Source organism: Phaenicophaeus curvirostris, chromosome Z (genome assembly GCF_032191515.1).
Source record: "Phaenicophaeus curvirostris isolate KB17595 chromosome Z, BPBGC_Pcur_1.0, whole genome shotgun sequence".
In the NCBI taxonomy this organism is placed as follows: Eukaryota; Metazoa; Chordata; class Aves; order Cuculiformes; family Cuculidae; genus Phaenicophaeus; species Phaenicophaeus curvirostris.
In genome coordinates this window covers 22,923,469-23,067,647 of record NC_091431.1, presented here as the reverse complement: position 1 = coordinate 23,067,647, position 144,179 = coordinate 22,923,469, and the positions used below count along the sequence as shown (strand labels likewise).

The 144,179-nt window shown below is 41.8% G+C and overlaps 1 protein-coding gene across 4 annotated transcripts; it reads right to left on the bottom strand.

Moving 5' to 3' along the window:
• Window positions 1-34,405: 34,405 nt before the first annotated feature.
• Window positions 34,406-122,355, bottom strand: PIGG (phosphatidylinositol glycan anchor biosynthesis class G (EMM blood group)). Of its 4 annotated transcripts, none has more exons than XM_069880665.1 (13): window positions 122,192-122,355; window positions 118,133-118,338; window positions 116,796-117,005; window positions 115,219-115,407; window positions 113,188-113,329; window positions 110,533-110,745; window positions 103,570-103,787; window positions 100,635-100,916; window positions 89,808-90,259; window positions 82,455-82,646; window positions 79,816-80,125; window positions 67,401-67,564; window positions 34,406-34,828 (listed from the first exon to the last, which is right to left on the bottom strand). In XM_069880665.1, the coding sequence occupies exons 1-13, from the start codon at window positions 122,349-122,351 to the stop codon at window positions 34,603-34,605; spliced, it is 2,964 nt and encodes a 987-aa protein (XP_069736766.1). In that variant the 5' UTR covers window positions 122,352-122,355; the 3' UTR covers window positions 34,406-34,602. The 4 variants fall into 4 exon arrangements, with proteins under 4 accessions (XP_069736766.1, XP_069736767.1, XP_069736768.1 ...); XM_069880666.1 differs by having other exon boundaries at window positions 34,406-34,742; XM_069880667.1 differs by lacking the exons at window positions 34,406-34,828; window positions 67,401-67,564 and having other exon boundaries at window positions 79,998-80,125; window positions 82,439-82,646.
• Window positions 122,356-144,179: the final 21,824 nt, after the last annotated feature.

Here is a 144,179-nt window from a genome sequence, read left to right as displayed (position 1 = left end):
GATTTCCCTGTGTGGAATGCCAGCCTAAAACATATGCCCTAGGCAAGTCCCATTCTAATACTGAAGATTGGGCTTATGCTGGCTCTCTGCAGGTGCACTTCCTTAGTCTCTTATGAAGAAGTGACTGGAAAGTACTGTATTCTTTACCTATAATACTAATATAGGCACAAAATCAAACCTGAAAGATACCATATTGCTTGCACAGCCAAGGTTTTGCCAAATGAGTAACCAAAGCAAGGAGGCAAATCCTTTTGTAGGTCTCCAGTTAGATGAGTTCATGAGACAGCATAGTACCCTGTACTATGGGAAAGGCTTAGGCTGCAGGGTGATTTTGAAAATCAGACCAGCTAGGTGCCTAAATACAGAAGTGAAGTATAATAATGGTTGATGGCTTTTAAAAAAAAAAAATTGGCTATATACATTGTAGTTCATGGAAGTTATATCTTAGTTTTACTTAAGGAATTGATTTTTGACGTAAAAAGACAGTATTTTACTTAGGATAACTATTTTAGGAATTATGAACTAGTCAGTTCTGAAACTCCAGACGTTCCAAAGATCAGTGCTCAGGGAAATAAATGGAAAGTCAAGAAAGCTACCTATTATATTCAATTGTTAAATGTAAACGGTTTTAAACAATGAAAATTTAGATTGTTCAATTCATGACTTCTCTGTGTGTGTGTATGTGTGTGTGTGTATAAGTGTGTTTGTGTTTTGTTTAAGTCCATTCAGAATGCCATTGAATTAGGGTATTTACTTGTGGCTCAGTTTGAGTTCCTGAATTTCTACTTTTCTTTGTTTGGGCTTTTAACCCCTGTAATAGTTTAGTTTAGTGGTGCACAGATTGCCAGAATAACATCCAAGCTGGACTCCCACAGAAGCCAGTAGGCGTTGTTTCATTGATTTCAGTGGGTCTGGGCACAAATGATATGTAACACCTACTCTAAATCTTTAAAGTAATATTGATCTTCTGGCATCACAGGATACAGCAGTGGCACATTGTTTTTCATTTATTATTTGTATGGATAGCAGTATTAAGGGAGGTCACCTACACATTTTCTTAGAAAAAAAAAACAAAAAAAAAACAAACAAAAAAAATTGGCAGGCAAATTGACCAAACAAGCCATGTTTTCTTAAAGACAGTATACAAGTGTTTCAGGTATCTGGTGACTAACTTTTCTGATAAAACACCACACCTATTTATTTCTCAGTGAGAAGAAACTTATAAATGCAGAATACAAGATGAAGCTTCACAACCATGATTGCAGTATTGTGAAGCCATTTTTAGTAAACCTGAATCATCACTCTATTTTCTGAGCAATAATGTTAGAGTGTATAAACTATACTGTGCTGAAATTGAAAATAGGCTGGTGTGGGAAGCATTGGAGCGTAGGTTAATTACCTGAGAGGACTCATACTGTCCTTCTATTTTCCATTCCCCGTCACATTCCAATCAGGCAAATGCGAGCCTGATTGATTCATGTCACTGGAGGATGTTAACTGGAAGGCTCTTGCCTTAAGCAGCAAAACCAGGGATAACAGAAGAGAAACATTGTGTACGTGGTATCACATCTCTGCTTTGCTTAGCTGAAGTAATGACAAGACTGCATTTTGCCACACAGTCTGTTGTCTTAATTTGCTTAGAGCTTTACTTGCATGTGTTCAAAGGGAGGGAAGAATAGACACAATACTGCTGTTCTGGTCTCAGTGGCATACTGGTCTGGTTGCAGATTGCTCCCAGCTTTCCTGTCCCTTTTGCAGGTAATAGCATCTAGTCAAGGGATGAAACGGTCGAAAAATCAAGTCTTCTCTCTTTGATGCGACAGGATTCGCCTTTATGTGGAAAAATTTATTCCCACCAGCCTATTAGCAATTCACATGAATTATTTTCACACTCCAACATCTTTGCTTAAATCTGTTACTTATAGTTTGCATTGTAATTGACAGATAGGATATACGTGAATCTAAAAACAGGGAAAAAAATACGTGAGAGGGAAATTGTATTAACGTACAGATTTTACTCAAAAGTTTGATTTCACTGTAGGACTTCTTTGGTTCACCAAAAAGCGCTATGGTGGCTGATATAACTTAGATATATTTCAGACATACTGTTTAATCATCAGAAAAGGTTTTTGAATGTTCACATGAGAAAGACAATCTGTTTCTGCTTTTGGACATAGTTCATGTGAAAACCTTTTCTTCATTTTGCCATTTAATCCAAGATTGATCCTCAAGAAAATGTCAGTAATTGATCTTGTAATTTTAGGATCAATAAAATATGTTTTAAAGCACAGCATATCCTGTAAGAAAAGCCTAATGCTCTTCATTTCATATTCTTAAATTTTTTAGATGGATGTGTAATAGTACAAGCGAAACTAGGGATCTAATTACTACTTTCATTACAAAAATGATTTTTCAGGGTCTTACAACTTGTACAAGTGGAACCCTGACATAAAATTCCAGCTTCTACTATTCTACGGCTTCCAAGCTGTTTCTGTTAGTTAGATACTTCTTAATTACAGGATGTTCCAATATTTTAGATAAGTTACACTGGTAAAAATCTAGATCTGTTACTTTCATACAATGGCACTCTTTAAGTGTGCTAAAGTTATGTTTTGGATTCATACTTCCAATTAAAATGATAAGGGTGAGTGAGTTTGAATTCCTCATGGTCACTGTCTGGTTTTTAATTTTTTTTATTTTCTCTCAGTACTTATTGGCTTGTACATTTACGTGTGTTCCAGAGTAAAAGCTGATCTAATAACAGTTTAGCAGATACAATGATGGTCCCTGGAAAAGCCACAGGATAATGCAGTGCTGGGGGGAAAGAAATCTTCAATTACACGTTGCAACAATTCTGTGTACAGCATGTCCTGCCTTAAAGGAGGCACTGCCCAAACAAAGCAGCTAGAAAGCTGAGAGTTAAGCTGGGTGCAGGAAGTTTGTATGCTCTTTCCACTGCAATACACATCCTGAAATTCTTTCCCTGAATAGCTAAAAGTGAAATCTACAAATTTGTTTTCTCAAAATTTGATTTGGAAAACTGCCTTGCTTTCCACTGGCTAGCTGTGCTATGTCCTTTCCACTGAGTGTTTCACCCACTTGATGAAGTTCTGCTGAAGTTTATGGGTATATCAACCTGATGCCATCTTAGATAAAATGAGACTAAAGATCAAATCATTTAAGAAGCTACAAGATTCCTAAGGAGTGCGTATTTAAGCATATTTTCCTTTGCAGAGGGAAGAAAGGCCCTGAAGTCCTCTCATTCCTTCTTCAGACCCAGCTGCCTAGAACTTCAATGATTTTACCCTGAGGGAGGAGTTGAGATCACATTGCAGACTGTTATTCCCTCACTCAATGAGTTTTAGGTATCTGGAAGTCCTCCATAAGCTTTATGGAAGGAAACATTTATAGTGAAAAACGCGTACAAAATGGCTCTGACTCATCACCAGATCATGGAAAATTCCATGTCCTGAGTGAAACTATCCAGTAAATGTATCCCAGTAGCAATACAGCCTAGCAGAGATTCCTTGTGTTTCACTTTTTTCTCCTGCTTGTATGTTTCTGTCTAATGGGGATGTTAGAAAGTTCAATTTGTGGTCTTTGGCAGTGAATCATTTGTTTCATTACAGCACTGAGGGATTAAACACCTACTAAATACCACAAGCATATTCACCATTTGGTCTTCTCTGTGACCATTGTTAGCAGAGGATGAAGTGAAGTGTGGGTGGAGAGAAGGCTCGTCGTGATCCCCTTAATGGGTTCAGAGGACTAAACATTCCAAAGCATTCTTTGGTTTTATATTAAGACACTGGAATTGGGGATGGAAGAATACCTATAATATATAAAAGGATTCTTTTCCAGGGATGTATTTTTGGAAATCTAAGACTTGGATTTGGAGAAAGTTCTTTCAAAATTTGCTTTTTCTCCCAGTTCTGCATTTTAAATAAAAGCTCAGTGAAATCTCCAGGCATTTAAATTATGAAATTTAGGGAGATCAAGTAGAGCTGTCCTACAAAGAACTGAGTGCCACCACTTGCTGTAGCGGTCATATAAGGAACTTGGCATGTGGTACAGGTCGGGCTTTATATGACAATACACAAATTCTGGCATTTCCTCACAAATGAAAGAGGTAACAGCATGAAGTTTTACTACGGAAAGGAAAGCTCCTGTAAAATCCAATCACAGGCAACCAGGCAGTCACGAATTTTGAATGAGCCACATACAGTCTCAAGGCATATGTAATTAAAAAAACTAATATCCTCACAAAGATATTCACAAGGGATGGTCAGTGGTGGGTGTGAGTAGAAGCTCATCTCACTAGCTCATGGTCAAATGGCTCCTAGAAACATGGAACAGTCCTACCAAAAGAATCTCATGCTTGCACTGAATGACCAGAAACTACCAGCATGTGCAGATCACCTAAATTAGACTCTCATGAAAACAGAGGAAATGGAAATGTAAGCATTGAAAACCACTCAATGTGTCCAAAATTTCATGATGCATAGTCAAGAGCCGGGTTAATTTCAGGAGCTGCACCTCCTGACCTGATCAGCCAAAATTATAAGTAACTGAAAAAAATACTTCCACCAAAATGAGAGTGGGAGACTGAGAGTAATTATATACTGCTTTCTGACTCGTCCATTGCTGTAAATCAAAAGGAAAGAAATTCTGATAGAGCTTTTTGTGAAACCCTTGCTAAGAAATATGGAACAGAAGGGTGCCTCTCTCAACAAAGTGGGAGCAGATAGCTGCAGATGGCTGGCAGAGATACTTCCTCTTCAGTAAAGCCCTTGGAGAGCTACCAGAAAATATTGAAAAGCACCATAATCATCCAGGCTTACCTGACCCACTGTTTAGTCCATTGTGCTGCATGCTCCCATATGCAGTGGACCACACACTGTCTTGTTTTAAGAGTGGAAACAAGCAGCTGTCTCTTGTGATACCACTAAACCAGCATCTGCTGGCTATGTGTGGGGAGCTTCTGAACTGCTGAAAATGCATGCATTATAGCACTGTTCTGTGACTGTGTGGAGAAAAAGTAAGGCATTTTGCAGCCCAGGTGAAATTCTGTCCTGTGATACGTGTTGCTGTTACGATGCCAAGTCTCCCGGACTTGTTACGCAGTGGTCTTGTGTGTGGAGAGGCTTAGACTGCTTGTGGGGAACTGCTCCTGTGTCACTTTCACAAAAGCAAAATGCCAAAGTCAAGTGCGATGGGGAGAGGACTGTCTTTATGCACCCCTGAAGAAAATGTAAGTGATGAAATTGCGGACCTTCATGACAGAGCTGTTAAGGTCCATTTTGGGTACAGTTTGCATCCTCTGCTCCTCCTAGCAACTTCTCCAAAGGAAAAGCATGCACACAGACTCAGGATGCCAAAGTGCATGCTTTCTACTGCCTCTGTGCTCAAGGGAAGAATCTGCCAATGATGTACTGAATTATTCAATCAGCTTGTGTAGCAATAAACAGAAATGAGCAACCAGACATGAAAAATGTTTGCCTGTGTCCTATGTCTGGCAAATTACAAGCACTTTATGACGCTTTGGGCTGTCCTTTGATGAAGACTGTGGCAGTTCCTGTCTTCTTAAGGTCGGCAAGATCCAGAACTCCAAAAAGGAGGATCCCTGTTGGGAGTTTTTCTGAACCAATTTATCAGAAGTCAAAAAGCAACGCTGGCCCTGTTCTAGTAAATGCATCTCGGCATCCAAGCATGAAAAGAAAAAAAGGTAGAAACAGGGAAGAACTGTTCATTCATTCATAGTTCATTATTTTTTCATCAAGAGCAGCAGAAAAGACAAACATTAGCATTAACATCTCGGATCCAGAGAACTATTTTTAAGAGGGTTTTGTAGCTGACTGATAAGGAAGCAGCAGAAGGTGTTTACACCAAAGGGAAGTGGATATTTCACAATTCTGCTGTCAATTCTGCTGTCATAGTGTTCTTAATGTGCAGCAAAGCCTAACAGTAATAGGAATTTTGTCTTGCCTTACACATGCAGCTGGAAATGCTTCAAATTTCCGGGTGACTTGCAGTTCAGTACCCTCTGTGTTCATAGCTAGACCTTGGGAGTTTTTAGCCTTGTGGCTGAACTGTATATGCTGGTTGCGCACAGATGGCCATCTTCATTAACCAGGTCACTGCCACTGGTGAGGCAAGCTCACCTGTTCTGTTTAGTGCTGCAGCAGAGCAGAAGAGCACCCTGACTCACTCACCAAATCTCAGTAGATGTGCAGGCACTTCCAGCATGATGGAACCACACCTAACTCTCCCCTAGTTTCACTCTATGGCCAGCTGCAGTGAAACCCAGAGGTCTATGGACAGGAAGGTACCACCACACTTTTGCACAGGTCTCACAAGGAAAAGAGGCAAGAAGCGGGTAGTAGTGATCTTCAGTTTCTTGCCTAACTGTTAAGGCTAGTAAGACATTCAATAGCACGTGGTCTCGGCACATCATGGAGCACAGAACGCTAGGAGGTCAGATGCCACAAGAAATGCCTTTCTTCCCTGGAGAAATTATCAGCATTGCAAGGCCACACAGAAGAGAGACTAAAGCACTGATGTCCCTAATTTAAAGAGCTGCGTAATTGGAGACAAAGACAGCCATGACACTGTGTTGTGATTGCCAGCCCCTACAGCTCCATGGCTGATGTATAGTCATACGCAGGTAAGTAGGATGAGTGGAGTGAGAATTGTGTATTTAACCAGTTAAATTAAGCACTGATGGATCATCCAAGGGTCAGAGATGGAGTTAAAACACACAGAGGCAACCTTATCATCACCCTGCTCTGGGAACATACTGGAAGAACTTTGATAGGTAGGTTGGAAGAGAAGTTTTAATTGCATTGAGTGGAAAGAAAACCCCTCTCTACAGTGCGTATGTCCAGCTATTTCCAGAAAAAGATGATCATCTTCACACAGCAAAATGGAAACAGACAAGAAATTCCCAAGAAAGAGCGTTCAAGTGGAGAAATTCAACTAAAACCCACACAAACAGGGTAGAAGCCGATCTCATAAAATCTCACACCTCTTCTTTCTTTTGGAACAGTCACGTCAGTTTGTTCTTTGCATTTTCAGCTCCAGCTCTCAGGCAAGATAGAAGCTGGTAGGAGGCAGACACTGATAAAAGCTCTACTGGCAAAGTGTCAGGTAAAGGGAAACCATTTTTACATATCTGCTCTGACAAGAGAGGACAATATATTCTAGCCTGGAAGCTTAGATGGCAGCAGCAGCAGTGATTAATTGCTCTAATTAGGGCTCCAAATAGGAAAGAGCAAGTTTCCTGAGCTATTGCCTGCTAAATTTCCTCATTTCTATGAATAACTGCATTGCTCAGAGGAGATGGACATCGAAGTGCATCTCCAGAACAAACATTTACCCACTTCAGCTTAGAAATACCACTAGAACCTCAACACAAATAACAAATGCGAAGAGGCAACAGGCTATTTCAGCATAATAGCCTGGTTCTGCTGCTTCCCTAAGGAGCTCAATAAATCCCTGCCTGAGCAACTACACCAAAAATGTGTGTGTTGCTGGTCTACCACATCACTACTTGCTGGTTCCAGGGTACCACTGAATTCTGCTGGCCGCTTCAGCACTAAGAGCAGACTTCTTAACAACAAGGCTGGTATCTTGATCTTTTTGTGTTCTTCACTGAAATTGTCCCCTTCCACCTACACTTGCCTTTCAGCTGGCATTGACCTTTCTACCAGCAGTAGATAAATGTCAAGTCCTAATTCTGACCTCTCTGATGAGGAAAAAGGGAAATAAACCCACTGCAGTCAAGGGAATTATAACAACTGTCTCTTTTTACCAGAGGGAGAGCAGAGTATGTAAAGTGCTGACTGTCAGCTTTCCCAAATGCCTTATGGGAAATTTTGAGTGCATTTCTTAAAAAAAAAAAAATAAAAATAAAAATAAAAATAAAAATAAAAAAAAGCTGGAAGATGTTTAGCAAAAGAAAAAAATAAAATAGCTGGAATATATCCTACACAGTCCAGGAGTCAGCCAACTTCAGCAACTCTTTTTTGTTATATGCAGAAAAACCTTTCACTGCAGCTCAGTCAAGCTGCCACTTATCGACAATCAGATGTACTGGAAAAGAACATCTAATTTGGATTGTGGCCATCAACAAGTAGGTAGAAGCACACAAATAATAGGGGTTCTTCACTGCACACTGATTTATATGAGAAAAGCAATGAGATGTATATGTCCTTTTTTTTTTCTGGTGTTTGTTTGAAATGCTCACTTTTCTAACTCATAGAAGAGACCATCAGGAGAAGAGGTGCTTAGCACAGGTGTGTAGGTGCATAGGTGCCAGCAGCACTTCACAGTCAGTAAATACAAGACTCCTTTCACTTTCACTGCCTGTGCATGTCAAAGGAGTCTCTACAGAGCTACGTTGCTGGGAAGCAGGCCGTCAGGACTGCAGAGGCTTGCAGGCTGGTCTTATAAACGTTCCTGCTGCTGAAGCAAAGTAGAACAGGAATACACAAAATAAGCTCCACTGCTGATTGTACCCTGTCATTTGTATGCTCAACACTCTTCCAGTAATGAATCACCAGCCCAAGTTCTGCTCAGCTCATCGTGGCTGCAAATGCTGCAATAGCACAAAAATGTAGGGGGACACAGATTCATCCCCAAACGACCAGGCACAGGGCTAGATGTCCACGAAGCTGGCGAAATTTTATCTTGCTAAATATGGAAAGTGGTATAGCACAAATATTCCCACAGCAGAGTTGAATAAAGGAGGGATAGACCATGACAATGTGTCCGCAGTGCAATGCAAATTTTATTTCCCTTTATCCAGAGCACTCTAGAGAGCAGTGAAACTACCCAGCTATGCCCATGCCTCCTCTAGTCAAAGAAACTCTTCATGACAAGACAGGGTAAGTCAATGCATGAGAGTGCTCCATCCCTTTCCAATTGTCAGAAGGGTCTAGGAAAAAAACATGGTGATTTGGATAAAGTGCCTCATATATTCCCCAAGGAGAAAGGCAAATGCTGCTCCATGTGTCTTCAGCTCTTACCCAAACAAGATGTCTAGAAGTTAGACCCTGGAGAGCAACAAAAAGAAGTTACCCATTCCATGAACCTGGGACCAGCTATGAATCTCCTTCCCAGCAATCCCATTTCTGGAAGAAGAGACACCTCTGCCCTCCAAGAACAGAGCTTACACATGAAGATAACAGTGCAACGTGGTGGTTTTTTTCAAGATTTTATGACGAAAGAATAAGGTTTTTTGTTAGCAGCTCAGTTTTGGTGAAAGATATTTATGAGCCAGTCCAGCCAAGTGAAACAAAGTACAGAGCTGGAAGAACAGGAAGGCCACAACCAACTCTTGGATACTGCTGTCATCTGAAGTTGAACATGTGCAAAGTACACCTTGCCATGGTACTTTTCAGGCTAACTGCATCAGGTGAACAAATCCCTGTTGCAGAGGAAATTAAAAATGCAACGACAGCCTATGTAATAAAGGAAGGACATTCCTAAGCACAATTTCAAAATTAAAAATCTGAAATCAAATTTATAAGGTGATATTTACACATGGAGCCACTTGTCTCCATTGTCGGTGGCCTTTCACTTCCTAAAGGAACTTAGTACCTGCTTGTTGCAGAGGGCTGCATTGTTTCTTGAAAGCTTTGCCATCAAGGAAATCAGGAATCCTTTATGAAGCTAATTCTGATGTAACAGAGAGGGTATAGTTTCCCATTTTCCCATAATGATCCATGATGACCCAATTAGAACAGTAAGAGAAGCAATGGCAAGATTCATCTTCAGAAACAAGGAAACATCAGATTTGGATGACGGGATGATTAAATGGAGACAGAAAAGGAGGGAAGAAACTTGAAATTTTTACAAAAGTAATGGGGATAGGGAGGTCAAAACAGCTGTGCTCTTTAAGATATACAGACTGGCCATTTATTTCAGCCAATGACTGGAAAATAATTTCCTCATGGAGCAACCTCATGGTTCTTTAGACCATGGCTGCTCTTTTTCCTCTTCCTCTGTTCTAGAAATTGCAGCCTTTCCCATTTTTGCTGCCTGGCACTACTGTGGAAGGAGGTAGCATCTTTCCATTCCCTTACATCCAGGACAGATAGCACCCATGGGCCAACAGCCCTACACAAACACACATGCTCCAGAAATTAAGACACTTCCTTTTCCTGCTGCATTGTTGCTAGGGAGCTCCTGAGGTTCCCCTGGATACTGTGCAAGGGATAGTAACGCACTCTCAGCTGCCTGAACTGAATAGTAACTGCTACCAGAATTTCCTCTTGCCTTCTCTCCTTTTGGCTTTGTTTGCTTTATTCCTGAATTATTCAAAAAACAAGGGTATTGCCTAGGGTTGGCATAGGCAAGAGAGCATTAAACTCATGGGCATTAAGCCTTGTTGAACTGAAGCTGTTGAGCATGTCAGCAGTTTAGTCTGACCCTGCTAGGAGAAGCAGGGATGTGTTTAAGGCTGTGATCAAGTACTTATACCAAGCGCGGGTCTTCTATACTTACATAACACAGCAGCATTTCCAGGTTACATCCACAGGACATTCTTGCCTCTTAGTCACACTCCTCTGCTGCCATGCACCTCAAAATATGTGTAGTGAATTAGTGCTTGAGATGAAACCAAAGAGCTGAATGTCTTCTCATGAAACACTGAGACCCATGTGCTGCCTATGAGTACGGGCAGAAATTGGCTCTGGGGAACAGCCAGCCTGAAGCAGGAAGGGAAAGGCTAAATTGGCTGGAATTATGAAGTAATGCCAGAAAAGGGAAAGTGCTCCAGAAACAACTGTGATTCCTCTGCCAGCAAAATTTGAAGAAGATTATTTCATCTTTCCGATTTCCAAATGGAGCCAAGACTCAAACATGCATCATCACTGAAGTCTTGTTCATGTACCTTTTAGCTTCCTGGAAATTGCAGTATCACCAATACCTCAAATACCTCATGTTCAAATCACACTATAGATCTTATCTGCAGAAACTGCACAATGGAGAAAGCTGCAAACCAGAACAGCAGCTACAGACCCCTATCAGATCTAGCTGAGGTCAGATACTAAGGATACTTTGTCATGTCAGCTTAAATAATGATAAAAAGATGTCTGCCATCAGTGTCCTATCACATCACATCACATCACATCACAGGTATACTAAAATCTCAGCAATATTAAAATCATTGTACCAGCTATGTCAAAAAAACTCCTTCATATTCCTCCATTGCATTAAAGGCTACCATAGCCCTTTCTTGAATGCCTATGAGCAGATCTCCAGGCATTCAGTCAGGGGCATTCTCCTTACTCTCAGATCTGGCAACCCTGGTGAAAATTAATTTCCAGGCTCCCTTCTAGAAGAATTTAACTTCCTTGGACTTCCCAAGACCAGCCTGAGGTAAATAGGGACCATGGTGGTGTGGCTCAATATATTTTTCTATGGCAGGACAGAGAAGCCGACTGACTGATACTTGAGCATCTTTTTTCTTTTGGTGAAAACCTGTGACAGGAAAGCCCATGTTTCTCCTTTTCCAGCAACATACTCTGCAGAAGAATTGCACCATGGGATAGCACTGGAGCACAGGGGCCAGACTGTAGAGCAGAAGTGGGTTGCAGCAATATGCTGTATGCTCAGCTTCTGCCTATTTATTAACTGTTGGTCATAGCACTGACTGAACTCTCTCTGGTGTTCCAGATGGAGCTGGGTGGTTTACCTCTGTGCAGAAAGGAAGGGAGCACTAGTGCACACATTCAACAGGTTTTGAGCAGTGTGATACCACCTGAAGCCTAGCAGTGTCTCTCCGTGATAAAAGCCAGCTGGTACAGGAAGATCATAGAATCATAGAATAACCAGGTTGGAAGAGACCCACCAGATCATTGAGTCCAACCATTCCTATCAAACACTAAACCATGCCCCCCAACACCTCGTCCACCTGTGCCTTAAACACCTCCAGGGAAGGTGAATCAACCACCTCCCTGGGCAGCCTGTTCCAGTGCCCAATGACCCTTTCTCTGAAAATTTTTTTCCTAATGTCCATCCTAAATCTCCCCTGGTGGAGCTTGAGGCCATTCCCTCTTGTCCTGTCCCCTGTCACTTGGGAGAAGAGGCCAGCACCCTCCTCTCTACAACCTCCTTTCAGGTACTTGTAGAGATCAATGAGGTCTCCCCTCAGCCTCCTCTTCTCCAGGCTAAACAACCCCAGCTCTCTCAGACGTTCCTCATAAGGCCTGTTCTCCAGCCCCTTCACCAGCTTTGTTGCTCTTCTCTGGACTCTCTCCAGAGCCTCAACATCCTTCTTGTGGGGAGGGGCCCAGAACTGAACACAGGATTCGAGGAGCGGTCTCACCAGTGCCGAGTACAGAGGGAGAATAACCTCCCTGGACCTGCTGGTCACACCGTTTCTGATCCAAGCCAAGATGCCATTGGCCTTCTTGGCCACCTGGGCACACTGCTGGCTCATGTTCAGTCACTGTCAACCAACACCCCCAGATCCCTCTCCTCCAGGCAGCTTTCTAGACAGACTTCTCCTAGTCTGTAGCACTGCACAGGGTTGTTGTGCCCCAAGTGCAGGACCCGGCATTTGGCCTTGTTAAACCTCATGCCATTGGACTCTGCCCAGTGGTCCAGCCTGTTCAGATCCCTTTGCAGAGCCTCCCTACCCTCCAGCAGATCCACACTTCCACCCAGCTTAGTGTCGTCCGCAAACTTGCTCAGGGTGCCCTCAATGCCTTCATCCAGGTCATTGATAAAGACATTGAACAGGGCTGGACCCAGCACTGAGCCCTGGGGAACCCCACTTGTCACTGGCCTCCAGCTGGATTTCACACCATTTCCCACCACTCTCTGGGCCTGGCCATCCAACCAGTTTTCCACCCAGGAGAGTGTGCACCCGTCCAGGCCAGAGGCTGACAGGTTCTGAAGCAGAATGCTGTGAGAAACTGTGTCAAAGGCTTTACTGAAGTCCAGGAGGATACATCCACAGCCTTTCCCTCGTCCAGAAGCTGAGTCACTTTGTCATAGAAGGCAATCAGGTTAGTTTGGCAAGAGCATGTTCCAGTCAAGCTCAGCAGGGAACATGGGGTGCCAGTCTTCCTCCTCTGGAGCCGGCAAGGAACCCACTGCAGTCATGTCCACTTCGGACTCTAGCACCGCATTCATCAGCTGAAAGGCCCAGAGCAGTAACCGGGCTAAATTGCCCAACTTTAACCTGACAGAGTTATTGAAAACACAAGTCTGCCTGAGCTGAGTTTTCATACAGCTCCTGTAAAGACTGGGCTTATGCACAGAAAGGCAATTTCTTTGCACCCAAGCTTTCCTCCTTCCCTAACAACCTTGGGTTTTTTTGTCCAGATCAGCAAGCCAGGGCAGTGACAGAAGCATGAGGGGAGGTATGACTCCAAGGCCCACGTGCAAATTATTTGGGAGAAACATACAAAGAAGTGCCCAGGAAGTATCCCAGAAATTGCCCAAGTGCGTCCCTACTCATTACATCCTGCCTGCCTGACTTCTGACCTGACTCTCTGCTCAAACAACTCACAGCTCTGCCCTGAGCAAACTTAGAGAGAGCTGTGCAGCTGTTATGCTTTGGAGGAAAAGGTACCACCAGCAGCATCACATGTCACAGGTATCTGCTGCAGAAGCTGAGGAAAAGCATATGGTTCTCACACACTGTCTGTGCTGAGACAAAGACATGAGGAGCTGAGGGAAACCAAAGGATGAGACCACAGATGAGAGAGCACTGTATCATCACTACCTTGCTTTTGCAAGGCATCTGGGACAGGAAAGTATTCACCAGACCCATGCCACAGTTAGCCAGACACATCATACAAATTCCTGTCTCCTGCACATCGGAGAGAAACTAGCACAATCTAGTGACCCAAAGACCCTAGCACACACTATCTTTAGAGTGTCTAAACCAATTTCAGAACAGACACAGACTAATCTTTGCCAGAGTTTTTCATTTCCATGCAGAAGTGGAAGAGAAGCAAGGTGCCCACAGGATCACTGCTGCCTGTAATACAGTGCCAGCCCATCCTTCTTCCCTCCAGCCAGCTCCTTCTCAGAGACTTTGTTCTCCTTACCATAAGCCATACATACCCATAGGTGTAAACTAAGCAAGAACAGCAGATACGATAGGTCAAGATGGCTTGTTTTGTGGCCACAGGTGACCTGTGATATTGATAGGACCTTTTTTATTAGGCTCTGTCCCTCTAGGTTGTGGCCACCTTATTCACACCACTCTTAGCCTGCAGGGGATGAATCAGCTCTGCCTCTTCCCAGGGCACCACCAGCAAGTGTGGCAAACCGTGCTGTTGCCTGCCATTTGGCAAACCACACAGCCTCAGAAAAGCCCAGCTTTTCACTAGCCTCAAGCTGAGCTGTGAGGGATTATCTCAATAGGCAGTCTGAAGAACGTGATCCTTTGTTGCCCTCTTGCACTAACCCTTTTTGGATACTAGCTCGAAATTGAAAAGAAAAACCCCACAAACTCTTAACCTGATGGGCATGTTCTGCATACAAGATATGATCCTGGTGAAGTAACTGCTACATTTAATCTTCACTTCATAGATCTCTGGAGGACAAAAAGGTAATGTCAGTTCATCCATTTATTCTTCAAACACCATCTTCAAGGTTGTGATGACAGGAAAAACGGCAACAGTAAAAATAAAAATGTTAGTTAAAAAAAAGGACTGTGAAATGAACTGGCTTTTTTATACTTCCCCATAGACCACCACTGATGAAACTGGATCCTGAGAATACACCACTCAGATTTCCTTCTGGAGGAGGAAACCCTGGCAGGTCTCTTTAAGTATGAGTAACACTGATGTCAGCATTGCTCTGATCGTCTCTTTTCCTTTATTACCCTTTATTACCATAATTCTCCATCCTATATGCTCAGCTAGACACACCCTTGATCTGTGTTTCTGAGATGGTGCCTACCCACAAGCCCAGAAATATATGGTGTTAGCTCCTGGACATGGACCAGGGAAAATCAGTACTATGTGTACAGCATAACCTAACTTAAGCATGTGAGCTGGAAGCATGTACTCTGCAATCATTAGATGGAGATAAAGGTTCTTCCAAAGCACAAAGCAAGGCAGGAATCTAATTTAGCCACACTGAATTTCCCTCTGGAAAAACATGAGGTGCTGAAAAGTTAGGAAGATAATCTCCCTAGATAGCTAAGGATTTACCAAAGATACCCGAAATTATGTGTTGTGCAAGCTCATAGACACAGGGAATACACCAAGTCCTGAAATGGAGACCAGCTGCTTCACACAATGTTAATAGGGAGCTTGCCTGCAGGATGGGACACACTTCTGCCCAGGCATAGCAGGGGTCTCCCAGCAGCTGAACGAGGAGGGCCACTCACAGCCCTCAATGTCCCCTAGTCCACTGGGAGAGTCAGCAGCATGCATGTTCCCATGCATGGCCAGATCCCTTAGCATTTTCATTTTCCTGAACATCAGCTGAGGGGTGGTCTGCACCACAGCACGTGCCATCATGAAGTGGTTGGAAATCAGTTGTACTTGCAGGCAAAGCACAGCCCTACTCGTGCTCAGCAGATGCTCAGAGGGAGGCTTCCATTACCACCCAACCCCCGCAGGCAGGGAAGTGGAGTAATTCAGCTGCTTGTCTAAAAATAGCAGGAGAGACTTCCCTCTCTCTCTTTGGCCTGTTCATTGGAAGCTCTCCACACTAATTCAAGCCACTTTAACAGCTGTCTGCCTCTTTCCTTCCCCAGCTCCTCTGACCTGCTGTTCTCTGCCCCTACATTTCATACCCAGCCTCCCTACCCCTTCTCTGCCATGTCATTTCAGCCTTTGCAGTCTTCTCTTGCTTCTGCAGGTGCATCCCATCCCTGAAAGTTCCCTTTCTCCATCAGGATACTTGCTGGCATGTTTAGGACATGACAGATGCAGACAGAGGATACATGAATCCATCATTTTGAGTGCATCTTCATTGCTACCAAGCCTTCTGATAGTGACAGCTGTCAGGAACCTAGGTTGGGTGTAGGCATCTGAGCCAGTGGTTTCCAAGCTCTGCAAAGCCACAGAGGAAACAGGCACCATGGAGCATTGGCCCACACGCAGCAACAGTCTCCCTGCAGCCAGGAAAACATCAGGCTAGCATGCTGCCTGAGCATTGGAGAGGGAGGCTGATGAGAGTGGACAGAGGTGTGTGGCAGGTTGGGGCAAACTCAGGTACTATTTATAGTTGCTGTACATGAACTAATTTTGCTTAAACTCTCAGATTTGCTCCACATTGAAGTTAATGCAAATGAGATCAGAATGTGGCTTATTTTCATTTTTAGCCCCATGTGCTACTACATTGTCCCTTCCAAAACTCTTTAATTGGATTTGTAAACACAGCATCCATGATACTAGAAAACTCCAGTGATGTGTCCAGATAAAATACTTTGGCTAGGATTGGCTGCTCCATGGAAAGACACAAAAGTCATGAGCATTGGTTTATTTACTGAGTAACTCGCTTAGAGATTGTTCCTTTCAAACCTCTGTTGAGACCAAAGATCGATCTATGTCTGAAACCATACATGTAGCACTGAACTTGCTGATTATTCTCATAACTCCTTTTTGCAATTTAAGGTGAATACATATTTTCATCCTGTTTACAAAAGTTGTGGGCTAAATGCTAATGAACATTTGGGAATTCAGTCATCAGCTCAGTATGTGCTGTGCTCACCATATTTGTGCCAGAGTGGCACAAAGGGGTCATTATGGCATTTCACTGCTATTAGAGTTCCTAGCATTAAAATTTGTAAGGAGAGAGAGATACCTTCAGGAGCCATTTGTATTCTGGGCCCAAAACTGTCACATCATGCTTATGTAAGAGCTGGAGTGCTGACCACTTCTACAGAGATTAATCCACTCTTCTTATGTTTTCAAAAACACAATACTGTCAGAACTGTACTATACAAAATAAAAAAAATTTACAAGTTTATTATAGTAACATTGTCATAATGGAATTATTCTACTGAAAATATGAATCACTGCATATTTATTCTAGACTAACATAGTCAATTCTGTCCAACTCCTTTGCAAAAAATGCAGTGAGAAGCAGAAATTGCAGTAGCTGAAGCAAAGCATCCCTGATATAGGAGATGCATAATTACATTGAAAATGTATCTCTCAAGGGGAAAAAATATCCTACAACTTCTCATTAGGCAATTTCAGATACTGTCATGAGATATGTGCTACCTACCCTGTGACTAAATGGCATTCATCCTTCCCTGAGGAGCAAGGGTAGAGCTGCATCTTAGAGTAGTTTAGTAGGTTACCAACTTTCAAGAGAAAATACAAGGCTACCCATGTGTGGACTCTACAGTACTGCCTCATTAAGACAATTTTCTGGAGTCTCCCACACAAAGTCTCCCTTGTGCACAGCCTAATGGTCATACACAGACTGGTGCCCAGACTCATACTAAATACGTAACTATGCAAGAGGTTTTTACCTCTTTTGGAAGGAAGGGGTTTTCTGCATAAGGGAGGAGCTGTTGGCTGGCTTGTTTTTGTTCTCATGAGAATGAAGCTAAATGGAAGCAAGGACTAAAAATCTGGTGTCCAGATGCTTCATGTTGTTGTACATGAAAATGCACACTGCAGACAGCAACAAATGCTGGTGAAGCTCTCTTTCAGGGGTAGAGATAGTAATAGTCACAGTTCACTTCCAGATCCTGTTTTGTCCTTGTTTCTCTAATACACTGCCTCATTTGCATCAGGCTGGACAACCTGGGCAGCACAGAAAACAGGACAGACAGGGAAGAAAAAAAAAAGAAAGAGTAATGTCCTCTTCTCATTAGAAAATAAGTGAAATTTCACCAAAGTTTCTCCTGAACAGAAGCAATGGTGTGTCAGGTGTGCTGGGGCACGATTGTCTTCAGCTAGAAAACTATTTTGTTAGAAAGTAAAGGAAGTAACAAGGAAAAGACAGACAACCCCAACCAAGGAAAAGAAGACTGGAACCTATTGGTAATGGAACAAGCATGTTTTGTCTCACACCTTGGCCATGCCTTTACAGCAATGCTATATTTGCAAACTGACAGTCTATTACCCCCTCACGGGCAGCACAGACTGCAAAACTTTAGGTCCTCCCCAGGTGAAAGCCAGAATTCTTTGTGAAAGATGTCAAATGTTACTCCCAATCTCCTAGTTTAAGAAATGGGAGTCTAGGTGAAATAATGAATGAAGGGTAGGTAATTAACCTGAGGCTTTTTAAAATTTCTTAGTTGAAGCCAAACAAAATGTTTGCGGAATTTGCAGTAAGACACCTACTGTGAAAAAGAAGCATTTTTACTGATATCCCTACAAATCCTGGGATTTTGTCAAGAGATTAAGTGTTTCTTTTGATAGTTTCAAATTCAGATATTATACAGGTATGGCTTTTGCTCTCAAAGTTTCTAGCCCTTATGCTGTACATTGAGAACTGAAAAGCTTCATAAATCTCTTTCCTTGTTTTCTTCCTGTCCCTAGCCTTCCATCTCCTAAAAAGAAAAAAAACAAAGGAAAAAAATAATAGAAGCCCACTATATACATCTCTGTTGCAACATTTTAGGTGCCACTTTAACGATATATCCAGATGGAAAACTTATTTGTTGCTACTGCTAAACTTATGTCCCTGGATCATAATCCAAGCTATTAAAAGAGATTTTTTTTCCTTACATGGAAGAGACTGGAGCATTTAAATTAGTCTTAACATATTAGATTGAGACAATTTTCTCTAATTAACCATTCAAATTTCTTCCTAAATGACTTCCTCCAGTAAGTCAAAGATATTTCCCTTCTTAATTCTGCGACTACTGTGTCTAAAATAAGTCTATGCTCAGTTCTACTTTGCATTTTCTACTGCAGTGGATCTAATAAAGCACTTGATTTACAGAACAGAACGCACAGAGCTTTCAGGCTGCTGAAGAAGTTATCCAGCTCCTTGGATTCAGAGGTTAATCACTTCTCAAAGGTCAGCAAAGACAGCCACAGCTAGAAGTAGCAAGAAGATATTTGAGGTCCCATGCTATGGAGATCAGAAGTTAAGAGCTTGGGAAGCAGGTGGAAAGTGGTTGTGCTCACACAAGGAGATGTGTTGTCTAGTGCCCAGTGGTGGCTGTAACAGGCAGAGGGAACAGAGGCAGCTGGTGGAGCCAAGGAAAAGACAGATCCCCTGAGTGAGAACAGATGACATGGACCTCAGCCAAGAAGGGACATCTGGGAGATGCAAGAACAGTCATAGAGTGACAATCAGGAAATCACTAATTCCACATCACAGAATGAAAGCCATTGTGCGAAGCCCCAGCATCCTACCCCAAAACCAGCACTTAGCTGTCAGAGGTGTCAAAACCAGGATTTTAGGTGAATTGCCAAACTGTCACTAAATATTATCTCCCATACTATGCTTGTCCAGTAGAGTGCTTGTCACTGGTCTGAGACTGGATAATGGAACTGGGTGGTGTGTGATTCCATCAATCATTCCTTCACTTATGTTTATAGACCTCACCTGCAAAATGGGCATCTTAACCTCAGAGGGAACATAATCTCCCTTGTTTGGCCAAGTAGAGATTTTCAACAGCCTGCTAACCATGGAAGTTTTTTATTTATTGTCTCACACATCTTCCCACAAAACAGGGCTGCCATGTTTCTCCCCATGGAAGGTTTTCCAGGACAGAATTCAAGCACGTGCACGTCCAGCTCGCTGCACAGTGGAAGTCCCACGACAGACAAGCCTGTGCAATATACCCCTGGCATCCTGATAACAGATCCCTCTCTGCATCATGTGCAAAATGTTCAACACATACATTTCAGTGTGTAACAAATAGGTCACCTGCACAGGACACACTAGTTCATCTGCAGATCATGGACTGCATAACAACTGCACAATATTTCTGCATAAGAACTCTGACCAGGCCATTGAACATCCAGAATGGCAGGCAAACATCCAAAGACAGCAGATTTCTGCCAAACATCATTTCCAGGAAAGACGGCATACCTGGAAGATATGGAAGAGTAACAGTTTTACGAGCCCTGAGCAGGCCTATCCTGTCAGAACTGAAATCTCCTACTTGCACATTATAAAATCAGGTTTCTTTACCTCAAGAGAAAAAAAGTCTTTCAGGCTTTTATTACAGAGTTCCATATGGAGGAGAAAATAGTGATCCCGTCTCTCTCATATCACCCTCTCTTGCTCAGGTACACACTCTATGATTTTCCTAGCTTTGACGATCAGCCTGTCTTTCTATGGCTTCTTCAAAGTCAATGGAGTTACTGAAACTTTTTCAAGCCCTGAGCCATGCAGTCTCCAGAGTGTTTGTCAGGGAAGGATTTGCATTTATCCAGTCCAAAGCCATTGGGTTTGCAAACTCAAGAGAGGCCTCTGGAGTCAATAAAAGGAAGCTGCAAGTGTCCCCTGAGGCTCACTTTGTACCAGCACTTGCTGGCTCTTCTCTGCCTGCTGTGGGAGTACGGACATGAGCAAGCCCATAGGGAGAGAATAGTGCCACCATGGGAAATGGCAGAAGTAAAGAAAAAGAAAGGAAATCACTAGAGCTGCAGCCAGGCTCCCCACAGCCCAAACCCCACGAGAAACCTGGAAAACAGTAAATGTGTTTTGCTCCAAAACACAAAGTTGGCACGCACAGCTGAGGGTCCACTGGAGGAACACATGCTGCAGCAACATCACCCAGGTACATAGCTTCTAGTCTGAAACATTTGTGACAGAGGCAGATCCAGCGTTAGACCTGTGGTAATTACCTTTGTGTAGTAATAGTTCCTTTTTGTTAACTCAGTGGAATGTGTTAAGAAAGGGAAAAAAATCAGGTATAAAACCAACTGACATCATGCATGCAGTACGATTTTACCTACCTCCAAAGGAGGAAAGGTTGAGTGCAACTGATTTGTAAAGCTTTTCCCCTGCAAGCAGAAAACGTCCTCTTTGGAGGACTTCAATTTTACAGTAGATATTTCACGAAGAACTGAAAATCCCCTCCTAGGGAGAAGGGGGTTGCTGTAAACAAATACCATGTGTTACTGAGTAGTGCAGCAGAGCAGCTCACAGAGGATCTTTGTTCTTTCCCTTTTCATTCAAGAAGTCATACAGTGTCTTAGAGACAGCATCAGCTCTTTTCCATAGCTAGGAAAAAAAACTACATAGCTGTCTGAGTAGTAGAGTTAATCCTTGGGATAACAATGAAAATTTGGCCATTGAGCTAGCAAGGAAAACCCTTCTGAGCTTTTGTGCAACGTCTTATAAAACATTAATATAGCCAGCTGTAGCAACAGCAGTGTAGTAGTACTTCAACACTGTGGTAGGCGAAGCCATATTATCAACCCAAGGCTAAGCTCTGTCTGTTTCACTCCCAGACTCCAATCCCTTACTGGTGGCAATGATTTAATGCAATTTAAGTCCCTCTTGGAGGAAACCTGTGCACTGCTGACAGGATGTTTTTCCATTATCCTCTCTAGACAGCCAAACACTCTTGGGTGCCTTTTGCCAAAGGCAGCTCCCCCTGATCATCCTATAGACCTCCACCCAAGAAAGTCATCCTGTTTTGGGGTCACACAGGCGGTGCATGGGATCCAGAGGACATGAGAGTCATCTACCATGAAATATGGTTGTGATAGTCCCAAGCAGAAGAGACACAAGTCCATCCACCTCAGTCAGTTTGAGATACTGGATTTTTTCTGCAGGCCAACTTCAGTGGTAACAGCACAGAGAGCCCAATTATATGTGCTACCAAAGCTAGTGTTTGACTTTACATATGCCTTGCTCATCCTCCTTGTGTCCTTGGCCTTCCTTGTCTCAGCTAAAGAGGTGCTACCTGCATGGCTTCTTTGACCCCTATGGGTTCTTATGACCCCTACAGGCTGTCCCTACCCTGCAATACTTCTTTCTTTTCAGACTACCCCCCGGAAGCTTGCAAAAAATATTCTTGAAAACTGCTGCTGCTCCAGCCTATAAAACAACTGTCTCCTGCCTACCTCCTGACCTTCACCTTACCTTCCTATGCTAGCCTGATGTGCAGGGCCTGTGATCTTCTCTGCATCGTGGTCTTGCCCTGGGGGAAGGCAGGGAGTTATCAGCTGCTTTGGCTGCCAGTCCCTCAGTGACGCTCCTGTCCCACCTGCAGATTCACATTCTGCTTTCCAGAGGGTAATGTAATCGCCATCTCTTCGTGACTGCAGGCTGAAAAGTGTCTCAAAGCCTGAAGACATCGCTGAAGTGGCTATCCAGAGCTCCTGTCCCAGATCAGTCATGGATCCTAAAAGTGCCTGGAGTTTCCAGATACAAGCAGATTTTAAAGCTTCCAAAATCATGAGGGTCCCAAGGGGTGGCAAGACATCCAAGGCCACCGCTGATGGAAGCTCCAGCATTACACAGTTTCTCTGGCACATACCTGTCCAACCAAAATGAAGATGCAGGAAAAAAAATATTTCTCTGCTGTGCCAGCAGCAGTTATTTTCCCATTGAAAAGAAAATTTCTTTCTATGTACAAAAAAAGAAAACAATAAAACAACCCTTCAAAATAGCAACCCTACAATAACAAATAACAACATTATTTGCTTTAAATTGGCTGGGATTAGTAGATCCATGTGAAGTTCTTAGATCACAGAAACTGACTCTTACAGTGAATAGCCTTTAAATCAATTATATATGGAAGGATATTAATAATGCTGTAGCAATGGGCTGAGAGAGTGCACACACAAACACTTAATCCTAATTCAGAACACATACACACTGCCAGCTCTCTGTATTTCCTACACCATGTCTTTCAACCGCAGAAATCACATAATGATCACTTCCAACTCTAGGTATCTTAATTTGGAAATAATCCTTTCAAATATGTTAACACTTTAAGCATCCCACACAGAACTGATTGCTCTGAGATCTCCATTATTCATTTTAGAAAAGTGAACGCACGCTTAGTATTTCCTAATAGGTACCAAGAAGCTAAAGGCAGAAAAGGCTTCTAAAATAACTCATGCTATTTTAAGAGGATCCAATTTAAACAAGTGCCAGCTAAAATATTTCTGGATTGAAAAGTTTTCTATAGTAACTTGCAAATACAGTATCAGTCACCAGGACAGTTCTAGCTGCCATCTCTTCTCGTCATAGTACCTTACTTCTATCCAGTTAAAAATTCCTAGTTTGAAAATAGGAAGGTATGGGCTGAATGCTGATTGTTATCTAAGTATTTTAAAAACATCTTCAAGTTTTTAAACAACAGCTTACAGGGATGGTAAAAGAATTATTCTATCCAGGAGTCAGTAGAAGGCTCACTCCAGCAGCTGCCAGGGGAAACAGATCTATGGCTTCTGAACAGAGTACTGCTGGTCAGGCTCCTTCCAGTGCACGTTCAAGCCCATCATGGTCAAACACAGCCTTCTCACGGACCTCATGTTGGGCTGAAGCATCCCACATAAGTACATTTGCAAGATCAAGACCAGAAGACCCAATGCCCCTACTCTATCTTTTATTCTGGCTCCTCCTTTAAGTTCCCACTACAAAGCATGCAGAAGTTTCCTTGTAGTAAAAAAATAAGAGGAAGATGTGGACCTGAACATAAAAAGAAGGAGAAAACTTGATGTCAGCCACACAGATGACAAATCTGTTTGGTAGTTTTGTTGTTTTGTTTCCAAATAGTTGCTATTAAAGTCCGTGGGACTTTAGGCTATTCACTGTAAGAGTCAGTTTCTGTGATCTAAGAACTTCACATGGATCTACTAATCCCAGCCAATAGTCCATGTTCTTCCCTGATTTGGAAGTCAGGCTGCAGATCTCAGCCTCTACATTCATTTTTAAGCACCTGTCCTTCAGCAGGTGATTTCCAGACTCCAGGCTCTCACCACAGCCCCCTGTGATTCCAGTTACCCTCTCTGTGTCCACCCAAGTCAAAGCACCTCTTCGGATGTGCTGCTGCCACAGACTCTCCTGCCCGTGGTGCTGCTGGGCTGGACCAGGAGGACAGCAGCCCCTGCACGGTGTGTCCAGGTCTTGAGCTGCAGGCATTTGCTTCTGCTCTGAATAGCTCGGGGGACATCTCGTCTCACATAGCAGCTCACCATGTCACAGAACGACTCTACAAACTCTTCTACCCCCTTTTCACAGGTTTTTCTAAATTGTTTTTCAGCTGCTTAATTCCCAGCACCCCCTGGGGCAGAGGATGAACTCTGCGAGTGGAAGCAGCAGATTGAATTGCCTGTGTTAAGAAGCAAACCAGGAATAACAGCTGTTTTAGCCCCCAAGAAGTGGCTATCAAGTAGCAACAATCCCTTCCTGGAAAGATGAAGGCTATATAGGTCTTCAGTGCAACATTAGCTGTCACAGCACAGAGCTCAGTACAGAAGAAGACTTGAAAGCCTACACCTTAATACTAGAAACTCAGTGAGATCAATCTCACCACGGTTGGGGTAGCCAAGGCAGAGCAGTAGGGCACTGAATTTCAAGCTTGTACCCACAGGCATCACTTCTTTCTCCAGCACAGCTGGACAGGCAGAGCACAAAACTATTGTAGAAGTCCATACACAGCTGCTTTAAATAGCAGCTAATCCTTAAAGACACAATCTCAAAAGAAAGCTACATCTGACAGCCTGCAAATCCCCAATTAATTCCAATCACTGCTGCCAAATTATATCAAGTACATTAATAGCAATAGACAGCAGACAACCAGACATAAGGGCTGGTTTTCAGTTTGTGGTTCGGTTCACCAGAAGACATCTCAGCACGTGCTCCATGCAGGGAGCTCGTGCTGCTCAGACACTGAAGCAGCCTTTGTAAGAAAGGAGGCCAGAGGCTGGGGACCTGATTTAGTGTTGTGTGTCGGCATGCAACCGCTTTCAAGGACAAGGTGACAACCCACTGAAATCAGCCAGTGGAGAGACCTCACTGACTCAGGGCAGAGTTTTACACCCGGCTCCAGCACATGCTGCAGCTGCTCCCCCTCATATGCCCACAGTGCAGCTGCACTAGTGTATGTACTGAAACCTGCTGACCTTGGCCATCCACATCTGCAGAGGCTGACCTTCTCACCACGTCTCAGAAGTTCCCGTGACTTGCCTGCCGTGTTTAAGCTGAATTGTGCAGCTCCATGTGAGCGCCCAGGGACAGATCATTGTGAGACAGAAGCAACAGGGACCTTTAGGCAGTACTAGTGTCCAGCATCATAGATATGAGGTTTCTGTCTTCCCTCACAACCCACCTGTGCCAAAACTTCACACTCTGAAAATCTCTCATACCAGCACTTACATACCTGGGAAAACGGCGGTGCATATACCAATATGTGGAGGTAGAGGTGCAAGATTACTACCTAGAAGAGCCTTTCGCCCTCTTGAAACCTAGCTGGGTTTCTCTCAACATTGCTAGCTGAAATGCAGGAGATGAGAATACACATTCTCAGAAAGGCGTGGACAAACTTGCAAGAGGCACCCTGAAAGAGTCACAATACAGCAAATTTCTCATAAACTGGCTTCCGTGCAGCTAAGTCATGCGGGGACTCAGAAGCTGCAGTAGATACAGCAGGAGAGAGAAGATGCATGTGAAGTAGAAAGGTTGCCAAAGAAATTGGCAAAAGAAGCAAATACACATGCTATCTTCCACTTGCAATGGCCTTGCATGCTCCTATACGAGGGCATGTCTAGAAAAAAAGGGATTTCCCAGATATAATACTTCTTCATAGATTGCTTTGGTTTTAATTACACCAGTGAAGCACTCTCCTCAAGACAAAAAAATTCCCAGCCACTTTCAAAACTTTGGCTTGGTCCTTCATTAAACAAGCTTCCCTTCTTCATTTATAAGCTGTGAGAGGGCCTTTCTGCAGATGTTACCTTCAGGGAGCCAGTGACTCAGTGAAAGAAGAGCCATAAACATGCGTTTTGTTAAACATTCATAGATGAGAAAGGAAATTATTCTCTACTCTACCAATGTTCAGGGTGTAACGCCTATAGATATATGTACATCACATTTACAGGTATCCCAATACTTTTCTGTTTTTCATAGAATCACAGAAGGTTTGGGTTGGAAGGGACTTCTAAAGGTCATCTAGTCCAACCTCCCTGCAGTAAGCAGGGACATCTTCAATTAGATCAGGTTGCTCAGAGCCCCATGCAACCTGAACTTGAATGTTTCCAAGGATGGGGCATCTACAACCTCTCTGGGCAACCTGTTCTAGTGTTTCACCACCTTCTTCATGAAAAATTTCTTCCTTCTCTCTAGTCTCAATCTAACCTCCTTTGGTTTTGAAGCATTACCCTGTCGCTACAGGCCTTACTAAGAAGCTTGTTCCATCTTCTTATTAGTTCTCTTTGAGTACTGAAAGGCCTTCTCTTCTCCAGGCTAAACAACCAAAAATTTCTCAGCCTTTCTTCACAGAAGTGGTGTTCCGTCCCTCTCAGTATTTTTGTGGTCCTCCTCTGAACCAGCACGAACAGGTCCATGTCTTTCTTGTACTGTTTTTCTACTTCCACTACATCAAGATACAGTGCTCTAAACACGTCTGCAGCTGTAAGGGCTATTGTGATGGGATTCCATGAAGTGCTGGCCAGTCAGCAAACCAGGCTAAAGATTAACAGGTAACAGAAACCACTACGGATTATGAGATCTCAGCACCCAAAGTTTGTAATGTGAGATGCTGTTCATGAGAAATCGTGCAATGTAGAACAGGATGAATTTTCCTCTAAATGGAGAGGAAGGGTACTCAGTAAATGCAGACAGTTTGAATTGGCAGCTCTTACAAATGCTACTGGTCTTCAAACTGGTCTTTTTCCAGCACTGCTCATTCTCTCCAGCCTTAACATTCTAAACCCCTCTTATTTTTTTTGGTATTTCAATTCAGGAATTGAGTGGAGCAAAGCTAGTCAGAACAAGCCCTCTACAAACATTTTGAAACAGACTTCAGCCTAACTTTTTCATGTTACCACTAGTAAGTTGAAGGATTGTGGCCTGACCCAATATTAACACATTTCCCAGCTTTCCTTTTTTCCCCTCTGTTCACCTGTGTTCCTGGTGTTTTCTATGCCCCACCTGGCTGCTTCCCTCTGATTCCAAATGCTCCATCCATACCACTGTTCTCCTGCCTACTTCCATTCTCACTTATCCTTCTTCTATCCTGCCCAGCCTCCAATGACCAGCCTCCAATGACCAGTACTGCTCAAAGATGAGATGCTGTGTGCTTCTGCTGGTTTTAGTCTACTAAATTTGCACACCAGCCTTGAACGCAAGAGTAGCTAGATGTCTGTGTAATCCCTTGAGAGGGCTTTCTCCACGTGTTCAAGCATTTGCAGGATTTAGATCTTTGATTCTCAGACCCTTGAGTCAGAGAATGCATCATACTCTTTGCACGATCAACAGCACTTAAGGCAATTACACTCAGAAAATAATACTCAATATGCATATGCCTACATAAAAGCAGCGTGACACTGACATTTCAAATGCAGAATTAAACTGATTTGGCCTTTATTTTCTAAGAGTGCTTAAGGTATTTTAAACAATACAGCATCAGGCAAGCAAAAGACTTAAGTGATGGCAACTGGAAATGATTTGCAAGTCTAGGGTCTCTTGGCAGTTTGAGCAAATCTCCCTTAATTTCAGTGGGAATGGAGCAAGGCCATTAAGCAATAACATTAAAAAGAGTGTTCCAGGCAAACAGTATCTTTGAAGGTTCTTGGGGGGGGATGTCACATGTAAGGATGTAAGGAAATCTAATTGATCTGATGAAAAGAAGCTGGCAATTTGAGTTAAGCATCCAACAGGAGGTGAAACACTTCTGGAGAAATTACACTTGCTCTGTATTCAGCTAAGACATTTTCAAACCATCACATGTAAAAATACGAACTATAATAATTATAATCGTTACATCAAAGAGGAAAACTGCCCAATCGCTGAGCTTTTGTTTCAGCTAATCTATGTTCACTGCACTCTTCATGCAAATGAGCACATTTGTTGCAAATGCATTAAAATTACTTTGCTAATCATGTAGTATTTTATCAGAATTTTCAGGCTTTAAATAGCTTGTTTGTGCTATACCTGTCTGCTGGCCATGCCGTAGCACATAATATATTTGTTGTCATCATGTTTGCCCTGCCAAATTCACCCTAGGGCAAATGAGCAGGCACTGTTGCTTTTCCAGGGGACGCAAAACAAAACACTGACCTGTCTTTAACTGTGTGTTACTACTGATCTGCAAAGTAGGAGAGTGCTGTGTGTTCCTTCTGGTTTCAGGCAGCCCCCAGGCATGTTCCCACACCACTTAGTGAAGGGGGAAAGGCATTTGCCCCTAACTCATAGACCACGCCTTGAGAAGGCTGTGTGGCAGTCTGGGCTACATCTCTGTTGAGGTGAGAGTCTAGTGCAGTTGGTCTCACACATACCAACAGATGCAGCAGTGGTGGAAAGGGTGTCATTTCTGCCCGACACCTGTTCTCTGGAGCCAAAAGAGCCATCCAGAGCCCAAGAGGATGATGAGGCAGAGCCACAAGTGTTGACCATAGTCTGAACTAAGAAGCCTAAATGAAAAGCCCAGTAAAACTCTGCTAGTGAGGCACATTTCCCAGGTGACTCCAGCTACTACTTTCTGGAGTGAGTAAGAAGGAATTTGTAGGAGCTTCTTCAGTCAGTAAGCATTTAAATAAATCTATTCCAGGGCCAGGGTTACGAGCAAAGCCTGGTTTCAACATCCATCCTTTGCCAAAGCTTACCTGTACAGACTGGTCAGACAGCTGCTTTTATGTGGATTGAACACTAAGTCCTGACCACCCAGACTTTAGTGGCGACATGCCCCAGGATCCTTGTCTATGACATATTGCTGATGCTTAGCAGAGAGATATAGGACCTCATGTTGTGTTAAGGCCTCAGCTGTAGTCCAGGTTTTGTTGAAACAGCTCACACAAGTTTTGTTTCCTTAAATCACCTTTCTCCCCACATAGTCAGAGTCTTCCTCTGACTAGGACACGGAGATGAAAGTGCACTAAAAGTCAGCTATTTTGAGTTTACATGTCAGTGAACTATCACTTCCAGTCAGACAACTCCCTTGATTTTGTAAGGTTTTGTACCCTGTTTTTTCATAAAATGGCTTCAGTTTGGCTCACTTGGAGATGCTCTATGTGTTACAAGGGCAGATGGGATTTACAGCACTCTCCCACCTTACAAAAACTACTTTGCAACAGGAAAATTCTTCCTAGTTGCCTCCACTAAGTCCTTTCCTATTTTGCCCCTGTACCTCCGTCACCACAGCTTTACTGTCCCTGTTCTTCCCATCGAGGAATCATCTCGGCCCCCTACTGAAAGCCTAAGGAAGGAGCCGCAGTACTCTCACAGACATCACCTCTCCCCAGACCTGAAGAGTGCACAGTGCCCGACTACCCCGCAGGGACATCCTTTCAGGAGGCCAGATAGGCCAGTGAGATGAGAGTAGTTCTCCACGTATTCATTTTTAACACGCTTCACACATCAGGCTTTGCTTTGTAAACCAAAGTTGTGTCCCATGCTGCTTTCACTGAGGGATTTAACACATGCTGGCACATCGGTGCAAGTGCCTACATGAAGTGCTGTGCTGTGGTCTCCTCAGCCTACACGTGTTTACCTCCTGCGGCATATCCCCACAGGCTAGCCCAGTAAGTTTATAGGAAAGCAAGAAGCCTAGGATTCCTTTGCTGCGGCATACTGCCTAGCAAGACTAAACAGAAAACGCTGGACATCTTCTGTCAAGACCTATAGTGAAAAGGAGTTGTTCACATGCCCACAAACACACCACTGGCAGAGCTGCAGACAGCAAAAACCTCTCTAATGGGCCTCTGTCTGTTCTCAGCAGCTGTCTCCTGTGTCCCAGCTCTGAAAGGGACCTTCTTCCATGGTCAGGGCATCTCCAACACAGCTTTTCTGGAGGAACCAGGCTTTCAGTTGCCACTGCCAAAAGTCCTGAGCAGTAAAGAGCAGAGAGAGTTCATACACAGCCAAGAGACCTGCAGCAGTCACATTTGTCTCTTTTTAAGCCTTTCTTCAAAACAAAAAGTCACCCACAACACATTCAAATGTTGCCCCAAAACTTCCCTTCTGTCTTCATGCCTTGCATTTTTCATCAGTCAAGCACATCTGGTAGTTTATAGCCAATTGTAATAAGTACTACATGCAGGGACTGAGGTAGAATTGCAGATACTAGATTTGCTTGTCACTTTCCCTTATAAAGTCTACTTTTAGAGAATAAGATGTTGGTTTCCATGGCCCTAGGTATGATTCAGCCACATGTTTTCACAGAATCATAGAATGGTTGGGGTTGGAAGGGACCTTAAAGATCACCCAGTTCCAACCCTCAGCAATGGGCAGGGACACCTCCTGCTAGACCAGGCTGCCCAAGGCCCCGTCCTACCTAGCCCAGTCACCCAAAGGATCTACAAACTAACTGCTCAGCCACTGCTGTACACAGCTGATGACAAACCAGCTTGGGCCAAAACAGCAAACCTAAACAACTGCAGACTATACATCACTCTCCAGTGACATTTCTGCAACCACAGACTCGGCTTTTTCAGAGGTTCAGCCCACAGAAACACCTTTTGCAGCTCAACAAAAGCTTGGGAACAGGCAGGACTATTTTGACCCACTGGGAAGTCCAACAGCCTCCAAATACAGAGCTCTTTGAGCAGCTTTCATTTTTTTGTGTGAGCAAAAGTTCAGCTCAAGTCTTCCTATCTCACCAGATATAATAACCTCTCAGGTTAACAGCTTCAGGAGATTCCGGGTGCTTTATATCTTGTGTCTTCTGGTCAGTGACCAATACACCAGCCAAGCAGCACTGGGTGCACATTAGCCATGTGAGCTGTGCTGTGTCATGCTCTGCACTGTGAATGGTCTTTGCAGTAGGTGTCACCAAATATAACACACAGCAATGGTAAAATCAGAAGCATAAAAAAGGCACAGGTGATGAAAGTTCTGAGACCAAGCATCATGCTGACACCCATCTCTAGTGGCTACCGCTCTCATTTTTAATTTCACAATTTCATTCAAAAAGTGTGTGCTTTGAGCTACAGAGTGAACTTGAGTTACACCTTAAGCAGGGATTAATGTTCACATGCCTAGTTCTTAGCCTGAAGACAGAAAAACAACTTCAGAAATCAAGTCACCTCCGTGTATGTGTCCTACCAAATGTATCCAGCAAGGGCACAACTTTCATTTGAGATCTGATAGGCAAGCTAAATGTTTTGGGGAATAATCTGAATCACAACAGAAGCAATGGAAAAACAGGACCTTTCCTCATCACATCTGGGAATCCTCAAGCTAAAGGTACTGATGGCACTGGCTAAAAGCAGACAGCATTAGACCTCTTCTTCCAGTGATGCTCGTATCCAACTTAGAAGTACATGGTTACATAAAATAAAACCAAAATTAACAACAGTTTTCAGCTGCTACGTTTACCTCTTAAAAAAAAAAACAGTGACAGTTATTTCATTTCCTATTGGTTTAATTTTTAAACTTCTTGTTATGAAATCAATGACAAGCCCTTTGACTTCAGCAAGCAGCCTGTGAAATGGCCAGTAAAAAATGGCAGTCAACTTTAAACATAATGAAAGCACGGATCCTTGACAAATGTTGCCTGGAAGAGACCTCCGGAACTCACCCAATACAATCTCCAGCCCACAACAAGAGCCTGCTCCAAGATGGTAAGAAATCCAAGGCTGGAGGTCTGGGCCCCATTCCAGAGCATAAATACCCAAAGGAGAAGAGGCTCCTCTGACCTCCTGGCAAAATTCCATACTGCAGCTTGCACCTCTTAACTTTGGGACTGTTCCTGTGCCCATCTGAGTAGAGCCCACCTTCATCACCTCCGTGTCCTCTCTCTTGGAAGCTGACCACAGCCAAAAGGGCTCCCCGATGCTTTCTCATTCTCAGGCCAAAACAAGGCACTCAACCGCCAGGGGAGGTTTAGGCTAGACGTTAGGAAAAAATTCTTTACAGAAAGGGTCATTGGGCACTGGAACAGGCTGCCCAGGGAGGTGGTTGAGCCACCTTCCCTGGAGGTGTTTAAGGCACGGGTGGACGAGGTGCTGAGGGATATGGTTTAGTGTTTGGTAGGAACGGTTGGACTCGGTGATCCGGTGGGTCTCTTCCAACCTGGTTATTCTGTGATTCTGTGATTCTGTGATCACCGTAAACTTCTGTGATTTAAGATTATTCATGGTTAACACAAACATCTGGAGAGGGTCAGATGAACACGGACATGCTGAAGATCTGTACTAACCTAATCAATCACTCATTTATAGTCACTTATTTAGACGACAATCTAATAACTCACTAAGCATTTAGACAACTGTTCCTGGTGTGAGTTCACTGGGTTAGTCAACCCAAGAAACTCCTCTCCTGGAAGACCTTGCAAACTGAAGCAGTTTACTACCTGGTTTGGTGTTTATTTGGGTTTGTTGTTTTGGGGTTTTTTTTATTTAAACCAGAATTCACTTACAAGAGTCTGAACTCAAACTCCATGACACTCTGGACCATACTGGACACAGATCACAATCTTCAGGTGGCAGTGAGCCACATTGACTGGTGGTGATGTAGTAAAATCTAGTAGAGGGAGCCGTAAGACCACTGTAACAGTTTGAACCTGGCTCTGACCAGCAGTGAAAATGCTGAAGGGAAAACTATACCATGTGTCAAAACTTGAGGTATCACCCAAACTTTTGTGTTAACTGAAGCCAGATATGCACCCTAAGTTCCTCGTCCTTCCTTCCTTTCCCAGTCTTGAAGACCTATTCTCCTGGATTCAACCTCAACATGTTTTAACTTCAGATGAGAAAGGGGACACTGATTATTTAACTAAGTAATCTGAAGAAATAGTGTCTTAATACATAGACAATATTTTGACATTTTATGAAAGAGTGTAATCTAAGGAACTACCCTGGAACCAAAACATAACACAACAAAGGAATGAAAGACCTTCGAAATGCCACCCCATATTGTTTTAGGATTCTGTACCTCAGAAGCAACTTCCCCCCAGCCTCTTCTGTCTCTTTATCAGCACACTTTCTTTCCGAGTCAAATCTCTTCTAAACATATTCTGTACAAATGCTAGGGAGGATCGCTTAGGAATTAACCAAATAAGCAAAAAGAGAAGATGTCGTTAATCCTCGTATGGTTGCTAGGCAACAGGCAACCAGAAAAATACTGAGAATTATGAAAATTATAAATGTGTACAACATTCACAAATGCACACTATTTTAAATATTCCATAATTTGCAGTGAAAAACAATTTATTAAATATACTTAATTTTCAAACTTCCATCAGGTCACAGTGAATGACATTAAGATCCAGTAGTCTCTTCTCCAGGCAAATATGTTGCCAGGGTACTTAAGACTTTGTTGTTTTATAGCTGAAAAAGAATTCTCATTATTAGTGATCAAGATGGCCTAAAACTAAAGTATAAAAACTAAAGGCCTATTTTTTACCATTTGCTCTGTCTGAAATGAGATGAGAAGCGTATCTATGATCCTAACAAATGTGTTGACAACCACTTATGTCTTAAGAGCCTTTTGTATTCAGATTTTTAACAAAAGTTCGAGTTCTCTATATGTTTCTCTTTTACTAAATCTCTAATACATTTCGATTAAACTCTATTGGGTGCTAGCACAGAGAAAAGTAAGAGGCAAACCCCCTCATACATAGAATACTGATAATCATGATAATCAGCAACATGTATCTACTTGATGGAAACAAGGAAAACAACATTTTTGGTAATTAATTATAGCCCGTTCAAGTGAGGTGGCTAGTCAGGTACTAGGGGGAAGGTGATGCAAGCACAACCTTTATTCTGCTGGTAACTTATCCTGTTAAACTATTTTCCTGCTCATGGCTTTTAACTTTCTATCCTAGTGCGGAACACATGATCAAATATTCAGTACAGCTGCCAACAAGCTGATATAAGATCTACACGTTAATAAAAAGAAGAACAGCATTTTAGCAGTGAATGGACCCCATAGAAGATTCATCATTTTGTTAGTCCATTAAGAGTTTCTTACCCAGTGCCTGAAGCGCAGATCAAAATCCATTACAGTGACTGCACTCATCTTACAAAGGAAGCATCACCTTAAAACAGAAATGCTGGCTACGCAAAACAAACAAAAAAATCTTTTACCTGAGTTATTTATACAATGATTCGATAATTTAATAATAACTTCAATACACGCACTAGAAACAAAACAAAAGCCTGACTCAAGCTAATGAATACAAGATCTTGTGAGCAGCACCAAGAAATCCTCTATATTTTTAAGATTCTGTAGCCTAAGAAGGTAAAAAAATCATATGCGCAAAGATTTTTTCAGTGCCCATGAGACACTGGCCTGTGTTTATATTAAGAGGTACATTCTTAAATTCAAATCATGTAATATTTTCATTCTGTTATTCGGAGAGTACTATAATGACAGCTACAGAACATAAGTTATCCATTAAAAAGTTTATTTCAATTCAACATTTTTAAAGCAAACTCAGTTTTAAAACAGGACAGGGCCTTCGCTAGAATACACAAGGATACTCTTCAAATTCTGCAAAAAAATTTGAAGTCATTATTTTCCTTCTTCCATTTGTGACACACCACACAATGCAATGCAGAACTCTGTTCTACACACTTGTTTTCAATCTTGCACGTTGTGAGAGCGGTTCTGATCCATGGCTGTGAAGAACAGGCAGATGGCAGCTGTGATAAATACATGCACTCCCTCATAAAGCAGTTTTGGCGAGAAGACGCTCCATATGAACAGGTGGTAACGCAGACCTGTTACCAAAATAATGTAGATGGCAACTGGAATTGAACGCATCAGAGCATAGCAGAAACAGCCGTGACCCACTGCCGCTGAATTCCTGGTAACAAAAACAGAGGAGTTCATTCTCAGGCAAACTTAGTAATGAGTTCCCCCACTCTTTAGCATTACTTCACAACACACAGAACACTCACAGTTTTTCATTTTGTGTTGGAAAACTCATTATTGATGCAATAATGTAACTAGCAAAGCTTGTCCTTGTCATCTCTATATATCCTATAATGTGTAAGTATGTTAAATGTAAGCATAGCAATTGTCACCACAACGAAGGCACCCAGTAGTTCACCACAAACTTAGAAGGTTCTGTGCTTTAATATACTTTATTCTATTGTTAATGTATCCATTAAGCAGATTAAAGATAGCTTCATGCCTTGTTGGTCTTCCAGTGCCTTTCTACACAATCTGGATGGTAAGAGGCAGAGAAGAAAGACTTCAGCACTCTTCATAAAGTTGACAAACTATACAATCGATACTCAGATGGAGCTTGTTCCCTTTGTGAAGGGCATAAAACTTGCCACAGTACACTGCTATCTATAGCCAGTAACATCACACAGAGTAACATAAAAATTGTGCTATTGGGAAACTTTGGAAAGCTAGCTAAGATAACATACTCCTGAGAATACCCACCATATTCTAGGCTTACATAAGCATTGCATTCCTTACATAGTAGCTTATCTCAGCTGGGCCTACTTCACTGCTGCATAAGTAACCTACACGGTCCAAATCTGCTACATCAAGGTATTCTGGTGGGTGATAAAAGTCAGCTGAAAATGGAAGTGAAAGGGTTTTCAGCACTTTGATTGCTCTCCCTCCCCTGAGGTGTCAACTTCCAGCCAAGGATACTGGGCTGGCATGTGTCTACTTTCCCCAAACCACATCTGCAGAGACTAATTCACACCAAATTCAGCTGCTCACCTGTTCAGACAAGAGGAAGGAGTAAAGGTATTTCACTTTAACAATAAGCAGAACATTTTCTCTCTCCATCAAAATACCTCACATCATCAATTCCCAAAAGAACAAACTGGCAAAAGGCAGAAATTATTTACACTGAAATCCTGATCTGAGAATTTATTCTGCTCCTCCTAGTTTTTAATTCTGATCTTGAACCAAGTAATAAAAATTTTAAAAGGCTAGCACTTCTGTGAGATGTAAATTAGTCACTTATGACTAAGTTAGCTACAGAATGCAGTATTTTGCATAAATCATTCAACTTATTATTCTTTAAATCAGAACAATTTGTATACAGTCCTGTCTTCTAGCTAAGTCAGAAGCAAAATTTCCAGGGCTTTCAGTGGAAGGAAAAACAGGTCATGAAAGTAGAGTTGAGAAATCAGCTAAGAACAGCAGGTATGGACAATTGCAAAACATACATTCAGTTCACAGAAAAGTATTTCCCTCACTGCTTCGCCAAGGAAACTGCGACCTGGGAGTGAACTGGGTTGCTCCCTGCTTCTGCAAAACCATCAGTCTTCAGAGAGTTTGTGTTAATAACCAGCTTTATGCTTAATAACTGATTTTGTTCACAAGGATTAAACACACTGCAGTCCACTCAATCTTAGCTGTTTTCATGCTGACGTGAATAAAAGAAAGATTTGTAATAGTCAGACAATACAACTGAATAAACAGAGGAAATGGGTTTTGAGGCAGATAGGCAAATAGGCAATTTTTAACCACTTCCTAGGGTAAAAATGCACTTGATACACCAGCAAGGTGGTTGCACATACCACATTTATCAAGCTTAATGATGAGATTTTCAAGGGAATCCTAAAAGAGATAAGTGAGAATGTCCACGAAGTTATATATTAAGAGCCCTCCATTTTAAATTTCAGTTCCTATCTTTTTCCCTAGTTTGTACTCACCTACCACACAAATTTAGTGCCCCATTTTGAGAAAGCTCTTAATCACAAATCAATAGTGTTAAAATTTTTAAAAATGGCTACTTTTAATTATGAAGAAACTAGCTGGAAGATTACTTTGAATTGAATCTCTTAGCATTCACTTCTTTGGCTTAAAAATTAGGGAGACAAAACATTTTAGATACTTGCACTTTATACTGTAATGAGAACACAGAGTAACCTTTACTAATAACATTTAAATTCTGCATTTTCACATTATGAATACTAGCAAAGAATCCCCAAGTCAGTAAGCAAATGGTACATTATTTTCATATTCTGATACAGTAGAAATAATGAACTGTTTCCTGCTTAGATAATACCTTTATTTCCAAAAGGTCTCAGCACTTGCCTCATCTTCCAACGAAACAGACACCTACATGCAGAGGAAAATCTTGGACAAACGCACAGCATAATGCACCACTCCCATTGAGTGAGAGCAACAGAAGCACACTGTATCCACACTTAAATTGTTAGTGGGGTTCAATAGCAGGATAATTTGCTTTATTTTGGAGCTGATATAAGAGCTCACACCTGTGTTGCAGAAACAGCACTGGAATGACTACGCACGAGCAGTTAGACCTACCTGGCTAATCTGATGCTAAGGTAACAACTTAATTCTTCAATCACAGCATCATTTTTAGTTCTTGCTTCTGTCAGACATCCTGTTTGCTGAATAGCTAAGAATAATGACTTAGTGTGCTCATTCTGTTCATTCTACGCACACAGAGTGACCATAGGAGGGTACAGGGCTTTGCTGGGCCACAAAGATGCAGCGGCCAGGGATCAGGCTTCTGCTGATAACATGACCAAGAAAATCCAGGTAGTTATTTTGGTTCTCAAATTACTCCCAAAAAAGTCACTGGGGAGCATAGAAAGCTGGTTGTGGCATGCCACTCACGTATCCTGCCATTTATGAGCTGGATCAGCCAGTAATGAATAGCAGGCATGGTGGTGATGTACTAACAAATGGTTAGACTTGATGATCTTAGAGGTTTTTTCAAACCCTAATCATTCTATGATATTATAACCTTGCAATGTCTCAGTGTTGTTTCAGTGAAAATAACAGAAGATTATGGGATACATGTAAAGCACAACATCTCCCTACTTCATACTGAACTGACTCTGCAGTAATTAATGCCTTTTTTTACACAAAAAGGAGAAGAACATAGAGGAACGTAAACTGTACACACTACCTCCATGTTCTAGCAGAACCAGCACATTAGTCAGGCCTCTGCATAACGCAGTATTAAAAAAAATTATCCAGCCTCTAATACTGAGCTCATTTAGCAAGTTAGCTTCTGGGGCTTTAATGACAAATCTGAATGTGTTAAAGACAAAGCACTTCCAAACTTCATGTGAGATTGATGCTGAAGATTGCTAGATCCAGAAAAAAGAATGCCTTTGGAGACTTCTGAGGCAAAGAACACTACAGATTCACATCACTGAACATGCCATATTACAACTGCAAATGTTAAGTATAGTCTAGAGTGCATCTTGGCTTTCAACAAAAATCCTTTCTTTTAATTGAATATTTAAGACGTAGAAAAATGTAGCCAAGAAATTGTGCTATTAATAGGTTTTCTGCCTTTTTCTGATCTCCAAAATCCTAATTGCTCAAAACATGAAGCAAAACCAACACTCATTGTGAAAGCACGTCTCCCAGCTACGCAGAATACTTGGCTGGTCATGGCACAAGTTTTATAGTTTAAAAATCAAGCAAAAAACCTGCACAGACACCCTTACAAATGCTTCCACAAAGAATTTTAAAATACTATGGTGTTCCAACCCTGATTCTAATCCATCAAATTAAATAAACATTTTCAGAAATATGCAGGCATATGATCAAGGAGAACCCTAGGGTTGTAATTTTTCTGGGAATGGGGGAGGTAGGTCATGTCTGGAGGGTTCCAGTATGAAACGAAACCTTTCAATGAAAGTTATCCAGCATTTCTGTCCTTCCAGCTCCACGTTTCTAGCTGAATATCACTGTCTAGTTTACCTTTTATTTAGGAGACTGAAAGGACATATTTGAAAGCAACTTTTACTGTATAAGCATTTTTTTTTACTGTATTAGTGGCATTTCTCTTTCAAGGTTTTCTGCAGTTCCCATTTGCCAAATTTTCCTGTTCAGCACTTTCTGAAAAAACAGTTGGCACTTTGTTAATCTGTCCTTTATATTATTAATAAAGCGTTGAAGTCAGAAACCAATCCTGTAGTACTCCAAGGGTCTATCTATGACGTCTTAAGAGTATCTGCAATCTATAAGACACTCCTCTGATCTAAACAAGTATCATTAAGTTTAGAAGCAAGAACAAATTTGCTATGTCTCTCCCACATGCCCTACTCTCACCTAGTATAATCCTTTCAGTGCTGTTATCAATTATAGCACACAGTCCAGCATTGCTGGACTATATTTTTAGCAAAGCCAAGAAAACCAAGAGTCCTCTGGAAATTTACAAGATTGCTCCAGTACAGACTACCAATCAGAATAACATTAATTCTATCAAGTCACAGTTTGACAGCAAACCCTATGAATGGACAGATGTCAAAAAGAGTGGTTGCCAGCAAGCCAAAAGGGTTGTCAAGGGTATTCCACAACCATGGACATGAAGAAACTTGGGATAACCACTGATATTCCTGCGCATTCTCTTCCCCAGTAAGAAAGGTAGAGAAGCTAAAACTACCTAGGCAAAGTCAAGTGTATGTGGTAGTGTTACAGTGGACTCTAGAAGGCTTACAGAACCATAGAATGGTTTGAGTTGGAAGGGACCTAAAAGACCACCTAGTTCAACACTCCCCCCCGCTCCCCGTACCGGGGGCGACACCTCCCACTAGATCAGGCTGCTCAAAGCCTCATCCAGCCTGGCCTTGAACACCTCCAGGAATGAGGCTCCATGACTTCTCTGGGCAAGCTGTTCCAGTGCCTCACCACCCTCACAGTAAAGAATTTCTTCCTAATGTCTAATCTGAATCTACCCTCTTTCAGCTTAAAATCATTTCCCCTCATCCTGTTCCTACAGTGGATTGATAGAGCCCCTCTCCATCTTTCCTGCAGACTCCCTTTAAGCACTGGAAGACTTATGGTCTACCCAGAACCTTCTCTAAGTTAAACAAGCCCAACTCTCTGTCTTTATATGGGAGGTGCTCCAGGCCTCCACTGGAGGGACCTTCCTTCCTTCTTCGTGGCCTTCCTCTGGACTTGCTCTATCAGATCCATGTCCTTCCTGTGCTGAGGACACCAGAACCAAACACAGTATTCCACATGAGGTTTCATGACAGCAGAGTAGAGGGAGAGAATCACGTCCCTCGACCTGCTGGTCACACTTCTTTGGATGCAGCCCACGATATGGTTGGCTTTCTGGACTGCAAGGGCACATTGCTGGCACACGTTGAGCTTTTCATCCACCAGCGTCCCCAAGCCCCTCTCTTCAGAGCTGCTCCAACCCATTCTCTGCTCAGCCTGTATTTGTGCTTGGGGTTGCCCTGACCCAGGTGCAGGTCCCTGCACTTGTTGAACTTCATGAGGTTCACACAGGTCCGTTTCTCAAGCCTATCAAGGTCCCTCTGGAGGGCTTTCCTTCCCTACAGCATGTCAACTGCACCACACAGCTTGGTGTCATCAGTAAACTTGCTGAGGGTGCCCTCAATCTCACTGCCCGTGTCTCCGACAAAGATGTTAAACACCACCAGTCGCAGTATTGACCTCTAAGGAACACCACTCATCACTGACCTCCCACAACCCTTTGAGTGTGACCATCCAGCCAATTTCTTATTTATAGAGTGGTCCGTCCATCAAATCCATGTGCTTCCAATCTAGAGACAAGAATGCTGTAAGGGACAGTGCTGAATGCTTTGCACAAGTCCAAGTAGATGATGTTGGTTACTCTTCCCTTATCGACCATCACTGTAGCCCCATTGCAGGCTAATTAATCAGGCATGATTTGCCCTTAATGAAGCCATGAAGGCAGACACTAATCACCTTCTTATTTTCCATGCGACTCATCAGAGATTCCAGGAAGATCTGATCCATGATCCTGCCAAGCACAGAGGGGAGACTGACCAGCCTGTAACTACCCAGGTCTTCTTTTTTGAATGGCAGTTATGTTTCCCCTTTTCCAGTCAGTGAGAACTTCACTGGACTGTCACAACTTCTTAAATATGACGGATAGTAGCTTAGCAACTTAATCTACCAGTTCTCTTGGGACCCACGGATGCATCTCATCACATCCCATGGACTGGTACACCTTCAGGTTCCTTAGATCTTCTCCCACAGTGGGTGGTTCTTTGTTCTTGCAGTCCCTGCCTTTGCCTTCTGTGCCTTCGGTGGTGTCTTGAGCCCTTGCCAGAGAAGACGGAGGCAAAAAACTCACTGAGTACCCCAGCCTTCTCCATATCCTGGGTAACTACGTCTCCTGTTTCCTTCCAGAGAGAAGCCACATTCTCCCTTGTCTTCCTTTTGTCACTAACGTAGCTATAGAAGCTTTTCTTGTTGCACCCCCAATGTCCCTGGCCAGTCTGAATTTTACCAGGTTTTAGCTTTCCTAACCTGATCCCTGAGTGCTCACACAATTTCTCTGTGTTCCCCCCAGGCTACAGGTCCTTGCTTCCACTCTTTGTACGCCTCTTGTTTGTATTTAAGTTTACCAAGGAGATCCTTGTTCATCTATGCAGGCCTCCTGGCATTTTTGCCTGACATCCTCTTTACAGAGAAGCATTGCTCTTGAGCTTGGAGGAGGTAATTCTTAAATATAATTTACAGGTTCTCGTGAAGACTTAGCTGTAGAAGGCTATAAAAACCTAAATAACTTCAATTACCTTCATTTCAGCATCCAGAGCAGGAAAAACAGAATCATATCAATTATTTTAACTGCTGGCATAATCAGTTGTGCTGCAAGCTTCCCTTCAGAAAGACAAGAAGTTCCAGTCACTCAGCAGAGATAACCCTTCTCACTGGCACACACCATTAGCAAACCTGCTTTGAACAGAGCTCTATCTAAAACACAGTGCATATATCAATTATCGGATTCCTTTTTCCTTTCTTCAGTCATGTCTGGCTCATGAAAATAGTTCTAAAGGAACTCCCTATATTGGATACCTAACAAAGATTTATATTCGATTCCAAGTAAGAATCTAATTATGCTGTCCTTGGGCCAGAAGGTCTGAACTGCCACCCTGAGAGGCTGCTATCATCATTTAACTGCCAGGACAAGAATCAACTGTACCTTCAGTAAAGGCTTCTAAAAGTCTTGGCAACATAAATGGAAAGATGTCCACTAGATACAATATATCCCCTGCATGTGCTTATTTCCCGATTACAGATCTCATGGCAATCAACTTAGAAAGGACTGGAAACTTTCTCCTTTTCAGCTTCCACTTGCTCAGTCCTCACCTTCTCTCACAGAAATGAGAAAGCACTTCACAAGCTCAAACATCCAGGTCTATTTCAGGATTACAGGCAAAAAGAAATAGCTAAACGGTACTCTAGACAACATGGCCAAGTAATCTTTAGATTTCTTCACTACAAAAAAAAAAGCTACTCCTTTTCAGTAGGTACCTCTGACTCAGGATATGAGGCTATTGATGAGTTCCAGGATTTGAATGAAATCCCAAGTGCTCTGCTTGATATATTTTTCCTCACTAGTTCTGTGGCAGACCATACTGGTTCCTGCCCATCATGGCTGCCTCAAGCTTTCCCACAAGGCTCCATTCATGTAAATCCTTAGCACATGTTAGTCTGTTCACCTCCAAGAAAACCAAGGTTAAATTAGTCTATTCCCATTAACACTGGCCCAGACTTTAGAGCAACAAGATATGACCAAATCATTAAAAATCCTAACAAGAAATACAGAAATCATAATTATTTTAAAGCCCAGCATTAGTCAATTTTCTGCAAGTACTCCTTCAAAATCCACTTAGCCCTTCTGCAGGTAGGAAAAAAAAAAGCCTGAAGTGTTCTACATCAGTGCCACACATGCAGAGCACAACAAGGAAACTTACGGCTTGATTCCCTGTTAAGGTGCAACTGAAGAATTTCCTGCCCACCTCTGTAAACAAATCACTCTTCCTCATCTTAGATAAAGATGTAAAGAAAAATTGCATCCAACAATTGTTTGTGCAGGCAGGCTCTGAGGAGAGTTATGATAGACAGTTCCTACGTTATTTAAATTCAAACCAACTGGTTTAGAACGTACCAGTATAACAGGACACATGAGAAGTGTCACCAGGCATTTCTAGAGAGGTGAGGCACGTATTATTTAAGTAATTGGTAGGAAATTATTCAAATATGGGTTGGAACTGGCCAAAAGGGCCACATTCAGAGGGTGGTGATCAACTGTTTTTACTCAGGCTGGCAATCTGCCACAAGCAGGACCCCCCAGGGACTGATACTGGGCCCCATGCTGTTCAACATCTTCATAAATGACCTGGATGATAAGATTGAAAGGACCCTCACCAAGTTTGCTGATGATACTAAACTGGGTGGCAGGCAGATATGCCAGAAGAGAACTGTCTTACAGAGAGACCTAGACAGGCTGGGAGACTGGGCTAGCAAGAACTGTAAGAAGTTCACCAAATAGAAGTGCAGAGTCCTGCACCTGGGACAGAATAACCAAAGGACTATGTATAGGCTAGGATATGTGTGGCTGGGGGAAAAAGTCTTGCAGGAAGAGATCTGGGCGTGCTGGTGGACAAGCTGACCATGAGTCAGCAGAGCACTGCTGCAGCAACAGTGGTGAATCAGATGCTGGGCTGCATCCACAGGTGCATTACTAGCAGAGGTGGAGATGCAATCATCTCTCTCTGCTTGGTGCTAGTCAGGCCTGGAATACTGGGTTCAGTTCTGATCCCCACAATTCAGAAAAGATACAGACAGACAAGAGAGGGTGCAAAGGAGAGCCTGAGATGATCAAAAGGGTGGAGAGCCCACCCTACAGGGTAAGACTGCACGAGTTAGGTCCTTAGGCTCAGGGAGACCACAACACAGTATTTCAGTACTCAAAGGGAGGCTACAAAGAGGTGCTCTCTTCACCACATGGAGGAGACAAGAAGCAATGGGTATAAGCTGCCCTGGGAGAGGCTTCATCTCAGTATATTTTTTTTCCAGTAAGGACAATCAATCACTGGAACAATCTCCCCAGCAACGTGTCACAGTCACAAGTGGAGGTTGTGACTGGAGGTTTTTGAGACACAACTGGACAAGATGCTAGATGATCTCATCAAGGATCTCTTTCCCATGAAAGGCTGGACAAAAGGACCTGTCAAGGTCGCTTCCCAGCCTGAGCTGTTCTATGGGTTTGTGAAGCAATGCCCATTCTTCTGAGGGCAGAGTTGGTTCTTTATATTTTTTCACTACAGTAACTATTTTTAAACTTGTGACTTAACTGAAATAACAGCTCTCTACTCAGATTGCTCCTGCCACCCCAATAACATAAAAATTTAAGAAGAACTTGTGCATTTCAAGAACAGGTGTGAGAAAAGAAGATCACAGATCTTCAAAGACCTGGATATATGCAGAACAGTATCCCATATATAGTCCTATCCACATCCACCAGAACCAAGAAGTCAGCATATGTTGGCCACACAACAGAAAGCAGAAAACTAACAGTGAAAAAGAAAATAAAAACCTGCAAGAAATAACAGTAAGACAACAGCATTAACAGCAAAAAGTACAGGTTACATCTAGAAACATTTCTACAATTAAGAAGCACGTAAGCAAAAGTCTATAAATACAGCCCTCTCCTTCCAGAAGTGCCCCTCTGAATGACCCTGCTCCTGCTTAAGCGGTAACACAAACCACTGGAAGCATAGCATCATCACGCAGCCCTTAGAAATAACAGAGAAGAAATAAAGCTTGTACTATGCTTCAGTTTGAAGATCTCTATTTCATAATTAATAGGAAGGAATATCCAAAGTATTAAAGAAAAAGGGTAGAGAATTCTTTCAGTGCACTGTATATACTTCATGCAGCGAATCAGAAAAATCTGTGAGAAAGTTGTGGGCAAAATTCTTGTGCTATGTGCAGCAGATTCATCTTCAATGACTCATTATTCCTTGTGGAGCAATGAGATGACTACTGGGATTATTATTTACTGAGCCCAAGTACCATACATACTTTCTATTTTGGTAAGTTATAGGAGTGTTGGACTTGTAAATAACTGGCAAGTTGAATAATTAAAAACAACACTTAGCATTAGCATAAAGGTTGTAGAGCCCCACACGCTTCCTGTTGCAACCAAAATGGACTACTGCAGGATCTGTAAACCCATAGGCTAAGTTATCCTCAAACAATTAGACAACGCTAATACCATGAAGAAGAAAAGGAACAGTAAACAAAAACGGCTCCCCTAGGCAAGAAATTAAGTGCAAGACCTATTTGTTTTTGAGGAAGATACCTTGGTATACTAGCTGAAGACCTTCCTCCTTCTCACCAGACTGTAGCTGAGGAGACCATGGGAAAAATAACATGGGATTTTTCATGTCATAGCTTTTGTGATACTGCAATGCTAACCTAGGCTCTGACACAGAAACTTTAAAGCATACAGATAGGACACAACTTTCAGAAGACTGCAGATGTTAACTTTGTAGTTTTGAGTATGTTCAGTGGCCAAGGAACCTAAAAAGGTCTGAGGAAAATGTGGATATCACTTGCTGGACAGAGAGAGCAAGAGAGAAAAAGGGTGACAAAGAATGAGGGAGGTATTGAGGAAAATGGAGAGACTGAGAGCAAAGTGAGGAAAGGACAGCAAAGATAGCTAAAAGTGCAAGAGGGGGAAGGCAAGGGAAAGAGAGGAAGCAGGAGAAGTGAGAAGGAGAAAATAAGCAAAAGAAAAAGAAGGGGAGTGTGAGTAAGGAGCCACGATGTGAGATACAGGGAACAAACAGGATAGAAGAGATAGGAGAGAACAGCAGAGACAGGAAGAGAAGAAGCACAGGAGAAAGAGGGAGAGATGGAGTGAGATGGAGACAGAGATACCTACAAAACAGTGAGAAAGACAAAAGGAAAGAAACAAAGAGCAAGAGAGAAAGGAGCAGTGGGGGTTAAGTGCAGAAAAGGGAGCGACACAGAGAGACGGAAAAGAAGCCTGAAGAGAGACAGAAACAGGCACATAAAAAAGGAGGAAAAGAAAGGAGGGACAGGAAAGGAAATGGGAAAGAGACAAAAGGCTGGGGACTTTATGTAAAAAGAGTATGAAAGTGGAGAAGAGAAAAGAGAAGAGAGAGATAAGGGTGTGCAGTGAAAAACAGGTAAGAGGCAAGAGAGTGATAGGGAAAAGACAGAAGAGGATGTGGGGAGCTAGAGAACATCAGGAAGAGAGACTTAAAGATGCTGAGGGAGAAACAGAGGCAGATAAAGAGACTGACAAAACGCGAGGAAAATTGAAAAGGAGAAAGAGAAGGATGAGAAATACTGAAAAGGAGAAAGGAGGGAAGAGAAAGGAGGAAGGCAGAAAGGCAGGCAGAAAGGCAATGTCAGGCAATGACTGCATGATAAAGGGAAGCAAATCAAGAAAGGGGAATGCAGCAGAGAAAGAAAGAACACAGAAAGAGGGACAGTGGGGGGACAATGTAGAAAACTGACAGAAAAGGCAGGAGAGGACAAGTGAGAGAGGAGGAGAGAGAGAAAGCAAGAGAAGGAAAGAATGAGAGACAGGAGACAGAAAGAGGGCTAGTAATAGGGAAAGAGAAATAGAGAGGGAATGGGGACAGAGAGACAGACAACAGGAGTGAAAGAAAAAGAGACAAAGGAAAGAGATATAGTGAGAAAGAGGAAAAGACAAAGGTAGAAAGAGAATTTGCACGAAGGAAACTGTATGTGCAAGTGAAATAGAAGAGAAGAAAAGGGAGAGCAAGCAAGAGAGGGAGGGGGAAGAGAGTTGGAGGGAGAAAAAGAGAAAGATAGCAGTTAAGACCAAGAAAGAAGGGACTGCAGAGTACGGAGAGAGAGGGAAAGAGACAGGAAGGCAGAGAAAAAAAGGGGAAAAAAAAAGCAGCACGATGGGCAGTGACATCAGGAGAGACAAGCAGTGAGCAGATGGGGAGTGAGAGCTGAGGGGACTGAGTGAGAATGAGAGAAAATCAGATTGAGAAACAGGAGTAAAGAGAAAGAGACAAAGTGGAATGAGATTAGAAAGACAGAAAGAGGAAGCAAGACAAAAAAAGGAAAGAGAGCAAGTGAGAGGGAGAGACTTGGAAAGAGGCATGCAGAATAGACAGACTGAGTTAAGAGGCAAAGAGACAGAAACAGAAACAGAGCCAAAGAAAGCCAGAGTGCAATTGAAAGAGAAAAAACAGCAGATAGAAACGAGTGAGAGGGAAATAAAGTGAGTCAGGCAGAGGGAAATAAAGGCACAGGCAAAAAGAAAAGGGGAGAAAGAGAAAGAGCAAGCATAGGCAGAGATTGAGAGGGAGTGAACAACATAGAAGGACACTAAAGCGAAGAGGCAGAGGCAAAGACAGTGAGCTTGAGCTAAAGACATAAAAAGGGAGTCAGTGGGACAGCTTCAGAGAGACAAGGGAAGAAAGGGACTGCAACAGGGATAAGGAGAGCAAGCATGAGAGAGGGGAACAGGCAAGAGAAGAGTGAGCAAGGAGGCAAAACGCAGAGGTAAGGACAGCGAGAGAGAGAAAAGCAAGGGGGGGAAGAGAACAGGAGAGATGACAAAAGGCAAGTGTGACTTGGAAAGACTTACTAGAGAAAGGGAAAGAAAATAATGGAGAGGGAAACACATCAACAGGTAAAGAGAGGCAGAGGAGAAAAGAGATAGAAGAAAAGACTGCACAGAAAGAAGCAATAGAGAGGGAAAGAACACAAGTGAGCAGGAAAGAGTGGCAGAGGGAATGAATGTGAGGAAAGGGAAGAGCAAGAGAAACAGAGGGAGAAGAGGGGAAGAAAACTAACAAGAGAGAAAGAGAAAGAGAGCAAGCAGCTTGAACAACAGTTTCTGGGTCCTGTTTTGAAGCTTCTGGTGTGACAGGGTGCACAAACACAGGGATTCTTGGGAACTCTCTGAGAAATTTCAGAGTACCTGCTCCTGCAAGCTAAAAACAAGAGGAGCCACAAGGCTGTGGGTCTGAGGAAGCTTCACCAGTTTCTAATGTGTTAAATTAGCTGCCCTTGATCCAGTGTGCTTGAAACCTTTGTTAGAGCTGCTGCTTCATAAGTAATGGTAAAGCACCTGTATGGCTAACAGACCTAGAGCACAGCTAAGAAACACAGCAGGTTATGCAGAAGAACGCAATGAATGGATCTGCATGTCAATTCAGACTAGCCTCAGGTATGGTAGTGATGCAGGAGAGCATATTCTCCAGCAGTTCTTGGAGCAGCTTTCCCAGATTGACCTTTTTAAACAGCAGACGCAGGCTTGCAAGTCCCCATCTGCAGGGACTCCACAGGGCCTCTCCCTAAGGCTTGCAGAGATGATCTTCTCTTCTACAGCAGATAAACAATTGTTGAAGAGCTGTGTCAACAAGTGGAGGAGTTAAGGGACGAAGTGGGCAGGCTCTGTAGCATCAGAGGATGAAAAAGAGACGTGATCTTCTCAGAGACCCTATAGCTTCAAGAGCACAAAACCAAGACCCTTGACTTCAGAAACCAGATTTTTACTTCTCTAGGGATCTGTTTTACAATCCCATGGGAAAAGACCCTGGAGTGAAGAGGGGTCCAAGAAAATTGGCCGGTATTTGAGGATAACCACCTCCAAGCACAAGAGCAGTTCATCCCAGTGAGTAGGAATTCAGGCACAAGTGCTAGGAGGTCTGCATGGATGAACAGGAGGCTTCTGGCAAAAGTGAAATGTGAAAAGGAAGCACAGAGAAGCCAGAAGCAGGGACACGTAATACAGAAGGAATACAGAGACACTGTCCAAGAGAAGTCAAAACTCACTAAGGACTGAATCTGGGAAGGGTTGTAAAATGCAGCAAGAAGGGCTTATATGGAAGTACACGAATGGGAAAGAATGACTGGGAAAAAAATGCCTTCCTGCTGATAAAGGCAGCAGGTAACCTGATGACAAAAAACATGGAAAATGCTAAGGTACTGAATACCTTCTTCACCTCAGTCTTTGCTAATAAGACCATTACTCAGGTATTCAAGCACTTCCAGACTCAGAGAAATAGACAGCAAGGAAGACACAGTTCTGGTGGAAGAACATCAGGTTAGAGAACACTTAAGCAAACTGGATGTATGTAAGCTCACGGGCCCAGATTGGATGCAGCCATGAGTACTGAGGGAGCTACCTGATGTCTTTGCAAGGGCACATCGAGTCTTTAAATGATCATGGGGATTGAAAAAGACACCTGAGAACTGGAAGAAAGCAACTGTTACTCCAGTCTCCAAAAAAGAAAGACCCAGGGAACAGCAGTCCAGTTAGCCTCATCTAGCTCTCTCAGAAGGAACAATTATTCCTGGAAACCATTTCCAGGCTCATGAAAGACAAGAAGGTGATTAGGAGTAGTCAGCATGCATTGACCAAAGGGAAGCCATACTTGACCCACCTGATAACCTTCTACAACGAAATGGTTGCCTTAGTAGATGAGGAGAGGGCAGTCGATACAGCTTACCTAGACTTCAGTAAGACTTTGGATCTCTCATAAGATCTTCATAGCGAAGCTAGTAAGTGTGAGCTAGCAGACAGTGAGAATTGAAAATTGGCTTAGCAGCCAAGCCCAGAGGATGGTGAACAGTGATACAAAGTATCTAGTGGGAGGCTAGTGACTAGTGTTGCAGGGATCAAGCGGGAAGGCAAAAATGGATGTGAAATAAAATCAGTGAGAAAGACAGCAAGAGAGACTACGACAAATAATAGAGAAAGTGAGCATAAGGGATAGAGAGTGAAAGGTAAACAAAGGGAGCAAGAGAGAATGAGAAGCATAGAGGAGAGATGATGTGAGACAGAGCAACCAGGAGGGAAAGTGAAGCAGAGAGTGAAAGACACTGAGCAAGAGGTTAGCTGAGACAGGAAAAAATGAAAGAGGAAAAACATCACACAAAACTGAAAAAGAAAACAAGAGAAAAGGAAAGGTAGAGGGGACAAAATAGCTTAACAGAGTGACAGATAAGGAAGAAGGGAAGAATGAAAGAGAGCAAATAAGTGGGTACAGAAGACAGCAAGAGGCAGATGGGCAGAAGAGAGTAGCTGAGAGGGAAAGCAAAAGTGATCAAGAAAAAAGGCAGAGGGAAGCTAAGCTAGTATGAAAAAGAAGCACAAGAAGGGAATTAACAAAGAACAGGAGGGAAATGGAGTGAGATGGCAAGAAAGAAAAATGAAAGGCCTGTACAGTATAGAAAAGCAAGAGGTAAAGACAGCAAACAACAGGGAAAGAGAGAAAACAAAGGAAAGAGAGGGAAAAGCAAGCAAAAGAAGGAAAGATGGAAAAGTAAGCAAGAGGGCAAGAGCAAAAGGAAATGGACAGAATGCCAGCAAGAGGGGTAGAGAGACAGAGAAGACTAGAGGGGGAAAACAGAGACAAAGCTCAAGAGATCAAGAAGAAAAGAGCAAGAGAAAGTGTACGTGCAAGAGAGGGGAGCCATGTAGAACAGAGGGACAGCATGTGACAGAGAGAGTAAGCATTCATGTGAAAAAAAATGGAAAGGATATGTAAGACAGAGGGAGAACATGCAAGACAGGGGAAAAACACACCCAAGAAACTGCATGAGAAGGAAAGTACAAGAAAGAGAAAGGATGCAAGAAAGGGAAAAAGCATGTACAAGAGAGGGAGATTTGAACAAGGAGGAAAGAGTGCACGACAATAATATGCACATGAGAAAGATGGAAAGCTCAAGAGATCAAAGAAAAGGGGGAAAAAACAAGAGAAAGGAACAGGAGAGCAAGACGAAAATAGTGAAGGACTGAGGGAAAGAATGAGCAACACAGGAAAAAGAATAACAAAACACACATACAAGTGGGAAAGTGTGCACACGTGGAAGAAAACCACATAGGAGTAGGGGAAGATGCACGTAAGAGAGAGAGAAGGGACACAAAGAGAGGAAAAGCCCATGAAAATGAGAGGGAAAGCATATGAGAAAAAGGCACAAACAAGAAAAGAACATGTGTATAAGGGGAAGCATGCAGGAGGGGGAAAGCACAACAGAAAGAGGGAAAGCATGTGATAAAGCAACAGAGAACAACTGGATGTTCACAAGAGAAGGACAGAATGCTCAAGATGGGGAAAAGGGGGGAAAGCAAGACAGAGGAGGGAAGCACATCTGCACATGAGAGAGGAAATACACAAGACAGGTAAAGGCCAAATCAGACAGAGAGAAAGCATATGGCAGACAGAGAAAGCAAAATTGCATGAGAGGGATAAGAGAAAGTAGGACATAAAATTCAAGAAAGAGCGGACATGCCTGAGAAGACATGAAAACACACACACAAGGAAGTGTGACAGAAAGAAGGAAGGTCTGTCACTGAGAGACAGATGGAAACCACAAGCTAGAGGGCGGAAGCAGCAGGAAAGAGAGCACTAGAGAGGGTACGGGTTGTGTGAGAGAACACGAGCAAGATAGAAAGGAAAGACTGCAAGAAAACATTTGAGAGAAGAGGTGGGGCAGGAGTGTGGGGGAGGAACAGACAGAAAGCAAATCAGCGAGAAATGAAAAGCACAAGAGGCAGAAGAAAAGCACAAGACCATGAGAAGGAAAAAACATGGAAGGAAGGAAAGGAGCATATGAGGGGTGGACAGAGAGGACATACCCTCCCCCTTCATTCCCCCCTCCCCCCTCCCCCTCAAAAAAAAAAGGGGGAAAGCATGCAGAAGAGAATAACAACACACAAGAAAGTGCAAGCATGGGAAAACATGAATGGGCAAGACAAAGAAAGCATGCAACGCAGAGGGGACCCATGAGACAGGGACATAAGAGACATCATAAGTGGGAGGGGGAGTCAAAGCACACAAAAGAGAGGTAAAGCTCGGGACTCCAAGAAAGATGTAAGGACAGCAACAAGAAAAGAGTGACAGAGTGAAAAGTACACAAAAAGAGAAAGCTTGTATGAGAAGGAAGACAAAAGAGAAACAAAGAAGCCACATGAGACTGGGAAACTATGAAAGACGAAATCATGCAAGGGAGAAAGCTGCAAGCATAAAAGTGGAAACATATGCAAGAGAGTGGGAATTTTGAAAAACTTAAGATAGGGGGAAAAGTAAGAGAGCAGGAATGAGATGGTGACAGTAAAACAGAGAGGGGAAGCTGCAAGGGAGAGAGAAAGTATGCATGAGGGAGGAGGAGCACACAGTAAGAAAAAGGTGTGAGAGCAGGAAAGACTGGAGAAGCATTACAGCAAGAAAGATTGAGAGAGCAAGCACACAAGAGTGGAAAACGAACATGGAAGAAGAAAAGCACATAGTGAGAGGGGCATGCAGGAGAGGAACCACAAGTAAGAGGGAAAGATGGTGAGACAGAGTGAGCGTGTTGGTGCAAGAAAGAGGAAAAGTGAGCAATGGGAGTGAGAGGAAACATGTTGCAGCATTCTCACAACAAAAGGAAGGTATATGCAAGGAGAAGATAAAGCATGGGAGAGATGGAAAGTCCAAGAACACGAAAGCATACGTGAGAAGGAGACAGAAGTGCATACAAAAGCAAAAGGGCGTGTGTGAGGAAAAGCCTGAAAGCAAGAGGGAAGGTGTACACATGACAGAAAGAGGCCATATTGCTAGACAGAGGAAAACATGGCAGAGAAAAATGGAAGAATGTTGAAGAAAAAGCATGAAGGAGACATTGAGAACAGAAGAGGGACAGTGAAAAAGTGAGAGAAAGAAAGCGTTAGAAGTATGAGACAGTGAGTGGGAAACAGTGCTACAAGTGAAAGGGTAAGAGTACATGAGAAGACATAAACTGCGTGCAAGGAAGAGAAGCCCCAGAATTTAAGAAAATGACAAAGAAAAGTGAGAGAGCAAGAAGGAACAAGCAAAAGAGTAATGAGGAAAGCAAAAAAAATAGTGTGAAAAAGCATGCAGAGGGAAGGCACATATCAGAGCCCTTGAGAGCTAAAGCATGAGAGACAGCATGTACTACATCTGGTTGGGATGAAGTTAAACTTTCTTCACAGCAGCTTACATGCTGGTACATTATGGATTTGTCATGAAAAATAACACTGCTAACACACTGCTGAACTTTGTGTGCATACCATCAAGGCCTTCACAGATTCTCAGCTACACCCACCAATAAGTAGGATGAGGGTGTGCAAGAAATTGGGAGAGGACACAGCTGGGACAGCTTACCCCAGCTGATCAACAGGATATCCCATATGTTGTGCTAAGCAATAACACCTGGGGGAAAACCACCAGGTAGAGGGGATGTCTGTGGTTACAGTGTGTCTTCCCAAGTAACCACTATGCATGCTGAGGCCCTGCTTTCCATGGAAGCGGCTACACATCTGCCTGCTTATGTGAAGTAGTGAATAAATTCCTTATTTTTATTCGCTTGCACACATAGCCTTGCTTAACTTACTAACCTCTCTCTACCTTAGTCCATGAGTTTTCTCACATTTGCCCTTCTGATTCTCTCCTCCGCTTCACTGGGATGGGAGGAAGTAAATGGCTGTGTGAAGCTTAACTGCAGACTGGGGTTAACCCATAATACAAGGAAAGTGCATGAGAGGAAAGGTCTACACAACAGTCTACACAACAAAGTGGGAAAGCATGAAAGATACTGAATCATGCAAGAGTGCATAAAAGGGCAAACTGCATGAAAGAGACACAAAAAGCCCAGGACAGCAAGGTAGAGCATGCAAGAGAACGTGCACAAGAGAGGAAGAAAGCCCTGACGTGCACAACAGAAAGAGGAAAAGAGCACAACAGAGGGAGCACAAGAAGTAAGAAACTAAAAAGTGCATGCAAACATAAGGGACAATGTGTATGTGTAAGAGTGTAAATGCCCCAGATTATGGATAGGAGTACACAAGAGAGGGAAACTACAGAGAATCTGTAAGGAAAGCAGACAAATGAAAGATAGGTAGGGACAGAGCGTACACAAGAGATGGGGAAAGCATACAAGACAGCGTGCAAGAGATAAGCATGAGATACAGGGAAAGCCTGAGAAGAAGAAAGAAAGAATTGAAAAGTGTGGAGAATGTCTGAGAGAGAGGAACAGATCTGTGGAATAGAGGTAAAGCCATAAGACAGGGAAGGAAACTTTAAGTGAAAGGAAGTTCAATCAAGAAGAGAAGTAACTGAGAGGAAAAGTAAACACAAAAGGGGAACATATGTTAAATAAGAGAGCTCAAGAGAGCATGAAAGTGAGAAATATTCCCAGAAAAGACAAGAAATGCTTGAGCAAACAAGTGGAAAGCACATACGAGAAAATGAGGGAGCATATGAGAGGCAGAGGGAACGTGCATGATACAGCAGGAAAATGTAACTAAGAGAAAGTGCTGAGAGAAAGATGAAAAACATGAGACAGAGAAGGAAAGCATGCCAGAGACAGAATGAAACATACAAGAAAGGGAGTATACGGAAAAAAGAAAAAATGTTAATTAGAGACAGAATGTACACGCAAAAGAGGGAAAGCAAGTGACAGAACAGCAAAGTGCACAAGTGAGAAGGAAAGCGTGCAAGTCATCAGGACGCAAAAAGGGCTGCGGGAAAGCGTGCCCAAGAAAGGGTAAATGCAAACAAGAAAGAAAGGGGGAAAGCACAGCCAAGGGAAAGTGCAAGAGATTGAGAGGGGGTAAGCGTGCAAGAGGGGACAAGCACATGCCCAAGAGAGGAAACACAAAACAGAGAAAGAAGAAAAGCATGCATGCAAGAGAGGGAACGCTTGAGAGATGAGCTGTAGACAATAATGTGTGAGGCAAAGAGACACTAAGTGTATTCATACACAAGAGAACAGTGTACAATAAAGAGCAACGGACACTGCCATAGACAAAAGGAAAAGCACATGCAATGAAGTAAAATCATGCATGAAAGGGAAAGCATGCTAGAAATTGAAAGCATCCACAAAAGGAAACTGCAAGAAAAGGAGAGGGAGGAAAAGCAGAAAGAGGGGCAGAAAGCATGATTAAGAGAGGAGATGAAGAGAAAGAGTAAGTGAAAGGAGGAGGAAAAGAGTGTGCAGGAGGGAGAAAAAGTAAAAGCAAGAGAGATTGGGAGATTTTTCAACAGAAAGAGGAACTACATGCAGTAAAGGGAAAGCATTAAAGGCAGTAAAATAGAGAAGAGAAACAAAATGTGTGAGAGAACCTGTAAGAAAAGGAAAAAATCGGAGAGGGAAAGGTTACATATAAGAGGAAATGGGTGCAGAAGAGACAAGGAAGAGAATATGCAAAGGAGTAGGAGAAAGGAAAGTATGCTAGAAAGGGGAGTCATGCAAGAAAAGCATGAGAAAACAAGCAGGAAAGTGAGAGCAGGAAGTATGTGAGAGAAAGGGGGAAAGGGCATGAGAGAAGGGGGAAACAAGAACAACTGAAGGAAAGCACAAGCATGAGTTAGACAAACTGCATGGGGCAGGGAGGGATGGAAAGTGCACAAAAGGGAGAGAGGGCATATGTGAGAGATGCAGAGGAAAAAGCACATGCAAAAGAGAGACGGAATGTTAGGGAGAATTCAATGGAGGAAGTAAACCATGCAAGCACGTGAGAGGAAAAGAACATGCAATAGAGGTGGAGTGCAAACAGGAGGAGGGGCACATGCAAGAGAGGGAAAACGCATGCATGCAAGACAGAAGGAAAGCACACATAAGGAGTAGTGAAGCACACCTGAAGAGAAGGAAAGCAGAAGAGAAAGAAATCACTGGAGAGAAGGTAGAAAAAGGGTGAAGTGCATAAGATGGGATGCATAAATGAGAGGGATAGCATATGAGAGTGAAAGCACACAAGACAGGGCAAATGTGACAGAGGCTGCAGAAGTGAGGGAGTAAAAGTGTGAGAGGGCAAGTGTGTGAGAGAGCTCAAGCATGCCAGGTGTACATAATAGCATGTGAGACAGAAACTGAGACAGAAAGGGTATAACAGGGTGAACATGAGTCAAGAAGCTTGTAAGGCAGAGAGGGAAAGCTTAATAAAGGGAAGCAAAAACCGTGCAAGAGAAGACCATGCAGTAGAGGCAACAAGCATGCCAGAGACATGATACATGTGCAAGACAGGGAGAGTACTTGTGGGAGAGGCAGTGTCCAAGAAAACAAAAAAAAGAGGGAACATGAGAGAAAAAGGAAGAGTGACAGATCAGATACGAAAAGTGTAAGTGAGTGGAAGTAAGAAAAAAAAGGGGAAAAGGGACAGTGAGCTGAAAGAAATGTAGGGACAGTGAAAAAGAGATAGAGATGTAGGAACAATGAGAATGAGAGGTGCAAGGAACAAGATAGGGAGAATGAAAGGAATGATGAAGCAGAGAAAGCAGTAGGGATATTTAGAGGGAAAGGGAGGAAGGTGCAGTTGGAGGAGAGAGTGAGGGACAGTGGAGGGCGGCAGCAGGGGGAAGACGAGGAGGGAGAGTGGGAACGGAAGAGTGAGGGGGATAGACAGCAAGAGTAGGGAGGAACAGTGAGAGATATGGCATAAGTGAAACCTGGTGGGCAGTGTCCTGTGACTGGTGTGCCATGATGGATGGTTACAGGCTCTTCAGGAGGGATAGACAGGGCAGGCAAGGCAGGGCAGTGGTATTGTATGTAGTGGAAGAGCTGGAATGTATGAGCTTGCATTGGTGATGCATATTTGAGAGCCTCTAGGTAAGGATTAAGCGTCAAACAATTAAATCATATGTCATTTGGGGAATCTGCAAAAGGGCCCCCAAACAGGATGACAACAATGATGAGTTATTCTTTAATAATCTATCCCTTAATCCTTACCCACAGGACCTGGGCCAAAGCTTCTAACCCCTCCTGCTTATTTCTCATGCAGCATGCATTCATATAGAAACACTTCAAATGTGGTTCATTGTGTCCATTTCCTCATGGAGCAGTCTGATTCTCACTAGGATGCAGCTCCTCAGGTTTTGGCGTGCCTTCCCATTGCTCATCTTTGACTAGCCTGCAATTGTCCCTTTCCCCCTTTAAATTTAGTGTAAAGCCCGACCAACCAGCCCTGCCAGCTCTTGAGCAAAAACCCGTTATCCCTTCTGTGAAAGGTACATGCCATCAGATCCCAGTCAACCTGATGATGAATACACCATCCCATGGTCAAAAAACCCCAAAGTTCTGATGATGATACCAACCTCAGAGCCACATGTTGAGTACCTGGGTCTGCATGCTCAATTTGATGTTACTCCCTGCTACTGAAAGGATTGAAGAAAATACCTCCTGCACACCTGATCATATAGCCAAGAGTCCCAAGGCATGGAAATCCCTTTTGACTGCTTTAGGATTTTTCTTTGTTATCTCTTCAATGCTTAAACAAAAGCCCACTTCTGGGTAATAGTCTGAGGGCAATACCAGACTAGGGAGTGTTCTGGTTTTACCTGGCACCAGCGAGGCAGCAGACTGCCCTGTGGGTTGGGTCCAGTCAGCATATCAGACCCTCTGTTCCCCTCAGACAGGAGTAACCTATGACAACTACGCTTCTTTTTGCCTTTACATGAGTGGAGGTAAAAGCGGTGGGTTGACTGCCAAGATGACCCTAACATCTCAGTAGGACTTAAGCCCACATCATCAGCTGTCTACCCATCCAATGCCAGAGCCTCATATTTGTTGTGTGCAGGCAACTGGGAAGGTGAGGCAGGCAGAGAGCGGATTCTCCTGCCACCCCAAACAGTAACTTTTTTCCATCCTCCCCTGTCTCCTGTGTTTCCTCCATCTACCTGATGGTGGGAGCAGGGTGGGGAGTCCTTTGTCTCCTCTGCTGCAGTTGCCTGGTGCATCTCCCTCAGGAACTGCAGCACATGATTCCACCAGTCAACCTCCTTCTCTTTCTCCCTGAAACTCCTCAGCTCAGACACCTCCTCCTGAAGCTCTGTCACTGGGGTGTGAGCAATTCATTTATTTGGGCGCATCTCCCACAGGTTACCTTGCTGCTACTGTCCAATACTCATCCAAAACTCAGGCATACCCTGCAGCAAAATACCTGGACAGCTGTCATGGCAGGAAAACAGGATAGCAGAGCTAGGCAAAGCATGCAGTTGAGGGGGGGACACATGTGAGAATGGGAAGCCAACAGAGAAAACACGTGTCTGAGACAAATAAAAAACAAGGGGAAAGGACAGAAGAGACAAAGGAAGATGGGGGGCAAACAAGTTGAGACATAAGATAGGAATAAGAAGAAAAGAGAAAGAAGGAATGCAACAGGAAAAGAGAGAGGGAAAACAAGACAAAGGGAAGGCAGTTGGGGGGATAACAACAGATTGAAAGGGACAGCGTAAGAGAGAGGGCAGATAAAAACAGGGAAAAACTGACAGTAGGAGTAAGAGAGAAAGTGTAATCACGACAGAGGAAAATTGTGTGTCTGAGAGAGCATGCAAGAGAGGGGACAGTAGAAGAGCAAAGTGACATACAGAGAGGGAGACATGCAACAGAAAGAAGACAAACAAGGAGACTGAAGGCATACAAGAGGTATACAGAAAGCAAGAGAGAGGGATACAGTGTGCCCAGGGGAGAGGGAATGCACATTCAAATGAGAGGGTATGAACATCCAAGACAGTGGGAAAGGCCATATGACAGAGAGAGAGACATATAGTGAGAAAGGAAAAGCTACAGGAAGTGTGAGGGTTAGCAAGTAGGAGAGGGACAGAGAACAAGCAAGCTAGAGGGGGAAAGTATTAGCAAGAGCCTGAAAGCATGAGCTCAAGGGAAACAGCATGCAAGAAAGGAAGAGTGTGAGAAAGGTGGGAAAGCATGCACAAGCAGGTTAGCAAGAGACATCATCTGAGAAAAACAGAACAAGTAAAGCACAAGGGAAATAAAAAGCATGCTGGGAAAGCCAAGTATGTGTGACAAAGAAAAAGCAAACCGTATGTCCAGGACAAAAAGTACGTTACAGAGAGGCAAATCACAGGACAGTCAGAAGGAATATGTGTGTGAAAGAGGAAAAGTACATGAGGTGGCAATGGGCAAGAGTGAGAAGGAGCGAGGGGGAAAAGCATGAGAGAGGCAAACCATGTGACATGCAGGAGAAGCACAGATGGAGAGAGACAGGTAGGTGAGAGAGACAAACTGCGTGACACTGAGTGAGAAAGTGTGTGAGGGAGAGGGAAAGTCACAGAGATGAGGGATGTGGGAGTCAAAGGAAGAGAGAGGGAAGGGGGAATTGAGGACAACAAGAAAGAGGGAAAGAAAACACGAGAAAGGAAAAGCAAAATACAGAGAGAAGGATAGCAACAGAGACAGCAGGAGAGGGAGGAATGGCACTAGTAAAAGAGCGTGAGCAAGATCTAAAATGCTAACAAGAAGGGAAATTGTGTGATACACTATGCAAGAGAGGAAGAACGACAAAGAAAGGAGGGGTAAGAAGACAGGTTGAAAGAGAGGAGGGAGCGCAAGAGAATGAAAACAGTGAGCAAGAAAAAGAACAAGAGATAAGGAAAGCATGAGAGAGAGGGGCAATACATCAGACAGAAGGCATGTGAGAGAGAATATATGCAAAAGGAAGGCTGTTCGACTTACTGAACTCCTATGTAGCAGCATTTTTAATTAATTAGCAATAAAAGATTGCAGAAAAATATTGTCTCACAGTGCAGAGGTTCCAAACAGAATAAAGGTCAAATTCCACCCCCTTTTGTACAGCAAAGCAATACTGCATAGCCGTACTCTAGGTACAGTAAGAAGCTGCTTGTAGCCAAAAACTGGAAAGCTGTACAGCCAACTCAATTATGTGCTTTTGAGCACACTTCAACCAGGCAGATAAACACTGGAAGAGGAGAAAGACATGTAACCTAATTCACCACAGGAGAAAGACAATGTAACCATGAAAAATTCCAAGTAGAGTTTCAGCAGAAATAAATTTCAAGAACACTTTCCTTTTTTTTTTTTTTTAATTGAAAATTCAAGATTACCCACAAAGTGATAGACTACTTAAAAAGCACATCCGACATGCTTACTGGAAGTGTCCTTTACGTAAACCAGCACTTCTGTCAATGAGAACAATCTCATAGCAATGACAGTACATGGCACCAGTAAGACCATTTAAAAGCTGTGCGGCTAACTCTACAAGGCACCTGGGCAGTAGCTAGCACACTGGAGCACAAGTTCTCCATTACTGTCATCAGTCATTGCTAGAAAACAAACACGTCGGATGTGGCAACTTTACCAAAATCTAGGTTATTATTTTTTAAGTTCCAAATTTGCAGATGCTTAATTCTGTATATGCAAAACAAAAATAAGCTATCCCACTCCAAATCTGTGTATTTATAAATTCTGTGCATACAATTTTCCTTAGCATTTACATAGAAGGTGTTTCAGCTCCTAAAACACAGCTGCATAGCTGGTCCATAGAGCAAGGGAATGACATTTATTTTTCAAATGGCCTTATTAACAAATGACAAGTTGCTTCAAACAGAGACAAGTTACTTCAAACTGCAGGCAACCCTACTTTGCTGGATTACTTTTCACTACTTTTCAAAGCAAATATTTTTTAATTTTCAAAGAAAATACTTTTCAATACTTTTCATTTCATGGCTGCCCAAAGGAAACCTCACAGGAAAAGTCTATGTCTCACCAGCAAGACAAAAGAAATAATGAAGAGGTATCCATCATAGAGCATTAATGATGACTAAGTGAAATCTCCAACCATCACTGCAGTGACAGGAGATATACATAAGTGAGTAAAATCCTCTTCCAGCTTGAGGCAATAAAACCCCATCCTGATTTTTCAAATCGTTTCCAGATTTCCAAATGCATCAATGAACAAGCAGGTACCTTTTTTATTTTTTTATTCAGAGAATAGGACTGCTGGCAAACAGAAGAGATGCAGAAGCAGTATATTTTTAGTGGCAAGTATTTTTTCAGCTATAATTAGACTAAGGAAGAGAGAATGGAGTGAAGCCAGAAGAATTCAAAACTACTTATGTAAAATTCTGAAGGGTTCATGGAAAACCTGTTTGGATTGTTCTTTTGATTTTGACGGCTGTGCTTTCTACCTGGGACTCACTCAAAAAAAAAAAAAAAAAAAGAAAGGGTATTGAAATCCTCATGCCCAGTTTATGTCAGAAAGAAAAAGGATTAAGATATTAACATGGATTGGGAATGTGGGACTCCACTAATCAAACACATTAGGCTGAAGAAAACAAAAGCTGATGTTAACTGCTGAAACTCCTTTAGCCAGCATCTCTTCCTAATTCTGTTTAGATCTGCATTATAAAAGAATTCCCAGCAAAATTTAAGTTGGCTGTGCTAGCATTCTACATTAACAACATCACAGCATAACATCAGAAGTTTTGCAACCATTAACACCTTCCTGTTGGGCATAACATTCATTTTCAATACTTGAAAGTCATTTGCAAACATGAAAGCACTGTTACAACTTCAGATCACTAAGGAAGAAGTACCAGTAAGCATGCAGCCTTCTAATGCTGGGACATGTCCACCACTTCACTCTGATACCTGACAAATTAAATCAATTAAAACAAAAATTCCAATGTGCAAGTAATCTGAAATCTATCATGAGGACTAGCTGAAGAGAGATAATTGCAGAAAATTGTGAACATCACCCACACAACAAATTTGTTTGGGTAGGAGCTTGAAAACTGAACCCTTCTGGAGCATACTGCACAGCGAGTGCAAATAACACATGTCAGATTATCCAACAACATGGCCCTTTTCCTAGTCATAAGGATCCCAAAATCCAAAATTCTACTTCCGATAAGAGCAATGCAATGGTCACTATAAAAACTACCCTTTATATGAATCAGGTGCTCTCTGGAATTTATGCAAGTCACACAGAGAATACTTGGCAAGTTTAGGAATCAGTAACCAGTAGTCCCTGTCTCAAAAATAGTTTCAAGAGTTATTGCACAGTTTCCATGGAGACTGAAGCTGAAGAATTCTTTTTACTATTTCTGTCTGTGAAAATCCCATCACATTTAAGCTGCCAAGTTTCTTAGGAGAGCCTGACGGACTAAAAGTGGCAGCAATATCCATGTGACTGTCTATCACATGCCACTTAATTATTTTAGAAACATATTTACCTTTCCATATGAGAAGAATACTTCGATCAGATGGAAGTAAATTGTTTAAGAAGTTCCAACTACATTTCCATAGCAAATGTATTCTTTCAGAATCTCCCTATCTTTATTCCTTTTCACCATATTGACCTGAAGATACAGGGTCTACGTGTATCTAACACTATTACTTCCAAATGAAACACATTCAGGAGAAAAGTGAAAATTGCCAGACAGGTGATGGGGCCTGAAAATGCAATACATCCAACAGCACAACGTGCAGCCAATTACAATGGAAAACAATCCTTACAGTCTTCTAATAACTCCATAATTGCAAGGACAGTTCAAAGTCCAAAAAAAACCCAGCCATTAAAAATAAAAATCTTACATGTCTGTCTTCCCACTAACACCAGTACAAAACCATTAAAAAAACTTGACGCGTGCTGTCAGATTGGTATTCTTATTGGTACAGAAAAGAAGCTTAATGTAACAGTCAAATGGAAAGAGGTATCATGCTCTTGACTGCCTCTAATAGCTAATTTCTGAAGCAGCTGAACACATTTTGCAAGTTCATGGGAAGTCTTCCAGAAAAGTTATTCCCCATTTTTTTGCAGCACTCAGAACAGAGACGACTCAAAAATTAACCTGCCCAATTACACTTCTACAGCAGGCACAGCATTTCAGAAAGTCCTTGTTTTCTGTTCCATCATACCATATTGGCCTGAAGATACAGGGTCTACACGCACTTTCACCTCACAGAGAGGCTTTCAACACCGTCTCCCATAGCATCTCACAGGCAAACTGATGCAGACCAGGCTAGGAAGGTGGACAGTGAGGCAGGCTGAAAATCAGCTCAGCTGATGAGATCACAGGACTGTGACAGCAGCGCAAAGTCCACCTGGAGGCCAGTCACTAGTGATCAATCTCAGGGCCTGACACAGCCCAGTGCTGTTTAACATCTTCAACAATGACGTAGCAACAGGTCAGAGTCCTCCCTCAGCAAGTCTGCACACAACACAGAACCGAGAGGAGCGGTTGATACCGTAGATGGGTCTGCTGCCACTCAGGGGCACCCCAAAAGGCTGGAGAAATGGGCTGATGAGAAACTTAAGAAATTTAACAAAAGGAAATGCCAAACCCTGCACCTGAGGAAGAAAAAACCCATGCACCAGGACAGGCTTGGGGACGATCATCTGGAAAACAGCTTGGCAGAGAACAACAGAAGGATGTTCCTGGTAGGCAAGTTCAGAATGTGCAAAGAATGTTCCCTTGATCCAACTGTGGCCTATAGGGGGAAAAGCAGAGCAACTAAGTTGAGAAAGGTGATCTTTTCTTTCTTTTGAGCAGTGGTGAGATCACACCTGGGGTTCTGGATCTATTTCTGAGCTCCCCAGGACAAGGCAAACAGAGGTTACCAGAGGATGAGAAAGCTGGGATTGTTTAGCCTTGAGCAGAAAAGGCTCAGCAGGGATCTTAGCAATGTTCATATGTATCTGAAGGGCAGAAGAGAAGATGTACCCAGCCTCTTATCAGTGGTGTCCAGTGAGAGGATGAATGGCAACAGACAAACTGAAATACAACAATTCCACTTCAACATCAGAAAACAACTGCTTTACTGCAAGCCTTGTCATACACTGGCATAGATTGCCCAAGGAGATCCTTGAGTGTCTATCCTCATATATACCTAAAAATCAACTGGATGTGGCCTTGAAGAACCTCTGTGGTCAACTCTCCTTTGGATAGGAGGGCTGGGCTACAGAATCTGGTATTCTGTGTTTTCATAAATGCAGAGTACAGAGAGAGAAGGGCATGCATGCATAGTTCCCCCTAGGAAGCTCTGATACAGTGGAGCTCAGCTTCTAAGCAATCCAGCAAGAAGCTCTGGTAAGCCAGTCTAACTCATGCAGCTATAAATTACATGGGGTTTGCTAAGTGGCTGGAATAAACAAAGATAGTTAGCAGTGAAGTCAGGCTTTCCTGTCCAGGTCAACTTCTTCAGATGCAAGCACTCTAAATCAGGCTGCAGGATGCTAAGGACTTCGCTAAGAACGGAACTGTGTAAAAATCAACTTCTTTATTTGTATTTTGTCTGTCTTAAACATTGCCTGGGTGCAAGGCTGCATGTGACTGGGAACTTGGTGCAGCTTGGCAGCAGCACTGGAAAGAGAAGGAGGTGTGGGAGCAGGCACTGCTGCCCCCCAGCCACACACCCACACATTTCCAGCATGGCTCCTTGTGCTGAGGCAGGAGCACTCCAGACTGCACACGTGCACCCAAAGGATTCACATAGAGGTTGTTTCTAGCCAAGGGTCTGTTGACCTGGCAGTGACTCCTGAAGCCCCCAGACCTAATTCAAGAACTTCCCTGAAGGTACTTCTACATCAATTTGAGAACTTTTCATTCCAAGAGACATAAACCACTCCTTGCATGGTAACAGCAGATGGACCACTCTATAAATAATCCCTGCCAAGAAGCACATGTGCACGCACTCTCTGTGCCATGGACCACGTCTCCTGAGGAAATTGTTGTTGGACTCCATTGAGGTAAGACTATTTTTCTCCTTTCCCTGCTACTTCTCCTCTTTCTTGGAGAGTGATTTGCCGCTGCTCCAAAATGTTGTGCAAACACACAGAAACGAACCTACCCTGCTTCCCTCATCCTAGTGAGCAGGTTGGTGCAGGCCAGGCACTAAAACATTGCTGAGCAGTTCCAGGCACACCCTGTAGCAGGATGGGTCAGGAATCCTGATGACATCCTGAAGCAATCTAACAGGATCCACTCAGCTTACTCCATAAAAAACAGGGCAGCCCCATTTTTTAGACCTTCCTGTCTGGAGGAAGCAGGGAAAAGACCTTTGTCTTGCACTCAGGACCAAATAAACAAGGAAAGGGTTTGAATTTCACTGACCACATCATATTGCTCATAAAACAGTTAAGAAGCCTTTATAAAAAGAACATTCTAAAGCTTCCAGTAGTTTTTTAAAACCTTCAGTCTCCCATAGATTTAAGAAAACACATTAAGCAGCTGACCTCTGCCTTCTGCAGTTTCAGCTTTAGCTCCAAGTAATAATCACAAAGTAACGAGACAACCATTTGGCCATCAGCACAAAAATTGAAGAGTTAAATAAAAAGTGTACAAATCAAGTTCTAAGCACCATAACATACCAATTTAAACAAGACCCAGCAGCTACAGAGTTATTCACTGTTTTGTAGAGGAAACAAGCTTACCAGTTGACTTAATGAGACTTAAAATGGCTACAGGCACAAACCGTTTGATGGAATCTACTTACATTAAGTGATGTGGTTATTACAGGTCACAGCTACCTTTCTGAGATCAGTTTAAACCAGCACTGTACCTGGAAACACTACTAGCTGAGCTTTTAATCTGCAAAAATTCAACCAACAAAACATCAGAAGAACAGCCAAAACAACTAGAGGCACAGTATTTGAAACAATACTGAACAAGTACAGAGCCTCAAAGATTTTGTTATAAGAGCTTTCAAAACACATGCTATCAGATACAATTTTCTCTTCATTGTATGTTAGTGTTCATCACAGTCTGCAGTCTCGTGTTTTAATGACATTAAAACTTAAGCTCCTTAAAAACATTATGGGAGCTCTTATTCTTTCCTCCTCCCTCCCCAGAGAATGGAACAGAGGTGGTTTACTCCACTGTGCTCAGAGTCCTTCAAGGACAAGCAAAGAACTCCATTATTAACAATAGTAATAACGAAGAATGGAAAGTGAGACTGCTAAAAAAACAACAACATAGGAACATGCATGTGACCAGTGAAACTGTCTAGCACCATTTTAAACAAAGTATGGCAGGGTTATAAAGGAACTGGAAAAAACAATAGATAAATAGAATGTAAGCAATACCTAGGGTCATGGGTCACATATTTACAGGAAGACAAAAGGTGGGGCCTTTTTATATGTACATGGTAACTCATTTTCAAGAGAGTTTAAAGAACGAATAAAGCTTAAAAGCTGGGAAGATGTGTTGATGGAGTAAAGCAGTAACTATAACTGATCTTAGAAGCATTAGGAACAGAGAATTAAAACTAAGTTTAACGTCAAAATGCCAGGTACTAAGGAAAATTCAAGAAAGGAGTTTCTGTGGTTATATGAATCCAGACATCAATAATTAGTGTATCTCACATCTACTCCTCCTGCAGCAAAAAAATACCAGAATGAAGAGAGAAAAGGGTGTTTTTAGAGGCACTACACATAAAGACCAGTACTTAAAACTGTATCAATCTATACAAGACCAAAGATGACCACAAGGTACCTGGTCATCAGACTAAAAGTTAACATTCTACAGTGAGTCTCAATCTACACAAAAAACTGCGTTACTAGAGCAACGTAACAGCCCAGCATCGAACCATATAATACTACTGCAGCAGAGAGAGCTAGATGTTTTTAGAGAACAATACAGCTGGCAGGCAAGTAAGTGAATAAGGTGAACAATAACTCTATTTGTTAAAGGTACCTGTTTATACAGAGCAATAGACACAATGACCACACAAGAATTTAGCCTGTTAAATAGGTCCCTCTTGACTCAAAAACCTCCACTACTGTATGCGGCTTGTTCATCCGGGGATCTCATCTCCTTAGATGAACACACAAGCCACCACAAGTTCACAATATGGGCACAGACCAAAACAAACAAGCAAAAGGAGAAGAGAGAAGTCAAAACGAAAAGCACCGACAGGGTGAGACCAGATGATACTATGTAGATAAAGAGAAGTCAGAAATTTAGAGAGGATGACAATCCATTAAAAAAAGACAGTTGGATAAGCTAAACACTGCCTATAATCCCACCTGCCAAGCCAACATTTTGTTCCCTGTTAAAGTGCACATTTAAATTCCACACAAAACAGAGAAAAGACTCTGGGATGCTAACAATTTAGTCACTGTCCAATGCTACTTCTGTGAAGACATATCAAATCTTTACATTTGTGCATTGATATTATACGATACAGACTTTACAACCCCTCTCTCTACTTCAACTGCATCTCTCAGTTTCAATGACCTGGACCATGACTTAAATACAGTATTAGAGAGTCTAATTGGATTTTACATGCTCACTCCCGAGTTACATGAGTATTTCCACACAATGCCTTCTTAAAATTCCCAGTGTACTAACTATTTTCACATTAACCCATCTGCTACATAAGGTACTCCAAAGTACAAATATTTTAGCTACAAATGACTGCAATAACCAGTAACATACAATAAAATAAATCTGTTTTATTTACAGAATGTTGTATGCAACTATACCAAACAAGGACAGGCATTCAAAGAATAGTATATTAGTGAAGTTTGAGTTCTGCTCTATTACTTTAAAAAGGTCTCAGATCTCCTACTTAACAGGTTCCAGGCAGGACATGCTGTTACAACAAAACGTAATCAATTTTTAAGTAATTTAGAACTGCACACTGACACACTGTTAAGAAACAAAATTAGTAAAACATACACACATATATTCCCAGTGCAAAAATTCTGCAGAGAAAATAAAACTGGAAGAGTGATGTGACACAAACTCATATCAAAAAAGAACATGCATTTTCATAATAGGAAATCAACTTCCAAGTTAAAAAATTATGTGAAGAGAACTATTTGTTTGAAAAGACTTACACTATATGGAAGATACAAATATCTGCAGTACATAGAGGAGCATTACTTTAGTTTGAAACATGATTACCTGCTAAGTTCAGAACTCAAGTAGCAGAGCAGATGAATAGCCCAAAGCAAAGGTCCTGCATATGCTGCAAACGCTGTAAGGAAGATAGCCGGTATCTCCACGTAACTCTCTAGGCCCACAAATCCTGCTGAAACATCCACAGTAGCAATGCCATTTGAATTTCCCTGAGAACAGGAACAAAAAAGATTCAAATACTTCCAGTTAAACATTTAGAATGCATTAGAACAATACTAATTATACCACTAGGTGAAGACTTAACTATTTAGGATGCTTTACAGCACAGCCATACTCTATACATCAGAGCTTCAACAAAGCAGCCTGCAAAACAAGAACTTCCATTTAGGATTTACAGAGAAACAAAGACATAAATAGTATAGTGTTTTGCTTGTCTTATTTTGCTTGTAAATTGGCACAACTGTTATTTAATAAATTACATTCCAAAAAAAAAAAAGAGGGAGCTTAAAGCAAGTAGCTGCACTTAATGATTTCATAGTAACGAAAAAATGCATTTTTTTATTACTCATGGTTCAAACCCAAGGTCTGTTGCCTAAAATTAATCTAGGAAATAAATATTTCTTGGCCTTAAGAGACAACAGGGTTCTAAATGAGAGCTACAGTGGAAGACTACACTGCCCACCCGCCTGCTTCACGACACAAGTTGCTGCATGTAACTGGATTAAGACAGGCAAATTCAGAGAGGTTTCTGCTTCCTAAGTCTCTATGCCACAAAGGGCTGCATTGAAACAGACGAAAAGTCAGCCTAGATAACCTGAATGATCAATAAAAGGCATTTAAAACCTAGAAAAACATGTACAGCAATTAAAGTATCAAGACCTGTCCAAGACTTGCATGTTTACCTGGTTTTCTTTTTCAGTGACTAAGACCACTAAATATAAAAACAAGGGATATATAAGATTGAACTATTTTTTTTCCACTGAAAATCCTCAAGCAATTTACTTTACTCAAATGCCTAAAGCAGCAAATACACCCTGTGATTAAGACAGAATATTCCCCAGCTCAGCACATCACAGTTCTGTTTCCTCAGTCTAATGCAAAATCTCTCAGATACTCCCACCACACCTGGAGAAACTGATTGGTTTCTACAGTACTGGTATTCTAACAGCCACCAAACTCTCCTTTGCCCCCAGCAGAATCTCAGAACAATCCAAAAGTAAGAGCTGTCAACACTGACAGCCTCAGACCCAGTCCCAGCAGAGCACATGAGGAGTGGCAGCTCCCCATTGCCCTATGACCTGGTCTCCTCTCACCTTAGTGACTGCAGTCTTCTTAAACCACAAGTTACCCCAGTGAGGAATCACAAAAAATAGGCAGCCTTTTCAGGCACATAAGTAACTAGGCACCAGGGACAGCAAACACCCTGCTCCTGAAACAGCTCTAAAATCTAAAGGCAAAATAAGCCATCCACATTGACAAAACCATTCAGAGCTCATTATCAGTAGTCACTGTCCCCCTGAGTCCTCCCATGAAGACATCCTTGGAATGCAAGGGCAGCCTGAAGCTGTGAAAGGGCAATAAAGCACAGATTTCACCAAGGCATCATGCAGCAAAGAAAACTTGACTTGTGACTGTCAATCTTCCTCATTTTGACCTTCACCATACACCACTGCAGTAAATTATTGTTACACAGCATCAGTGTAATAAATCATTTTTATGCATTTAGCATAATGTTCAGCAATGACAGGAGCAGAGCAAAGTATAACTAATGACAAGCAGCTAAAGTGTATCTGTGCCCTAGAACCTGTAAGATGAAACAGGAAAAGAATACTGTAAAACAAGGCTTTTCCTCAGTTTTAGAGGGTATAGATCAAGGACACTGCAAGAGCAGAAAGGCCAAGTGCAGCACTCAGAAAGCAGGGCAGGGTGCTGTTCCCCAGCAAGCACAGGTTTGTCAGGGACAGGTATGGAGAGAATGGGCCCTCTTTTTCCACAATCCCTGTCCAAAGCAACAGGTCTTTCCCCATCACATCTACTTATTTTCTCTCCCCTCCTCCTCTGTATAATGTGCACAGAGCAGAAAAGCTGAGACATGTAATTCTCACGTTGAACTGTAAGATCTCTTTCACATGGTTGATCCCTGGCATCTCAGGGCAACTCTACATCCTGTTACATGTAAGAAGGAGCAAGAATAAATGCAGCACCTTGGAGTGCATGTCACTGCTCCTACACAACAGGGCAAAGAGATGTACTCTCTTTGGAAGGTAGTGAGGGCAGAGGAAGGATCCAGGAGGAGGAACAGCGTTTTCCACCTTCTTACCAGCTGCCTGTGGTTCTTTTCACACAGAGCTCGCTCCAGCTGTCTTTGGCTTTATTTAAAGTGATGTAGCTGTAGAACAAGGAAAGCAAGGATGCACACACTTGGATGCACACAAAGCTCTGATGCTGTGCACTTGGATGCACACAGTTAAGTGTCCAAACACTCTACTCTCACCAGGAATCTACTGAGCTTCATGGATGGCTACACAGCTACTATTGAAGAGCCCTGCTGAGCAGCAAGCTTTTTCTCCATGTACAGATGTGTCTCCAAAACTAATTAATATATTTGAACTGGATTTCCATAGCTTATAACTTCTAATACTCTACACAATACATAAATAACTGACAATTCAGAGTGTCTGCTCTTATTTTAAAGTATCACTCAAGTATCTCAAACAGTGCAATAGCTTATTGTGGTAAGGGCAGAAAGTAACTGGAGACAACGCACTACTGCATGAAAGCGTTCCATAATAATCCATCATGATCTAGATCAATGAAGCACAAATATAAGAACACTGGCTAGAGAAACTACCTGGCATAATTGCTACAGTAATGGAGTAGAACTCCTACACAGACAGTAATGTAAATAATCTGAAACTAAAGGCGCAATGATTTTTCTAAAAACTATTCAAATACCACATGAATCACTGAATTTGAGCCATTACCTGCAGTACCTCAATGACTCTCACTGACAGAAGTACAGAGGTGGAAGACAAAACGCTTCTGGCTTGTTTAATGACTGATTTAACACAGCAGCCTATTACTGCATCTCCACTGAGCAGTTCACAAAATTATATGCCTTTCTAGTTACTGAAATTCTATCAAAAAAGCACAGAATGAGGACATTATTTGAAGCAAATATTTAAGGTGAGAAAAATGAAGTAATTGGAAAAGGCTGGCCAAAAAGATTCTGCAGTCTCCACCTCTAGAGGTTTCAGGACTCTGAGCAATCCAGTCTGACCTCACAGGTGACACTGCCTGAGAACAGGGTTGAAATGTGGGCCTTCTAACGTCCTCTACAATGTAAATTATTCTACAGTGCTTTGAAATCAGAACAAGAGAAAGCTACAAACCACTTCAAAATGTTACTCAGTCCACCCCTCTATATAAAGGCAAGATAAGTGAGGTAAAAATTGCTCTGAAAATATACAAAACTACTCTGTTCTCCTCCAGTGACAAAAAATACCAGGACACATAAAATGTCTTGAAAGTTTTGAGACTGTATTTTCTTTCTCCTCTTCTGCAGATACACTGCTCCAAGGATGCGAACAAAAAAAAAAAAAAAACCAAGACAAATAAATACACAACATTTTTGTTCATTTATGGGCTTTTATCCAAGGTAACTAAAATATTTTAAGATATATTTAAGCAACACACACTTTTTAGAAGCTGTTGTGGTTAAAAGGAAGAACCATGATATTTATCACTGTATCTGATGGACAAGTAGCAATGATAAAGATACAGTGTAGAATCACAGAATCATAGAATAGTTTGAGTTGGAAAGGACCTTAAAGATCATCTAGTTCCAACCCCCCTGCCATGCACAGGTGACATATCCCTCCCCTCCTTGAAGCTGCTGAAGAGGGCTGCTGCTTTGCTGAGACGTGGGGTGGAGAGAGAAGCGAGACAGAGGTCTGGTGTCCACTCCACATCAGTGGCCACATCAAAGTTGACAATGTGTGCAACAAGGATGAGTCGGGGAGAATGAGCTAGCCATTATGTCTCTGCCACTGGTTTGCCTATCAGGATGACCAAACTGGCCCCTGATCATTCCCTCCCACGTATCAACATAGGTATGCAGAATTACACCAGAGCCACAGAACAAAGAATCAGAGGCGATCCTCAAAACAGAAGTCTTAATAAGATTTGTGAATAGAAATCTAAGTGTGTTGTACCTGGATGATTTAGACTATAAGTTTTTTGTGATGGAAACATCCTGATCTACGACCCTGGAGTTTGCAGATTTCTACACATTCGTGGGGGTTGCATTGACAAGAAGTAATCCACTGCATCCCTTATCATCCTGCCACTGTAAAGAAGATAAGGAGATGGGCTGACTGATACGCCAGATGATATTACCCCACAAGGGACTATAAGAGAATGGAAGGAGCAAACCTTAATCAGAGCTCCCTCTCAGCTGGTCTGAGACCTCCACCAACATCAACATAACATCATGGCACCAATCCCTCCGAGCACCGGAGAATCTGCAAAACTTCACCTGCAGCAGCTTCATGGAAACATCCAAAAGTACTTTATCACCGAACTATAGACAGGCCGTATAGTCCCTCACAAACCCTTACAGGATGCTAATATTGGTCTAGACTTAAGCTTATACTCTTGACTTAGAATTGTAACATTATAGGTAATAAACCAAATGTTTAAATGCAGTTCTGGGTCCTATTCTGTCTCCCTTGGGGTGTGACAGCAGGGACACCTCCCACTAGATCAGGATAGCCAAGGCCCCATCCAACCTGGCCTTGAACACCTCCAGGTATGGGGCAGCCACAGCTTCCATGGTAAACCTGTGCCAGTGTCTCACCACTCTCATCGTGGAGAAATTCTTCCTTATTTATGTCTAGTCTAAATCTGCCCCTTTCCAGGTTATACCCACTGCCCCTCATGCTGTCACTACAAGCCTAGTACTAACAGAACTTACAAGAAAACAATCAATCTTTTAAGCTTATTGAAAAATACATTACAAGGTTCTCAAGTCTGCAATAATATCCTGACGAATAAGTAGCATTCTGACTAAATGTATTAATTTCACCTCTGTTAGACAATGCTGAAGTATTTTTAACTTTGCTCCTCTTCATTAATTTACACAAAGCAATAAATAAAGCAAAAATCCTAACTACTAAAATAAGCTGGTCTTCCCCAGCTCCACCTAAATAACAAAGGATTCATCCAGGCAAGCTCTGAAAACCTCCAAGCACGACGACAGCACAATCTGCGTAAGCAACCTTTTCCACTGCTTACTATTGAAAAAAATATTCCTACAGGGATGGAAAAAAAATGAGTTAATGCGTAGCCTTCCTATATAATTGTTTGATAAATTTGCCTTTTAGTTTCACATTGTCAGACAGCAGGATGGGCCAGCTGGTTCTGCAAGGGTAGATAAGCTGGGAAATCAGCGTGAAAACAAGGTAAGTGAAAGCAGTAAGTCAGGAAGAGTGGGAATGTTCAACAGCATGTCCAGGTTGGGACTGGATCCAGAGACTGATTGGGGCCAGATGCTGTCCAGAGATCAAACAGCAAGCGTGTAGTGACAAGGCAGGTCCATGATTAGGCCAGAAAGACCAGACAGCAGATCCAGGTCCACACCAGGATCAGGAAGGTATGAGGCAGGTACAAACACAACCGCTAACACTGCTGTGACACAACACAACTGCTAACACTGCTGTGACACAGCACAGGCAGTAAAGCAGCAGGTGAAAAGCAGCTCCCAAATAGAAGGAGGGTCAGGCCCTCCATTCTAGCTTTTCTCTCAACAGGTCCTCTCAGTGAAGGAGATGACATTGAACTCTGCTAAACTGAACTCCTAGGCAGGTGCTGCTCTCAGGGCCCACAGATTAAGTGCAGAATGCAAAAACAAGTGTAACCTTGAGTGTAAACTCAAGGTATTTGTTTTCAACCCATACTTACTTTGGGTCTTTTTGTACTTCTACTTGAGATCAAAATAGTAGCTTCCAAACCCAACCACTTCATTTTATCCCCCATTGTCATCAACGATACCAACTGAAAATGAAAAATAGTACCTGTTCCTATAAACGTTGCTTTCACTGTACACTTACGATTTTCACATATGTGGGTCCATTCCAAAAAACAGAGACCAACCCTGTATCTTAGGAAACAAGAGTGGGAGGAGAGACACAACGAGATGGTTACCGAACATGTCACAGTGAGATAAGGCTCAACACTATCGCCTCGCTCAGTGCAAGTGGATGTGTGTTCAGAGATGTTTTCCTACCCTTGGTTGGAAAATGGCAGTGTGAGCCAGTCTGTGAAGTGGTTTTTAGCTAATAATACCATCACTGTGCTGAGCACCCACCCCACCCTATTTGCCAGACCTGGCTCCCTCTTCCCAAAGAGCAGGTTGTTGCTCAAAAGAACCCATTTTTTGACAGCAGAACACAAAAGCAAAATGAGAGATACTCAACAGCCTTTCAGAAAATTTCTGCGGAATTGCTTTGAATGTTGGCAGCATCGTATGCAGCTGCTTATCAACTCAGAAGGCAGGTATTTTGAAGGGAATCATAGTTGATTTTCTTTATTTGTTAAATACAAAGAGTTATAGGCACAGTCTTGGTTTTCTTATGTCAGACCTCATACTTCCATAAAGTCTTTAAGGACCTACAATATTTTTTCCAAAAGAACCCTGCCTTATGCATTAAATATGCTATTCTGAACAGGGCTATTTTTACTCTCCATCATATTCAAAAGGCCATCACTTACATTCCACACTTTGCAAGACAGAGTTACCGTTTTTGTCATTACATACCCTCTTGCCTACCAAGATTTAATAAAGACTCAGCAACATGGACAAGAAGTCTCATTCTCTTCATAAGCATACCAGGACATGTGCAGAAAGTGGTTCTCCAAATCCCTCTATTTTCAGATGGAAGGAGTTTATATTTAGTTTATACTTTTCTCCTCCTTGCTCATTTAGCTAGGACAATTTAAATTTAGTGTCTATTCTGATCTACATCAACAACAAATTTCAGTCTTTTTCAATTTCTGTATTTCAACAATAAACCTACTAAGATCATTGGATGCTATGCTAGATCTTTAGGCTTGTCTGGAAATTAAAAATTTAGCACCACTCTGAACCCAGCCAGTTTAATAGTAGTAACTTCAGTAACCACAAAATTTGAGGAAAGTAAGTCAAGGAGGACATTTAAATTTACACCAGCCGTGTACATCTTGCACATAGTTGTGCTTCTGTCACATCTCTCCCGTAACATTCAAACACAGCTATCATTCACTCCAGAGGTAGGAAATTAATGACTAGCTGGTACCGAGACAGGATGAACAGAGGTCAATATTGAAGCTGTGAACCTGAGTTGACTTCTCCAGCATAAAAAGCCCATTTGTACTTCCTTAATGCTTATTCAGTATTTGAGAATAAATGATAGGTACTCTGTATGAAATACAACCCTTTCCCATAGTCAGGCAAAATGTAATACCTCACTGTTGATGGTCATGACCAAGACAGGTAGCTGCTATATCAGGGACACCTGCCATTTTCTCAGTAAGAATGGTGTCTCCTCAGTGGAAAGCACAGAAGCAAGGAAGTGACCTGCAAGCTGTCACCACAAAAGGTCCTCCTGTTTTTCTCACAACTAAAGAAATAAGATTAAATGGTTGATTCAAACAATTAAAATCTTCTACTTAACCAGAAAGCTACATCATTAGAAGTATGGGTGCTTTCAGAGTTCCACTTCTCGTCACTCAGGTAAAGAAAAGCTGAAAATCATACATAACCATGTGAAATCATCTATGGCTTCTCCCGAGGTCACTCATCTATGATACTCTTCAGATATATGTAAATACCTAAAGCCTAAGTACCTGCATCTGTCAGAAGAGGTGTGAGGTAAGAGGGGAACCTGCATTCCTATGAGGAAATGTTTGTACTACACATGAAGGGGGAGTAACCTCTATGTGTTTGTGAGTAGGGGGAGTCTTGGAGTGAGTGTTAGATCTTTTTTCAAATCATCAAAATCACAGAAATTCCTGAGTGTTCACTTCTTGTATATCTGACAGATCTGAATCTATAGTTCAGTGACTTCTAGCTAATTAAGCACCATTAATATATAATTGCCAGTTAATTATGTCACCAAGAAATCAATAAAATGCTTCAATCCTGATTTTAAGCTACACAAACCGTTCAGTTTTTCTCTTGCAACAAGTTATTCATGCTCCAAACTCTGAACTCAAAGAAAGGGAGAGAAGAAACTTAAAAGCATCCAAGAAAAATAATTACAAGGTGGGGTTTGTAGGTTTTTTATTTTCCCTGGTAATGCAGATCAGAATGCTACACAAAGAACAAACCTACATGCAAAGAGCAAGAAATTAAACATATTTTCTGGAAAAAGTTTCTTCCATCCTTAGATCTACAGTCCCAGAAAGGAAAAATCTATTCTCAGAATAAATTGAGAGAAATGTATCAATTGAAGAAAGAGCATTAATTAAATTTTGAGGTACCTTCATAGTGTCTGTAATCTTATGAGCTACCAGCTTGACCAGTCTACTCTTCTACACTAATATTTTGCACATCAGCTAATGTTTTAAATTGTGAAGGGGAAAACCTCCACCTCATAGCCTTGTATGATTCAATTTGGTTCTTTCCATATCCTCAGAACACTTTTTTAGCTTTTTTTTTTTTTCACCAGAGAATAAAAGAACAATGCTAACATCTGAAGAGTGGTACTTCGGTAGACTCTTAATCTCCATTGTAGAAAGGGCACCTACTGTCAATGTACTTACAGTATTTTAAAAAGAGAACTGAAAACCTATTCTCTAAGGAGTGGGGGATAGAGGAAAATTCCAACTCTCTTGACTCCTAAAAGTACTCTTTCCATTAGCACAATTGATTTGTCTATTTTTGAAACATCTCTAGTATCTTACAAAAATCGAAAAGCAGAGATAGAGAAACACAGACAAAACAGAGAAATAGACCACAGTCAAAACTGTTCCTTCTAAAATCTGTCCTGTTTTATTACAATTCTTTTGCCATTTTGTTCTGTCTTGGGTACGCTGAGAGGCACATGCCTTGATTTTCCAAGCAGATAGCTAAAAAAACCTGCAAAAGGCTGCTGGAAAGTTCTTCTGAAATTGTTACATTTTTTAAAGGGCCTTGCACTAAACAGTGAAGATTTGTCAAAATTTTTGCTAAGCCGTTTCTAAATGCAGAGTAATCTCTTCAAAGCCGGTGTTTACAAGACACGTGATGGGACATAAATAGGCACTTTCTCATCTGGATCTGCTCTGCTTCATATCTTGAACTTAATAATAAATCAGCACAGGAAACAACACAGGGGAAAAACGTAGTCCACTTCTACTGGAAGTTTTTGTAAGTAACCATCATCTTTCATTGTCCAAAACTTAGAGTGACAGGAGATGGACAACGACCAATCAAGCAATCTGGCTTACCAGCGAAGCAATGGAGAATTCCCGCTTTCTGAGTTTTGGATGCTCTGATTCAACAGCATATCTATATTCAAGAGACTGCCTCGTCTGAGCCAGTCTTTAAAATATTACCAAGTTCACTGAAATCTGTATCGTGCTGGAAGCTATTACTTCCAAATGAAACACATTCAGGAGAAAAGTGAAAATTGCCAGACAGGTGATGGGGCCTGAAAATGCAATACATCCAACAGCACAACGTGCAGCCAATTACAATGGAAAACAATCCTTACAGTCTTCTAATAACTCCATAATTGCAAGGACAGTTCAAAGTCCAAAAAACCCAGCCATTAAAAATAAAAATCTTACATGTCTGTCTTCCCACTAACACCAGTACAAAACCATTAAAAAAACTTGACGCGTGCTGTCAGATTGGTATTCTTATTGGTACAGAAAAGAAGCTTAATGTAACATAGTCAAATGGAAAGAGGTATCATGCTCTTGACTGCCTCTAATAGCTAATTTCTGAAGCAGCTGAACACATTTTGCAAGTTCATGGGAAGTCTTCCAGAAAAGTTATTCCCCATTTTTTTGCAGCACTCAGAACAGAGACGACTCAAAAATTAACCTGCCCAATTACACTTCTACAGCAGGCACAGCATTTCAGAAAGTCCTTGTTTTCTGTTCCATCATACCATACTGGCCTGAAGATACAGGGTCTACAAGCACTTTCACCTCACAGAGAGGCTTTCAACACCGTCTCCCATAGCATCTCACAGGCAAACTGATGCAGACCAGGCTAGGAAGGTGGACAGTGAGGCAGGCTGAAAATCAGCTCAGCTGATGAGATCACAGGACTGTGACAGCAGCGCAAAGTCCACCTGGAGGCCAGTCACTAGTGATCAATCTCAGGGCCTGACACAGCCCAGTGCTGTTTAACATCTTCAACAATGACGTAGCAACAGGTCAGAGTCCTCCCTCAGCAAGTCTGCACACAACACAGAACCGAGAGGAGCGGTTGATACCGTAGATGGGTCTGCTGCCACTCAGGGGCACCCCAAAAGGCTGGAGAAATGGGCTGATGAGAAACTTAAGAAATTTAACAAAAGGAAATGTCAAATCTTGGTCAGGCCGCAGCCTAGCCGTATTGAAAAAAGCTTGACAAACACAGGATCTTGGTGGAAACCATGCTGTCTATCAGCCAGCTCTCTGCCCTTTGTGTGAAGACCAACAGCACCTGCAACTGCATTAGGGAGACCATCACTAGCTGGTTGAGGGGATGCTCCGTTCCTTCTACTAAGCAGTGATAAGATAACATCTGGGGTCCTGGGTCCAGTTCTGAGCATCCTGAGAAAGTCATGGATGTAGTGGATAAAGTCCACTGAAGCACCACAAGGATAATGATGGGAACAAAGCACCTGTCATAGAAACATCTATCTGGAAGACTTAGGTTTGTTTACTCTCAAAATGAGAAAGCTCAGCAGGGATGTTTAGCCATGTGTATAAATACCTAGTGAGGGTGAGTAAAGAAGACATAGGCAGACTCCGACCTTCTCAAGTCACCAGAGACTACCAGAAGGATGAAAAGCCATGCACACCAACTGTAATATAAGTTGTTCTGTTTAAACATCAGAAAAAGCCTGATGGTGGTCAAGCACTGGGACTGACTGCCTGAAGAGGCTGTGAAGTCTTCAGCCTTTCAGATACTTAAAACCAGACTGGACACAGTCCAGACAAACCTGATCTGGTTGACCTGCCACTAGACTCAGGAAGCGTGGACTGAATGATCTTCAGAGGCCCCTTCCAGCCTCTATGTTCTGTGATTTGGTGGATCTCTGAAATTCTCAGCCAACTGTACCACCAAAACCATTCTTTCTCAGCCCCTTTCCCATAACCAGGATTTTCTAGCCAGCCTATCCACTGTTAAATTTCTGGCAGCATCTTTTTGTTAGTACCTCAGTACTGAGAAGGCCCTGCCTTCAGCCTCTTGCCAGCCTCAATAAGGGCTGCTCTCAGAAGGCCATAAGCACAACTTACTTACTGAACAGTAATATTCAAGACACACAAAAGGCATTCAGCCACAAAATGTTACATCCTCTAAGCAAGAAAACTGGATAAGAAGGTATGAATCGTGACAGTCTTATCCCCATCAGCAATCTCATATCCCGACATGTACAATCAGGGTGAACTCAAGCAATCCTCAGTCAGTACTAACAGAATCAGAAACACAGTATGAGGTAACCTAGGCTTGACCACAGTTTTAATACACTCAGCCATGCCTCAGAATTAAAGCCCACAAAGGTCTCACCTTGAAATTTTGCAAGAGATCAGAAAACCACTCCTCCTAAACCAGAAACAACCCAACAACCCAATTTAACAAATGCCCTCTCATGACAGTCTGCTACACTTAAGTTTCCAACATTATTCAAAGTGGAAAGAACCTCTCCAGCTTCGATGATATGGAAAGTTTTTGTGGAATTGCAAACTTATTTGCAATGCAGACAACTATGTTATTGAAATTAGTAAGGTTCCTCAGGAATGAAGATATCATTTGATATAATTAAAATGGCAATTAGTTCTGATTCTCATACGGTACATTACGTTGTCACAGAACTTACCTTCAGTATTAAACTGTACGTAGAACTATTGTGATGCTGCCAAAGGTCTTGTAAGCCTCAAGAATCGGAGACAATTTATCAGTATTAATCAACTCAGCTGAAATTTTTAGATTTATTATCACTAGAACAGCACTTAAGAGGCCCACTACCAGACCAATGTTGCCTCTGGTATAGGTTTCCAATATTTTTAACACTTGTGTAAATCTACATTGAGGATAAGTTAACAAGGTATGTATCTTTCCCTGATTCTGAAAATGAAACATTAATAATACAGTTAGAAGTTAAACACTTTTGCAGACTCAGTAAACTCTTCCACTCTGAGATTTAGTTGGCATTTTACTCACAATGAACAATACTTCTTTCAAAAACTATTTCCCCTCCCACTCCTGTAGCAGGCTTACCTGAAAAAAGAAGAAAGCTTGGCCAAACCAGTAGTGCATGACAGAAATCTGTGCTGCATCAAATTTCAAAGGTCTCCAGATATAGTTTGTCATCACTGTCTGAATCAGCAGACAAAATACCAAGACTGGTAAATTGTGAGGTCTAAACAGAAGGGCTGCTAGTAAAACCAATCCACTGTACACTTCCCATAATCCTGTACTCTTCATGCTGGTGTCTGCAGAAATAACCTGTGACTTTAGTAAATCTTTAGTGCCAGTGAAGACTATGCCAAGAACAAAGACATAAACAAAACGAGCTTCAGTAATCCCCCTAAAGAGGAAATTGGGAAAAAAAAAGGTGTTAAGAATTAATAAAACTGAAAGATGAGTGACTTACTAATATTTACTTCACAGGGCAAAAAGTCTTTCAAAGAGGTGCAAGAGAGCTTTCTCAAATAAAAAAAACTATAAAAATGGTTCTTATTTAAATTACAACACCTCCAAGTTAACTACAGAAAAGAAAAGAGTTTGCACTAAAATCAAAACTAACCTAAAATACAATTTTATATGTCAATCAATGTAATCCAAATAAATATCTGTTATTACTATTCAAGGTCTAGATCTACAAGTATATTCATATAATGCCATTTATGTAGCATAATGAATTTCCTCAAAAATACTCCTTAGAGCAATATGGCAACTTTATTTCAAGAATCAAGTTGACTTAAAAATTACTATTCCCTTTTAGGTGTTCAGTGATTTTTCACAACTCATTCACACAAACAGGTATTCCTTTTTAGCCAACCAACAAGGCAGTGATGGTATTTGAAGATCCTTATTTCACTCTGAAATTTCTGCATATTTCAGGCACTTACTCACCTTATACAGCTGTATCTGTACACAGATGTGCTGGTTTATGGCAGCACATTTTTTCATTGCACTTATACACAGTTTTCAAATCCCTTAGTAATCGCAATTAAGTGTAATTTGCATCTACTGCTATGTTCATTAAACCTACAAATTCATTGGCCTCTTCATTCCCAGTGAAGAGAACTAACACAAAGCTCAGAATCTGCATTTGCTAACCCTACCGGCTTTCACCAAACAGCTCACAAAGAGCATCTAAAGAGTGTAAAGTTTCAAAACTGGAGAGTAACTTTTAAACCAGTATATAATCAGAGACGTACAAAGGTTTAACATAATCTGATGAAATCAACACGTGCACTACTTATTTAAGGTGAAATAACTCAAGAAGCCTGTATCTTTCTTGTTATAATTGCAGTCAATATGCTAACTATAGAATGAACAAATTATCAGTAAATGCTTTGCCTTTGAATACTCCATTAGCTCTCTAATGGCATTTTATCTGGGGCTCAACTGCTGTACTTAACGTTTTCTGTCCTCCACTGCAATACCTTTCTTCTAACTGTAAGGATAGTATTCTTCCGTAAACAGTAAATTTACAGAACCATTGAAGTAAATAGTTTGAGTAAAATAGGGTTTTCCTCAAACATAAACCAAAACCAGAGAACACACTGAGAAAGCACTCATTTCAAACAGACCGCCAAATCCTGCAGATCAAATATAGATTACCATTACTTTTGCATCCAGCAGAGCTGGCACACACTAACTTAACGCCAGTATACAACTACAATTGTCTTCAATATTTGGAGAGATAGAATGCATGTAAATATATCTAAACATAGTTTGAGAATTTGTTATTAAACATGCCTCATTAGCAAATCTGTTCTTCTGCATGTCCCAAGATCTACTCCTACAAGGTTTTTTCCATCTCAGCACATAGTGTCAATTTCTGGCCCCTGATTAAGAACCTCCAACAGAAACCATTTGTATCCATATCAAACTCAAAATGACTCTGAGAGAAAGTTAGTTACATCCAGAATATAACTGTTTTACAACTTCTTTTCCATGATCCCCTCCCTCTTCCTCAAATGCCCCAACTGACTCTGGAAGTTTTCTGCAGCTCTCTGACATTTAGAAAAACTTAAGGCCACAAAGCCAGGTACAATACAACTGTAAAAACTGTCATAAGAAAACTAAAGCCACTTACCTACATTCTAAAAGTAACTATCGGTTAAAGAGCTTGTAGCTCCTTTACAGTTACAGACTAGCTCTATAAAAAACTTAACATTCACAAGAAAGTCCTTATTCTGCATTGTGCAGAACAGTACAGACCTCAAGGAGGGTTTGGTTACATCTCAAAAGGCCACCCATTACAGAACACTAACTTCCAAAGGAAAGATATCAAAAAGCAACTCTCCCAATTACCATCTAAGCATCTTTCAAAACCAGGAAGTAGCTAAATCAGCTTGGCAGCCACTCTCCTAAATGCAGTAAAAAGGAGACTGCACATTTGGAGGGGGTCTTTGTAGCAAAAATACAGGGTATGACTACTGGACTTTTCTCACACTAATTTTTATGTGACTGACTTTTGATCTGTCACAGTTGAAAGGCACTTCATGGGGCTCAAAGCTACACACACATGACAAGAACTGAGTGTTGGCCACCTAAAAAATAGAGTTTTATTCATGAGAATGTAATTCCAGACTAGACATAACATCCTCTCCCACATCACCCTGATACCCAAAAGTTTTAACACCTCTCTAGAGATATATTTACAAACCTGTTCATTAACTTACTTTGAAATATCTTTGCTGCCATGTTGCCATGGAAATAAGACATTTCCAATAGCTGCCCGATAACTGTAGACTCCGAGAAGCCCAAGTGCCATAGCAATTTTTGAAACCAGGGAGCATTTTCTTTGAACCAGAATGAAGATCATAAGTAGTGAGATAGCAGCCAGGAAGGAGAGTTCAGGTTTATGTTCAGAGCTGGGAAAAACAAAAAAAAAAGCCTCTTCAAACCGCTGTAATTACTGCTAAACACATTTGACAGAACCTTTGATACAGCCCTGTATTTCCAAATAATTCACAGCACTGATATCTGTTACAAACTTTCCAAGAAGTATGATAAAATATTCCAGTACCTTTAGAAAAGCAGTTTCATTAATGAGTTTTTCTATTAAGAGTGCATGTTTAAAAGTATAATTATTGTCTTCCACCACATGCTAGTTATTCTATTACTTATATAAATCTAAACTGCATATTGCATAGTGGAAAAGCATCCAATGATTTTTAACTACGGTTTTGCAACTGATAAATTTTGAAGCAGTGCATTTTGTTTATGCTACAGTATTTCATTTTCTAGCATAAGGCAAAACAAATTTTTGTGCTACAGAACTATATTTTTTTAAATATCTGCACGTGTATTTGATTTGTTTAATTTTAGACATACAAAACATACCCTAGCTGAAATGACCAGAAACATATCTAAATAATTTAAAACATACACACACAAACATATTAGCACAATATCATTTCCTTTCACAACTACATCATCTTGTACTAGGTCAATACATACAGGAGATAAAGACACAAAATAAGTATCATTGCCAAGAAGATGACACATACAGTCTGTTCCCCTGCATCCTAAATAGGTAACACTCATTCCAGAATCAAGGGAATTTCATATAGTGTGCTGCCAATGTCATGTATTTAAATCTAAGTGATATCAATTAGCACTGCAAAATGTAACAGGTTAAGGTAACAACCTGCACCCAACCCAAACCACAGCTACTTACACGATTTCAGAAAGTCCACTGTAATCCAAGAATTACCAATACTGCCAGTATCCCAAATGGCACAGAACCATTAATTTTGTTATACTGACTTTCTGTTAAGAATAACATGTAGAGAGTGAGAGGCCAGGGCTCTTCCTTCTGTCTTGCACATGATAAAAGACCACTAACTTTGGCAAGCTGACAGTGAGCCTGGGCTTTTATCTGCATTAATTCTGACTGCACTTACGAAAATCTAGTTTTATCTTTGATTTAATCAGAATTATAGTACTTCAAGCAGATTTACTTTCCTTTTCCTTAGTATATGCTTTATCCAGAGTTTGACTAATCACTGTTTCAGCTGCTGTGCTTGGAAAGTCACAGAGAAAGGATACAGGGCAGAAAAACTGCACTGTACACCCTCCCTGCAAAACCCAGTGAAGCACTTCATACAACTTAACAGGACGACCAACAGATGCACTGCTCTCTGCAGGCCAGTAGTAAGAACCAGAACACTATAGTAGAGAAAATGTAGTCTTAATGTTTTTTTCTCAGTATTGGTCTTCCTCTACAGAAGGAAACAGCAGAGCCTGTGAATGGATTGCTGCAGCAACCTGTGAAGTGCATACACCATCTCTTATGATAAATGCGTAAAGAAATAATTTAGCAACCACTGCAGCTTTCAAATGAATCTTTGCAGAAAAATTTAAAAGCTTTCAGGTTGTATTCTCCTTGGCTGTTAACTGTATGAGAGCAAGATATAGCAAATAAGGTATAAATATCAGCATATCATCATCTTCTTTGGTCTCCCTCTAAAAAAGTAGAACATTACTACCTGTAAAAAGTAATTGCTGATCTTGTATCAAGCAAGACACTCAACAGCAGCTGCAATTTCCTACAGCAAACATTCCAAATCACACTCTATCTTCCCCAAGAAGAAAGCAAATTTTCAGAGAAGGCTCAGTGGACAGCAAGGCTTTGTTCAAAGTCATATGCACAAAGTCACTAATGGTGCTAACATAGCCATTTATATTCAACTCATGTCCAGGTTGTCTCATAACAGTCCTCTGATTTTTGTTTTGGATTTTTTTGAACCACGTAAATCTGTTGCAAAAAAAACCCTGCTCCAGTTCATAGACTTTGCTGAAGAAACAACAAAAGGATATACAGAAAGTGAGTTCAGGTCAGTACAAGCCACCTATAGTTTCAAGATTTTTCAGCCAAGGTTGTTACAATTAGGCAGCTAAGTGCATATTAAATTAGCGTGTGTTTTCCAAAACCAAATTGCTCAACCGAGAGTCCAGTCACACAAGCATGAACATATTACTCTGATCTCAACCAAAATGTAGTGAGGTTTGCCCAAACCACAAAACTGAAAGTGAAGAACTAACAGTTTCCTGAGAGAAAATTCGTGAGTGGGGAAGGTGGAAAAAGAGAGCTTTGGCTATCTATTCTCACTGCAACAGCTCATGGCCTCTACACTTTCATACTTCCTGTATCAGAATGAAGACCAAATACATTTCCTTCCATTGATGTGACCTCACCTCACTACTGCAAATACAAGTAGAGTGTAAGGAATTATAAATGTGCACATGATTCATATTTTATGTGTATAAAGCCTTTTTAAATTGTTTACTTTCACTCTACTATGTACAATAGAATACACAGGTCACATGGTATGCTAACTTTGGGAGGAAGAACATTTGGGGATGGTTAAGTACTTTATTCCAAGGTAATATTATCAACTTCCCATACTGTTTTATCTAGTGACTTCCCTTCAAGCTGACACTGTCACTGACAGCTTCATCCCTTCCACAGTGAGCCATGTAGCAGCTCTGACACCTTCCAAGTACCAGCTCTAACCAAGATTAACAGTCAAATAAAGCTAACTGAATACTAACTAAAACGAAAACTCTGCTTCCAGGTAAACTTGCATGTACTTGCCCCACTTCATCTACTGTTTGATTTTCTTTTGCCATTTATCCCACCAAAGTTGTTTGGGTGTTTTTTTTTCCTCTTTGTAGCAGTATACAGAAAGTCTCCCTGCAAATAACAAAGAACATTTTCCTTACTTTAGCACTGCTGAATGCATCCCTAGTAGCCAAATCCCACACACTACAGGCAGATTTCTTTTCTGTGTCTTACAGCTTATATTTTTCCATGCACAAACCTGCACAACAGTCTTTCTCCCAAATGCTGAGCCCATTAAGGACTGTTCACAAAAGCAGAATATTAGTCTGAGTATGAGCACAGGTGTCTAAAAGGTCAATACCAGGGAGGAGGAAGGGGGTAGTTTGTGTATCTTAGAGACAAAACAGAAGGCCAGTTAGAAAAAGCCTGAGCAGATTTATTCTAACTCAAACTAACAGGTTTAACACGATCTAAGTAGTGCTCTAATTCCTTATTAGTAAAAAATGAGCTATTACAACATAACTATGCAAATTAAACACATATTAAAAACAGAATAAAAAAAACCTTACAGTCTAGCAATGCATTTTGGGAAGAGGAATACATGCTTTATAATAAACTCAGCTTATCATCAACTTTAAATGTATGCTGTAAGGAAAACACATCATCTCAATCTTGATCAAAACACTAGGGAAACAGACATCTCTGCCATCCTGATGTCTTGTGAAGGAGAAACTAGAAAGACGTTGAAAACTCTGACCACAGAAAACACAAGAATGCTTACCAAACAGGATTTCACAGATACTCTACAAATCACACAATACCCAAAGATTTAATTGTGTCATTGATTAATCTTTCCAAAGCCTGTCCAGTGAACCATTTCAGACCCAAGAACTTATCTACATCCCATCATTCAACTCCAGAACCTTCAAATGCTGCTATTTGGGCAATCTTTCAACCCTACAAAACAACTGACGCATATGTCAGCATGATGACATACATTGTATTATCCTGCTAGGCTAAAAACTGCTCTTATTGATTTAACTCAGGATGTAGCTCCACTGCAGCCCGATCCAATCCGGGACAGCGCTGTTAAGACTCTGCTCTTTCACCTGCTCCCTAAACACAGCAGAAGTGGTTAGACTGATGAAAAGAAGAAGGCAGCCCCAACAACATATCCTCTTAGCCTTCCATGGTACGCCATTGTGTTCCACAGTCATTTTAAAGCCCACAAAAATAGAAGTTTGCGAATCCTTACTTCTTCCTCAATCAGATTTGAAAGGAAAGTAGGTTTTCGTAAGGAATGCTTGACAATGTCAAAGAAAAAGGGAGAAAAAAAAACCCACAACCATTTATGTCTACAGCATTTCACTAGATGCAGCTACTTCCACATTTTTGTTTCAATATCAGTAGTGCTGGCATACACTCTTCCCTTCTTGCATTCCCGTTACTAAGCCAACCCATTTGCCTGTGAAGCTGGATGGTAAATCAGAGTGGGAAGTGATTCATCTGAAAGCCAAGAGTGTCTCACTCTGCCTTAGGGTTATTTTTCCAGCCACATCTACTCAATGATTTCATTTACCATACTGACAAAGCAACAGCTGTACTGGTTAAATACAAGGCCAGTGAGGGGATGAGCAACACAGCAGGTACCTTGCCTTGTAATGCAAGAACTCCTTTAAGTATACATTACAGCCCATCAAGCAGTTGTAGCCTAAGAATATAGCTACAGTACCTTTTCTCTTCCACTTGCTTCAAGACCCCAGCAAACAGATCCAATGTGAGGCTATAATTTGATGGAGAAATAGGAGTAATTCTCCTGTAAATTCTGAAGTTTTGGTTTAGATAGCTAGCTGCTGTATTTCAGCCTTACTGAAAGCATAGGCAGACAGCTTTAATAACAGGGTTGTAATGGCTCTATGAAGAAGTAACACTTCACTAACCTGACATACTTCTTCAAAGGGATGACTACTAGCTCAGTGGAAGAGCAGACAAGGTTGTTGATCTTGGCTTTAACCATTCTTTTAAAATCATCTTCCATAGCATCCCACAGGCAAACTGATGCAGCCCAGGCTAGGAAGGTGGACAACAAGGCAGACTGAAAACCAGCTCAGCGGATGAGATCACAGGACTGCGATCAGCAGCACAAAGTCCACCTGGAGGCCAGTCACTAATGATCAACCTCAGGGCCTTACACAGGCCAATGCTGTTTAACATCTTCATTAATGATATGGACTATTAGGCAGATTTCCCCCGCAGCATGCAATAAAACACTAGGAAGAGTGGTTGATAGAGTAGATGGGTCTGCTGCTATTCAGAGGCAACTCAACAGACTGGAGAAATGGCCCAACAGGAACTTTATGAAGTTCAACAAGGGGCAAGGGGCAAGTCCTGTACCTTGGAACAGACAGGCACATGCATCAGGACACACTGGAGGCTGACCATCTTTTCAGAGATGGCTCTGACCATCCTGGTGGACAGCAAGTTGATCATCAGCCAGAAATGACCCCTTGCAGCAAAGATAACCAACAGCATTGGGGGTTGCATTGTGGACAAAGTTACCAGCAGGCTGAGGAAGGTTTTGCTTCCTCTGCTCAGTCCTGGGTCCAGTTATGTGTTACCCTATGGGTACAGGGAAAAACAGAACATACTTGAGCAAGTATAGTAAAGGACTACGAAAATGATGATGCGATTGGAGCATCTGCTATACAATGGAAGTTCAAAGCACTGAAACTCCTTAGCGTCACGAAAAGAAACCAGCCTGATTGGAGGTGGAGTGTGTTAAAAATTATGAAGCCATATTCTCCTCAGTGGGAGCCAGTACAAGGACGAGGGGCAATGGACACAAATTGAAACAAAATAAATTCTATTTAAACATAAGGAAAATTCATGGGTGGAAAAGAAAACAGGTTTCCCAGAATAGTTGTGGAGTCTCCATGCTTAGAGATCAAAGGCCTGAACAATCTGTTCCAGGCTACTCTGCTTTTTTTTTTTTTTGTTATAAACCAAGAAGCTCTAGAAGCACCTGCTCTAGCTGCAGAACAGCATTCACCTGTGCTGTCTCCCCGAGTCCCCACAGCCCAAGTCTGTAACACGTTTTGCTGCTCTGTAGCCATATCTAGCACCAGGAGATTAGAGGTGGGAGCATGCTTCACCAAGACAGGATCTTTGAAAGTTAAGTCCAAGTATACACACACAATTTCTACCAGGCTGGTAACGTTTCCAATGTGTCAGAAAACATTCCTGGCGGACAACAGGAGCAACATCACATGTCTGTAACAAACACAATTATTGATCTGCAAGAATATTCTTCTTTCATGGGACTGTGGCACTAGCATACTCCAAAAAGAAAAGAGCTGACAGTCTGAAGAAGACATCTGGCTCAGGAAATTATTGAGCAAATGAATCTTTGGAAGAGATCAAATAATATCTAAACCTGCTCACATACTGGCTTAGCTTATAATGACGGAGCCTTCTACTATGCGGACTTAACACTGGGAACGTGACATTCCTTCCTCAATATCTCACCTCTCCTCAAGAGGAATGCATGGTGAAAACTTTAGTATAGAACAATTGCTATGTGATAAATTCCTTCATAACTCATGTCTTTCAGCATTCACACTTGTCACAGCAATTAGTATTTTATTTGTGAGGCTGCCAATAAGTAACATGTCTCATATTAGTTCATTCGCTCATGTAGCTATTAATGAGTGTTGAATGACATTTCATCCACATATTGCAAGATACTGGCAAGAAATCTCTATCTTACACAGCAAACCCTCCTCATCTGCTTTCTGCAAAACCCCGAGTAGTCAGTCACGAGGTATTACTTCCCTGTCCAGGAGCTGAAGCACTGAAGAAGTTCAAATATCAAGTACTTTTTAGCACTCAATAATGGGTGTAGTTCTTCACAATACTAAAAGGTAGTAAACCAAGTAGAAGCCCTTCTTCAGTATACTTCAAATTGTAAAATATTCCCTTTCTTGTAAAATCACCCTTCTTGTACACGAAAAATTCCTTCAGTTTTCTACCCATACGTCACGTGCCTGTTACAAGGAAGAATATTGCATCCAGCATCTCCTCCTGCAACTTCATAAAGTTTGCAGTTGAGCAGAACCTTTTGCCTTAATTTCAAGGGCTTAATTCTATTAAGCGATTTTTAATTTCCCAAACCAGACACTGTTGACTTATACATGGAAAATATTTACTTTTTCTCTCTGACCCTATTTAATTAAGGCCAGTTACACAGGATAAGTCATGATGCAGGGCAAGATTATAAACTATTGATAGTACACAAGGAATTACTTCTGCATAAAACAGCAGTTAAAAATTCCTTATGTTGCTGCACTGTCTACCCACTTTGCATCTCTAATACAGACGCTACAGAAATGTACACATACTTCACCAAATTAAACATATATTAATTCTTAAATAAGATAGAAAGTATGACAATAAATCAGATACCCACCTGGTCAACCAATGTCCAAAGTCTGGACGATGAGCCCACTGGACGCCTGTCTGATTCAATGATCGAAGTAGCCGACAGCAAATAAGGATGACCCATGGACTTGCTAAGCTTATCCATTTATATGATCCTTTTACAAACTCAGAGGTGTCCTTGCCCAATTTTGAACTATCTGCTGCTGATATGTCTATATGCTTGTACTGAAAGCTTTCCTTGATACTATCAAAATTTTGTTTCACAGTGGTGTTATGTCGAGGGTCACATTCTTCCAGAAAAAAATTATTTCTGCAAAGTTCCTGACACAAAGCCAAACAAAGTGTATTGATAAGAAAATACCAGGTTTGATGCTCCTCTTCTATAAAACTGCTTGCCCCCAAACTCAAAACATGGCCAGCTGTTCCAGCCAGAATCAGCACATTTATTTCTGACCAGCTGGAAGTGGACACAACTGGATTCTGCAAACAAAAAAAAACAAAAGCAGAGCAGAAAATGCGTAAAAATGTCACTTGTTTAAGCATTCATACTGTGCCTACAGTAATTTCCTCTATGAAAACAAAATAAATAGTAAGACAAGTAATTTCTATCTTGATAAGTCCCTCAAAATTATAAACCAGTTATTTTAATGTAACCTGTTTAGCAAGCATTGCAACATATACTTTTTAAAATTACATTCTGTTTATAGGGAAGAAACATCTCTATGAATAATCATTGCAACTGTACACCTTAAGGTTCCCTACCACCATGTGACAGGTTTGAAACAAGCTCTCTCTCCACTGCATATCTGTAGAAGTAAAATAGAAATCCTGCAGAAATCAAACTTGAGATATAGATAATACATAATTTTCTAAGAGCTTAAATCTTTGCTACCCATAACTCAGCACAGTGACAGATTTCACGACTCAAATTAACAGAAGTTATTCGCACACAAACTGATGGCATCCTTTAACCTTGCTTAGCTTGAAATGTATCTTTCCTCATAAAACCTACTTTAAATCTTACCCATCTATTATTTTCTCCACAAGCTCTGCCTATCTAAAACCATAACATTCTTTGTCTAATGCCCTCATTAGTTCGATTTCCTGTTCACAGCAGCTACTTGGAATTGCCTCATCATCACTGCCCTCAATGACACGGCTAAAAAGAGTGAGAGCATCTGGTTCTTGCCATAATGGCAAGATAAAGATGATCAAAAATCTTTAGTCATTAGTTGACAGGTCATTAAGAAACCACAGGCATAGCTCTGAAGAACATCATCCTGGACTTCATAATAGATAAGGGGGAAGTGACAGAGCTTAAGTATTATGGATATCCGAGGGTGTCTGTGGATCTATGCAAACTAATTAAGCAATGCTTCAGGAAAGAGTCAAAGGTGGGGGAAAGGAGAAGTCAGGAACAGGCTGAAGTCAGGGGACAAAGTGAGAGGAGGAAGGATAAAGGGCCTAGAGTCATATATAAGCAGGTGCCAGTCAGTGCACTTCTCTGAGCCCTGTGCCTGACCACTATCCTCTATCATGTCTTACTAAATCCTGTCCTAACTATCATTCTGGGAAACTGCACTCCATGGCCCACCTGCAGATACTGTAAGATATCATTGTAAGTAACTGGGACAAGCCACCTGCAGATACTGTAAGATATCACTGTAAGTAACTGGGACAAGCCTCTGTGCCAGCAACCTGAGACCACAGCAAGAAAAAGCAAATGCCAGCGACCTGAGTGGATCACAGGTCATTGGATCCACATGCCTGTAATGCCCGTGACCACAGTGAGTGAGGCTACAGACCAAAATGAGGACCACAGGCGACCAGGACAGCTGGATGGATCAGAGTGCAAGAGAGATCAAGGTGTTAGCAACTGGAAAACCAGACATGGATCACCAACCTGCATCAGAAACTGACAGGCCCAGTGTACTTATTTAAGTGTAAGAGGCCATTGATGAGAGGAATCTCTGTCTGTTTAACTTCTCCCCAGAGCCTGAGCCAGAGTTGGGGATGATGGCCCAGGCCAGGCATGCACAGCTGGGCTCCAGCAGCAAGGCAGGACAAATGCCCCAGCCCTGGAGGCCAACAGAGCCAGCACTTTAACAAATGGGGTTATACACTTGTGAAGCATTTTGGGAAACGGACTGACAAAAATAATTTACCATTTTCTCACTGATTTTTCCTCTATTAGGGAATATCAAAGAGTTTACCTTCAACTGGTATTTTGATAACCCGATAACAACTTAGAAGTGAAATCAACACCACTGCATGCCATTTTTAATTGAGAACAAAGATCTCTGAAACTACTTTCAAGTTTATTTCTTTAACTGCACACTTCAGCCATTTCATCATCCTACATCCGACATTACAGACAAACTTTATGAAACCTTTACAAACTTCAAAGAACTACCTTGAATATTTATACAGATAAATCTCAGAGAGAATATACTCACATTCAAATATGCACAGTGCACTATAATTCCTGAACTGTTTAAATAATTTGTTAGAAGAATATAGAAACTCACTCACATTAGAACAGGTCACCACAAATATCCCAGAGCATCTTAAATAAAAGTCTTACTTATATTGAAGATTTACTGACAGCAGCATACGTGGTTTTGTTCCTTAAGAAAGACAACGTATCTTGGAGAGGACAACAAGAACACTTTATGCAAGAAGCTAGTTAACACTACCTGGAATATCACTTTGAGGAAAACAATTTCTGCAAAATCAAGATTTTATAAAATATGTATGTGAAAAAATGCAGGAGGTATAGTTAAAGTTATCATCTATTCATATTACCTCGATTTATTGTGTTGTTGAAGAAATACATTACACCAAAGTCACCTCACTTAAAAAAAAAAAAAAGCATGAACAAGAAACAAACCAATAAAAAAAAATTCCCATGAAGTTACATACAACCTTAATGGGGGAGGAGGGGAAACACTGAAAAATTCAGCACAAGATTAGTCATAATCTGAAAAACTAGCCTAATCTAAGTTTACTAGCATTTGAAATTTCTTTGGTGCTCTAAAGTCCACTCCGTTTTGCTTAACACTCTACCCTGGAAAATAAATGCCATGAGCTACATTCTGAAACAAAAGGACAAGGTAGAGATATAATCTGTGCAGATACCAGAGACCATGAAATTCACAAAGCTGAGACAAGAACAGTACATGACTAAATTACAAAGTTTAAACCCCAGTAATTCCACCATGCTGAACTTCAAGACCTTGGCTAACTAAATAATGAGCAACCATATAAGCACCATCTGCTTGCAAAGCCAAAGGAATCTGAAATGAACAAAGTGAAAGAACCAGTCTTCAATAAAATTTAATCATCTTCTTTAGAAGATATAACACAAAATGTATCTAAGGATGGTTCTCCCGTATCTGGTTGCTGCCAGCACCGATACAAAAAACTGAAAAAGCAATGCATTATCAGTGGGGAACATGCAAAAGCCTCATGAAAATGATGGCATTAGTGTGAAACATAACAGTGTCAGAAATCCATATTTCTTGCCTGCTTGTCTGATCCTCTCAATTCCAATCAAGAGATAAAGAATCTACTCTGTATTGAATTCAACGGGTTAAAGTTCAATGGCATTTATTGATAAACCACATTTCAGACCAGAGGTAGTCACTACACAAGATGAAAAATTATCCTACAAATTATAATCTCCCGAGCCTTCACAATCTAAGAAATACTGAAAACAGCTTCAACAAGTTCTTCTAAATCTTTTATATATTAACTGTGCCTTAACAGGAATGACATCATTACAGTGTTGTACACAGCATAACCTAGAATTACTTTAAGTACTTCGGTTTTAGATGTAGTTTACAGGCACAGAAATTTATGTCCTACACTCATAGCTCTGTCTTGCTAGCTGCTGAACACCTCCAACCCTCTGGACTTGGCAGGCACTCCAGACACTGAAAGACTTGTATGAATCATGTTGATATCTTGGCAAACAAACTCAATACAGAATCTTTGGTTTAGAAATTAGGAAGTGCCAGGCTTTCAATTTAAGCCTATAATCTACCAAGTCAAAGTAGCTTTGAGGTTTGATGTATCAGAATTAGTAATTAGGTACAATTAGAAATTGACTTCTTTACCCTATCTTTAAACATACCTTGCCAGTACATAAACAATGAAATATATGCATTGCTGCCCATGAAATGTACATTTTCTTCCCTTCTAGGTCCAATTCCAGTTATACAGCTTCTGTATGATTGACAGTAAAGCTCTTTTTCACAGAAATTAACCATCCATGGTTAATACTTGAGGAATTTTACAACTACTTTTCAGACAAAAAAGATTATTTTCCATGCTTATCATCACTCAAAATTTAAATACTTGTCATTCTGTTTCCTTCTGATATTTGAGCTTCATGCATCCAGTCTTGACTCCCAGTGATGGTAACTCTCCTGTGACTGAGATCTACAGGCCATACTTGCTCCTACATTTTCACAGCAGCCTAGGATCACGTTTGAAAATTACTCATTCACCTCTTCTTTTTTTCCACAAATTGAAAATTGCAGAAAAAAATTTACATAAAATTTCATAAAAATGTTTTGTTGTTCACACAGAGGAGAAAAAGAAAGATTTTTTAAAAAAGAATAGGGTATTTTGAGAGAAACAGAAAAAGGGAAATTTTGTTTACATAATGAAAAAAACACTAATTCTGTACAACGAAAATTCTCAAAAGCTGTATTTAACAAGCTTTAATTTTTGTGTTGTATTTTCAAAAACAAATTGTTTGTTTGGATTTCTATCAGAATGAGGAAAAAAATTTCAACTGCTAGTAGTAAATATAATACTTAAGCCAACTAGCAAGCAATTAGAGTAAAGCTATGAACAAGAAGTTAAAAATTTTTATGGCCTTCTGGACTTTGTAAAGGGCTGCAGAACCACTTAAACCCTTAAAGAAGGGACTGGTGCTGCTAGAAACAGAAATTGGATCCTATAAATAACAGTCAGAAGGCAGATGCTAACACTGCTTGCACTGGTCTTCAGAAAATTCACGAACTTGGTAATCAGTTTCTATATTCAGCCACAGTGGAAAAAAAAGCATTACAAATGAGAAGCACTTCAGAGAATCTTTAGATGTGAACGGAAACAATTTGAAGAAAAAAGAGCTCTGAAGCCCTTAACAGGAGAGCTTATCTTAATTACTTTTAAAATACCTCCATTTTATCGTACAGCTTGAACTCAGAAAAGGCTTCCAGCTTTTTAAACTGGCAAGATCCTGATTTGGGCTTCTGCTTCCACCATCAGAGAGCAGGGCACCAGACCTCTTTCAGAAGTGGAGCCCACACACAGATGGAGACACAGAGGTCAGACATTTGGATTCAGAGATATTTTAGAGTAAGTAATATTCTCAATTGTCCTCACAGACACAGAAGGCCCTTCAAGATCAACACTCAGCATATAAAGATATCTAGACTCTCCTCCAAAGTCTACATATTCTGCTGGAAAAAGGGACAGAAGGTGGGACATGAATGTGTGTGAATTATAGTGTTTGTTTATTTGTCTCCATCAGGAAGCTAGCAATTAATTCCTTTCATAAGAAAAGCCTTTCCATCCAACTTGAGTTTTGAATACTAGGAAACATTTCGCAATTGCTGCTGTGATTACTGACAGAGCAGCTGTATTAGAAATATATAAGCCACCTGCAGGAAGTTTTTCACACCAGCAGCTGTCTATCACCAACAAGAATGAAAACATGCCAAGAATAGATGGCAATGAAAGCCATGATAACATCCCATCCAATAGATGGGAATAAAACTCAGGCCAAACTCAAAATGCTCACAACTGTCAAACAATACTTGGTAAAAGCCTACTCTGAATTTAGTAAGAGCCATGGAATAGCTGCATCTTCCTAGATTCCAGTCTTTGATGTAATAGGAAAGCTTTTTTCCTGGGTCATAAAGTCACTCCTACAGTAGTGAGTGTCACAAGGAAATTAACTCATCTCAAGGCACATAAAGATTTCTGGACACAGATACTCTTGAAGGAATTCAGTCTATCAACCTAAAAGATAAAGCTATAGCCCACTCTTATTGCTCTCAACTGTACTGAAGTTGAACATCCATAACTTCCATGTAGGTCTAGACAGTCATAATTTTTAGGTTCCTACTGTTTCCTAAAATTAGAAAAACTGGTAACAATTATGATGAAGAATTAGCTTTTCTTCCATAGCTGTGTTTATCATTGCACAGCAAGTAAATGTTGTGTTTCTACAGAATAAACTAGATTATTAATTATTATTTCAAGACCATATTCTTTTAGTTTTTCTAAGAATAATTTCTACCTCATTTACAATAAAACAAAGAAAGCTAATAAAGGCCCAATAATGGCAGAAGTTAATTGAGTGCATTTAAAGACCAACATGCCCCTAAATACCATTAGCATTTACAAACCGTACAAGACATATCAATCCGCAGATTTCTTCATTCATATTAGTTAATTTTACTTCCTTCTTTTATGTGCCTTTAAAAAAAACCTACAAAAGCATTACTAGCTTTGGAAGCAAAACAATAGCACCACTTTGACACAAAAATTGGCAGTAGCAAATTCAAACTATGATTTATGCTTACAAAGACTGTTCTTGTTCTGTCAGCTGCCACACCTGAGATGAAACTTCTTTCCCTGAATTCATTAAGATGATGTGTTAGCTGACTTGTTAGTCTATTTTAGTCTACCTAAATAATCAACAGACACACTTAAGCCTTATGAGGCTGATAAATATAAACATAAGAATGAAACACCATGTGCTATCAACTATCTTCTTTTTAGAGCACTTTCACTGAAATTAATTACACTGAAGAAAAATGAAAAGGAAGGGGAAAAAGCCATCTTCAGGAGAGAAGGGCATTACTTCTCATTCAAGGGCATTACTTTCAGTTCAATGCTTACCTCAGAAAAGCAACATTTCCAAGAAGGAATAACACAAATTCAGAAATGACAGAAAAAAATTATAAACAGGTTTGCACTCATAGGACTACCGCTACACTGTGATCACAGAGACATGGTGGGACAGCTTGTGCGACTGGAACACTGCTGTGGATGCCTATGCGTTTTTTAGAAAAAACAGGCTAGGAAGGTGAGGTGGTGGGGCTGCTCTTTATGCGAGGAAGCAACTGGAATGAGATCTGCCTAGATGCGGATGAAGAACAAGTTGAGACCTTCTGGATAAGAATCAAGGAGTAGGCTAATGTAGGGGACGCTGCTGTGGGCATCTTCTACAGGACACCTGATCAGGAAGAGGAGGTCAAGAAAGCCTTCTACAGCCCCACCACCCTGGTTCTCGTGGGGGACTTTGGCCACCCGGGTATTTGCTGTAATGACAACACAGCCAGGCCCACACAGTCCCAGAGATTCCTTAAGAGCATAGATGATAACTTCTTGATGTAAGTGGTTGAAAAGTCAAGGAGAAGAGGAGGGCTGCTGGACCTTGCACTAACAAACAAAGAAGGTCTGACTGGTGATGTGAAAGCTGGGAGCAGCCTCGGCTGCAAGGACCACAAGAGGGCAGAGCTCAGGATCCCCCACGGAAGCAGCAGGACAACAAACAGGAGTACAGAACTGGCCTTCAGGAGACCTAACTTTAGCCTCTTCAAAGGCTTACTTGGAGCAACCCCATGAGCTAGGGCTCTAGAAAGTAAGGGGGTCCAAGACAACTGGGCAATATTTAAGCACTTCTTCCTCCAGAATCAAGATTGGTACATTACTAGGAGTAAGAAATTGAAAGGAGGCAGAAGGCCTGCATGGATGAATAAGGAGCTTTTGGAAAAACTCAAGTGAAAGAAGGAAGTTTACGTAAAGTGGGAAATGGGACTAGCCACCTAGTGGAAATATAGAAATGCTGTCAGAGTATATAAGGATGGAACAAGGAAGGCTAAGGCCCACTTGGAATTAAGTCTGGCAAACAATGTCAAGGACAACAGGAAGGCCTTCTTCAAGTACCACAGCAGCAATATCCGGGAGAACATGAGCCCACTGCTGAATGAGGAGGGTGCTCTCATGATGAGGACGCAGAGAATGCAGAGTTGCTAAATACCTTCTTTGCTTTAGTCTTTACTGCTAAGGGCAGCCCTCAAAAATCCCAGGCACTGGAGGAAAGAGAGTAAGTCTGGAAAAGACTGTCCCTTGGTTGAGCTGGATCAGGTTAAAGATCATCTAGGCAAACTAGATGATAAGCCCTAATGTGATGCAGCCACAAATGCCAAGAAAGCTGTCAGATGCTATTGCTAAGCCACTCTCCATTTTCTTTGAAATATCATGGTGAACAGGAGATGCCTGAGAACTGGGGAAAAAACAGCATCGCTCCAGTCTTCCAAAAGGAGGACCCAGAAAACTACAGGGCAGTCAGCCTCACCTCCATCCCTGGAAAGGTGATAGAATAACTCATTCTGGATGTCATCTCCAAGCACCTGGAGGAAAAGAAGGTTATCAGTAGTGGTCAACGTGCATCGACCAAGGGAAATTCATGCTTGACCGACCTAGCCTTTTGCAATGGCAGAACTGGCTGGGTAAATGAGGGGAAAGCATTGGATGTTGTCTGCCTCAACTTCAGCAAGGCTTTTGACGCTGTCTCACATAACATCCTCCTAAGTAAGATTAGGAAGCGTGACTTAGGTGAGTGGACAGTGAGGTGGATTGGAAACTGGCTGGATGGCAGAACTTAGAAGGCTGTCAACAGCACTGTAAAGTCTAGTTGGAAGCCTGGGGCCAGTGGTGCTCCCCAGGGGTCAGCACTGAGCCCAGTCTTGTTTAACACATTCATTACTAACCTGGATGAGGGGGCAGAGCATACCCTCAGCCAGTTTGCTGATGATACCAAACTGGGAGGAGTGGCTGCTACACTGCAAGGCTGTGCCGCCATTCAGCAAGAACTGGACAGAATAAAGATTTAGGCGTATAGGAACTTACAAATGTAAGTTCAATAAAGGCAAGTGCAGAGTCCTGTACATAGGGAGGAATAACCACATGCATCAGCACAGGTTAGGGGCTGACCTACTGGAAAGCAGCTCTGCAGAAAAGGACCTGAAAGTCTGGTGGGCAACAAGAAAACCATAAGCCAGCAATGTGCCCTAATAGCCTAGAAGGCCAATGGCATCCTCAGGTGCACTAACAGTGTAGCAAGCAGCTAGGTCATCCTTCCCCTCTACACCACACTAGTGAGGCCACATCTAGAGCGGTGCATCCAGTTCTGGGCTCCTCAGTTTAAGAAAGACAAGCAACCACTGGAAAAGAGTCCAGCGGAGGGCCACAAAGTGAGCTCAGTCTGCTTAGCCTGGAGAAAAGAAGACTGAGAGGGGATCTTATCAATGCTTACATATATCTGAAGGGTGTGTGTCAAGAGGATGGGGCCAGAGTCTTCTCAACAGTGCCCAGTGATAAGCCAAGGAATGATGGGCACAAAGGGGAAAGCAGGAAGCCCCACTTGAACGTGATTAAACATTTCTTTACAGTGAGTGTGATATAGCACTGGAACAGGCTGCCCAGGGAGGTTGTGGAGTCTCCTTCTCTGGACATACTCAACACCCACCTGGATATGTTCCTGCGCAACCTGCTGAAGGTGAACCTGATTTAACGGGGGGGGTTGGACTAGATGATCTCCAGAGACCCCTTCCCGTCCCTACCGTTTGGTGATACTGTGGTAGTTTGAATCATAAAAATCAACAGTGTTAGTTAAAATTCAAATCCGTAATTAAGCTCAGGAAATACAGCATGTGGCTGCACAGAGTGCAATATTAATCTACACTCAGGAGCAGTAAATATTTTGAATTATAGGAAACACAGCAGTTATCAAATGTTTCCTTAAGTGAGAAAGTTTGCTTTTTATCTTGAAGGTATATGTCATCATATCATTAAAGCAATATACTTGCCACAAGCTATCACACACTAAAAAAAGACACTAAAACCCCAAGTGTAATTCAAAGAATCCCAGACTGACAAAGGACTGTACTGCACGGAGGATGCACCATTGAAAAGAGCACAATGATCATTAAAATTACTGAATTTCAGAGCCCTTTGAAAGATATGACTAAGGAGCACCAGAAAAAAAAAACCAGCTAGAGGCTGATTTTATGGTGTGACTAACAGTTCTTGGCATACTAAGTTTCATAGTGAAAGAAGAACAGGACATTGCAAATTCTCTTTCCTTGGAATTCCCTGAATTTTATTCAATATAACAATAAAACTTATCAAGTATTTTAAAGAAGGTAACTACTTGCACAACATTACTGAGCACATCAAAGACTGCAAAAAGCTCAATCTTAAACTTAAAAGTTTTTTTTAAAAAAAAAAGTTTAAAAGCAGAAGAGACATTAATTTCGCTCCTCTGTTACTTTCGAAACTATTTTTAAAAAAGCATTAAGAAAATCAATATAAGAAAGGGTACTGGCAAAGCATTTTCTTGTGTGTCTCAGAGCACTTACATCTATGGTATTTGGGAAAGAACAGATAATCCCCAGCGCATGTAGTTGCAAAATATCATACATCTTGATTAAAGTGCAATTGTGAAACTTCAGTGTGTAACAGCATAAAACTAGCACCCAGCATAACTGTTTCTGGTCTCATAAAGTGAACTGCAAAATATATTACACTAATTAGAATGCTTCTTAAAGTAATGTGAAAACAAGCACTTCTATGACCTTCATCACAGTAATTGGTATCATGTCACAGTGAATATACCACATTTCCATTACAATTTAGAATTATTCAAGTTATATTACAAAGTAACAATTTATTTAAGAACAGAGAGAGAAAACTTTTATAAAGCTTCATCTGAAAGTACACCAAAAGTAGCAAAACATTTTGAACCGTAATCAATGCATGCTCTCACCTTCAGTGGAGGTCTAGAATTCTCAAAGATCTTTGCAATGGCAGAAAAAATACCACACATGAGTGCAGAAATCAGCATCATCACTCCAACTGCTGTTAGCCAGGACATACTGCAGAAATAGCATAAGCTTTCTGCCGATGTGCATACAATGACGTGAACCGCACACAGCATCAGACACATGAGGTAAAACAGCAGAGAGAATAAGGGAGGGGAGAGAGGCACTTCAAATTCTGCCCGGCTGCTCAAGGCTTTTGGAACACTGAGCAAAAGCAGCAGCAGAACCTAATAAGAAATAGAAAATTAATATTTAAAGAACTGAGGTCAGCTAAAATACACAGCAACAATTCACACAAAAAAAAAATCACACTGTTGTCATCCATATCACTCTGCTAGTGTACATATTCATCAAAAAACACCCCGTGAAGAACTACGTTGGATTTTTTGACTCAAGTAAGTTATTACCATGTAAATGGGAATATTAAAGATTGTGGTTTCATTTATTAAGCACTTGGATGCCTAAGTTACCAGACTTTAATAAAGTTACCTCCTCACTTGGGGTAACTGATCACATGCATGACCTTCATTACCTGCAAAAATAAGAGCTTTAACTTTAACGTTAAACTAGTTCCTAAGCAAACAAATTTGACCCACTGTCACCCGTAAATGCCTGAAGTTACATAAACACTCTGCCAAAGGCCATTTATCTCACTATGTCTGACATACACATATACAGACATCCTGCAGAGTTAAATAGCTTCCCAAATCGTGAAAGGGATCTCTGGAGATCTCATACAATCACACAAGTTTATGCGGCATTTCAAGCTTACGAATTCTCCAACTATTTATTTTTTTTAGCTCTCCTCATGATAATTCCATTTATTAGTTTCACTTTTGCTTTATTCTAACTTGTACACAAATCAGGCAGAATTCCAAATCTCCTCTCAGGTAACTGTAGCAGTGGAGATGAGTAATATCATGAATAATTTCTGCTACTCATGTATAAACCTTCACAAGTAATGGAAAAATTGAGCCACAAGTTAAAATGCTTTGCAAGGGGCCCATATGGAGCTACGACTAGACTGAGCTCAGCCAGCTACTGCTAGGCCAAGATTAGAATAAATCAAAATAAAAATAACTATATCAAGCATTTGCCAACCTATAATCTTTCGCTGCCACTTGTGGAAAATTCTGCCTAAAATTTCTCACACATTACAGTGAGGTAGAGCAAAATAGACCAAAAAAATCCAATGCATTGCAGTAGTCATCTCTCTTCTTAATATTCTACTTCATGCAGTTCACTTGGTTATGAAAATATGAGGTCTGAAAGTATCTGGCTTAGGTCTTACCTTTAACACAGCACGTACAATTAAAACAAAGACAGCACTCATGATAGGAAAATGCTCTAATTCTAGCCATCTACAAATCTAGATTTAGCTCTTTTGAGCAAATGCACTTTCATCAATTGATATCACAGAGGTATTCTCCTCATGTGAAATATGAGACAAATGCCATTTACAGCATGGTATAGCTTGAAGTCACCTGCAAGATTTCCTGCCTTTATTTAATCAGTGACAAAAAGATTTTACAAAGCAAAGTAGATTCAAGTACCGCACTGAACTAAAAACTCCAGTAGTTTTGCACTATTACAGTGAACTAGGTCTTGTCAACCAAAATTTTCATAGTCAGTAGCTGCATGTTTGTTTTGACGAAGGCCTGTTGAATAAATAACCAAGTTTTGTAGAAACAGAAAGTACCTACAATTGCATTCCAGAAACAAAAAAAGAAATCCAAAGTTACTTTGAGTCCAAAGTAACTGTCAAGAGCTTGAATGCACATGTTCCTAAAACAAAGGAACAGAAAACAAGATACTGCAGCTTCATGCTTAGCTTTGTCTGCCTCCAGATTTCCCACCTGTAGAGAAAGAAAAGAGCCTACTATCTCAGTCTCCTGAGGCTGTTGTGAACTAATTCCTGCAAAGTGGTCAGCTGTGTGATTAATCCCACTGAGCTGCCTACCAGAAAGCCATTTCAGATGCATTCTGTACACAACAAACAGCACATCTGAGATGAGGCATAGAGCCCTGCCAGGACAAAGGAGAATCAAACACTAAATAGCTGTTCATTTAGCGTTATCCATTCAAGGCCCCCAGTGCTACAGCAATTAGTCTTGTAGAGCATCACACACGCGTAAGGACTAAATTAAGCTTTGTTGTTGGTATTTCCATACTAGGGAACAACTCTTACAAAAGCTGACACTTGTGTCATCCAAAACATCAGTGTAAGCTTCTGTACATAAAAGTTCAGTGTCCAGGTATGGTATCCCTTTAGCATTACAACAAAAGCGTTATCATACAGGTTATTTCCAGCATTTGAGATGTGGCCAGAATACCAATTGCAGAGAACCACTTAAAATTCCAGATACGGGATATCTTACCTTTATTCGTACACAAGATATGAAAACGGCAACCCAGCATCTTACAGACAGTATTTATTTCAGGGCTCTACACCTATCAGTACGAAGAACAATTCCTCAAATTGTGAAAACTGCCCACACAAGGTACTGCCTGTTGTGAGCAGCTACACTCACTGTTAGATAAACAGGTAGGAGTTCGTTTCCTAGATTTATTTCTTTTAATGCAATCAGGCTACTCAAAAAGTAGAAGGCTAACTAATATGGTGGCAACTTAAGCTGTAGTACATCTGCATATTTACTGTAACGAGTTACAGCAAACATAAGTAACTGATAACAAAATCTCTCAAAGGTAAGTTAGGTTTTAAAAAGAGTATCAGCCTCATCCAAGCATAAAGTCAGCTAATTCTAAGAGTTTATCTTCAGTAATTCTAAAGACCAGTCATAGTATATGCTAAGCAGTCAAAACCCAGAAATGTTTATGTTTGTGGACTTAGCTTTTTCACAGAACGATGTGTTTTCATACCTCCATAATGATCACAGTTCCCACCATCATCGAATACATGTCGTATTGTGCCACTTGTTTGCTTAGTGAAGAACTCAGAGTCTTCAGGGCCTCCAAATATTGCTTCAGGACCTTTTTGCCAAGATTTAAGAGTATTTCTGAATCATTCCCCTCTAAATACAGTTTGATCCAATTGCCATGGGATTTTTCTGCTATCTTAAAATGTTCATATCCAGGATCTAAGAAGAAGGGAGGTGGAAGAACAGAAGACAGGCAAGACGATCCATGAACAAAGTAAGATTATATGTGATCAGATTTTTATATTTGCTTGTATAGTATAAGAAAAATTGCTATGGGGGTCAAAATTTTTTTCACATCTGGAAAGTTACATTACTTCCCCACAGCACAACCACAATGAGCCAGTTACTCAGAATGAAAGCAGTTAATCCCAAATCAGATAAAACATGAAGACCTTCAAAACTGACAAATGTATTAAAACACCCATTTACTCTTACAGAAGGTTTCCAGGACAAAGTTATTCAAATGCTTTCAATCCTGAAAAAAGTAATGTTTTCCATTGGAATCACTCATTTTTCAGGTCACATTGTACAAACCAAATGGAAAGCCATCAATTAGCTGATCGCTGGAGGAAACACTAAGCAGCACACATACATATTAGGGAACCTCTTTTTGCTGCAAAGCTAATGAGAGACAGTTGGTAACATAAATTTAAACACACAAGACATTAGATTTTGAAGCAGCAGTATAAAAGTATAACAGGTAAAGTGCACAATTTGGCCTTAGGCATTTGGACTACAAAGCTGGTGCAAAGAAATCATTATCAGTGAAACTTAGTAATTTCACTACAGTGTAACAAGGATGGCCCACAGTCTAGCTTGACAAAAAAAGAGAGAAAACCCAATGCTCCCTCCAACCTATGGAAGCAAGACTCTTGTGGCAGAAGGTGATTTCATGACGGCCTCTCTATATCTAAAAAACCTCTGACTTGAAGAAAAATAAACAAAAACCAAAATGAAAAAAAACCCAAACCAAAAGAACAAAAATAATAAAGAAAAACTGGTGGGATGGGAAACAACCTCCATAACACACATCTGTTGTCTATCCCTAGGTATGCAGAAATGTATTTTTTAATAAGTCTTCTCACAAATATATGTGTAAACAGGATTGCAGGTGAACACCAACAACATATTAATACTGTGATCTGCTTTCAGAACTGGGGAAGAGGACAAGACTAACCCTAGTCTATGTCCCTGAAGGAAGCAATTTTAAATCAACATCTTACATTTCACAAATAAGGAAGCATTGAATTCTGTGGGTTCAGGTTCTCATGTAAGTCTGCTTTTCAGTATAAAACAGAGACATTACAGTTTATTTTCTTGCAATCCTTGCCTTCTTAGCTAAATTCAAGAAAAAACATTTGCTGTACAGTTTCAGATGACAAGGATTAAAGCAATGACTGAAGTAAGTTTGACGTCACAAAGACTTACACTATGGCTAGTTTTTACTCCTGGTAACAGTGTACCAGACTTGGAAATAAAACAGCATGTTCTTCGTGAAGCCTTTCCAGCAAAAGTACATTCTTAAATCCATAAATATTTTAATGTTATTTCAAGTGAATGAAGATGAATGAAGTATTTCTATTCACAATTCCTGTAGAGTTATGAAAGAACTGTGCTTACCATCTGTATATCTCTTACCACTACAAGACACTTCATGTTCTGTTAGAGGTTGAATTTAAAATAAGAATTTTAGAAAGCAATTTTTAACTTACAATGTCCAGTCTGGTCTCCTGTTCTAAAAGACTGATCCTACTATGCAGGAGGCTTGCAGGTATCTGCTAGCAGTATAATTCAGCCAGGAGCAAACACTTCCATATCAAGATATGTGCCGGTGCACATACATAAAGACTTTCATTTTCCTACTGTAGTTCTTTGAACAGCGAATCCCTATAAAGTTCCTCTTTTAGTGTTCTTGAAATAAGTGTTAAATAGTCACACTTCTAAGGAAATCCAGAAAGGATCATCTAAAATGAGCTTTAATGAAATTAAGATTTGACATGACACTGTCTCATTAAACAGAGCACTGAAACGAGTTCAAGTTATATTTTGAAATTTAAACTAACTGTTTCCACATCATCTGCTCCTGTTCTGCTACCTTTTCATGCTTTTTGCCCAGTCTCCCACTTCATTCCTTCTGGCATTCTTGTTTCGCTCTCATCTACCTCCTCCCGTGTTACTGTCCACCAACCCATGCCCATGGTATGAAATATGACTGTTCAGTCAAATCCATATTTATATCTTCGACTTAAAGATTACGCAGAAAGGAATAAAGAGCCACGACTACCAAGTTTCCTTTGATAACCACAGTAGTAATTATTCAGTGACACACTTTTAGGCATCAAGTATAAAATGAGACAGGTCATAGAGTCTGGATTATTGGAGAAGCAATTTGGTAACTTACAGGCAACATTTGCAAGTCATTCCTGTATGAGATACTCACAAAATAAGTTGAACTTGAGGCAAAACCCCAAGCAAGTTTGCGCAGTTACAGGTTTCCCTAAAAACTGGCAATGGTTTATTTGCATAGCATTACAGAATTTTCTGCTTTGGCCTCCCTCCAATACTATCACAAGCAAACAGCTATGCTTTCCAAGCATCTGTTTGATAGCAGTTCCACTTAGTTCCAGTCACAGGCAGCAATCATTTAAAAAAAAATTAGATAAGAAAAGAATGGATAATGTAAAAGTGCCTTCTCCAGTTTCAGTATATAAATCTCCCAGTAAGGCCACACCTCAAATATTGTGTTCAGTTTTGGCGCCCTCACTACAAGAAAGATATTGAGGTCCTTGAGCATGTCCAGAAAAGAGCAATGAAGCTGGTGACGGGGCAGGAGCTCAAGTCTTATGAGGAGCAGCTGAGGGAACTAGGGCTGTTCACCCTGGAGAAGAAGAGGCTGAGGGGAGACCTTATTGCTCTCTGCAACTACTTGAAAGGAGGTTGTAGCGAGGTGGGCGTTGGCCTCTCCTCCCAAGTAACAGGTGATAGGACAAGAGGGAATGGACTTCTGCATCAGCGGAAGTTTAGACCAGACATTGGGAAAAATTTCTTCACAGAAAGGGTTATCAAGCAGAGGAACAGGCTGCTCAGGGAGGTGGTTGAGTCACCATCCCTGGAGGTGTTTAAAAAGCAGGTAGATGAGGTGCTTGGAGTATGATTTAGTGGTGGACAGCTACAGTTGTAGTTGACGATTTCAAAGGTCTTTTCCAACCTAATGATTCTATGATACTATGAACTTCGAGTGTCCAGGTAGCCCACTGATAAAAATGAAAGGCTCAGAACAGAGTGAGTTAGAGAACATTGCTCAGAACTGTGTCCACTCAGGTCTTGAATATCTCCAGATGTAGAGATTTCACAAACTCTCTGGTCAACTCACTCCAGTGTTTGACTGTCCTTACTCTCCTTTAAATAAAATTTCCTGTATATCAATTTATGTCCACTGTCTCCTGTCCACTGGGTACCACAAAGCAGAGACTGGTTCAGCTTTCCTTATCCCCCACCATCGCATAATATACACATCAATAAGATCCCAGCTGAATCTACTCCTATCCAAGCTGAGTAGGCCTAGCACCCTCAGCCCCTTCTTGCATGACAGATGTCCCAACCCCTTCATCACCTTCACTGCACTTCGGTACACTCACTATGCTATAGCCATGTCTGTCTTGTACTGGGAAGTGAAGAACCGAACCCAACCCAGGACCTCACCACAGCTGAGAAAAAAGGAAGAATTGACCTGCTGATGACTCTCCTCCTAATGCAGCCCTGGAAGCTGATGGCTTTCCTTCCACAAGGGACTATTGCTAGCAGATATTCACCTCGGCATATTCCAGGACCCCTTGTCCTTCTCTACTAAGCTGTTTTCCAGCCAGTCAGCCCCCGATTAGCACTGGCACATGGAATTATTTATCCCCAGGTGTGGGATTCAGTGTTTCCCTCTGCTGAATTTTAAGAGGTTCCTGTTAGCCCTTTTCTCCAACCTGTTGACATGTCTCTGAATAGCAGCACACCCACTGACATTATCAACCACTCCTCTCAGTTTTGTAATGTGTTGAGACTTGCTGAGGGAGCACTCTTGTCTCATAGTCCAGGTCATTAATGAAGACATTAAATAGTACCAGCCCCAGTGTCAAGCCCTAGGGTTAATCACTAGCAACAGACCTCGAGGTGAATGCTGATCACAGTCCTGTAAGACCAGAAGCTGAGCCCCTTTTTGGTCCCCCTTTTGGTCCAGTTTTCTAGTCTGGACTGTAACAATGTGGTAGGAGCACCATATGGTTGGACTCGATGATCCGGTGGGTCTCTTCCAACCTGGTTGTTCTATGATTCTATGAGAACCACAGACTAACAGAGGGCTTCCTCAAATTGACTGAAGATCTTGCCTACCAATTCCTCCCAAAAAGACTGTCTGTAGCAGACACCCATAACAACATTGCCCATGATGGTCTGTCCATTAATCCTGACCTATAAGTCCTCGATGGTTTCACCACCCACTTCCAGACAGAGCTCCAAGCACTGCTCCTGCTCTTTTACATAAAGGGCAAGTCTATCTCCTCACCTTCCCAACTTAGAATCATAGAATGGTTTGGATTGGAAGGGAACGTACCTTTGAAGATCATCTAAGCCACCCTCAACACCATGGGCAGGGTCATCTTTCAGTAGATCAGTACTTGTTACCAGTTTCTACTTGGACATTGAGCCATTTACATGGCCATACAACCAATTTCTTATCCATCCATTCATCAAACCCACATCTCTCTAATACAGCTGCAAGAATGCTGATGAAAGCCATATCAAAGGCCTTACAGAAGTTGAGATAGATGACATCTGCAGCTTTTCTCCTGTTCAGTGATGTTGTTATTCCACCATAGAAGGATGCCAGTTTAGCCAAGAAAAATTTGCCTTTGGAGAAGCAATGTTGGCTGTCTCTAATCACCTCCCTGTCTTCCATGTGTTTTCACATGTCTTCCAAGAGAATTTGTTCCACGATCCTACCAGACAAAGAGGTGAGGCTGACTGGTCAGTAGCTCCCAGGGTCCGCCTTTTTACCATTTTTAAAAATGGGCATACTTCTTAAAGATTAAACCAATTACTGAATACAATGACTTCTTTGCAAGATAATCCCTTCCCTATCATGACAGACACGCATACATGTGCATGTGCCTATAGTATGATAAGTGAGATGGTATTTATTTTCCCTTAGAAGCCACCCAAAATAAAGGGCCATTCATGAATGCTTTTACGTTATAAGCAGTATTAGTCACCAACTTATTGATATTTTCTTTAGTATCTCTAGGGCCTAAAGTATCCACATCAATCAAACATAATACTAACAAACAGCACATCTCTTCTCCCTGCCAATCTTAATCATCCTGATCAAAGCACTAAGCTATAGCCTTGAACATCTAGGACCCTTTCAGAAAAACAAGATCTTCTAAGAAGTTTACAGCAATGGGAAGAAGTCACCTTAAGACCACGCAAAAATAAAAAGCTACCATTACTTGATTCTAGTTCCACATTACTGAGACCCTCCATTACTAAAAGGGAGAGAAGTTCATGATAGATGCTTTGCCCCTCCAACTCCTTTCCAGGAAGACAGCACCTCTAATAGCAGTTTGCAGTCACAAGCAAGTAGCACTAAAATTTCTAACATTCTGCCCTAAGGAATCTTGTTATCTTTTCTCAGATGAAATCTACGAGTTGACATTAATCTGTTCCCCAAGAAAATAAAATGAAAGTGTAGATACAAACCAGAAGATGGTAGAAAGTCAGTCTGTTTCACTAGTGCTTGTAGAAACACTGACAGATGGATCTTTATGTTGGAAATTTCAGTAACAACCATATCCTGAACTGCACCAACATGACAGGTTTCCTCGCTTGACACAAATGAGTTAAGTGAGGAAATCTCTTCAGAACGAAGTATCAAAATATCAGAGCATGTTGCTACCATAAGCAGCATTTGTTTTGTCAGACTCCTTGGACAGGGTTTAATTATGATTAGAAGACACGATGTTGAAAGATAATTAATTCTTGACCTACAATGATCACGCTGCTAAACGTTACCTTGCTATCCACTTTAATTATTTACAGCTGTAACACAACTGTGCACTATCCGTTGTGTTAGTTAGTTTAATGATTCAATAGATTATAAATCAAGTGACAAAGACTTCAAGCTTCACAGTCACTTTAAGATAAGAACTCTGTCTAATGTCCACAGTAAAATATTCTCCTTCATCCACTGACTAAAAAATTACTGTAGTAGCTTGCTTACAAAATGCAATGTAAGTATCATACTTCCCAAAAAAATATTATATTTTGGTAGATTGGGTTAATTTTTTCCCCACTTGGTTTTATTCTTTCCCCCAAATACACACACACATATATGCATACCTGCGTGTATTTTTAATAAGCAACTTTGCAGTTGTTTTAAGTTCTCACTCCAAGTAAATTCAGACATAAGAATGAAAAAAACTGTAACTTGCTCTGAATTATTTCTCAGCTTTACCTGAACCACCTTTTTATTTAAACTAGCAAATTCTATCCATTTTCCTACTCCACCAAATATCTCAGAAGCAGTGCCCTATATAGGCCACCTCACATAAAGCAGATATGAAACCAATGAGATTCAAACTAGATTGGCAGTTTTACTCTGATATTACTCTTCCATCGTTATTTCTGCTCTTTTGCCTACTAGAAGTAGTACTAGCCATTACAAAAATCAGAGGCAGTGTGCCAGAGGAGGTTACAGGAAAGACAGAACTCAATCATTTCTCTGAATACTGCTTTCAACCGAATGGCTAATTTTGGCTAATTTGTAATGACATGCTACATACTCTTGAACCTAAAAGTCCAAACTGTGTTATAAGCAATCCCCTTTTATATATGAAACTTTTTTTTTTAGTTGATTTACCTTTTTCATATGCAGGTGTATTCTCTTGTAGCAGTTTGCTAAGCTGGAACCCATTCAAGTGCATAAAACGTAGTTGCTCTCTCACTGTCTTGCTTCCAAAAACTGGCAATATAAGGCTACCAACACTGTTTCTTGAAATTGGTAGACCAAGACCTACTGCCAGTGTGCTAGCTAAATCAGTCTGTTGCACTAGTTCAGGTTTAGTCAGAGGACCTAGAATCAGTAACAAAAAAGGAAAAGACAAAAAAAAAGAGAGAGGAAAAAAATGTCAATAACAGGCCTTTTTTATTTCTCCAGAAACAGCTGACATCTTGTTTGTTTCAAAATTTTTTTCATTGGTGTGAGATCAGCTATTTCAAGTGATTTACAAAGAACTGAAGTGATCCCTTTCAGCTGCTGTCCTCTGCTGTTGTAACACCAAAATTTATTCTGTTCTCAGTAAGTACCACTCTTCAATCCTAGTAAGTACTGTAAACGCCACACAAATGTTACACAAGTACAAATAAGAAAAGAGATGGTGCAGGAGATCATCTTAAAATCAAGTTGCAGCCTACATTCTGAAAGAGTTTGATAACTTTTACATTGAAAGAATAGAAAGCAGTACAGTAATTTAATGCATGAGCAAAGAATGAGAATCTAAAATAATGCTGACAGCATTCTAGAAGATTCTTGATATAACGACAAAGGTAAAGATTTAATTAATATCAGGTTGCTAGGCAAACAGAATTGGAGGTCAGGTAAAGAATGATGAGGCTCAAATCCACAGCTCCATGTAGGAAAACTCAGATTTTTAAAGGATTCCATTAGATTACTGCATTTATCAGCATTATCCTTCAGTCCTACAGACATCTACAGGGAATAATTATTTTGTTAATGTACGTTACCTTTGTTTAAGACTGTCATGCCAATTGTTTCTTTTCTGTGCTTTACGAGTTACGTAACAGTGTTTTTCTATCATGCCTCTACTTTGTTCTCTTTCTTACTGCAGGCACTGACTATTCTGACTTAAGCACGGTACAGAAAAGAATTCTATACACAGTGTTTATTTCTCTCAAGGCTCCCTTTAAGAGCATTAGAACTTCTCCCATTTCTCATCTAGCTCTGATTAATCCCATACTTGTACAGAATGTCACCCATAATCCCCAAAGCCTCTTTGCATGAGTACCTGTATGTCAGCAGTTTTCAGATTTCATATTTAAAGGCAAGTTCTTAACCAGTTAAGAAAAGCGAAACTACCACATGCATTTAACCAATCACAGGTGACGCATCTCTGTGCAAAGCTATACAATATTCTGACAGCATACTAAATGCAAAAGCCCACAGGATTGCTATTTTGAGGCCTACCAAATTAAATCACAGTACATTTTGTTTACAGTAGGATCATAACGAGCAGTCACTAGAATTGTGATCTCCGTAGCAATGAAGAGCAAGATGCTGGATATTTACAGAGGTATGATTAGAATTCACAAACTCTATCCCAAAATACAAATGAATAGAATATTGCATTGTAGTGTAAGAAGTGTATGTTCAGTTTAAACCTAACAGACACTAATCCTAAGGAATAAGTGATTGCCTTGGCGGCATCTACTCTTATGTGGCCTGGTTATTAATATATGCAAGTAAAATTTACAAAGCCAAAACTCACCTGAAAGCTTTGGTCAGCTCTTGTCTTTTTTTTTTTATTTTTATACCTGAAAATAGTCCCATGACATCAAACAATGCTTTCTATTGCAGCTAGATAACAGCTTTATAAATAACAGCAGATAAATGTACTTTCACTGTGCTGCAGAAACCTCCAGCACGATAAACAAGAGAAGGTTCTGCAAACAGATTTTATAAGCAAGGAACTCAAGATGGAAATGAGCAAGAGGCAGAATGAAAGACAGAGGGAATTATTATTTTTAAGAAAACATTCACTCCTGGTAAAACTACATTTCACCAATTCACTCAAAGAGATTAAGCAAGACTCCACAAATTAGACTAAGGATTCTCTATCACATCATTTCCTTCCTGCCTTCTGCCTTAAGATGTACCATACAAGTAGAAAATAAGATTTAGAAACAGATAAGCTCACATTAATGATTTAAAATTAACTGCCTGGCCAGTACAGGAAATACACTCACAGTCCATATTCCTTCCTTAACACTTAGGAATCAATAGGCATGGTTTCACCGCTGTCATCTCTCAACTTTTTGCAAGAGCAATTATTCTTTTTTGCCATTCTCAGCATGAGACACTGCCACTCATTCCTCTACTCTGGCTGTCTCAGAGGAAGAATGGAGACCAGAGAAATATTCTGGCCAAGGAAGATAAAACTTAAAGCTCACTTCAAATAGGATTTTACTTCCAATCCTACCCATTCACCAGGATCCTAGGATCCTGACAAAAGATCTCTTTAGCTCTGAACTCTCAAGTAGGACAGAGGTGCAGAAGGTTATCATTTGAGAAAAACCTAATTCTCTTGGTGGTTAGAAAGCTTAAGTTGGCATGACACCGATGCGAACTCCAGCTAAAACCCGTTTTAGGTCACAAAGAATGGGCCAACCCTGATTTATGTAGAAAAAAACAGAGCACTTTTAAGGAAGAATTCTAGAGCTAATATAAATTAGTGATAGTAATATGTTCTAAAAAAGATTCAGCTTCTTTGATCCTTACCATTTCTCTTTTTGAAAGCAGAACTGATAAACAGCAATGGTGTGTGCACTTCTCCTTCTGAAGAACCACCATGATTGCCTGTTTCAGACATCCCATGATCCCCACAAACAACTAGCAAATTGGGCAGAGAAGTTCCTCCTTCCTGCAAATCACAGAAATAAATTTAAGTTACTGTACAAACAATATGGGTATGTATAATGTTTTACTATATTTATCAAATTAAATTCCTTTTTTAAATTGTCTCACAACACCTGGAGCAGGATACAAGAGGTTTTTTGCAGCTGTTACACAGTAATATTCACTTTCAGCAGTTAAGGCACATATAGGTATCTAATGTATTAGTCACTATGTTATAAAAACAACAACAAAGCTTTAAAAAAACACCTCATTTACAGACTCAGAAGAAACTGACCAAAGGATTAAGGCCATCATACTGCAGGAAGAAAATCAGAATTACAGGAGCAGTAGAATTAAGATAGAACTATTTCCCCTCCCCATTTCTTGTTTAATTGACTTCTTAATATAACAAAAATACTAACCTGTTAATATTACAAATATTAATATAATAGAAATGTAATACAAAGAGACAATCCCATTTCTAACAGTCTCTTGTCTGTGAAGTGCTTTTGGAGTAGAAATCCAAGATGACTGATGTTGAATGATTCTTATCTTTCTCAAGATAAACAGAAGCGTGAGGCCTGTCCAACCATTTTGAGTTAACAGTCAAAGCCCACAGAAAATAAATATTGTCATTCCATAACAGAGCAGCTTTTTGTCATCTCTAGTTATTACTAGTACATGTTGTATCCAAGAGTGAAGTGCTTTTGTTATTTCTGTATTCTAAAATAGAGATAAAGGCTTGCATATAGTGTAAAACCAGAAGATACTAATAAACCCATTGCAAGATTCCTGAGATTCTAACTTGTACAAGCAGGATTTAACCCTTCTTTTTCAGACAATAGAATCCATTTCTTCAAAAGTAATATTGAAATTTTATGAGCAACTATTCTGAATTGCAGTTGACAAAAGCAAAGAAGAAAAAAAAGTTTCAGGCCACTTGGAATTAGGACTTGGTATTTAAACATCCAAACTATTTAGGTAAGTGACGTCCTATACTTCCCAAACTAATAACAGGTTCAGATTTGGTAATTTACATGCTATATTTAGCGTAAGAAAAATGCTGTTTACAGCCACCATTTTCATTAGAATCTTTTCAAGATTTAAGAATCAGGTAGACCTTCACAGCCATTGAAATCACAGCAGTTAACTGTACATGCCTACTGCAGGCATGAAAGATTCCACTGTCGCATGTATGCTGGGACAAGCAGCTGATGCCTTGGCTGATGCCGTGATATTAGCAGCAAGCACAGAGCAAGCGGCCGCTGTTCTCACGCTTGCTAGCTTGTTGAGACCTTGGAATCTTTACCAAGACCCATGAGTTAATAAGAAAAGAATGCATTAGACAAAAAACATGAAGATAAGGGGCACATCTGTGGTAAATAGTGGTTTGCATTCTATCACTGTTAACTGCGGGATTCTTATAGGTGGGAATTCACTGGGGTAGCTGCTGACTGGATACAGAAACACTATATAAGGTTTTGCATCCACTCAATTAAGTGATCTCATTTGTAGCCTCATGGACGGGGTCCGCACCTTAATCGCTGCAGACTATTATTCCTTCTGTTGAATTTCATTACTAGAAAGCGTATCAACCACCATTTTAACTCATGAGCGATAAGAGAATTTTGGCATGCATTTCTCTCCTCACACACCAATGGGGAAACAGCTTCCCACAGCTGTTCAGAAAACGATTTTAACAGAAGTTACTAAGGTCATCCAGTAAATCCTTAAAAATGCTGCACTATAATGTTAAAGGGGGTCTGGCCAAGGAAGGAAATGAATGGGAAGAATACCTGCTTTGGTCTAAGATTAAACAAGCTACCACCCACAAACAAGCAAGCATTTTAAATAATATCAGTGCAATGCCAGCCCACAACTAACAGACACTGATCCAAGAAGGAGTTATATTACTTTTGAAAGAAGAGAAAGATGAATCTTCTTCAGGATATTATCCATTTCACGAAGTTTTGGTCCTACTAATGGGCTGTTTGGCCCAGTCATGTGTCCAATATGGTCCAACCCCAGGTAATGGAGGATTAGGAGATCCCAGTCTTCTCTCTTTAACACTCTATCCAAATGCCTGGTAACGTTATCATCAACCTCAGAAATAAAAGGGAAAACAATTAAAAGGTAAAAATAATTTCCCTCTTGCAAAAAACATAGAAAAATTAGATTGGATTAACCGTGAAAATTCTGTAGAAGCTGGTAAGAATCACAGTGACTCAATGTTTAAAAAAAAAAAAACAAAACAACAAACACGAAAAAGATCAGATTGATTAGTTCAAAGCTAGTCAGTCAAAAAAAATCTCTCTTACAAAACAGATTCTTCATCCCATTTCACTCTTGTTACTTACAGGCATCAGATTACATACAAACAGAGAAAAAGGGTTATGTTTCCACAGATACTTCTTAAAACTGTTTCAAGAAATTTTCAGTCTCTTTATCCTTTACACTCCTGATTTATTACTTCACAAGCATATACAAAGAGAAGTCTCTCTATGGTGCTTGGAAGCACAGGGGGAAAAAAAAAAAAACACTCCTGCTCTTCTTTCAACTCAGTTTTTGTTACTGTGTAAACGCAAAATGCTTGTGCTTGCTGTGAGAAAGTGAATTGATGACATAGCAGAAAGAAAAATTATTTAGCAAATGCTATTTGGTGGCTAACTCACATGTTATTCTGCTTAGGCTGACAATGTTATTTTTAGTAGCACATATATTTCTCCCTGGATATTAAAAGTCCTTACAAAACTTCACATGCAACACTGCTCTGTTGCCTGTGGGATGTAACTATCAAAACACTCAACAAAAATCTTTGTTTAATGGACTATACTCAGAAAGCATAAAGACTGCACACACAGCCTGAGAGCAATATAACTGCAGACCCAGCAACATTTGCATTTTTCCACTCCATGTTGAAGCTTCTGCAATTCTTATTACAGTAACCAATTAAATATGTCTTCCAATTCACATTAGATCTATGTAACTTCCTCAAACGTGGTAACAAAACACGTAACATCAGTAGCAGCAGGTCAATGGCCTGAGATTTTACAAATCACAAAGGTTCTAAATATGAACTAAAATTGCTGAACCATTCACAATTTTTACAAGTTTGTTTCATTACTTGCTGTGCTTCCTCTTTGGTAACATGCTGAAACACTACTCATACTGCAACTACAAAAGCCATAAAGTACTATAGAAAGTATGTAACATCAAACTGGAAATGCGGATAGTGGAATTTTTGAACAAAGCAAGTGGTCTTTCTACCTCAACAAGCTTTGTGAGAATATTAAATGTTCAGGGAAGTTATACAGTAATACAGTAGTTGTTAGTACATCATCCAAACACTTCCCATACACACATAATGGACTGAAATGCTTAGCTCAAATACTGGAAAGACATAAAAATCTGATTTATATTTAATTGCTAGAAGGTGCTACTATGTTTTTCTACTAATATTATTTAACATGGGATTATAGAAAGCCTCTCACCTCTGTAAAGTCTGACACAAAAAAGGATGTTGTTCCATCATATTCCACAAAATGCTTTGGAAACAATTTAACCCAAGTATCATCACCATAAAATATTATTCTTTTCCCAGCTGTTTTTGCCTGCCATATCAGATTGTCATCCAACAGAGCTGGAGAATTGAGATTCACAATAACATCAATGAAACCAGGTATGCTACCCGTCATCAAAGCCTACATAAAACAAGAAAAGAGAAATGTTATCAAAAACCAAAAAGCTTCCAATACTCAGAAGAAAGTACTAGTGTAAGAGGAAGCAATGAAGCAGAGGGCAGAGAAACTATATTTTCAATAAAGGAACACAATAAAGAACATGAGCTGCCATGCCACATTACACCACCTGCCACAACACAGACATTAGCTCTATGTCAGAGATGATAACTTTTTACAAAAAGGTAAAAATAATACTTTCTTAATTAGCAAACAGCAAAATGTCTTTGTGTGCCAGTTGAAATGTGCTTCATTTACTGGTCACTAAATCACCAAAAAGACAATTTAGAAGGCCTAAGCAGACTGACTTAACATAACAATGGTACCATATTTAAAACAATTATTAAGACTCTTCTGGCAATCTATCAAGAGTTACCAGATTGCCTCTCCCTCATTCTCTCACTGGCCTTCTAGCTGACCTACCATGGCTCACTCTCTCAGCATCTTCAGTGTAAGGAACACCACTGATACCCACCACTAAAAAGCCTTGGTGAAAAGTACTTTCATGACACAGACTTTTAGTTAACTGGAACTTCATGCGATTTCCTTTAAAGCTCTGCAAAAACATCCCTATAACAAAACAAATTTACACTAAACCGGATTTTCTATCAGAAGATAATACCAATAACAAAACCAACAAAAATATTCTTGGACAGAAGACTACTAGAAAATCCGATGACTGAGAGCCTACTGCCTTCATTACAAATAAAAGACTATGCTTATAATTTAAGCCTGCACTAGGGCTTAACTGCCCTAACCTGATTCTCACAGACCTTCATACCACAGAGCTGCTAAATAAATTAACAAAAGAAGGCAAAGTATCCTCAGTGGAAGCTGCCACCTCTCTCTCTTACTAAGCCTCTCTATCTTCCTTAGGTGCCCGACCCAACTTTTCCTACACAAAACACCTCTGAGTCATGGCAAATGGAGACTCTGTCACATGCACTACTACAGCAAAGCAAGTTTCAGCCAGAAATTACAATAGCACAGCAAACTTGCCCTAAAGGGGCATATAACACTGAGCATATAAAGCAATTCAGCCTTCAAAGCCCTCTCAAATGAAACTACAGTAAGTGGAAAAAAACACTTACCTTAATTCGAGGCATAGTCACAGTGGGTGGCTTTGCTTCAGCAACGAAACTGTAGGATGTCCCTTTTTCAACAATTTCTGTAGTATATGGCATGAATTGTTTACCTCTGGATCCAAACACAAAATCATCTCTCAAAGCATCTATCAGCACAATGACAACTTTTTTGAAAAGTGGTAGTGGAATGTTGGTCCAGTTAGAAACCGTTCCTAAACAAAAAAAAAAAAAAAAAAAAAAAAATAGTACATAAAAGTCATCAACTAATGTTAATAATGGCTAGATGGAAGTTAAAGGACAACACAGAAATGTGTGATTCCAACTTCTTTACTAACTTTCAATTCAGAAGCCAGAAGTTGCAAATAATAGCAAACATGAGAAGCAATCAGAGGAAGCTGAGTTTTCACGTCACCCAGCACAGGGATGACAAAACCAACAAAAATCCAAAACAGCATCTATAAAGGAAAACAAAGTGTGAATGAACGCACTATGTGAAACAGGAAGAACTAAGGAAAAGCTTCAAAATGGAAAACATTCAAATGAATGAGAAGGGATAGGTGCTGCCTTCTCGACTCTTAATTTACTGAAGCTGAACTACATATATATGACAGACAACTTCAGTTAGAAAAAAAGATGCAATATTTACCTATGCTAATACTCAATTTTGCACATTAGAACCTATCTCAAGCAATGACTCTCAATAAAATCCCATCATAAGAGAACAAAAAACCTACAAAGAAAAAGACCGTTTCACTGAAATTTGAAGTAAAGCGATTTGTGTGTGCTTGTGTCCTCCAACGTAGGAAACTCTGCACCAGGGTAGTTCAGCGATGAGAGCTGCAGGGCTAAAATCCAATTCCATAACTCCCTGAACATGCAACTCCAAGCAGGCACAGCAAAATGCTGATGTGGATTAAGCAGTAGGCAGGGTCGTGTCTCCAAGCACACCTCTTTTCCTTGTATGGACTTAAGATTGGCTACAGCAACTCTTCATTTGCATTGAGCTTGGTCCATAAGTGAAGTTGAGTTTTTACACCACCTGTTCTTGGGCCAACCTCTACAGCTCCCATCTCCCTACCAGGAAAAACACACCCAAGGACCAAAAGGAAGCTGAATGGATCCTGCCCACAGACCTCTGCCCAAACAACACTGTGGTGAATCAACTGCTCAGCACATGCATTATATGAATTTAAGGTTTTTACATTCGTTTAAAGCAAAATGTGTTTCTGAATAAGAGTTTGGCATTTTGGAAAGGCCATAGATAATGTTCCGTCAAACAAGAGGACGTCAAGCTATTTCTGGGTACATAGATAAGTACCAATAAATTGACATTCACAGACTTGTTACAGTTAGTGATTTTTCCAAATAAGGAAATTGCAAAGGGGGGCACAGCAGGGAGGAAGAAGGAAATCTCAACAACAACGTAATGCCAACTCGCCAGCAACCCCAATTAAAACAGTAATGTTGGGTTTGTAGGACTTGAATTATGAACTCTGCAGGCATATTTTGGCTCTCAATGAAGAACAAGAAGGGACAACTGGATGTATTGTACTGCTAGTTAAATCTTCCTCATAATTTACTCCTATCCACTTTATTCAGGAAACAAAATTTGCTGGACACCAAAAATATTCAGATCATAAAAACATAAACCCTACTCACGACTACCTTCTACAGTGTTATTCATCAGTTATTCAAAGTACTGAGAAACTCAACGGAACTAGGATTACCAGCCATCCGAAAAGACCTATTCTAAGATAGCTAAAGCAACACACTGTGCAGCCCTTGGGGTGCAGCAAGCTTATTTATCCCTGTTATGGTTATTTAGAAAACAGTTACTTTAACTAAAACTGAACTTCAGTAAGCAGTGAAGAAAACCATAGGTACTACCAAAAACTTACTACAGTGACATGCTGCAAGGATTCGCTATTATACAAGCAACTACACAATTTTATTAGTCATCCCACAGGGAAGACAGAAGGGATCCAACAGCAGTCAGGGCTCACAAAGTGAAGCATAAAGGAAATTCAGAAGCAGTGAAGAAATATTATGTTTTTAACAGATCTAAAGTTGGCTGAAAGCATTCTGTATTATGGTTTACTAAGCAATGCCCTGTCTTTAGAGCTTATGATCCAGAGCAAGACAAGACTCTGCAAGCAAACTGTAACTCAAGAACTACAGAAAGGAAGTATTTTTCTACTGTCACTCCGCTTTTGCCTACCTATACCCAGGATTACTAGTGACATGCCTGATTTCTAACTCTCTGCAAAGCCCTTTCTTCAACCCAAAAGAGACTTTCAAAACCCTTTTCAAACTGTCTGACACTTCCCTCCCACCCAAACAGTCTCCTTCAAATTTAGTCTCCTGCTAAATCACATGTGAATGCAACATTTCACTCATTGCAGCCTATCCAAATTTTCTGACAGTCTTGGAAATCTCCAACCAAAAAGCAACTTTCTATTCAGCAGTGTTCACTCAGATATATTACCAGATGAGAGTCTTTCAGTGTTTCTGCCTAACTAATACCAGCACACCACAATCTATATTGCATGAACTTCGTTTTCCTCCACTTTCTCACAACTCAAGTAAGCTTCTCCCAAATGCACGTCATGTACTTTAGAATTAGTAATAATAAGACAAGTTTGGCAGTTACAGTCCTGTTCCACCAAATTAGCCACAAGCAGATGTCCACAGCAAAACACCACTCAATTCACCTGTCACTAAACGTGAAGTTTCATCCCACAAGCTCCAAACACTAGAGAAGAACACTACTTCAAATAGGCATTCCTGTTCTTCACATTACTTTAATACAACTTGTGACTGGACGTGTTAGACAGCTACATAGCAGAACATCCTCTACCAATTCTTAAAAGAAATGATGCCTGAAAACTTTAGTTTCACAATTTCAGCTAAGGAATACAGCAGGATCTGTACAGATCATGAATCCAGGGAAGCAGTACTGGACAATACTGTGCATTTTGCAATTCAACCAGACTGTGAAGGAGACCCTTATACCACAGTTGCATTCCTCACTCCTGAAGTGTTAAAAGTCCCACTACAATGGCAACAAGACATTCACACACCACAGCAAGCATCACAGAAACAACAATTCTCAAACACAACGCAAACAACGAGCACCTGACGCACTGCAACTGAAACGGCACTACTTGATGTAAACAACTTACCCTTAAAGAATATGGGTATGACAGCTGCATCACTCAGGGAAATGGGAGTAAAACAATAGGGAAAAGCACCCTCCAAAACCATGAAAGTTGATGTCTTAGCCTTTTTGTGACTGTGAGCAGATACTGCTTGCAGTGATTAATAACTACAACAAAAATCAGAGCCACTGAATCACAGAATACTTTGGGTTGGAAGGGACCTTAAAGATCATCCAGCTCCCACCCCCCTGCCATGGGCAGGGACACCTCCCACTAGATCAGGCTGCCCAAGGCCCCATCCAACCTGGCCTTGAACACCTCCAGGGATGGGGCAGCCACAGCTTCCCTGGGCAACCTGTGCCAGTGCCTTGCCACGCTCATAGTGAAGAAATTCATCCTTCTGTCTAGTCTAAATCTGCCCCTCTGCAGTTTGTACCCATTACCCCTAGTCCTATCACTACGAGCCTTTGTTAGTAGTCCTTCCGCAGCTTTCCCGTAGTCCCTTCAGGTACTGGGAAGTCACTATAAGTTCTCGGAGCCTTCTCTTCTCCAGGCTGAAAAATTCCAGCTCTCTCGGCCCGTCATTAAAACTAGTTGAGTTCTAAACTGCTTCTTTGAGACACAATGAGAAAATATTATTTTTTCACCAGACCTAAAGCAGCTGAAAGCGTTCCTCGTCACGGCTTAGTGAGCAATGCCCTACCCTCAGGAGCCCATCACCAGTCACACCGCGACCCAAACAACTACAGCGAGGAAGTGTTTTCCCACTCTCGCTGCATATTTTGCCTAGAATTAACAGCGACAGGCCCGAGGCTTAACTCTTGGCGGATCGGGTGGGTGTGGAGATGCCGGGGGGCTCGGCCCGGCCCTGCCCCGCGGGGCCCAGCGCGAACCGGGGCGCGGTTACCTGGGCCGGGCGGCGCCGGTTCGGCGGGCACGTCCCCGCGGGCCTCCCTGCGCGGCAGGGACCGCACGGGCACCGGGAAGAAGCCGCGGAGGAACAGCGCGACCCCCAGGGCCTCCACCAGGAGGCAGAAGCAAGCGAACGCGCCCGAGCGCAGCCGCATGGCGCCCGCGGCCGCCGCGCCGCGCTCTACCCGGGGCGGGAGCGGAGGGGGCGCCGCCAGGAGGGGGCCGCCCCGAGCCCACCAATGGGAACGGAGACGGTGGGCGGCCAGGCCAATCAGCAGCCTCGCGGAGGTCTAAGGCCCGCCCACAGGATCTCCGACCAATCAGAAGCCGATCCGCATAGCCCCGCCCAACCAGGACCTCCGACCATTCATAAGCCCCTCTCACGGCGGCCCCGCCCAACCACCATCTCCGACCAATCGGAAGCCCCTCCCACAGCGGCCCCTTCCTCAAGGCCTCGCCCAACCATAGCTCCGCCCCATAGGCCCCGCCCAATCAGGAGTCCCGCCCTCCATAAGCCACGCCCCCCGAGACGCTGCCCAATCAGAAGCTCCTATCCTGTCATAAGCCCCGCCCCCGCCGCCCCGCCCATAGGGCCCTGCCCAATCAACCGCCCCCCTATCCCACCGTGCTGCCCCCTGGCCCTGGTGCGGCCTGCGTGGGGCCCGCCGGTCCCTCCAGAAACTGGCAGTCGTGGGAGACGATTTCTTTAAGGCACCAGTTTGAGGCCTGCGCTCTGCTGGCACAGAGAGTTTTTTTCTAAAGTTGCCCCAAGGGGCAGGCGAGTGGCAGGACTGGATCAGCCAGTGGCGTGCGTGTGTTTGGGAAGCAGGATCTCCACCCCACCTCATCCTTAAATAACACTGAATGGCTGTCACCTTGTGGCCTTTCCACTGGAAAGCCAACAGGCTGTGGCAGGTAAGCCACGACAGACGAAAAAGCAGAAACAAGTTTTTAAAAACAAAAGAATGTTCTGCAAAGTGAAGCAGTATCCATGCCGATTTTCCTATGCACAAGTCAAAAGGTCTGTCATTACAAATAGAAGATATCCTCAAAACACAAAATTTTCTTCTCTCAAACAGAACTGCTGCTCATCTCTGCCCAGGCAGTTTCTGCATGCCCTATCTGTCTGCTAGAAATATGCATTATTTTTGCAGCATACATGACAACTCCCTAGCTTTACCTGTGAGCAGCACATTTTCCCTAGTCGTAGAATCATAAAATCATAGAGTAATTTGGGTCGGAAGGGACCTTAAAGACCGTATTATTCCAACCCCCTGCCATGGGCAGGAACACCTCCCACTAGACCAGGCTGCCCAAGGCTCTGTCCAACCTGGCCTTGAACACACCCAGGGATGGGGCAGCCACAGCTTCCCTGGGCAGCCTGTGCCAGTGCCTCACCACTCTCACAGTGAAGAAATTCCTCCTTATGTCTCATCTAAATCTTCCCCTCTCCAGTCTTTTTTATAGCCATTGCCCCTCGTCCTGTCACTACAAGCCTTTGTAAACAGTCCCTCCCCAGCTTTCTTGTAGCCCTTTCAGGTACTGGAAGGTCCCTATAAGATCTCCTCGGAGCCTTCTCTTCTCCAGGCTGAACAACCCCAACTCTCTCAGCCTGTCCTCATATGGGAGGTGCTCCAGCCCTCTGATCGTCCTTGTAGCCCTCCTCTGAACGCATTCCAACAGTTCCATATCCTTGTGATGTTGAGGATTCTAGAACTGGACACAGTACTCCAGATGGGGTCTCACAAGAGAAGAACAGAGGGGCAGAATCACCTCCCTCATCCTGCTGGCCACACTTCTTTTGATGCAGACCAGGATACAACTGGCCTTCTCGGCTGTGAGCACACAGTGCTGGCTTATGATGAGCTTCTCATCAGTCAGCAATCTGATCTGAGGAGACAGTGCCCAGCCAGTGACAGAATGCCCGTGACCATCACCCTTCTGGGTCTAGCTCACTGGAGTCTGCTAGAGGACAAAGCTGCACTCCAACAGCTTGACAGACATGTAGTACTTCGCGTATTTACAGCCATCATCTCATAGCTATGGTTACATTGATGTGACTCTACAAGCACCGTATAGCTGGAGTCTAGAACAATTTTCCTACTTGGGTATTTCCCCCAATATAAAGTACAATCTGTTTTATGTAAAGACAGGCCAAATACATTGTACCATGCTTTAAAGAGAGTTTACTCAGTTACGTTTATCAGTTTCTGCTTTCACTGACCGGCTGTTTATACTGGTCTTTGCAACAGCTGTCACTATACAAAGATGCCTTGATGTGAGACAGGTGTGTGAGTGGGTTCAGGATAAAAGCTTTGTATAACTTCATATCCTTCCTAGGGCCTCCAAGTAAAGATAAGAAATCAAGGAGCCAATGTCCTGTGGGCTCATGCTGCTTACCAAGCCTTATCTTCATCATGCCTATCACTGGTTCCACTAAACCAGTAGGAAGCTCTTTGCAATCGACATTTGAAGCAGGTAAGTGTTGTTGTTAATCTCTCTGGTGTCGATCAATGCTTTTTTTAAGGAAAAGGGCAACAACTAAAAAACCAGTAAGACAAAAAGTTGGTGTGACCTATGAGGAAGAAGCACACCACCTTCAAACAGCCTCTGTGTTCCTCTTCTTCCTAATGAAATGCTGCACGTTAGTCAGTACCCAACATTTCTGCTTCCCCAGCTCTTTTTCTCCTGATATAAAGAAATATTCTGATATTCTCCTAGGCATAAGGAAGAAATTGTAGACATAAGGAGGAATTTCTTCACAATGAGGGTGGTGAAACATTGGTACAGGTTGCCCAGGGAAGTTGTGGCTGCCCCATCCCTGGAGGTGTTCAAGGCCAGGTTGGATGGGGCCTTGGGCAGCCTGATCTAGTGGGAGATGTCGTTGCCCGTGGCAGGGGGATGAGAAATCTGTAATCTTTAAGGTCCTTTCCAACCCAAACCATTCTGTGATTCTATGAGGAAGATAGTACTGTTATTCTGTTTGGGATGCTGAGGAACAGCTGATTTGGAGAAAGAAGAACAGAGGCAGTAGATGCTGACCATATTAGTCCATGCAGAGATGGGACTGCTCTGTGATATCCTATTGGTCATAACTTGTTTACTTTTTTTCCTAATAATTTTTTTGCACAAGAATTGTGCCAAACTGGATGATTTAAGGGGGTGACAGCAAAGATACAGTGTGAATTTCAGAAACATAAAGTGGTAAGGTTATGCTCTTGATAATCAGCAGCAAGAATCATTGCCCTCAGCTGAAAATATATCAGGGTGGTGTATGAGAAATGAAACGTGAGAGCATGCTGTTTACAAGATGGTCAGGCTACTAGTGAGGCACAACCATGGAGAAGCTACAGCCATTGCCAGTAGAGAACTGAAAGACTCAGAGTCACAAGTGACCTACTGAGGCCTCCTTTGAAAAACTCTGTGCAGCATTGACCACTGCAATATTGGAATGAGGACTGATGTGACAAGTGATAATCTAGGGGGATGCAGCACAGTCAAAAAGGACCAAGATACAAGGACCCGATGGTGTCCTCTACAGATCCATCACTGCAGAGGGATGGAAACTCAGCTGGGAGTGAGAGAAGCTAGGCCGGATGACATGCAGTGCTGGCACATGAGCAAGGGATCACCAGTATGCTGAGGTGGAAATTAGCAGCTTTCTAGCAATTGCAAGTCACCTTTTTGGAACAGCCGAAGAAGCTTGAATAATGGCAAGATGTAGTGTGACAGATTTATGGAAGACGGCATATAAGATGATGGGAAAGAGATGGCTTCAGTGGGTGAAGGGTGCCCCCTTCATCTACTTTCCTGTGTCAATTTGCTTGAAAAAAAAAGAAATGTGATTTGTCATAACTAGTTCTTCCTTGCAGGGTTGTATCAAGACAGTTGTTTGGGACTGAGCTTAATCCCTGTTACAAGTAAAAACCTACACAAAACAGAAGGGAAAAACAAACAAACAAAAAAAGCTTGACTTCCTGTTGTAACTACTACATTGTATGGGTTTGGTGTTCTGGGTGTGTTGATAATTAAGCTCAGAGTTCAGCCTGTTGCATTTTAAATGGAGTTGGTAATGGAAGACATCTGTTTCAATAAAAAAGAATACTGATATACCTGTCCTAAAAGTAGAGGCATTCAAGGAATGGAAACTCATTTTTACTAAGGGCTATATAGAAATCTCATCTTCTTGACTGTTCTTGATTCTTAGTTACAGTAGTTCTTGTGCTCACTGAAAGCTTTCAAGTGTCACTAAAATGGACACAAAATAGTCCTAACATTTTTTTTTCTGATATCAGAAACACTTCTGAAAATCTTCCAGAAGCTCAGCCATTTTCACTGTTGCTGGGACCCAGGCCTCATTCTCCATCTACATTTAGATAAAATAGGTACTGAGAATAGCTGAAGTAAGGGGGAGATGTTGCTTAAGCCTTGTTTGACTTGATGGATGCACCAGAAGCTGTTTTGGAAACTAAGAGAAAGCTTAGACAGGGAAACTCTTTCAGTGTACGAGTGCAGATAAGCTTAATAGCTTGTGATCTGATAATGACTCTGCGTGATTTCCTCTACATATAGGACCTAGAGAGTGACTCTATGTGTCAGTATCAGTCCACCTTAATTTATTAATCCCCTTGTCAAGCACAAAGAAACACGGGAGAGAAGCAGCAGTGCTGCATGACTTGAGGAAATGTGGCTGAATGAAGTAGGGTGGACCTATGAAAGGCTGGAAGCAATAAAGCAAACTTCTGTTTTATTAGACCTTAGGAATCCGTGAGACTTCATAAGTGTCTCAATGGCAGGGGAAGCAAGAGGTCCGTCTATCTTAAGAAATGAAACTGTAAAAAAACTAGATGATTTTGCTTTTCTGCTTGGCAAATCACTGTTTTCTTATCGCAGCTGCAGTGAGCAGGTGTGAACACAGGGATGAAATCCCCAAGGGGTCTCCTTGTCCAGAAAACATGCTCAGGAATGTCTGTATTGACAAAGAAACCACCTCCTGGGTCCTGGTCACAGACAGTCTACTCTTACACATGTTTTGATTTGTTCCATGTCCCTTCTGGAAGCAAAGCAGGTAACTGAGATGCAGTGATGCAGATCATCTGTTTCAGGGACCAGCTTCCACTGGGTGACACTGTACCAGGCTTGGCTCCCTCTGACCATCCAGGCATGCTGAGTTCCCTCTGCTACCTTTTACACCTTCCCACGGCACACAACAACAGACTCTCAGCTTCACTCCACAGAAAACACTGCATTCTGCTGTTGCTGATGCAAGCTGAGAAAACATCCACAGCAATGGTCTTGGAGCCCTACTTGATTTGGAATATGGAGGAGAGTTGCCCAGGTACAATGCAGAATAACTCTGGCCCATGCAAAGAGCAGCTACCCTTTCTCCACAGGGAATGAAATGGGTGCATCTGCCCGGCAGGCTGTTAATTGGTGATAAAGCTATCAAAGCAGGAAGCGCTAGCTACAGGGCATTAGGAGAGATTTATCCTGAAAATATAAGCACTTGAAAACCTCTGAGAATCTACTGATGCCACACTTTGATGATGGTGATTCATTACCTAAGCTAACTAAAGACAGCTAAGTTACTGCTTGTTGCCCCCTCAAAACCAGTTTTGCTTTTAACAATTTCCCCATGATGCATTCTTTCCTGTGTCTGCACAGTAACAAGCAGCATCTTCTGACCTCTCAGCAGCCACTGACACATCTTACTAAGGACCCTTGTATGGGTCCAGCTTCTGCCTTGGTGATGGCTTGGTTATTCAGCATCAGTTTTGAAAAACAAGGTGCACACTTCAGTTAGCAAATGGGCAAACAGCCTGCATTCTTAATGCCAGCTGGCCTTTCATATTTTCTTCTTTCTTAAGCTAAACAGTTGAATAATGCCTGAGCATCAAGATGAGCAGTTTTATGATGGTAACGTGGTACAGTCATGGAGTTTGCCAGCAGTGAAAAGCAACATAAAAGACCTTTATACTGGAAACAAGTATTTGTGTGCTAAGAGGCGTCGGAGGAGAAGCTGGTTTCTAAAACAAGAAGTGCTTACACTATCTGTTAGCGTTTTTTAACATACAGAATGTGGTGTTTAGCTAGTAATAAATATCTAGGCTTAAAGTAAATCAAAGACAGTGAGCATTTGGTAACTGCTAGTGAATTTTGAAGTTGGTTCATTTTAAAATGAAAACTTGGTCTCAGACAAGGGGTGTGTTGGACAAGAAGCTAGAAAGATTGAAAAAAACCAACCCAGACTTGGCTAGGATTTCTTGCACAGGAAGTTTATTTCAGCAAATTCATACGTCATGGAAGAATGTAACTACATTTCCTAGTTCAGCACTGTAATTTTTGATCACCATTGCTCATAGGCACACATGAAAAGGGGATTTCTGCACCACAAGAAATCCTCAGTAGGACTCTGGCAGCTTGCAGAGAACCTGCCTGGATGGAAGCACAAATGCAGTTCTAAAGCCAGGGTTTTTTGGTTTTTGTTTTTTTTTTTTAAAGCAGGAGTGACTGTTTATATCTCTGTTACAACCCTGTGTAGGGAAAGGAGGACAGAGATACTGCTACTAAGCGGTATAAGCTTTGAGTGCAGGGCTCCAGGGGAACCTAACGAGCAGACTCTTTCTTTGATTAGATCTTACTCTGCAGCTTTGCTTCCCTTTTGAGAGCAAGTGATTTCATACTGCAGCAAGGAGCAAGTCTGTAGTCTACAGAAACAAAACAGACTGACTTCCCACAGCTCACCACCTCAGGGGCTATCAGAGGTTATCTTCTTCAGTGATTCCTGGCTGCCTCAATTCAACGCCATAAACTTTGCAATCATGGTCTCCAAAGCATCTGAACCTGAAGGAAGACTCTGTATGTGTGTGTGCAGAGAGGCAACTGATTATTTGAAGTGGATAAAGCTCTTAAATTGTTTTTTAATATATTTTTGCTGTTTAGTTCTCCTGTATGTACAGAAATCCCCATTCCGTCTCAGATTTGAGAAGCAGGGCTTACAATGACAGTGTTTCTGCATTGTCTTTTGTGTCACTCAGCAACTACAAATCTCTGGAGATTTTGCAGTGCACCAGAATGGAGGAAGGAGATTCACACTTCAGTAGACAGTCTTTGATAACCTTTTCTGATGTTTTACAATGGCTTAAAAACAGCAGAGACCTGACATACATTCAAATTGCCAGGTACTGAAGAATGGAGAAATAACAGGACAGAAAAAATTGCTATGTGTCTTTATGGATTTCTAACTACACAGTAGTGCTATCAGAGTGTCAGATCACCTTGGGAAGCCTTTTGTTTCTTGTTACAGCTTCACTTAACTGATAGGCTACACACCCCTTGTATGTAAAAGCAGTGGCTTTCCTCTACACTAGTCAATTTTCATAGAAACCTAGAATGCTTTGGGTTGGAAGGGACCTTAAAGATCATATAGTTCCAATCCCCTGCCACAGACAGGGTCACCTTCCACTAGATCAGGATGCCTAAAGAACCATCCAACCTGGCCTTGAATACCTCCAGGGATTGGGTTCCACGAATTCTCCGGCAATCTGTTCCAGTGCCTCACCACTGTCACAGTAAAAGAAAAAAAAATAAATAAAAAAAACCACTTCCTAATACCTTATCTATATCTCTTTCAGCTTAAAACCATTACCCCTCATCTTATCACGACACACTCTGATAAAGTCACCATTCCTGCCTCTCTTGTGTATTCCCCAAAATGGTATTGAATGTCCTAGGGGCATGGTTTAACAAGCATCACTCTGATTACAGAAAAGGGATGCTTATTTAAACTACTACTATAAAGTGCTGACATACCTGACCTTGTCAAGTTTAGTAGCAATGCACAGGTTTCTCTCTCACACAGATACACACATGCAGAGACACACACATGTTAAATTAAGACCAAACAGGGATAATAATGTTCTGGGAGAGAAACATAGTGGCAATGAAACCTGTTCTCAGGTGGAGAGGATCACATTCCTCATCTAGTAAGAGAAATGGTGAGGAAAACAGGAAGGGAAGAAAACATCTCTTCAGTAAAGTCATGTTAAAACAACAAAATGAGGGGCCTTAAGGGTGCCTACAAGAAAGCTGGGGAGGGACTTTTTACAAAGGCGTATAGTGATAGAACTAGGGGGAATGCCTATAAATTGGAGCGGGGGGATTTAGATGAGACATAAGGAGGAATTTCGTGACAATGAGGGTGGGAAACACTGGCACAGGTTGCCCAGGGAAGCTGTGACTGCCCCATCCCTAGAAGTCAGGTTGGATGGGGCACTGGTCAGCCTGATCTAGTGGGAGGTGCCCCTGCCCATGGCAGGGGGCTTGGAACTGGATGATCTTTAAGGTCCCTTCCAACCCAAGCCATTCTATGAGGAAGACAGTACTGTTATTCTGTTTGGGATGCTGGGGAAGAGCTGATTTGGAGAAGGAAGAACAGAGGTGGTAAGTGCTGTCCATCATGTCGCCCTGGTTTTATCTGGTCCTATGTCCCCTTTCCAAGTCCTAAATGCAGCAATAGAAATTCATTTTTTCCTCAAAGTGTAGCAGTTGCAATCTTAGTTGCTATTGACAGCTTAGAGGTCTCTTCTTAGCTGCAACTTTATCTGGAGCAAAATGTATCAAAAGATGTCTTGGTTTTCTTAAAGTATTTGAAGTATGAGTTAACAATGAAAACAGTCAAGAAAAGAAAAAGACATCAGGAAAAAAAGATGGGGGAGGAAAGAAACACAAATACCCTTGAGGGTAAAATATGGAAATTTAGAGCTGCAACGAATGATACTAGGTTGTATGATGCTTCAGGATATACCCCCTATCCAGGTACGGTAGTATCTTGCTGCCTCAAATTCTTGAAGACTACTCAGAGATGAGAGAGGAGGATATCTATCTTTGAAGGAAAGGGTGTGGGGAGAACAGAGCATTATGAAACACTGCTAGTAAAAAATAAGGAGTCTATGAGGGAGGCTTCAAAACCACAAAGAAATAATCAATCCCATTATGAAGCCATGGTTCCTAGGAAGGTGCCCTTCCTTCTGTATTGAAGCATATAGCATTTCTTCAAAGACTCTACACTGCCTATGAGAAAAAATGGGAAAACAAAAAAACCCACATAAAATGGCCAAACAGTGCCATCTGGGGACTGCTGCCGAAAAAATAGGATGAGAGAAAGGCAGTAAAGTTAACCAAGGAACTTCTTTTCCCATTCAGAATGAGCAGAACTTTATTCTGCGGGAAGTTTCAATTATCTGCATGGGGTCAGTCTTCGGGTCAGGCACTGACTAGCTCACACTGCTGCCTTAACCACCAGGACTGCTCCTGAACAGGAACGCCAACACACCTCTAAATGCAAAAGCCATATTCAAGTAGCAGCTTTGTTATACATTTTTCAAAATAAACAATTTTTTTCATTTGAAGTTTGCAGGGAACAAGAGACTACATGGAAATCAAGGAAGGAACAGTATGACATAGAACCAAGGGAGAAATGCTTTCAAACTTTCCCGTTTTATTATGCTACCAAATAGGAGTTTATTTGACAAAGCCTCCAGAGCATAGTGTTCCCCCATTTAAATAAAATATTTTCAAATTATTCCCTGAGATTTTGTTTGAGGACTGCAGTGAAATGGCAGCAGCTGGCAGGTTCTTTTTTTGATGAAAGCAACATTCTCCTAGAAACCCTGGTATTTTATCACTGCGTGGAGCTGCTGCAATGAAGATGGTCCACTTCTTAGAGAAGGCACATGTGTTTACATTGGTGTCTTGCTCTGTGTAGAGATGGAACACAGCGAGCACCACTGTGTAGCCGCATATACAAGGAGTGGGAATAGGCTGGTGCAGCTAATATGAATGGGAGCGGAGATGTCTTGGAAGGACAGTTGCATTGTTTCAGAACTGGAGTAGAGCAAAGGAGGGTACAGGAGCCAAGCACCTTCTATTGCCTTCAGTTAGTCAGAGATCCAGTCTGGGGTCTTGCAGGAATGCCTGATGGCTGCCTGAAGAACGCAGAGGTCTGCAGGTATTTCAGCAGGACAGAGACACCCCAGAGATGAACCAGATCTGCTGAGCTGGGTGTTGTGTAAACACAACACAGAATGGCTGCTGTTATCCCAGAGTTCTGTGTATAGAAGTAGGAGTAGAACAAAGGCAATATATTTTTGCATTTCTTTCAGAGGCCTTACATTTCTTCTAAAGATTATGAGTATTATGTTAAAATTTTCAACCTAAAGTGTATCGAAGAGAAAAAGTGGAACCAGAAAACATCATCTTCAGCAAGAAACTATAGAAGTAAATCAGACTTGTTTTGTTTGTTTTTTCTCTCTCTAGCATTTCAAAATGACTACAAGATAGGGAGCCAGGGTGGCTCTTGTAAAAAAAGTAAAATAATTAGGCTGCATCAGAAGTCTGGATAAAGTTTGGCTACCCATCTCTGGCATTTTAACATTTTCAAGTTTTCAAAATGTTCAGTACACGTATTCTATTCACTCCTCTTGTATTTATAGAATTTGTACCACACACTCTTCATTTTGTTTAATGTTTATATTGCATTCATTATAATTCATTCATTGTAATATACAGTTCATTTTCATACATTACTTCTAATTTCAGTTCCTTTGCAAAGTCTGTCTTCTTTTGAGCTAACATCTAGAATCAATTCTCAGGTAGAAACCAGGGGCTGGGAAATCTGCTTAAACTACAGTACATGCTCTATGTCCTCATGACCCTGCCTGACAAGAAGGGTCTCCTTCCCTTTCACCTGCACAAGGAAAGCAAAACAAATCATCCAAACATTACTGCTGGAGTGAACTCCATTTCTCCACCTTACCACTCAGTGTGAACAAACAAACAAACAAACACACAAACAATGTTTTGGCCACCTCTCTGTTGTGGCCACATTGCCCATAGCCTAGGCCTGAAGATATCCTGAGCCTTTCTGGGGGCAGCTTTTTGTTAGACGAGGCACTAGACAACCTGATCTTAAGAAAACACATCATTAGTGGAACAGAAATAAAAGCATAGTAAACGAACTCCCTCCAGCTCATAGCACTTTTCAGGCAGGGCAGGGAGTTCCTGTGTCCTCCTAGCACTGAGTAATTCTCCTCAGCTGCAGCCAGAACCCCCCTTTTTTCTTGGGGAAGTTTTCTTGCAGTATCTTGTCTACGGCATAACTGTGAGTCTGGTCACAAGTGTTCTCAAGACCATGCCTGATCTTTCTCGTACACTCCCATTGTTCTGTCTTTTGCACCTGCCTCTCTGGACAGCATGACTCCCCATGCAGAATGTTTGGCTGGTCACATACATACTGCATACTCTTGTTTTCACAAAACAATATTCTTTAAAGGGTATGTTACCATAAACAAAATAGATGCTGTATGCCAGCTGGCAAAAGATGTCTTTTGCTGGTAGATCTTCGCTTGCTGGAGCTGCAAAGTCTATGTAATGCAGGTATACCAGGGGAAATAGACTAACAAGAAATTCTGAGCTAGGGCCCAATTTAGAGGGCCAAAAAAAATCACCATGTCTTTCATTCAGTTCTTCAGATACAACAGAAATAGATGTTCGCTTCCTTTAGGAATTAAACTACTGACCTTTCCGAATGCCAGAAAACTTAGGAGTAAGGCAGAAGGAGTACAGATTAGTTACTGTTAGACTTGGGGAGAAGGAGGAAGAAAGGATGCCCTTTGTTAGAACAAGATCTGTTTGGAGTGGTGAGGGGTGGCTGGACAGAGTATCCAGGCTGGTTTCTCTGACTTTTTTTGTGGAGCATTTGACCTGTTTCTGCATGACACCTATAACAACTGGCATTCTTAGTAAGATGGTTTGAGACATACAGGAAGGAGCAGTGACTTCTATCAGGAGGATTTTCCCAAGGAGAAAACCTTCGAAACATGTTTCTGGGAGAGGTTCTCGGGTATGGTGTGTTTTCTCCTGGGTGCTTTAAGTCCACATGAGAGTGGGATGCTGGGTGGCACACACGCTGCTGCCAAAGGTGTTTTTCTCAGGGAACTCTCTCAGCTCCAGGCCAGGTGATGCAAAGCCTCTCATCTGCAAGGAGCTTCCCCTGGCCCCAGCAAAGTCTCTCAAAAGGGTGTGTGCAAACCCCCATAACAATTCATAACGTGCACAGGCACCCCATGATGACACATCTGCAGGTCCCCCCCCAGCCCACTGCTTGGGGTAGGGTGCAGTGGGCACAACTTGAGGACACCACTGATGCTAACCGTTCACCAGCCTTTGATCATCCATTTAAAGCAAATTTCTTCTCCAGGGGCTTTAGACCTAAGAGAGCCTGGTCCACCCCTGGCTTTCAGGTGGAACAAGAACATCCCTTTCAGTTGAGACGGGTGTTGTTTAACATTTCTGTCGGACACATGGATAGTGAGATTCAGGGCACCCTCAGCAAGTTTGCTGATGACTCCAAGCTGGGTGGTGTGGTTGACACACTGGAGGGTAGGGAAGTCCTCCAGAGGGACCTTGACAGGCTTGAGAGATGGACACGTGTGAACCTCATGAATATCAACAAGGCTGAGGGCAAGGTCCTGCACCTGGGTCAGGGCAATCCCAAGGACAAATACAGGCTCAGTGGACAACAGATTGGAAGCAGCCCTGAAGAGAAGAACTTGAGGGGTTAATGGATAAGTAGCTCAATATGAGCCAACAATGTGTGCTTGCAGCCCAGAAGGCCAACCATATTCTGGGCTGCATCAAAAGAAATGTGACTAGCAGGTTGAAGCAGGTGATTCTGCCCCTCTACTGTGCTCTCCTAAAACCTCACCTGGAGTACTGCATTCCGTTCTGGAGTCCTCAGTATAGGAAGGGCATGGATCTGTCAGAATGAGTCCAGAGGAGGGCCATGAAGATGACTGGAGCTGAGAGAGTTGGGGCTGTTCAGCCTAGAGAAGTAAATGTTTTGGGAAGACTATCAGCTTTTCAGTACTTAAAAGGGGATCTACAGAAAAGCTGGGGAGGGGCTCTTCATGAGGGAATGCAGTGACAGGACAAGGGGTAACCATTTTAAGGTGAAAGAGGAGAAATTTAGATTAGATATTAAGAAGATTCTTTTTTACTGTGAGGGTGAGGTACTGGCCCAGGTTGCCCAGGGAAGCTGTGGCTGCCCCATCCCTGGAGGTGTTCCAGGCCAGGTTGGATGGGGCCTTGGGCAGCCTGATCTTGTGGGAGGTGTCCCTGCCCACAGCAGGGGGGTTGGAACTGGATGATCTTTAAGGTCCCTTCCAACCCAAACTATTCTACGGTTCTATGATTCTATAAGTAATGCAGTAACAAGGCAGGCATTTCCTTTCTAAGCCAAAAGCTAGTCATTATTTATCAATTACTTCTGTTCGTTTAATGCTGAATACATCTGGTAACCAGGTGATAGTTATTAAAGTGACTTCACCCTTGTGATTTTTTTTTTGTTAAAAAAAGTTTCTTTCTGCCTTTATCTGTCACCTGTCCCACACAAGAAGGCACGTCCAGGACAGGCTGGGACAGCAACAAAGATCACCTGTTTGCACAGGAAGGGTTGACCATCATATATTTAATGAAAAAAACCTAAAATTATTTTGGAAATTAAGGGCTACTGAAGAATTTTTGTTTCTCTTTCAAGGTTTCTGTGAAGAACTCCCAGTCCAAGCCATGGTCCTGCTGACTTGACAGCAGAAGGGGTATTCATGATGGGGAGCTGCTGTGTTGCACTCAAAGAGGCAGAGGTGAGGCTGAATAAATATTCAGAGTTCCCTGGTTTAGCAACTGGCTCTTAGTTTGAAGGGAGTTCTCTGAAATACATATAGGATCCCACAGAAGGTTCCCAACAGGTGAGAGCTGATGAATGCCAGGGTTCAAAGTGCCTGAACACCTTGATCCACAAAAAATAATTGTGCAAATTAATTGTCAAGCTTTGTTACTCTTTCTTTGAAAGTTGCTTTGTTTGATTAGGATTCAGTGCCTCTAGTGGTATCTCATACTCTAAGTGCTCAAACACCAACACGAACTAGAGACGTGACAATAGCTTTTACACGACCCCGACAGCTTCTGTGAGTCTGCTGAGGAACCACTACGTCTCACAGAGCACTGCCGTTTGTCTCATCTTCCCACTGCCCCATTTCCAAGAAAAACAAAACAAAACCAAATAAAACTTGTGATGCATTCACAAGGGGGAAATTGTCCACATCCTCAGCAATGTTACATTTGGGTTGCCAAAGCTGAGGGAACAATGTTCCCTCATCCCAAGATGTACTCAGGGAGCAACCTCCATTCAGGAGTTGCAGTTCATGCAATTCAGTGCTTATTAACAGCTTAAGGAAGGATTGGTGGTTACCCTGGAGGTCAGTTTCCTAAATGAATATCCAGCACTCTGACATCCTGTGATAGTGATAGCTGCAGGTAATCAGCTACCAAGGCATGTTTCAAGGCAGGTTTGTGTTTTTCTGCTGCTGTGCTGCCTGAGGACACATGAGAAGCCTTTGCATCTCCCTGCCTCCCAATGCCTGTTTGCCAATCAGCAATGCATTACAGCTGTATTCAGGATGGGAAAGCATCGCATACAGTACTGTCTTCCTAAATCAAGATCAAGCCAGGAATTCATGCGATTTTTTGGTTTTGTGCAACAAACAGCTACTCAGAAGCCTACTGAATAGAGGCAGAAACAAAGCCTTTTTATTCCCATCAGCAGAAAGGAGATTGTGTAAGCTATTAGGTAACAAGTGTGAGGGGGTGCTGAAGAGTTACTACCTCCTTATGCTTTGGTTTGGGTTTTTTTAAACAGCTGTTTGTCCTGCAGTATTTCTTGGAACAACTAAACATGAGTAGTAGTTCTGCTCCCTGGGACTCCTACTGATTAGTCCACAGGCATCTAGAGTAGATTTAAGCACTTGGCTAACAGCTTTAAGCTTTTCCTATATGATGAGCCACAAAGCAGTTCATCTCAGGGACTATTATGCTATTGAATCATAGACTCATAGAATCATTGGTACAGCTCTAGACTATTTCTGACCTGCAATCAGCTCCCCTCCCCCTGCGAAAGCACTAGAACACCAACTGTCTGCAGTGCTTAACAAGAGCTCGGAAGAAAGTTGCCAAGTTGAAGAGGACCGAGCCTCTGGCAGGTATTTTATTCATCCATGTGGTCCAGGTCTCCACTGCTCTCATTTAAAGAATCTCTTCCCAAGAAGAACTCGATGGATGTAGCAGCCTCCCATGACTCAAGCATCACTTCGGACACCGTGTTTGTGTCTGCTCCCTTGCCATTCTGCAACAAACAGCATGTGGTGAGAAACATGCTGCCTTGGGTTAGCCAAAGGAAAGAGTCTCCTGTTTGGCTGTAAAGCAAACCTGAATCCCTGGATCAAATGCTGTCATCAAGCAAGGAGGAGAAGAAAGCAGTGGGTTTCCTTGGAGGTTTTTGCTCCACCAGCCTAGGGGTAAAACCCTCTAGCAGGAACCAGTTCCCAGGGGTAGAGGAGCAGGGTCACACACTGGAGACAGAAATGCCGTTCAGCAATGTTAATTACTGTAATACTCACCGACAGTCCCCTGCCCTTCTCCCCAGATGAACTGGATTGAGATGCATCTCATAGAGGAAGTGTACAAGGCCCTTAGTGAATCTCTCTGAAGAAGCAGAGGCCCATCCACATGTCATTCAAGGCCCATCAGTTCCCTTTTGGGGTACGGTAGCAACAGCTCCAACCCAGAAGCTGGCAATGGAGCACTTCGGAAGTTGGACAGCCAAAGGTTGGAGAGGTCTTTTTTCCTAACTCTGAGAGCATTTGAAAGAAGAGAATTGATCTACAGTTGTGGGAGGTTTCCTTCAGAAGATTTTCTTAGCACCAAAGTCTGTTACTTTGCTTTCCCAGCTGTCTGAACATGAGCCAGCAGTGTGCCCAGGTGGCCAAGAAGGCCAATGGCATCTTGGCTTGTATCAGAAACAGCGTGACCAGCAGGTCCAGGGAGATTATTCTCCCTCTGCACTCAGCACTGGTGAAACCGTTCCTTGAATCCTGTGTTCAGTTCTGGGCCCCTCACCATAAGAAGGATGTTGAGGCTCTGGAGTGAGTCCAGAGAAGAGCAACAAAGCCGGTGAAGGGGCTGGAGAACAAGGCTTATGAGAAATGGCTGAGAGAGCTGAGGTTTTTAGCCTGGAGAAGAGGAGGCTGAGGGGAGACCTCATTGCTCTCTACAACTACCTGAAAGGAGGTTGTGGAGAGGAGGGTGCTGGCCTCTTCTCCCAAGTGACAGGGGACAGTATGAGAGGGAATGGTCTCAAGCTGCGCCGGGGGAGGTTCAGAGTGAACATTAGGAAAAACATTTTCACAGAAAGGGTCATTGGGCACTGGAACAGGCTGCCCAGGGAGGTGGTTGAGTCACCTTCCCTGGAGGTATTTAAGGGACGGGTGGATGAGGTGCTGAGGGGCATGGTTTAGTATTTGATAGGAATGGTTGAACTTGATGATCCGATGGGTCTTTCCAACCTGGTGATTCTATGATTCCTGCAGGTTGCCCCAGCAGGTGGTTTGCAAGGTGGGAGGAAGCTGTTGACCACTCCGAGCGCAAGGCCAGCATCTGGGACACAACACGAGTTGGGAAATACCTCAGCTCCAGTGCCAGCTCCAGGGTGGCACACTGTCCAAGCAGGGTGAGAGGGAGCCTACTTGGGATGCTCCCTGCTCCGTACAACTGGGAGAGTACATGAGGGAGGTGATGCTGTACCCAGTCTCCAGCAGAGTCTCACAAAATGAACTGGGGACATCAGGATAGTACAGGAGCTTCAATTAAAACTCAGTCACAAGGCAGCCTAATTGTGTCTCTTTCTCACAAATTTCTCCTCTGTCCTTCCTGCCCTCTCTGCAAGGCAATGGCACAGATGACTTGGGTGGCTGCTCTCCACATCTCCTCCCTCACTGCTATGACAAAAAGGAGTGGAGACAGACTCCTGGTAACTGATAGGACATGGTCTTGAAGGGGGCTCTGCCAGCTCTTCAGGACAAAGTTCAGTGGAGAAAGAAGATGGAAATTTCCAGGCCACAATGAGGGCTGGCTGGATTTTCAGAAATGTGAGTAGTGATTGAATTTCAAAGGGAGGGGAGCTTTGGGGACATTCAAGGAGAAAAACTCTTGACAGGCCATCAGTGACACTGGAACTGCACCAGTAATAGCACAAGAGACTGAGATTGTATGGGTAACCATATCTGAAATACCAAACTTGGGTATGGATGTAGCAAAACTAGAACCAGTACAGAAGAAGTAATTTGGAGGGAGCTGTTTATTTGGGAGTAGATTAAGCTAAGCAAGGTAAGAACAAGAGCAGCAAAGAGGAGGATCAAGTAACAGAGTACAAAGCTATACAGTCGGAGCTGTCCAAGGACAACTGCCACAGAGCCTTGTATCTGACCACCACAGCCTGGAGCAGAAAAATCAACCAAATCTTTTAGCACATGTGACTGACTGCAGCCAGGAAGGTGAGGAGGAGGGCAGGGAGCACCCAGGACAGACAGATCAAGCATCCCCATGCCCAGACCCATTTCACATATGATGGCCTCAATATCTCCTTAACACCTAACAGACTGCTAATGTTACAGTCTTAAATCACCAGTTTTTCACGTAGACATATGAGTGCATGCACACTTCTCGCCTACCCATACAAGCATAATCCCTTAGCAGCTTCAAAGAAAAGTGCAGGGAAGCAGGGAGACCTTCATGGTGCCAGATACTCTTCAAAGATCTGTGGTTAGATTGATACCTCAAATGTTACAATCCTATAAAACCATCCCTCTCAGGTGCAACTTCAAACTGAAACTCTAAGAATGGATTAGAAGAAAAATAGTCATTTTTATCAAACACATCAGGAAAGCCGAAACACAGAGAGAAGAGGTCTGCTTGCATTAACCAGGAGAAAAAAAAAGAGCAAATGACCAAAAGGAAACCTGGAGTCAAAGCCATGTGATGAAACAGGAGATATTACAAAGTCTTTCTTGGACCAAAATGTAAACTGAAGCGTGAGCAGCAGCAACACCTTGTTAAGTCATTCTTCAAATGCTCCTATTTTTGTATGGAATTAGCCTCACTAGAGTAGAAAGAGCTGCCTGAAGTCCCCTTAAGGTAATCATTGCTTGTGGAAAATTTCCTGTTGCATCTTTGTACAGTTTCTCCCACAACATGTCTCTCTGAATAGGGGATCATTTCAGTCAGAGAGTAGGAGGAAACATCTGGGCCCATCTGGCTCAATTAAAGTACCTTGTTCCAAAAGCATAACCCATCATTTTCTGTTCATCTTGTTGTATTTTCACTTTTGTCTGGAATTAAAACACACTTGAAAACGCTAATTATTTCATGAACCATCTGATCTCAGACTCTATACTTCCCTCTTTTTGTTGTTGTTGTTATGCAGTATCCTTAGTTTCAATTCTTTTGTCTTTTGTTCAGCTTATCTTATTTCACATTATCTCCTTCCAAGGAGTAAAACTGGCAATGCATACGGCAACATGTTCCGCATACGCACTGCCTCTGGCTGCTTGCAAATTAAGAGTCTGTGCACCTTAGCATAGAGAGAGTGAGTGAGGAGGACGCAGATCATGCTGTGCACATGACAGAGAGGAGATGCTGTCAGCCAGCTCCCACCATCCAGACTCTGCAGCTGACAGGGTCCATTGCCACAGGGCTCTGCATCATCTGCAACCCAACAAGCCTTGCATCTGGACACGACACAGGATGGCAAAGTGCAAAAGTAAAACCTCTTCTGGAGCAAAAGCACCCTCAGTGCCAGGCACAGACCTGACAATCTCAGGCCCTCCTGCCAGTCAGCTCCTGAGGCAGAAGGTGGGAAGCTTTAAAAGGTTCTGTGGCCCATGGCACAGCAGGAGGGGAGCCTGCGGGAAGTACCCACCCCTCTGCAACTCCGAGGAAAAACTAGGCTGAAGAGCAAGATGCTTTTATGCTGTTGTATAAGGCAGCAGTATATCTGTTGCAGAAGGATGTGTAGAAGACAAAAGTGCAACTCTGGACCGAAAGGAGAATATTGTCCCATGCTTTGTAGCTGCTGTGACCGGAAGAGGAGCAGGGATCACCTCCCTCTCCAGCATCTGACAGGTTTTACAAGCACAAGTTTTACAGACACACACCAACGAGCTAGACCCTCTGGTCTCCTACCCAAGCTTGAGGTACTGCAGGGGGAAGCAGCAGAAGCAGGAGAGCATGTGTCTCCAGAGGGCTGGCTGAGGGCACACAGTTCCTTTTACTCGCTTACTGCCCTATAGCACAGAGGAGTAAGTTGCATAACATAAGCCACTGGACGTGGGCAGATCCCTTCTGTGTTGCTGAACTATTAAACCTCTGTTTGCACATGGGCTGTCCTAACACTTCAGGCTCACACCGTCTCAGTGTACTAGAGAGCTTTTCAGAAACCTCAAGGTCTGATCTGTACTGAAGCCACAAGAAGAAACGCACCAAGACCCTGTTCTAGGGGCCCAGACCATGCAAGGCAAGTAGAACTAGGACAGGGTCCTTCAGTAAGCAGGGTGTAGATTCTCAGATGTCACTTGCCGTGTTTCCACAATGTCTGCCCTGGAGCCAGAGGTCCAAATCCCCACCGGGTACCCACCATCCCAGAGCCGCCCTGCTTCCTGCTGCAGCCCCTGCAAGACCTAGAGCCATATACTGCAAAGTCCTTCCTGCAGTGATGCTGACCCAGGTCTCTTGTAGAATTTCATTGTTGAGTCTGAAGAAGTAGGAGCAGAATCAGTTCTGCGTAGTGAAGTATTTCTGCCAGCCAGCACAGCACCACCGCCAGTCTCTGTAGCTGCAAGCTTCTCGCCCAAAGCGCCATGGTTCAATTGGCCAGCAGTGGCTCCCACTGCAGAGCATGTACCTAATCCCAGGAACTACATGAACCACATTGCAAGCAGAGAAGAAGGAAACAGCTCACGCCATCTCATCCTCCACATCCATAAAGCTGAAAGGTCCATATCAGCATGTCTAAAAGCAGGAAAGAAAGGCAAATTGATATGTTATTTGCTAAAAATAAATTATGGACCAATGTAAACAGCTGGTCTACTGAGTTCACTTATTTATTATGCACTTTATTAGAAGATTATTCAGAGAGCTCAGCTGGATAGATGCACTTCAGTATTTATTCTGCCTTTTAGCAGAAAGCAGAACTACAAAGTGCAAGTTCCTTATTAAACTCTCCCACCAGGAAGAAAGCATGTTCCTTATGCCACAGAAACCCCCCCCTCTCCTCCATGAAAGAATATGGGCTCCCAAAGACCCACCCCTGCACCTAGCCTGGGGGCACAGCAAGCACCACCACGGAGGCTCATCTGCCCCAGCCAGGTACACAGCTGCACAGGCTGGTCTTCACTGCAGAAACCTGAGATGTAGCTTAAAAAGCTAAGGGGAGATATGACTGTAGCATTTAGCGCCAAAGGAACCACTTCAGCTTCCCAGAAATGTTGTATAGCCAAAAAAATTACAAAATCACCACTATTTCAGATGACTTGAACATTGGATTTGCAGTGAGGATGAACAGCTAATTCTGTGAAAGCTGCTCAACTGAAAACAAAGCTCTGCCTCAGTGCACATTCGCCAGAAACACTGAGCTGCTTTCTCACTAACACTTATTACTCCAAATCTGACTGGCTTGGCCATCAATAACTAGATGTGTAAAACAGGGACAAACATTATCTCAGACACAGTCAAGACAGACACAGGCCTGTAGGACCCATACTCAAGATACTAAACCTGAGATTTTTTTAGAAGCTGCCTAAACAATCAGAAGTATTGACCTCCCACTGTGAACTCCATGGCATTGTAGGTCATTTGAAGGATTTCATTCCTCTTAACTCTTGGAAATTCCTTACAGGGAAAAGCGGGTGTTTGCTCAAACGTATCGCTAGCACACAAGAATTGCTGAAACTTCAGGCTTTAGGAGGCCTTGAACTTGCCTCTTCTAACACAGGAAGTGCAGTCATATGGCTCAGCCATACTCATAACAGACCTCAAGCTCTATGACACTAATTAACTATGACAGACTGAGGTCTTGGCATGCCTTGAGCCTATCACTGCTTGATTTCAGAGATCTCTGCAAAATTAGTTAGGATGCATTCCCTGCACCTGCAGCTTACCACAGGTTTAGACACATAGTCCAGCTTCTCCCAGCTGCAGCAGCAAAGCTCCCAAATGGCCAGCGTCTGCTCTTGAACTGTTGTTTTGAGCTTCAGCTTCCCCTACTATTTCATAACTGCTTCAGCATAAATTTTGTTTAGCTTCTGCAGTTGTGTGCTTCTCCCTTCCTAAGAAATCATATTGCATGCAAAGAAATAGCAAACTTGAGCAATCATGGTATAATCAACTCTGTGCACCCACAGGACAGGAGAAAGTATAACCTATTATCAAGTGGCAGGTTGAAACCTAGAAAGGTCATCCTAAATGTAACCTTGTTCTTCCAGAACAAGAAGGAAGAAATTGCCTGCTATCAATAGAACATTTCCGTGGTGAAGGACACGGGATGCCAAAAAGCAATATACAGGAAAGGCTAAGGCAGGATGTTGATGAAGTAACTAGTGCTAGAAGCATTGTACTTTTTATGGTAAATGCTTTCAGTCTACCTATTTAAAAAAACAAGAAGTACTAAACGCCATCATGGATCACAGCAATAGATCTTCCAGCAGATGCAGATCTCCCAGCATCAGAAATAATCTTCTAGTTCTATTTGCATAGCACTGAAATTGAAGAAATGCATTTATCATTTCTCAGTTGAAGCACACACATTACACTTGACAGAAACAGAATGAGAAGTTGAAGCTTATCTGATTTTATTTACTGTGCACAAGATGCTTGATCATATTATAAGATGCAGTTTCCAAATATTCCTCCAGGTAAAACTCAAACTTAACTGATATCAATGTTTTACTGATATCAACTCCTTGTGAACTGCTGTTACTTGAGTAAAATTTTATACCTTCTTCCATAAGAGTAAATGAATGCAGATGAAATTTTCTTTG

Excerpts from the sequence above, each read along its gene's own strand:
- PIGG (XM_069880665.1), bottom strand. The coding sequence starts at position 122,351 with ATGCGGCTGCGCTCGGGCGCGTTCGCTTGCTTCTGCCTCCTGGTGGAG. Across the intron at positions 110,746-113,187 it reads TGCTTTCAAAAAGAGAAATG|GTCCTCTGACTAAACCTGAA; the intron begins GTAAGGATCAAA and ends TACTGATTCTAG. Across the intron at positions 82,647-89,807 it reads TTTGGACATTGGTTGACCAG|CTCTGAACATAAACCTGAAC; the intron begins GTGGGTATCTGA and ends TGTTTTTCCCAG.